The 142769-nt window shown below is 38.7% G+C and overlaps 11 protein-coding genes across 17 annotated transcripts in view; 6 read left to right on the top strand and 5 right to left on the bottom strand.

Moving 5' to 3' along the window:
- Positions 1-2055, top strand: part of rgs18 (regulator of G protein signaling 18) — a 7733-nt gene extending 5678 nt beyond the window's left edge. Inside the window, exon 5 of the mRNA XM_053628350.1 lies at positions 299-2055. Coding sequence (XP_053484325.1) covers positions 299-544 — 246 coding nt within the window. The 3' untranslated portion in view covers positions 545-2055. The remainder of the gene's footprint in view (positions 1-298) is intronic.
- Positions 2056-13641: 11586 nt separating this feature from the next.
- rgs1 (regulator of G protein signaling 1) lies at positions 13642-16356 on the top strand. The gene is made up of 4 exons (XM_053630092.1): positions 13642-13685; positions 13933-14012; positions 14556-14722; positions 15035-16356. Exons 1-4 carry the CDS (start codon positions 13675-13677, stop codon positions 15197-15199), a joined length of 423 nt encoding a protein of 140 aa, XP_053486067.1. The 5' UTR covers positions 13642-13674; the 3' UTR covers positions 15200-16356.
- Positions 16357-27461: 11105 nt separating this feature from the next.
- rgs13 (regulator of G protein signaling 13) lies at positions 27462-31463 on the top strand. Its single transcript, XM_053628349.1, has 5 exons — positions 27462-27619; positions 27704-27763; positions 27859-27920; positions 28120-28286; positions 28479-31463. The coding sequence occupies exons 1-5, from the start codon at positions 27549-27551 to the stop codon at positions 28647-28649; spliced, it is 531 nt and encodes a 176-aa protein (XP_053484324.1). The 5' UTR covers positions 27462-27548; the 3' UTR covers positions 28650-31463.
- Positions 31464-38505: 7042 nt separating this feature from the next.
- LOC128609680 (cytochrome c oxidase assembly factor 1 homolog) lies at positions 38506-45043 on the bottom strand. 2 transcript variants are annotated; one of them, XM_053628347.1, is made up of 5 exons: positions 44875-45043; positions 41891-42011; positions 40930-41081; positions 40169-40245; positions 38506-38623 (listed from the first exon to the last, which is right to left on the bottom strand). In XM_053628347.1, the coding sequence occupies exons 2-5, from the start codon at positions 41982-41984 to the stop codon at positions 38545-38547; spliced, it is 402 nt and encodes a 133-aa protein (XP_053484322.1). In that variant the 5' UTR covers positions 41985-42011; positions 44875-45043; the 3' UTR covers positions 38506-38544. The 2 variants fall into 2 exon arrangements, with proteins under 2 accessions (XP_053484322.1, XP_053484321.1); XM_053628346.1 differs by lacking the exon at positions 44875-45043 and adding an exon at positions 42448-43605.
- Positions 44563-47451, top strand: blvra (biliverdin reductase A). 2 transcript variants are annotated; one of them, XM_053628345.1, is made up of 8 exons: positions 44617-44648; positions 45053-45121; positions 45619-45742; positions 45852-45968; positions 46118-46215; positions 46363-46470; positions 46547-46715; positions 47003-47451. In XM_053628345.1, the coding sequence occupies exons 3-8, from the start codon at positions 45624-45626 to the stop codon at positions 47265-47267; spliced, it is 876 nt and encodes a 291-aa protein (XP_053484320.1). In that variant the 5' UTR covers positions 44617-44648; positions 45053-45121; positions 45619-45623; the 3' UTR covers positions 47268-47451. The 2 variants fall into 2 exon arrangements, with proteins under 2 accessions (XP_053484319.1, XP_053484320.1); XM_053628344.1 differs by lacking the exon at positions 45053-45121 and having other exon boundaries at positions 44563-44648.
- Positions 47452-47724: 273 nt separating this feature from the next.
- On the bottom strand, positions 47725-58656 carry wdr48b (WD repeat domain 48b). Of its 3 annotated transcripts, XM_053628343.1 has the most exons (19): positions 58582-58656; positions 57718-57858; positions 56437-56515; positions 54535-54617; positions 54290-54419; positions 54020-54108; positions 53604-53705; positions 53290-53514; positions 52779-52853; positions 52487-52589; positions 52284-52381; positions 52101-52208; positions 51929-52025; positions 51681-51776; positions 51482-51587; positions 51018-51105; positions 50672-50748; positions 49738-49930; positions 47725-49615 (listed from the first exon to the last, which is right to left on the bottom strand). In XM_053628343.1, exons 1-19 carry the CDS (start codon positions 58627-58629, stop codon positions 49520-49522), a joined length of 2034 nt encoding a protein of 677 aa, XP_053484318.1. In that variant the 5' UTR covers positions 58630-58656; the 3' UTR covers positions 47725-49519. The 3 variants fall into 3 exon arrangements, with proteins under 3 accessions (XP_053484318.1, XP_053484316.1, XP_053484317.1); XM_053628341.1 differs by having other exon boundaries at positions 47725-49930; XM_053628342.1 differs by having other exon boundaries at positions 47725-49930; positions 56437-56512.
- Positions 58657-60020: 1364 nt separating this feature from the next.
- On the bottom strand, positions 60021-64148 carry LOC128610680 (uncharacterized). Its single transcript, XM_053630098.1, has 4 exons — positions 64083-64148; positions 62793-62937; positions 60689-61587; positions 60021-60302 (listed from the first exon to the last, which is right to left on the bottom strand). The coding sequence occupies exons 1-4, from the start codon at positions 64146-64148 to the stop codon at positions 60021-60023; spliced, it is 1392 nt and encodes a 463-aa protein (XP_053486073.1).
- A 3674-nt stretch (positions 64149-67822) lies between these two features.
- On the top strand, positions 67823-72378 carry ebi3 (Epstein-Barr virus induced 3). Its single transcript, XM_053628339.1, has 6 exons — positions 67823-68439; positions 68738-68941; positions 70190-70307; positions 70407-70573; positions 71185-71342; positions 72039-72378. Exons 1-6 carry the CDS (start codon positions 68352-68354, stop codon positions 72186-72188), a joined length of 885 nt encoding a protein of 294 aa, XP_053484314.1. The 5' UTR covers positions 67823-68351; the 3' UTR covers positions 72189-72378.
- Positions 72379-72629: 251 nt separating this feature from the next.
- odf3l2a (outer dense fiber of sperm tails 3-like 2a) lies at positions 72630-77663 on the bottom strand. The gene is made up of 4 exons (XM_053628340.1): positions 77612-77663; positions 74721-74831; positions 73333-73446; positions 72630-73173 (listed from the first exon to the last, which is right to left on the bottom strand). The coding sequence occupies exons 1-4, from the start codon at positions 77661-77663 to the stop codon at positions 72686-72688; spliced, it is 765 nt and encodes a 254-aa protein (XP_053484315.1). The 3' UTR covers positions 72630-72685.
- A 7570-nt stretch (positions 77664-85233) lies between these two features.
- On the bottom strand, positions 85234-104106 carry crlf1a (cytokine receptor-like factor 1a). 2 transcript variants are annotated; one of them, XM_053628338.1, is made up of 8 exons: positions 103620-104106; positions 100479-100757; positions 97327-97456; positions 96535-96704; positions 94444-94601; positions 90051-90219; positions 87706-87887; positions 85234-85296 (listed from the first exon to the last, which is right to left on the bottom strand). In XM_053628338.1, the coding sequence occupies exons 1-8, from the start codon at positions 103714-103716 to the stop codon at positions 85273-85275; spliced, it is 1209 nt and encodes a 402-aa protein (XP_053484313.1). In that variant the 5' UTR covers positions 103717-104106; the 3' UTR covers positions 85234-85272. The 2 variants fall into 2 exon arrangements, with proteins under 2 accessions (XP_053484313.1, XP_053484312.1); XM_053628337.1 differs by lacking the exon at positions 85234-85296 and having other exon boundaries at positions 87299-87887.
- An 11619-nt stretch (positions 104107-115725) lies between these two features.
- keap1a (kelch-like ECH-associated protein 1a) lies at positions 115726-128848 on the top strand. 2 transcript variants are annotated; one of them, XM_053628334.1, is made up of 7 exons: positions 115726-116382; positions 119631-120193; positions 120718-121074; positions 121174-121850; positions 125542-125747; positions 126740-126916; positions 128333-128848. In XM_053628334.1, the coding sequence occupies exons 2-7, from the start codon at positions 119984-119986 to the stop codon at positions 128503-128505; spliced, it is 1800 nt and encodes a 599-aa protein (XP_053484309.1). In that variant the 5' UTR covers positions 115726-116382; positions 119631-119983; the 3' UTR covers positions 128506-128848. The 2 variants fall into 2 exon arrangements, with proteins under 2 accessions (XP_053484309.1, XP_053484311.1); XM_053628336.1 differs by lacking the exon at positions 115726-116382 and having other exon boundaries at positions 119226-120193.
- Positions 128849-142769: the final 13921 nt, after the last annotated feature.

Raw genomic sequence — 142769 nt, 5'->3', positions numbered from 1 at the left:
ACTTTTGAACATGAGATTGAATGTGATTGGTTCATTCTGAAAATAGCCACATCCCCAATTATAAAAGGGTGTGTATACTTACGCAATCAAGTTATTGTAACTTTTTTTATCCCCCCCCCCCCCCCCCCAAATATCTTACTCTTGGATCATTTTTCTTCATAACGTCACATGACATGATATGCACATGTTATTACCATGCTAGTTGTATCCAGAACACTGGGACTGCCTGGATTCATCTTTCAAAGAATAGCTTCCCAGGAAAACAGCGCTCTAAGATATATTGTATTATGTGCTGCAGATTAACATCGACCACTCGACCAAGCAAGACATTCAGAAGAATATCGCACAACCGACGCAGTCATGTTTCGATTCGGCGCAGAGCAAAATCTACGCCTTGATGAAGAAGGACTGCTACCCACGCTTCCTCACCTCAGATATCTACCTGAGCCTGACCAAGAGGAAAGCGCCTCCTGTCATGACCCGGAGAAGGTCTCGATCTTTTGTTTTCAGTGACCGCGAGGATAACGCGGCAGCCTGGTTGTAGCGACTCGACGGCAATTAGTATAATAGTTTCTACAATCGTTAGCTGTGCATCTTTCATGCTCAGTGCCTTGCTAGATGTGCGTCGGACAGTATTTTCCCCCGGGGCCAGCAAAATGAATTGCGCTTAGATTGCAATTTCAGCCAATCGCAGATTTGATCGAATTGATCACCACCAACATTGCTTCATTTGACTGGCTTGATGTATATGCTTAGTGTAAAATACTTACTGGTTTTAGATGTAAATTTAGCAAGATAGTGGGCAGGTAGCTACATACGGGACTGTGTTAACGTCAGCAAGGTAAATATTGAACTTAGACAACGTCAACATTGTCTGTCTACTAGTAGCTTATATTACGTAGCTATCCAAGTTTGCGCTTGTTGTGTCACAGATGATCTACTTAATCTAAAGCTAATAATAAATGGATTTAAAACGTTAACAAACGTATTAACAAAGAAAAACGTCTAATCGATTGGTATTGCAAGGTTTTCTGTAAGGAGAGTTTTACTTGACTATTTTTGCTAAAGGAAGGAGTCTCCAGTACCAGAGCTTTGTAACAGCTTTTTATGGGAAAGTCTTGAAGATGGAGGAGTATGCAGTTTGTCAGTATTATGACAAGCTGTGTTGTGTGTGTGTGTGTGTGTGTGTGTGTGTGTGTGTGTGTGTTAGTTGTTAGGTGTGAGAACGATTGTTTATAGCTGCTATAACGCACGTGATAACTTGTTTTGCGACATTAAAGGTAACTATACAATTCGGGACGTGATGCTGTGGGAAAATAATCAGCTTTGAGGTGGTAACAGTAACTCGAATCGACAATAACATCACGCTACATGACACCACCCTGATGCTGGTTATTTACATATAACAGCACACCCAGAACGGTTTATTCTTTAATTAGAGCAGAGTCACACGCAAGTTACTGTAGCTAATCACAGATAAAGTACTGTAGCCATGTCATATGATTACATTCGCAATTTCCTGCTCATGTTTCACTTAAGCTCCGCCTCTTGTTGTCCAAGGTACTCCTTTCATTACACAAAATTCTGAGATTTCACGGTGATTCGTATAGTACATATCAGTATCACAGGTTGTTTTTTTGTTGTTGTTGTTTGGGTTGTTTGTTTTTAGAATATCTGTTTACAGAAGTGCAAGTATTAAACTTTGACACAGGAAAAACATTTTTCGTGCTATCAAAAGCTTTGTATCTTTTTATGAAAGCAATGCAGACATATTAACGCGCACACAAACTATTTCACTTTCTGTCTATATTATTGTACTACTGTATTATTCCACTCCTAATATGCATATTAGTATTGTTTTTGTTGTTTTTACATTAGGACAGATTCACATTCAAGTACTAATGCAAGCCATGAATTATTTATTGACAAAAACGTTTCCCTTTGCCAAGCGTTTCAAGCTAATCTATTTCTATCTACATGATTACAATCTTTAGCTTTAATTTGTAAATTGTATATACAACCTATGTGATAAAATCATTGTATAATAAAAGCGTTTCTCAATCAACGAGTCACTGAATGGCTGAATGAAGATACTTTTACGTTCGATTTGCGAAATATATTCTGCAAACGAAGATCAGAGTGAACTAAACAGAATATAGCAAGAGTGCGTTTCCCGTCACACTTCTGTATTACAACGTCAATCTCTGAAGAGCTAAATTGTTTTCAATTACAGCACTGTTGTATTCTTAAATGATTAATTTTCTGCAACTGCACCTCTGACAGTAGTGCTGGCTGCAAGGTTTACATATATGCGCTCATTCTAATACCTTATCGTATCTAGAACAGAAACAACTCATTCCCAGGGACGTGTATTCACATAAACTAAAACTAATAATAAACAGACTTTTGAAATAAAAAAATAAAAAAAAAACATGCTATTTAAGAAAGAAAAAATAATTTCCATTAATATGGTGAAACCTTCGCTATTTATGGAGGGAGTCTCCAGTGTCAGCAAAGCTTCCGGACATTCTGTTATTGGAAAATAATTAACTTCTGCATGGTGAGAGCAGCTCAATCGCACCACACCATTGTTGATTATTTTCAATAACACCATGCCCCTAAGTGTTTTATTTCTTTTATATTTTTTGGCATAAATTCTACAGTTTGGGTAAGGAACGGTTTCATTATTCTGTGCCCAAAAATATAACATTTAATTGAAAAATAAATTTAAAACAAACAAACAAACAAAAAAAAAGACATTTCAGCTCTGACTGAAATTATCCATGAACAAAGCCTGTTTCAAGATGGATTGATTTCAGGAACTGTAAAGGAATGAGAAAGAGATAGAATGAGAAATAACAATATTGTCCTCTCCTTTCATTACAGCAGGCACTGTAATCTGTAGATCGTTCAAGATTTTTAATGTGAATAGCTACATGTTCATTGTGTCACACTTGTCCAGTTATAGACTATACATCATGCTGATAGTGATTCAGTACCCACAGAACTGCACCTATGCTAACAAAGTAGTGGTGTAACGCAATGCCACTGTCTGGATCTGGATCTGTTTAGTGCTCCAAATATCCTTATCGGTCTCTGTATTCCAATTTAAACTCTAAACTTGGGGGTAGAAATGCCAGCAGTGTCAGCATGATGTTTGAATTCGGGCTCTGACAGTTCCTCAACCTCAGCTACATCTTTCCAGTTCATACTTGGTTTCAACTAGAGATTTGCAGCAAGGTACGAGTTGCGTCCAGGGGTCCAATCTTATACGCAAATGGCCATTGTGGGTGCAGTTTTTCATTCCAACCAAGCCAGAGCCGCACCTGATTCCACCTGTTTCATCAGTTGATCTTGGCTTTCAGTAGACTCGGGTGTGGCTTCTGCTTTGTTGGAATGAAAACCTGCACACACACCTGCTCTTTCCAGATAAGACTGGACACCCCTGGTCTAGTCTATTAGTCAACTAATACGCTGTGGGGAATAGTCACCCAGTCGGGGTGGGTTTTTTTTTAAAGCAGTGAAGCAGAAGGAAAACAAAGCAACAAAATGTACGAAATGATGGAAATTCTACAGTCAACTGCACGAGACTACACAAGGAAGTATTTTTCTTCGTCTACTTCTTCTTCTTCTTCTTCTTCTTCTTCTTCCTCTTATTATTATTATTATTATTATTATTATTATTATTTCCTTTGCTTTAATGGACAGTGAACACTTTGATATCACTTGGCATGGATTGGTGGAGAGGTGTGAACAAGAATCCCACTCTCGCCTGCTTCCTAAGGAATTCCTTTCGCAGTTATTTTCATTGTCCTTTAACACTAAATAAAACGTGTTCTTTATGGCACTAATAGTCTAGCAGAATTTAAACAGCTGCTTTAGTTATGGCAAAAATTTGACTTTGACTAGTCAAATACTTTTTTGAATCACTGGTTGACTATTTAAAAATGATTAGTCGCATAACCCCTAATTCATAATAAATGAATTTAGTTTGTATAATATAAACAGAAAACTAGGAACCTAATATAAGCCCCTTATCACCCTGACCAGGCAGTTATTAAGGATGAATGAATGAATGAATGAATGAATGAATGAATGAATGCTTTAAATGCATCGCACAGCAGCTCACATTCATATTAATGAAAGCAGACAATGTTTGTCCCACTAGCTTCATATCTGCCCATGTAAATAAAAGCCTCCAGCTCATACAAATTTGCTGTTGTGTCCCATGGAATCCCAGTCCTGATACATACCTCTAGACTCAACCAGATGTCCTGTGAACCTATCTTGCAAGGCTTATTTAAAAAAAAAAAAAAGGATGTGCGCCTATGACCCTGCTGCTGGACCCATGACCCTGTCCTTCCTTGGACCACGTTTGGTAGGTATTAATCGTTGCATAGCAGAAACATCCAACAAGACCTGCCGTTTCGGAGACACTCTGACCTAGCCATCACAATTTGGACCTTGTCAAAGTTCCCCAGATGTTTACGCTTGCCCATTTTTCCTGCTTCCAACATGTCAACTTTGAGAACTGACTGTTCACTTGCTGCCTAATAAATATATCCCACCCCTTGTCAGGTGCCACAGGAATGAGATAATCAATGTTATTCACTTCACCTGTCAGTCATTTGACTGTTATGGCTGATCGTGTGTGTTTTTTTTTTTTTTTTAATTTACTTTCTTGCACAAGGTTAAGGGCCTTGTGCCGCAAGTGCCCAGCCGTTTGAACACAACTTTCTAGTCATAACCACAGAACCTTGGTACAGGTAATCTTAATAGCTGCATTGACTCCTACAGAACTTTCTGGATAATCAGAACTCACATCAGGCTTCCATCACATCCCGAAGAACAATTCAATCCCTCCTCACAGAACAGACTCTCGGCAAATATCAATTATGTATGCACATAAAAGCACGTGGAATACATAAGATCTGTTGTCGGCTCAGTACGGAATCAGGGCCGGAATAACAAGCGTAGCGTTAGTAGGTAAATCTATCACACCCAGATATTACTTTGTCTAAAAAAAAAGGCATTAAAGCACAGATGAAATCTATATTTCATGAGTGAAGCAGGCTTGTGTAAAATATTAATGCTGTAGACAAATGATATGTGTAAAACTACTTTATGGAATCCATTACCAACAAAAATGTCATTATTTCTAAAATATTGGGACGGAAAGCCGTTAAGCATTGACAAGGTGAGATTGTTTATGGTTCAGAATGGTTATTGATATTCCTCACTGGGTCGAGGTATTCAAATAGCGCAATTAAGGTCAGCTTGCAAGAAATTGCATATTTCTACATGTCAGGGAACTTATTGGGTTTTTTATTAATTTTTTTTAAAGACAGTTTCATTAGGACTGCAGGTCAGCCTGCCGACTTATTTATTTGTTGATTTAGCTCATATGAATAAATACAATAAGGTTAGAGGTTGACAAACTAGCGTAATTTGGATATTATTTGTTTCTCAGGGTGACGTCTGAAATAAGCCTGTCTCTTTAATGATAAAACTCTCACATGCAGATTTCTCTGAATTAAAACAGGTCATCTTGTTTAATCTCTGTTCCATCTTGGAAGGCCAGAAGGGAAAAGAAAACGAAGCCGATAAATTGCGCTCAATACAGCAAGCTGAATAATTAGCCTGTTATAATGACCTCGGCACTGAGACACACCATATTATATTACATTCAACCATGCCACAATATCATGCAACATCTAGCACTATATAGATAAATTCTTGATCCTTTACAATGATCCAGTGATATGTCAAGCAAACATCCTGAGCCGGGGTTTATCGCTGAGAAGATGTGCAAATATTTGACTAAACATAACATCCTGAGAAACTATCACCAAATAGAGCTTAAAACATTCCCAGAATTAAAACAAATAACCATTCAGTCTCTCAAAAGTGTCTCTGTTTTGATCCTGTCTCCACCCCCCTCCCCCCCTTCCTATATTTTTTTGTTATCCAACTGCGTTCATCGGTTTCGTGCTACTTCGTGATTATTTTGTCTATTTATACCGTTGTGTCTCATCGTGCTTTAGCTGCCATAAGTCCCTTACCTCTTATACTTCTTGGTTTTTGGCTCAGCCGTGTTTATGATCATGGATTATGCATGCTACGTGTTGCCTTCATGTGTCCTGACTTCCGCTATAGATGTTGACGATGCTAGGAGTTCTTAACAAAACAAAATATAGTATGGTTATGTAAAAAAATTGCATCCTCATCATTATTCATGACGTATCACTCTTACACAGAGAACGGAATAAAGAACAGCATTCAAGAAGTGATTTAATCATTTATTAAAGTTATTAGGTTTTAGTCGTGAATGCTTTATGTGAAATATGAAATAGGTAGGAATGTGTGTGTGTGTGTGTGTGTAATACCCCGTGATGCACTGAAGTCCTGTCCAGTGTGTATATTCTCCTTTCCCTTCCACTGCAACCCTAACCAGGATAAAGCACTTACTGAGTTACTCAAGATGAATAATGAATGAAAAACTGAGACGAATTCAGTTTGTAGCTGTTTGAAAAGTCCTCATATGGATTGGCATATCATGTAATATATAAAAATGTATACTGTATAAGGAATAAAATTCTTGGGGGCATGCTATTATAGGAAAATAATTAGCAACAGGGTCTATTACTGGATATATACAAGATATCTAATACAAATTCATTACTTTGTTTGCTAGCTACTACGTATGCTAGTTGGTTCACAAGCTAAGTGATAATTGAGACATCAATTTAGCTAGCCAGTTAACAAGATATTTAATTAGCCAATTTCATCTATACATGATAATGTTGTTACTTTATTTTTCATGTCTAGTTAGTCATATCGAAACAATGACCCTTTTTTTTGCTAATTAGCATGCTGGATAGTTTGCAAACCAGCTATTTATAAGTTAATTACTTAATTATAGAATGTTTAATGCAAATTCATTCCTGGTTAGTAGGGTTGGCTAGTTAACAAGCTAATTAATTAGCCGACTCTGCCTATACATTACTGTATAATAACACATTATTACTTTACTTTGCTAGCTAATTAGCAAATCAATCAATTAGCTAATTATATTTACACATGATAATTATTACCATGTCATTTCTTTGTTTTTGCTAGCTAATTAGCATGGTAGCTAGCTAGATTAAATTCAATAAAAAAAGGAAATTAATTAATAACTCTTTCTGTGCATACTAATACAACTTCATCAATTTATTTTGCTAGCTAGCTAGTTAATTATATCTAGCACAAATTAATTCTTTTGTTAGCACATTGAAGTGCTAGCTAGTTACAACAGCAGCACAAAAGTTTATTAATTCGCTGGCTATTTATTTTTGTACCTTGTTAGTACGCTAGCTAGTTATCAAGCATATGAATAGTTAACATGCAAATTCATTCGTTGGCTCTCTCTGTACATGATATCAAACACAAATTAATTTCTTAACTATGCTAGCTAATTAGCAAGCCAGCTAATAAATAAGTTATTTAATTAGCCCACTCTGTCTATGCATGAAATCTAAGTTATTCCGCTAGCTAGTTAGCAAGCCTGCTAGTAAACAAGTTATTTAATTAGCCCATTCTTTCTATACATGAAATCTAACACAACAAAAGTAATATTATTTTGCTACCTGGTTAGCAAGCCTGCTAGCAAGCACAACACCAAATTAGTTGAATCTATTCCACTCTCTATTGTCAAAACAAATTCTCTTGCTTGCTAGTCTACAAGCTTCTACACAGTTCCATGGAAATTGAGCATACAAATCTTTGAAATGTCTTTTCAGTGACATCGTGATTGCTGCCAAGTTGCTAGTGTGTTTTATTCCATGGACCCTGATGGAATCAAAATAAATAAATAATAGGACTCCCTGCTACAAACTCGTGTTCTGCAAATGGTCACTTGCATGGTGTGTGTAATGTAATACACACTTTACAGTCATGATGGGCAGCCAATGAGCATGTGCTTAAAACAGGGATTTTGGGATTTTGGCATGAGGGTGAAAGGCCATGGTGGTGGTGGGGGGTGGGGGGTCTTTTGAATCACGCCGAATAGAAATGTTGGCACCCTGACTCGAGCCACGCTCGGTTAAAAATTGAAGGCTAGAGACATAAAGGTTGTGTTATTGCTGGCTTCAGGAAGTAAAGCAGTGTGTGGAAAGGAAGTTGAAAGAGGAGCCACAGCTCCATCTAATGTGTGAGTGAAAAATCATCCGGCATGAGAAAAACGAAAGAAAGATAAAACTGACTGTCTAATAAATCATGAGTAGGTTTTCAAATACCATAAAATTTTACAAGGATCCTCCAGTTTGTTTTTTTAAAGGAATGACTCATCTTAAGTTATGTTTCCTACACTAACACACACACACACACACACACAGGTGTTAAACAAATTCCTAACCAAATTCCATACGCCTCCAACAAACTCGAAGAGGTGGCGAGAACACAATCCCATCGCCAATCACGAATCTGTTTCGAGCGAAATGTATGAAAAACCAAGTTCCTGCGTGAACAATTCTGCCATTTTGATTCTGTCTGCGATATCAGACTCATATGCAAGTGTTGGCCGTGCATAGAGACATGCCATGCTTGAAGTGGCCAAGCCCCAGACAGTTGGACCGAGGCATTCGGCGGTTGTAAGAAAGTGTTTGGTACTCAAGGTTGCGGGGAGAGCGAGAAGGAGTGAGTAAGTGTGACCTGCTTGGCTCCGAGCGCGTCCCTGCCACCTCTTTTGGAAATCAAATTCGCATAGCCATGTGCGGATGATTATGCATGCAAATCACGGGCGTCCTTGTATTTTCCATTGCCTGCAGAAATTTACATGGGCAGGAAGCCTGCTGAGATACGGTTAATCAGCAGAGCTTTTCTGGCTTATGCCCTTATACACAAGATTTTGGGTAAAAATTAAAAATAAACAAATAAATAAATAATTTTAAAAATCAGGCATCATGGACTACAAACGAGTCGAAGTGCACAAGACAAGTGCGAATGTACAAAAAAAAAAAAAAAAAAAAACCTAAGACAGTCGATGTTAAAGTTACGATGTTAAATTGTTAAATTCTCGAAGCTGATTGGTCAGAAGCTATTTTATAAATCAGATTATAGAAGCGCAAGCTGGAATTCTAATCAATCCAAGCACATAATGTTCTAATACATTATCGTTTCTGTAGTAGGTATATACAAGATATCGAACACAAATTCATTACTTTATTTGCCTAGCTAGATAACACACTAGTTAATTAAGAAGGTAATTCAAAAGCCAACTCTATCTATACGTTATAGCTCACAAAACTTTATCACTTTATTTGCTAGCTAGTTAGTATGCTAGTTGGTTCACAAGGTAATTGATAGTTTAGCTAGCAATCAATTTAACTAGCTAGTTAGCAAGTTATTTCAATCAGCTGATTTTATCTGTACATGATATCTAACACAAGGTTATTACTTCATTTTTCATGGCTAGTTAGTCATATCAAACGCTATTACCTTTTTTTGCTAGCTAGTTATTATGCTGGCTAGCCAGCTAGTCATCACGTCAAATTAGCTAGCTAGTTCACAAGTTAATGACATAATTTTAGAATGATAATTAATGCAAATGCGTTATTAGTTAGTATGGTAGCTGTTTAATAAATTTCCTGATAGTATCGCAGGATGGAATTCGAATCACAGGTTTGTATTAATGCACTCGTTCTAATACATTTTCGTTTCTACAGTAACAACTCATTCACTGGGACTGAGCAGCGGATGCGCCACATAATCGAACCCTAATAATAAACAGATAATATTTATGGAAGGAGTCTCCAGTGTCAGTGAGTTTTCCACCACTGGGAAGTCTTCAGGATAGAGCGAGTTTGGTGAGGGAAAGATGTTTATAAGTGCTATAACTTAAGAATAAACAGGAACTAACTGTAAATGTAACCACAATGTTAAATGTAACTATAAATGGATTTAAAAAAACATTGAAAATTGTAATTAATGGTAAAGTGCTGAGATAGAAGATGAATAAAACGTTTCAGGACAGGCTGTTATTGGAAATTAATCAACGTCAGGGTGGTAACAGTGAATCTACTTTGTGCTGGGCCGCATCTCACCACCCACCACTGATAATTTTCCTAGAACAGCATGCCCAACAAATGTTTTCTTCCATACTTAATAAAATATAATTAACTAGTATTAATAAAATATTCAGGTAAAAGGTTCAGAAGAGGGTACTTAGTCATATTGTCACTTTAGTATTGTATGGTTCTATCTGAAACTATATCTCTTTCTATGTGAAGAGTTAAATGCAACTCAACACGAATGTGAATCATTTGAATCATGAATCATTAATGTGAATCATATGAATCTCTGATGTGAATCATTTAATAAAATTCAATTCATGAATATTGCAAGAACTGCACATGACATAATGTGAGTTTAGTATGATTCTAAGTTCTACGTGAATGAGAATCATAGAATTGCTAATGTGAATCACATGAATCATGTGATGAAATGCATGACATATCGTCACTTTAGTATTGTAAGGTTCTGAAACAGAATTAAACAAAACTTAAGTCAACACTAATGTGAATCATGAATCATTAATATGAATCAGTGAATCTCTACTGTGAATCACTTTTGAATACAATTTCATTCATGCATACTACAAGCACTGCATACAACATATTGTGATTTTAGAATGATTCTATGGGGCTATGTGAAACAGGGGAAAAAGTCAACACTAATGTGAATCATGTGAATTGCTAATGTGAATCATGTGATGAAATGCATGTATACTGTATAAGAAATGCATGACATACTGTCACGTTAGTACTGTAAGGGTCTATCTCAAACAGAGTTAAAGACATAAGTCAGTGTGGTTCATTTAATAAAATTTCATTCATGCATATTGCAAAAACTGCATATGACATAGGACAATTCTAAGGTCTACGTGAAACAGAGATAAAGTCAACCATTCATGTGAATCATATGAATCTCTAAAGTGAATCATGTGAAGCAATGTACGCATACTGTACATATGTGAAGCATTATTACAAGAAATGCATACAGCATATCGTGGCCTTCGTATTAAACAAACTTAGGTCAACATTACTGTGAATCATTTGAATCATGAATCATTCATGTGAATCATGTGAATCTCTGATGTGAATCATTGAATATAATTTCATTTATGTATATTCCAAGAACTGCATACGACATATTGTGAGTTTAGGATGATTCCAGGTTCTGTGTGAACGATAAATCAATGCTAATGTGAATCATGTCATATGAATCACTAATGTGAATCATGTCAATCATGCATCAGTTGAAATGCATGCATCAGTTTAAAAAAAAAACAAGTTTTATTCATGCACATTGCAAGAAATGCACGACATACATATCATGACTTGAGTATTATAAGGTTCTATCTGAAACAGAGTCAAATGTATCATTTAATGCTCATGTGAATCACTAATGTGAATCATATGATGAAATACATGCAATATTTAACACAATTTAACTCATGCATATTGCAAGAAATGCTTATGAGTTTAGTATGATAAGGCTTAATAACGAGTGTAAGAGAGAACCTTATAAGACCCAGGCCTTGATACGTAAGCTGTACCACCAAAAGAATTGTGCTAATGCAGTTTTTCTTCTTTTCAGTAAGAAATTTACAATGTTTAAATCTATGTTAAGAAGCAGGTGAATGACGGAAAGTGGAAAATATGACATCGGCATCAGCTGCAGGTTTGCAACGAGCTGAGGCACATGTTGTACAATAGGCAAATTGGAGAAGACACAATGATTTCAACCACACTCCCATTTGCCTACAACCAGATTTCCATTCACCAATTTTAATGTCATGCTTTTTTTGATTCGATTGTTTGATCAATAGCATTAAGGGTACACTGACCAGCCAAATCAGACCATGGCATTAGTAATAAAAGCACTTTGACCAAACTAATGTGATGCTATGATTTCTGAAGAGTCAAATAGATGGGTAGAATGAACTCATGAAGAGTTCGTCTGAGCCCCAGCAGACTTTGAACATGAATTTAATGCATGCCAGCAAAAGCCATGAGAAATATTACAGGGAAAGCTTTGTGTCCAAATTCAGCTTGGTTAATTTGCTATATTACTACTTCCCAAGTACCATAGATATAGGAAATGGTGGAGATAGAAAAAAATCAAGCCTTTAATGTAAAAAAAACCTTTATAGCAATAAGACTTTCTAATTGCCTTTAAAGCAATACAGTTGAATTATTTCTATTTCTAAAAACTAATCAGCATAGAAATTCAATGCTCAAGGATTCCCCTAATGGCAGGTGTATGTGTGTGTGTGTGTGTGTGTGTGTGTGTGTGTGTGTGTGTGTGTGTGTGTGTGCAGGCCGGAGTGTGAATCAGTGCTGTAGAGAAAGTTACAGGAAGGAAATTACTAAGTCAAGTATTTGAAAACATATTCAATAAACTGAATTTTTGAATCTGAGGCACAATGACTCAAATAAGAAGAATTTGAAGCATCATTCTATTTTAGGTAAAACAATTTTTTAAATGGGTGATTAAAGGGTTAAAATAAACACAACCATATGTTGGGTTAAACTAGCTAGGTATTAACTTTTACATATAACTGTACATTTATAAACACATTAGTTCACTTAACTAGTGTGCTTTACTGTAAATAAATATATAATTAGTTATATTTCGTCTGTATTTTTGTGTCAATTTTGCAGTCACTCATCATTGGCTTGGAAAATTTGCCATTCTTATCAAGCTGTGTAAGTGTCCAAAAGGCATAATAATAATAATAATAATAATAATAATAATACAGTTTTCAAGTTATGCAAAAAAAAAAGTTTTCATCATTCATCAAAAGAAGTGTGAAGTGTTCTTATGAACAAGTATTCAGGAATCATTTGTTGTTCGTAAGGTATTATACGCAATATAACTAATTCAATGATATTCCCATTTGAATGAACTATATATGGCCTGACTAATAAAATAAGTAAATATAATTTTATGTTGAATTTTGGACCTTAGTGTAACTACAAATATGTGTGTGTTTTATGTCAGAACATGGTGGGTTGTTTCGTTTTGTTTCTTTCTTCAGGTTTATGTATTCTTGAAATAAACTGAAGAAGTTGAAAATGAATTTTTAATTTTCTGGCTTGCTCAATAGGGATAAATACACACACTTAAAAACTGTATCCTGTGTTTACATGTTTCTGTAAAATTGTCAAATGTCCATTGTTAAAAGCACTATACAAATAAAATTGAATTGAATTGAATTGAATTTTTCACACCACACATTAAAAGACTTGACGCTTTATTCTGAAGTATTTTGTTGAATTACATAAGTAGTAAGCAACAGCTTTTCACATTTGTACCTAACGTTGTAATGAATCACCCTTCATTATTACAATGTCTTTCAAACTTCAGATACGAAATCGCTACCCCCACCCCACCCCACCCCACCCCCCCGGAAAAAATTCTCATGTTAGGCATGGCGTCATCTAGGCCTTAACTTAGATCGGAAGAGGCTTCCCCACAGGTCCTGCGGTGAGGTGTCCCTCCCAAACAGAACTTTGCATGTTCATTTCCATGTCTTCTATTCATGGAGGTAGTCCTGCTCAGACCCCCTCGGCAGTCCCATACACAGGCAGAGTGCGAGGCAAGCAGATCCTGAGCACCGGAGTGGCAAAGATGGCCATAAAGTGAGTTCATTTAGGATTCAATTTGTACTCTGGACAAGTAATAGCACTTTAAAGCACTGATCAGGCTGTGTTTTTTGTACATTTGTAGTACATTTCTTGCTAGTTCAATATGAAGTGTGTTGTTTGTATTTTTAACGAAAGAATTTAAAGGAATGAATTTCGTGCTAAATTCTCGGGGTTGTAAGGTAATCCTGGTTTTGTAGCTTATGTGACTAGTGAAAGATCTAATTGTAATTTTGAAGGGTAGATTTTGTTGCTTTGCCAAGGAACCTGTTGAAGATGTTACGGTTTGGAGTGAGTCGATCGAAAAGCTACTGGAGTCCCAAGGTAAGAAAGCTACGTTTCAGACTTTATTAAGTGTTGAGTTTTTGAGTTATCGCAATTCCGATTTAAGATATAAAAAAAAAAACAACAAAAAAAAAAGCGATACGTTAAAAACAAACACTGAACGTCTGAGTCGTGAACTTATCGTCATATAAGAGTGGGCCAACTTCCAATGTAGTCATATACCATCTGTTTAAATTGTGGTTATATACATTAAAAAACTCATTGTTTAATTGAAATCAAGAAAATATATATATATATATATATATATATATATATATATATATATATATATATATATATATATATATATATATATAATTACAAAGAAAGAAAAAGCTAAGCTAACATTTAAAGTGTACTTGAAGGCTTTCTGTTTTAAGGTGCTTTGGATAATTCAAATCTGCACGTCAGCATTCAAATTGGAGCTTTGCGTCTTCTTGACTAGCCAACACCCAAAATGCAGCCTTTTTTTCCACCAGCAAAATCTTAACCCAGTTTACGTCATAATTTGCTGTTGTTCTGGATTATTTAATTTTTCTCTAGCTGGATTGCATGCCTTCACGGAGTTCCTGAAGTCCGAGTACAGTGAGGAAAACATCTTGTTCTGGCAAGCTTGTGTGGAATACAAGAAGATCTCATGCAGGACAGAAAGGATGTGTGAGGCCAATAGGATCTACTCTGAGTTTGTACAAACGGAGGCCCCCCGGCAGGTATGTTGGCTCTTGGTTCCTTGAGGATTTGGAAATGTGGTGAAGGTACCTGTTTACAAGCAGGTTTCATACCCTTGTTCACATGAATCCTTGAAATGTGCAGATGGAGTAATAAATATATCACAACTGCATCATTATTTGACTAGTAGTTAAACTAAGCTGCAAAATGTGCTAATGAAAGCCAGGCTGAAAAAAACTATAATAATAATAATAATAATAATAATAATAATAATAATAATAACAACAACAATAATAAGAATAATTGCTGTTCAACATGCCAAAATAACAGAAATAGCATTCATTTGTTTCCAGATCAACATTGACTGTAAGACTCGAGCGACAATAACAAAAAACATCTCGGAGCCGGACGAGGCCACCTTTGAAATGGCCCAAGCTCTGATCTACAGGCTCATGACGAGGGACTCTTACCCGCGGTTTTTAAAATCCGACATCTACCAGGCACTGCTGCAGAAATGAGGCCACACCCGACTTCTCTAGGATTAAAATGTCTTTCTTTAAAAGTGTGTTTGGTTCCCAGGTAACATACACCTTCATTCAGGCTGAACCGATGAGTTCCCATGGAGTTCTACCACAAAAAGCCGTTCTCAATAGGCCATTTGGAACTGAGGAACTAAAGGCTCTTCATAATAGATTGTAGTAACTTACTCAATATGACAGTATACTGGACCTTTACCAAAATTTCGGCGAGCACAGATATGTATATTAGAGACCTAGCTAACCCACTGAGAATAAATACTTGATTTTCCTTAAGATATTGTATTGCTTGATAAAATAATAAAACTTGAGTCTTACCACCTGAGACCATAATATACTGTGATGTGTACTTTCTTACAATATTATTGTGTACATACAGTAACGATCTACAGTACATCGCTATTGAAAATTGGTACTCCAAACTATTAGCTAAGTCAAAAATCAACTTGAAATATGTTGTAGTGCTTCAAAATCTAACATAACCAAAATTAAAAAGTCAGGTACTTTGTAGAAGTCAGAATAGCTTAGATTGCCTGGTTAGTTATCTAAAACTTAGCTTAGATTTTTACACTTGAAATTTCTGCCAAATGGTTAAAAATTAGGTTAAATTAATGCATGAAAAAGTAGTACACAATTTTCAGCGACATTTATTTGGAAATACAAATGTACATCACATGGTCTAGGTCTCTAATATGTTTAGAAATATCTTTGAAAATGACCCAACTGAATGATTGATCATATCACCAATGCGCCAACATAAACTCGCCATCAATCTCATTATTACCTGGTAACTAATGCACTTTAAGTAAATGTAATTGAGAGCGTATTGCATATCAAGACTGGCAAAACATTGTTCTGTGGACCATGTTATATTGTACAGAAACTGGCAGGTTGCTGTACATTGTATTAGTTTGCAATGTAGAATAAGGATGTAATCAAATTTTTGGTGTGGTCATCTTTTAATATAAAAAGTGTAAGGGTTTTTTTTTTAAACATGCTTTTGTTTTTCTATGAAACATGTGTATGTATGTGTGGTGGCCTGAGAAAATGCTTTACATGATGAAATTTCGAGTTTTTACAGGATTTGCTCAACTAAATTGGTTTCTCTTCTGCGTGTATATCAAACCGAAGTACATTTCTAGCTCCAAAAGTGTAACATTCACTGAGGAAATCAGACAGGCTAAAAGAAATCCAAACCTTTCCATACTGTTTCGGCGAAAACTATTTATTTACATTTAAGGTGTCAAAATAGGTGGAAAACCCCAACTTTGGCCGATTGTCGATGGGTTTTCCCAGGCCACCACACATATTAAATTGCTTATTTGCCTGGATACAGTAAGAATGGATACATTCTTTTTTATTATAATTATTATGAAATAGCTGTAAAACCTCATGAACTGTATAAGTATAAATTTGCCACCAGCAGTAATGCAGCATTATTAATTGAATCTCTGCAAAAAAATAAAAAATAAATGGATTATTAAATAAATAAATAAAAGTTACCCATAGAAAGCTGGTGTTTTGTTTAATATAATTTATGATATTGACATATGATGGTAATTAAAAAAAAATGTTTCATAAGAATCTCATTTCCTGTTACCTTGGGATACTTTTTGGTGTTTTTCTCTGAAGAAAATGGACGGCTTACTTTCTAGGAATTGCCTGTGAAAATAAAAGTACTATGTAACTAAACCACATCCATTTTGAAGTGCAGTGCATTTAAATGTCGCTCAGCTGTAATAGTCTTTCATTCAATGGTAGTACTGTGTGTGTTGGACGGACGGTAGGTGGCAACGCTGTGCTGCAAACATGCATGGAAGCTTCTTGCCTCATCACATTTGCATTTATTGGTTTGGTAGTGACTTATGAGTCCAGAGTGAGGACACATCCTCTTGAGGGTTGTGGGCCTGGATCAGAAACCCAAACAGTGGCTTTTTAAATATATATATATATGAGTTTGGTTTCATAAACAGAAAACTTTTCGGCTTACTTTTACTTTTTGTAAAAAAAAAAAAAAATTACATTTAAACTTTAGAATACTTAAATGCATTGGAGAGTGGAAACTTTTTAACTTCCACTAAAATGTAACTTTATTTAAATAGGATTTTGAGAATTTGCCATCTTTTTGCTGTACCTTATTTCCCACTCCTGTGTGTTCATAGTAATAAAATTAGGTTCAGCTCCATGTTGCTAATCAGCAGTAAGTGTAGGTTAAATGCTAAAAAAGAAAGGTATTGCATTGGCCTTTAAGAGCAGGAACATAAGTGTTCATCTTATAATTACTCAGTCAAGTCATCCATACTTGCTACCCTTATAATGGCTTGATATTGCTACTGTGCATCGGATTGTCAGGAAAGTCACTATAACATGGAATATTCAAATATAACTACAAATGGGGCTCTAAATATTAAATGAAAGCAGCTTAAACTTGATATTTCGATTCTTGGGACTAAATTCTGATGTCTATATCTGGGGTCAGTTTTTTAGATCGACCTTCCTTGTTCCATTGGACAATATAAAATTAGATTAAAGGAATTTTGGGGAGTTATTTATTCATTCCTTCATTTTTGTTTGCTTTTTAAACCAATTAATCTACTATTCAGCCACTGAATAGTTCTACACATTTACTATTATCAAAATCTAAGAACATACCATTGGGTAAAGCCTCTGTGCACCAGCTATCAAAAGTGGCGTAATTTACTAGCATTAGCTAAGTTTGCCAAGATATCCTAGTTAGCTAACTGACAGTAAACTAAGTGACATTTTCCAGACTAATGAAAGCACTTTGTTCATCGCTAATATTTTACTTCACAGAATCTCTGAAGCATTTTGTGGTTTCTGACGCCATAAAAAAAGATGCTATAGGGGGAAAAACAGCTATAGCACCAACTTTAAAATCTGAATCACACTCTTTTGCAGTAACTCAAGGATTCTCAACATTGAATCTAAGAAAGCATGTACTTAACCATTAAGAAAAGTGGTCATTCATCTCAGACAATAATACAGTGCTCTTCAGTAATATTGGCACCCTTGGTAAATATGCGCAAAGAAGGCTTTGAAAAATTGTCTTTATTGTTTAACCTTTTGATCTTTTGTTTAACAATATTCACAAAAATACTCTGCTCTCATGGATATCAAACAATTGCAAACACAACATAGGTTTATAAAAAAAAACATTTGTTAGATATAGGTGTGCAACAATTATTGGCACTCTTTTAGTCAATACTTTGTGCTGCCAAGATAACAGCTCTGAGTCTTCTCCTATAATTCCTGATGAGGTTGGAGAATACATGGCAAGGGATCTGAGACCATTCCTCCATAGAGAATTTCTCCAAATCCTTCAAACGCTGGTGGACTGTCCTCTTCAGTTCATCCCACAGGTTTTCTATGGGTTTCAAGTCAGGGGACTGGGATGGCCATGGCAGGACCTTGATTTTGTGGTCAGTAAACCATTTTTGTGTTGATTTTGATGTATGTTTTGGATCATTGTCCTGCTGGAAGATCCAACCACGGCCCATTTGAAGCGTTCTGGCAGAGGCAGTCAGGTTTTCATTTAATATCTGTTGATATTTGATAGAGTCCATGATGCCATGTATCCTAACAAAATGTCCTGGTCCTCTGGCAGAAAAACATCCCAAAACATTAAAGAGCCACCACCATATTTAACCGTGGGCCTGAGGTACTTTTCCATATGGCTACCTCTCTGTGTGTGCCAAAACCACCTCTGGTGTTTATTGCCAAAAAGCTCTATTTTGGTTTCATCTGACCATAGAACCCGATCCCATTTGAAGTTCCAGTAGTGTCTGGCAAACTGAAGATGCTTGAGTTTGTTTTTGCGTGAGAATAGAGGGTTTTTCTTGAAACCCTTCCAAACCACTTAATGTAGGAGACTTCAGATTGTAGTTTTGGTGACTGTCTGACCTCAAGACGCAACTAACTTCTGCAATTCTCCATCTGTGATCCTTGGAGATTTTTTGGCCACTCGAACCATCCTCTTCACAGTGTGTTGAGACAATATAGACATGCATCCAATTCCAGGTTGATTCATATCATTTCCAGTTGACTGGAACGTCTTAATTATTGCCCTGATGGTGGAAATGGGCATTTTCAATGCTTGTGCTATTTACTTATAGCCACTTCCCATTTTGTGAAGCTCAACAACCTTTTGCCGCACATCACAGCTATATTCCTATATATATATATTTAGATAGGTGTTTTGTTTGCAATTGTTTCATATCCATGAGAGCAGAGAATTTTTGTGAATATTTTTTAACAAAAGGTCAAAAGGTTAAGCAATAAAGAAAATTTTTCACAGCCTTCTTTGCTCATATTTACCAAGGGTGCCAATATTAGTGGAGGGCACTGTATCTCATTTTTACAAGGTTTCAAAGAGGATTTTTTTTGGGGGGGGTTACGCATAAAATTAGCAAATAGTGGTTAACTAAAATTCATAATTTACTTTCAATATGTAATTTGGGGAAGAGTGTTGCACTTTCAAAGTGACAGTGTCAGTCATAATCACAATATCATTGAAAATAAATTTAAAAAACAAAAGAGAATTTACATTTCTTCATCCCATGATCTTGAGGAAATCTGGATGATGCAATATTTAAAGCATATGGCTTTAAATATTTGGTAGAAATGTAAATTCAGGCTGAGTGAATGCTGTGGGAACTAAAAACGTCGATTTCTCGTCATCTATAAAGGATGACTTGGAAAAGGACGAGTATGAGATGCTCATTTTAATGTCTTTTAATGATCATATTTCAAGGTAAAGTGTATATACAGTGGTGCTTGAAAGTTTGTGAACCCTTTAGAATTTTCTATATATCTGCATAAATATAACTTAAAACATCATCCTAAAAGTAAACAAAGAGAACCCAATTAAACAAATTAGACAAAAATATTACACGTGACCATTTATTTATTGAGGAAAATGATCCAATGTTACATATCTGTGAGTAGCAAAAGTAGGTGAACCTCTAGGATTTAAAGGTGACATTAGAGTCAGGTGTTTTCAATCAATGGAATGACAATCAGGTGTGAGTGAGTGTCCTGTTTTATTGAAAGAACAGGGAATTATTAAAGTCTGAGTTTCACAACACGTATGTGGAAGTGTATCATGGTACAAACAAAGGAGATTTCTGAGGACCTCAGAAAAAGAGCTGTTGATGCTCATCAGGCTAGTTGTAAAACCATTTCCAAAGAGTTTGGACTTCCCCAATCCACAGTCAGACATACTGTGTACAAATGGAGGAAATTCATGACCATTGTTATCCTCCCCAGGAGTGGTCAACCAACAAATATCACTCCAAGAGCAAGACGTGTAATAGTCTGCGAGGTCACAAAGGAACCCAGGGTAACTTCTAAGCAACAAAAGGCCATTCTTACATTGGCTAATGTTAATGTTCATGAGTCCACCATCAGGAGAACACTGAACAACAATGGTGTGTATGGCAGGGTTGCAAGGAGAAAGCCACTGCTCTTCAAAAAGAACATTGCTGCCCTTCTGCGGTTTGCTTAATATCACGTGGACAAGCCAGAACGCTACTGGAAAAATGTTTTGTCGACGGAATAGGCCAAAACCGAATTTATAAACTTTCAAGCACCATTGTAAATATTCACATTGGTTGTTGTGAAGGGAATTTCATTATTATTTCATATTCAGTAGCAAACTCCAGACAACAAACAAACATCCAAAACGTATTTCCAAATGTCATTCCTGTTCTTTGAAAATTTCAAAGAATACAACTATTCTTTGAAAATTGTTGTGCGATCACGGTCTATTGATAGTGACTCATTTACATATGACAGATAAGTTTACTTGCATCAACACATGAGATCAAGAAGTCCTTTTGTTATGTACCTGAATAAGCTTAATGGGAAAACATGTTTGCATGCTCATCTCAATACTCTGTAATCTGATGTTGATCAGAGAATTATACTTTGAGGCGGCGGCTTTCCATAGTTCTCACGTGGACCTTTTCTGCACTAGATGTGTTTTTATAGAGAGTTTTCTTTCTTTGAAGTTGTACTTGATAACATGTTTTTTTTTTCCTCCAATCTGCAATAGCTTCTGCTGATTATTAGATGCACCTAATCATTTTTATTTTCTAGTTTATATCCATGTATTACACTATCTTGCATTGTGCTGATTAACTAAATGCTGTCTATGCAAATGTGCAAGCATTTACAATATAGCTAAACGATAAACCACTGGAGACACACCAAAGTTAAAAAGTTATAATGATGATTCAAAAGAATACTTGGTGCATTTGAATCGCTTGAAACACTGTTCCCTAATTGTCGTCTGCACACGTTGTTCTCAACGGCGGCGGCTTCCTCTTGAAGTGCTTTCATTTCTGCACATTCATATCCAAAGCGCGTAAGTCACATGGCTCCACAGACTGTTTGTTTAGTACGAGGGACTTCTCTGCGTGCTTATTGCTTGACTATGAATTTATGAGAAATGCTGTCACCAATGCTACAACATGCCAAATAGACAGAAAGCAAAAAAGGGGAAAAACACAGGAAGTTGCAAACATAACCAAAGTCTTGTATGCAAACTTGATTTATCTTCTCACAGGAAAAGGGGGGGGATCCCTTATGGGTTCTTTGGATAGTTAAGAGTTCTTAGTGTGCTAAAGATGTTCTACTTGGGAATGTTTCTGAAGCCAAACTGAAGAAGCTTTAAAACTGAAGAAGTAGTTCAGGCTGCAAGGAAATTCTAATACATTATTGTTTCTACAGTAACACGGCAACCTGAAAAACTGACACTCAACATAAATAAATTGGAAGAGAAAAAAAACATTTGTAATTGTCAAAATGGTGACGTTTTCTGCAAGGACATATTTATTCACAATTTTTTTGAAAGGAGTCTCCAGTGTTATCAGTGTTGGCAAACAGAACATGCCCCCAAGTGTTTTATTCCTTACTTATACCACAGTGCCATTAAATTCCCGAATTTGTCTAATGCAGTGGATATAAAAAATCTACACAATGTAAAAATATGAAACCAAGATAAATCATATCAGAACCTTCTCTACTGTTGTTGTGAAATTTTAGCCTATAAATTAAAGTGAAAAATATTAAGAATCATTTTAGGGCAAAAAAAAAAAGAAAGAAACATAACCTAAAATAAATGTGCACACCCTTTTATAATTGGGAATGTGGCAGTGTTCAGAATCAACCAATCACATTCAAACTCATGTTAGATACTAATTAGTATACACCTGCCATCAATTAAAGTTACCCCCAAATAAAGTACAGGTGTTTTGATAGGATTCTCCTGACTAGGACTAGGATTTTCTATAGGATCCATAGGATTTTCTTGGTAGCATCCAGCTGGAAAAGTCATGGGCCACAAACAGCCTACAAAGTAGGTACGGGATCTCACTGTTGAAAAATATCAAACAGGATTAGATATATCACGGAACACTGTAAAGACAATAATCAACAAGTGGAGAAAATATGGCACGACACTGACTCTACTAGGAAAAGGTCGTCCCTCTAGAATTGATGAGAAGATCAGGTGAAAACTGGACAGGGAGACTGTCAAGAGGCCTACAGCAACATTACAAGAACTGCAGCAATTTCTGGCAAGCACTGGTTGCTCCCTAGCTGTGACAACAATCTCCCGAATTCTTCATATGTCTGGGCGACGGGGTGGGGTGGCAAGACAGAAGCCTTTTTAATCAAAAAATAAATAAATAAAAAAATCACCAAATCCATGTGGAATAATGTGTTATGGTCTGATGAGACTGAAGTCGAACATTTTGGACGTAATACCAAAACATATGACTGGCATAAACAAAAAACACAGCAGATCACCAAAAGAACGCCATACCCGTTTCCATAGTAACAACTCACTCATAAGGAACTGTAAAACTTCTGTCAGGAGACACTTATGGAAGGAGTGTTTAGTGTTTGGACCAAAGTTTTCCACCATGAGAAAGTCTGACTGGTCAGAAAATGTTGCCCTTTGTTGTTTCTTTGTAACATGCACCCACAATTTTTTTTGTCTTATTATTACTTCTGAGATCAGATTAGATCAGGTGTTCTCAGTGCGGCATGGCCATAAGTTGCCTTATTCCCTTCACAAAAGAAGGAAAAAAGAGGCTGGTGAGGGAGTGACTGTTTATAATGGTATAATAAGTGATAATAGGAAGTAAAGTCTCTTGGACGTCCCTTTAAATTAAATGGTTAAAAAATTTGCTGTTCTTTAAAAAAAAGGTTGGCAAACGGCTGGGGTATAAAAGGAATAAAACACCTCAGGATGTGCTGTTATTGTAATATAATCAATTTTGGGGTGGTAGAAGTGATTCCATCTCACATTAGCCCACATCACATCATCTGGTTGCTGATTATTTCCCGCCAAACAGAATGCCCCCAAGTAGTTTGGTCATTAATTACGCAACAATATCTTTAATGCGACACTCAAATATTACATCTGTAGCCCACAGGGTCTCCATTAATGTAACCATGCTGTCATACGCCCTAGACGTCAGTGTGAAACCAAACGAGTGGGCTGAGGGTTTCCTGTCTGACACACACGTATCCTCATTCTTGACACATCCGTTTCATCATTCTTAAACAAACATACTTGAAAACCACAGGCCCTTCTTCCGACCTTGCCTTGCTGGTGTGTACAGTCACATCTGTACATACAAAACCCAACGGTTACTAACCTGACAAATCATTTGGTTATCTACATAGGGAAATGTTTCCTCAAGGGTTCTTCAATTGGTCAATAGTTCAAGATTTCTACGTGGAAAGAGTTCATCTGTTTTAGGGTCCTATAAGGAAACTCAATGGGGTTCCCCGAAGAGAAACAAGTCAACAAAGATTTTAGGGTGCTAAGCGTGTTGGGTAATATTTAAAAAGAAAAAAACAGCTAAATTCAATGAGCTTAAAATGATTAAATGGTCAAGGGACTCTAAAACTCCTATATACCAACAAGCTGATCTAAAGTAGGACAGCTATTTGGATTTTTTTTTAAAAGGAAGGAAGAAAGAAAGAAGTTAGTGAAAGGTTCTTTGGATATGCTACCAAGGTTCAAAAAAGTGGTTCAACTTGGAACGACGAGCCAAACAGAGGGTGTTCAACTGAAGTTTATCAAAGAGTGGCGGTCAGGAGAATTCATTATACTTTCTAAAAAGGTTCCTTGTTCTTTGGGGGAAGTAAAAAAAATAAAAAATACTTTGTACCAAATTAGGACAACTAACAAAATCGAATTAATAGTTTCACATGTTCACCATCTGAAAAGAGTTGAAACTGATGGTTGCTGGGGCTGTTGAAGCGCTTGGGAAAGCTATAAAGGACTGATCTCAAGGACAAATAAATATACCCCTGACACGCTGGTACAACTCAAGATGGCTAATACATTCTTGGGGAAAAAATAGTTCCTCAAGGGTTATTTTTGTTAGATTTCTTATTGGAACCCTCTTTTTAGGATCCTACATAGAAATTTAAAGGGGTTTTCCTGAAGCACAACCAGAAGGGCCCTCTAGGGTGCTATAAGTGTAGGCCATCTATAAAACATCTATAAAACATTTGTTGTTTCTTGGGCTTTGGCATAATCTAATATTCCTGTAGGCCATAAATCTAATTTAAGTGATGGTTTCTTGAGCTCTTGGGAAAAAGAACTGATCAAGAATATATTCACACTGAGAGAACTCATGATGGCTGTGATTTGTCAATTAGGATTAGAAAAAAAATGGTTCCTAAAGGGTTATTTGAAAGAAAAAGGTCCTACAAGGCCTCTACTTGGAACCCTTTCTGAAAGCGAAACCCTCTTTTTGAGGGTTCTGTAGAAAACCTTTAGGGTTCCCCCACAAGGACAAACCAAAGAACTCTTAAGGATACTAAATGGAACTTTTTTAATAGTGTACATGATAACTACATAGGTACAAACAAATGACCAAAGGACATATCAGTACAACAATGTAGATAAAATGGTTCCTCAGTGGTTCTTTGGTTGGTTAACTGTTCGAGATTTGTAATCCTGTTACAGGCTTTTCTGAAACCCTCTATTTTTAGGGTCATACATAGAAATCTAAGGGGGGTTCCCGCAAAGGTAGCATAACGTATGCTGATGGTGCAGCATACTAAACTGTGAGTGTTCCTCTATGCAAGAACATTCCAAGTAGAACCTATTTTTTAAGAACTCTGCAAAGAGCTCTTTGAAGACCCCCCCCCCCACCAAAAAAAGTGTTCCAGTGAAGTCACCTGGGTAAAAAAATCTTCAACTATCAGAATGTGCACAAAGAATCAAACCCAGTCATTTTAAATTAGCACTGAAAGGCTAACAGGTTCCCTTTTTTGGGATCAGAATAGAAAACGAACTATTCCAGTCTCGCTATTTCAACCTCCCATGCCACAAACAATGGTGACATCATGTGCTTTCTACCACAGGTGTATCTTGGTTCCTTAAATGCCAACAGTGTCTGACTTCATATGACCTTTTTGGTACAAATACATTTTAGATATCTATTGTTCTGTATTGTGCTCAATAGTATTCCACATGGACATGGGAAACAAGGTGGCACAGTGGGTAACAATGCTGCTTCACAGCTCCAAAGGTCCTTGGTTTGATCCTGAGCACAGTTTACTGCCCGTCTGTCTGGATTTTTAGTTTTTTTACGTTCTCCGGGTCTCCAGATTCCCACCCGCCTCTCAAAAACATGCCAGCAGGTGGATTACCTACTCTAGATCGTGCCTACATCAGGTGTGAAAGTGTAAGTGTGTGTGTGTGTGTGTGTGTGTGTGTGTGTGTGTGTGTGTGTGTGTGCATGGTCCTCCATGATGGATTGGAATCCCATCTATGTTGTATTCCTGTTTTGCACCTAGTGATCCCAGGATAGGCTCTAGATCCACTGCAACCAGGATAAAGCACTTACTAAAGATGAATGAATATTCAGGGCATAGGGTAGTGTAGAACCTTTGCCCCTGAGATACATTTAAAAAAAGATAGATGATCATCTTTATTGTCACAAGTACACAGAGTACAGTGCAATTTTTGTTTGTCAAGAAGCTGAGGTCAAAGCTCAGGGTCAGCCATGAAACAGGATTAAGGAGCTCGGCTCAAGGGCCCAAGAATAGTAGCTTGGTGGTTCTGGGGCTTGAACTGAACAACATTCTGATCAGTAGCCCAGTGAGGCACCATTGCCCTATCCATGCCAGTAGATACTGCATTGGACTCAAGGTAAAAGGAAAAAAGGTTATCCTTTGCTTATTCTGTTTGAAATATCAAGATTGAGAGAGTACCAAAAAGGAGAATAGAAACTTTCAACAAGAATGGGGCTTTTTTAATGCTGTCTGGTGACCTCTCTAAGGACACAATAGCAATCCTGTTTCCCCATACAGAGAAAGTCCTCAACCTTCTTGACTGTCCCCAAACACAATGCTTGCAAAACCCCCTGTGACTCCAGTGAATTTCTACTAATTCAGCTGTGGTTTAGGAGCTCGCATGATTGCACTCAAAGAACTGCTAGGCTTAGCATTTCCCTAGTTTCAAGTCAAATCGTGTATGTTAAACACTGTACAGCATTGTGACCTTCCAGCTCCAGAAGTTTTAAAAAGCAAGAGTAACTTTGATGGAGGAAAAGGTACAAACAACCTCAACCATTTGTTTTTCATATGAGCTGGCTTGTGGGAATTGTTAGAGGTTTGTAAACATGTTACCATTACAGCACAAAACCAAGGGCTTTACCTATAGTACAGATACCATTCCTTTCTCAAAGATCTTTGTTTACAATTAATTTATACATAAAACACACTAGGGCACTTGACTCAAAGCAGGTGTAAAACATCATGAGATGGAATGGAAACTTTCACAATAAGCAAGAATATTTCTGAATGTATGTTTTGCTGATGAGCGTAAACTTTCAAAATGATGTTTACATATTAACAAGCATTGTCTAGTCAAATACCAGCTAAAAATACACAATTATAATTAGGTTTAGGCCTGTGGAAGCACTCCTTGTTGTGCTCTGCTAACGCAGACAAAGAGCTCACTGAAAAGCTTTGAGGTAAAAGTCAGCATTTGCTTATCGGCTGCTGAAGTTTCCACTGGCGGATTTGCATCTGTACATGTCAAAGAGAGAAACAACGTCTGCAGCAGATACACCAGGTCCTGAGCAGCCAACGAGCGTCAGTTCAAACTTCCTCTTGCTTTCTGTGGTTTAGTCACGTCTGACTTGATGACGTGCCGAATCTTGGTCATGTATAAAAACTGTTGTGTAGAATCTCACTTTCAGTTCCTGCTGTAACCAACGAACGGTAGCGCTAAACACAAACACACCTAAGTGCTAAAAAATCATCAGAGAGAAAAATGCCAAGCTTGCCACGAACCACAAACGAACTGGACAATATGACCAAGGAAGAGAGGCCATCACAATCTCAGTGAGTTTAATTATTTATATATTTTTGGTGCTTTGTTTAATGAAAACTATGAACATATACATGAAACTCTTTTTCTCATTACAGGAGGAATGACTTTAAGTGGCGGCTTCAGCGCAAGATCCTGAGAAGCCAAATGTCAGAGAAGTGAGTGTAATTTTTGCTTTTTATTTTTATGAGATTTTGCCTGTGTACACCAGCTGTTTATATTACGTGGTATTAATATTCTTCCTTCCAATCAGACATAAACCTGTGGAGAGCCAGCAATGGTCACAATCTCTAGAAACTCTTCTTAGATCAAAATGTAAGTAGCATAACTGCACAGTACAACTTTTATAATAAATGATTATTGCATGCCTTCATCTTTGATGGATAGTCATCTATCAGTAATTATGATCATTAGACCTTCATTGCATAGTGGTTGTAGAGATACAAACAGTCATGAAGGCAGACAAATAAGACAAATGCTAAATGAGTGACCCTTATGCTTTTGTGTCCTGCAGCTGGTAAAACAACTTTCCAGGCCTTTCTCAAGTCTGAGTTCAGTGATGAGAACATTGAATTCTGGATGATCTGTGAGGACTTCAAGAAAATCAAGTGCACCTCTAGGCTAAGCTCCAGAGCCAAGAAGATATTCGAACGCTACATCCAGGCTGAAGCTCCAAAAGAGGTAAAAAATAAAATAAAATAAATAAAGTGACTATCTTCATGTTATCAACGTTCAAGAATGTTGAATAGCTACAGATAATTGCAAAACCATTTAACTGATGAAGCTAAAAATCCATGTAGCGTTTGGAAAAGCGTTATGCCAAGTGTCTTTGTAATAAAGATGACTTATGTTGTTTTTCATAATGTCCCACAGATCAACATTGACCATAAAACCCGGGAGCACATCAAACAGAATGTGCAGACCCCAACAAGGTATTGCTTTGACGAGGCCCAGAAGATCGTCTTTAGCCTTATGGAAAAGGACTCGTACCCCAGGTTCCTCCGTTCTGACTTCTACAGAACCCTTCTGGAATCAGTCGCATAAGGATTAAGATGTGATGGATGCGACTCGGGAAAAGAGACCTGGATAACCTGGTGGCTCTTCTTTAAGGGCTACGGCAGAAGAGTTCGATAAGGACGATGGCAAGGGTTGGCCTTGACCCTGGGCTTGGACAGCTGGACTGATATGGATGCTCAGAACTCTGACACTGGTCACTTCTGCTTTTGGACTGGCCTCATCTACCTACATCTGTTTCCCTGCTGCCTTGCTGTTCTGCTACACTACATAAGTGGACGAGGTACATGCCCAAAAAGCTAAATGGACTGTCATAGGAACTACAACGGCAAAGTTCATGAGTTGGTTGGTACTTTTTGTAAGATGAGGAAAGTCCCCATGGTTATCTTTGTATACCACTTCCACTGATACAATGCATCATAAATGAGTACACTGTGAAATTTCAGCAATCTTTTGAGCTTATTACTTGTCGCACAGTACATGATGATGTGAGCAATATCTGGGCCAAATTCTATAACAGATTACGCGATAACGCATGGGAGATTATTATGATAAAGATAATGTTATTATGTTCTGCTTATGTCATCAATCAGTGTGATCTGGGTCATGGAGAAAGTGACCACATTCTCCTATTGGTGACTTTTAGATGAGCATCGTAGCAACGCTTACATGGAGATCGATCAAAACTTTCAGACACTGCCAGAAGTTTGTGGTCAGCCATCTTTGGTTATAACGGAATTAAATTGTCCACTAGTGTTCACATCACCTTGTGCATTCTAAGTCCACAACAAGCAGATAACGTTTCAATGTTTTGAGCAACGTTTTATGTTTCACATGACAGCATAATTGTGGCGAGATAATGATTTCCTTTTCTACCAAAATTGAAAGAGAAGCATGGGCACAGCTCTAGATAGATGTACCAGTAGTTCATTGGACTAAGTTGCCTTTTTTATTAGTAGTTAGTACTGGAATTTAAAATGTTTTTGGGATCTCCAGACAGAAGGACAGTCGAAAGGAGGTCAAACTCCACATGTATATGCAAACAAGACAGGTCAATGACATTCAGTAGCTCCCTTATAGAATTGTAGAAATAACTTATATCAATGGTGCAAAAGGTATGACTTGTGTATATACATACATGTTTTAAAAGGAATTACTTTTATATATTGTATATACATATATTTTTGTTCATTGTTTTAAATTATGACTCCATTATGGACACTTTTTTTTTACTGGTTAATGCTGGATTTCAGTCTCCACAGAAGGACAATTGAAAGGACTTGTCTCATAACAAAATGGCCTACATCCAGTAAACCACTTAGAGTGCTTAAGATATTATTTAGTGTAGAAGATGTAAATTTTTTGTAGTGTTTAAACATTTTAGTTCATTGTTTTAAATTATGATTCCATTATGGACATTTATTTGGGTATTTCACTGGATGAATTTCCCCAATATATAAATATATAGATATATGAAGACTTCTCTAACTCATACTAAGACATATTGAATATATACAAATAAAAACATTCTTGTCCTCAGTTGTCAAATGCTATTATGTACGTTGTTTTTTTTTTTATTATTATTCGTTTTCCCTGCTAGTTTGATTTTGCACTGATAATGCATGACCCAAAAATGCTACTGTAGATCTTGGATATCCCCTAAATTTTCTTAACCAAGTAACTGAAAGTTTGACACCACATCACAGGATAACAAGAGCGTTTTAGTCACAACTTCCCTGTTAGCTTGGTCGTCATGCGCTTCAGTCAGGTGATGGCAACTATGGGGTAAATTAAACATACGCCTACACAGGTCATGTTCCTTATGTTTAAGGGAATTAAAAGATTTCAAGGTGAAACCAGAGGTACATCAAGCTGCATACAGGAACTAAAACATAAAGAAAGGTTTTGTGACATGAATGACGTGTTCTGTATTTAGGTTCCGAGGGCATTTTTGATAATCTGATAAAACAGCACCATTTTTATAATTGAAAAGTGTGGACTTAAACATCAAGCAATCTTCATCTGAAATATTAGCAAGATCTAATCTTTTATCGTGGGGCTGTAGGATAGATAAACACTGATGTAGTCGTTTATGATAACAAAATTTAATTAGAATCTGTAGTAGAATTTTATTTCCACTTATTCAGAGTCATGGGAACATCTGAACATTTGCACCATGTCTGTAGATATGCAGGAGAACTCAAAAACTTCAGAACATTAAATGATCTTAGCATTTATAGCACTCTATAATCATGTCACTTCTGCGTAGGGCTACAAAGACTGGGCTTTTCCAGAATGAGAATGTATTATGACCTAAAACAGGCCATGTTTTGTGAAAAGGGTTCCTGTTATGATCTCATGTGGCTTGTTTTGTCTATTATGCATTTAAAAGATGCAGCATGAGGACCTTAAACATTTCACTCTCATGCACCTGCTCCAAACAACAGATTTGACTGTAACAAAATGGGTAGATGATGGCGTAGATACAGTATAGGAGAAACAATAAATGGGAGCTATTTGCGAAATTTATCGGCTCTCAGAGAATCAACTGCTACCACTCCTTCTTTGTCTTTTATATAGATTATATAGTGCACAAACACAGGCAAAGCTTTGATGGGGTACATAATCATGGTGATATAATCTCAAAGTGTCAAATTGTAAACAAAAACATGTATTCATAGCAGTTATGGTAATATAATCTTTCATCAGAATCTGAATGGTTCCATGGAAATACATCATTCAAGCGCGGTGGAACTCTCAAGCACTGTCTCTAAAAACCAACTTGAAGAGCAAAGAGACAATAAAAAGTTCTTAACTTGTTTTATACCACAGCAGTGTTGAATTCTCAATTACGATTGGTCAGAAGGTTTTGATTAAAAATGTTCTTTAGCTGCACCTCCACAGAACCTAAGACTAATAATAAGCAAATTTAACAGCATGTTGTTTAGCAAAGAAAAACATATAATCATTGATATTGTGAAACTCCCAGTGAGGAGACGTTTATTTAACATTTTTGCAAGGAATCTTAAATGTTCGTGCTTTGGAAAATTCAAGGGAAAGTCTTCAAGACAGTGGAGATTGCATTTTGCGGTTTATTAGTAACATGAGAAGATGCATTTTTAACTCCAAGAGAGAGAAAAGTGAGGGAACGACTGTTTCTAGGTCAATCATTTCACATGATTGTGAATGTCACATTGTGACATTGTGATTATGTCCATGGAACAAGGAAATAACTTGTTCTATGGACATTCCACAACATTAAATATTACTATAAATGAATAAAATGTACCATGTCGTCATCCTTTAATTAATTAAGTGAAGTAAAATAATCAACTTTGGGGTGTTAACAGTATCTAGAGACATATCACACCACCCCATCGTTACGTTTTTTTTGTGATTGTTGCGGCCAAAAATGCTTGATTTTGCTGCGGCTTTGTCCAAAATTTGTGATGCGACTTGGAGTTTTTTTGAGGAAAACTACTTGAATTAGCAAAATTTCAATTGCACAAAATTGTTTTGCATGGTCTTTGACAGTGATGGTTCTTGGTAAATAAGGCCTTTTAGCTGTTCTCATGTTCGACGCACGAGAATCGAAGAGGGCTTTGGCTGAATGAGCGTTGTGATAACGTCAAATGACACATCTCGGCCCAAATCTGCGGTAATTTTGAAAAATGGCAAGTTCCAGGCTCCAATTCAGCTCAAGAATCATTGAGGTTTGACTGCTGAAAGAACCTGTTGATGAAGTCACACCAACTTTTTTTTAAAAAAGGCAAACGGAAGTTACCGGGAAGCAATGACACATCAAATTTACGTGCGAACTTTCAGTTCTGGATCATTCTTTTGACTGAATGTTAGTCACACAGTCATCATACTTTCAGGATGAATACTGTGGTTATCTTGGATGACCTCAAACATCTCAGGCATGCACAAACACAAATTTCACTTGAGACTAAAACGCTAAAATCATTGTCTAGAAAGGTATCAGCCTCAAGGTCACAGCCTCAGGTGCTCTGCGGGCCCGTGGGTGGTTTATCTTTGCACGCTTTTTTGGCCACGAGCGCAGCATCTAAGATGCAATCTGACTGGGTTTCCACATTCACATCTGTCATATCAGTCAAATTGACTGCTTCTGGTTCATGGCCGTGTTTATTAACAAAACATAACTAGCAAGGCTTACGAAATTAGAACCATAGACACTATGGTTAACTAATACAATTTTATCAACAGAAAAACCCACTTATCAAACAGACCCCATAACAATTCTCTCTGTTTGAACAGTTTAATTTCTAATCATGGCTGATTAACAGACTGTATTCCCATTAAATAATCTTTTAAATACATGGCAGCTATCCAAATCATAGCTAACAGAGGTAATAGAGACTTAAGGCCAGATTGGCCAGGATAGATCAACTAGCTGTAGGCAATATTATAGACTTTTTGCACTATATGGTTTTAGGAAACTCAGTTCAGGCAAAACGTTATTCATTCACTAGTGGAAATCTTGGTTCTCAACCTTACCCATTACTAGGTATTACGTCAAAATACCACAAGGCTGTTTCTCGTTTGCTTGTACAGTGGCATCATGTGAATTCTTTCACTTATCATTCATTCATTTAAAAGTTTCAGGCTGGTTCTGTAACATGCGAGAAGATGAAAGAGGACAGAGGTGCAAAAACTCTGACAGCAAATCCAACAAATCATAATCAGGAGAACACACGAGAGTCAAAAATCAAGACACCATGAATCAAGGCACTTGGGAAACATGGCTTAGACAAAAAGTGTGCTAAGACTTTGCGAAGACCCAACTAGGTATAAATAAACAAACTAATCAAGGACTAAACACAGAACAAACGAACACAATAGGGCAAGGAACCAATGCAGAACCAAAACAGACAAGAGAATGTGACATCTGTCATCATTGGAAGCGTGACACAAAAAGGGAATCCATGACAGGTTAAATCTGATAACAAGGTACCCACTACTGTACTAATGCAGAAGTGCAGAAAATGCACATTTGTGGAGTTTCACTTGTTTCCTCCTAGTCCTTGTACAAGACAGGAGAGATTATAAAACACGCCTGAATGGTTTTTTACAGTTGTATTTCCAATTTCCTTATTCAGTAATCTCATCATGCTCTGGTCTGTTGTTTAATGACATGTCAGATAAGCTAGAACTGCTAAACAAACCTGGTACCAGGTTGGAAATTCCAGTGAATCTCAGAGTTTTAGTGTTTCTTAGTCGGAAATGATTAAGATACCTAAGAACAGCCGGCTGAAGTGGTGTAACAGGCTAACACTACAGATAGAAGAAACAGCACCCTTTAAAAATTTTTTTTTAAAAGGCATGGATTTCAAAGTTTAGAAATGAGTGCAGGAGTTTGCATCCCCCATGAAGGCAGTATAAGACATCTAACAGAACCGGTTGAATATCATCTTGATTCTTCGTTTTCATTATTAAACATCTTAATATACTCTTCGGGCATGTACATTACTTGTGATATTAAATGAAGGTCTCTGAAAGCTAACACGCTGTTGTTGGTATAAAAAAAAATAATTTGTCTGCTTCACTTTGTCCTTTGTGCATGCAAATTTTTACACTTGACTGTAAACTGTTGCTTTGAATTAACCGCTACTGGATGAAGTATCCTTCTTATGTAAAATGAGTCTTTAGTAAGCATCCATGACTCGATCATGGTATTAAATGAAAATGCCAGCACAGAGAGTATGTACACTGGGATAACAAGGTACAAGGTATTAGATGGAGCGAGCCTTTACTTGTACTTACATTTAAAGGATTAAAATGTGACCTCTCAAGAGGAGATTATGCATCAATTCATAATCATTTGACAAAAATCTTTAACATAAAAAGCGTTAACATAAGTGTTTATTACTATTTAGTCAAAATCTTCTCTGCTTTATTACATTCCAGGGCAAAAGAAATTGGGCCTTCTTACCACAAAGATTTTGCAGAGCATTTAAATTTAACCCCCACCTCATGGTAATACACCTACGCCAGTTTCTTGCTGGCATGTGGGAGGCCGCTAGAGCTGAATGGAACAACACTGACGTGTGTGTGGGTAAAAGGCTGGTGACCAGTGTTTGTAGCAGTCCTGTGTACTTGCACCTGATCTAACCATTTGTTTGCCAGTTGTTGCTCCTAGCACTTTGTTTCAGGTTAGCTAATGAATACATACTTCTTACATACTTAAAGATGGAATTGGATTCTGCCCGACTTGTAAGTCACTTTGGATAAAAGCGTCTGCCAAATAATGTACGAATGCCAAATATGTAAATGTAAATGTGAATGTAAATCGATGTCGGCCTATGCAAATTAAAGGGTATGACGTTAAAGAAAGACAAGCAGAGGTTACAATAAGGACTACCTTTATCACATGCATCCGGCCCAAAGATGCATTGACAGCTTAAGCTTCAGCCTTAATGAATAAACAATGGCTCATTCCTGTGATTTTCTCCTTGGGTAATGAGCAAATCTTCATTTCAGAGCAAAACAACTCCAGGGCTTTGGGAAAACTCACAGATAAGGCCTCCACATTTCAATGACCTTGCACTGCTGATTATGGAGGATAAATGAATAAATGTAAATGTTGTTGACTGATGGCCCTTTAACTGCAGAGATCTGACAGAACAAAACAGTCTGAGTTTTACAAAGGAGACCAATCGAACATTGGACTTATCTACAGTAGAAGACATTACGAGTACCTAGTGATGCTGTACGGTCTGATAAACGCACCTTTATCTTTAACGAGGTAGTGTGGGATATTTGGAACAGTGATTGATTAGCTATAAAGATGACATTCTGATCAGCTCACCTTTATTAAAGAAGCACGTCCTACATGTTAGAAGCAGATCTTGGTTATATCCCAGGTCGACCTGGTGGTCAACTGACATCAAGTGCAGTTTCCAGGAGTTTCCAAGCATCTGTCGTTAGTTTTCTGAGAGCTTGATTGACAGCCAGGTCCGTCCTGTTGACCTTACAGTTTTGTGGCCAAACGAGGAAACTGGCTAGAAATGGCTTCCAAGGAATTTTCCAAAATCTGAGTACAGTTTCATAAAAACACTTATGCGTAGACACTCCTATTCATCGTTCCTCTTCGTGGTTTTTTTGTAGAATTTTGTCCAAACACCATGATAGTCCCTTACAGCCTTGAGCATTATTATGGATCCTAATAGAAATCTAATAGAAGTTGATCATTTTCCACTAACAGCCCATTCCAAAGTGGTTTATTCCTCTTAGACTACTGCAATTCAACATTGTATGTTTATAGCTACGTTTCCATTTTGGACACTCGTTCCAAAAATATGAAAGCATTTACACATTGTCTTTTATCTACACTTTGACTTACCAAATTCCCGGTGGAATACCGCTGGCTTAGTGAAATTTTAAGAAATTATATACAGCTGTGGACAATGCAAATATACAAAGGCGTTGTTTCATATCGCCTTTCGTTTGCTTTGCTTGCCAAAAGACAAAAGATGAGTTCTCTTTACAAATATGGAAAATATGTTAAGTTTCTTAACAGAAACATCCAACATGCATCGGATTAAACCTCTCAATCTAATGGTTAATTAGTGAGACATACGAAATTATCCTTTTTAAAAAAATAAAATAAAATAAAAAGACTTAGCACGGGTTACTCTTATAGCCAAGATCCGGGAATCCACTGGTTTCTATGGAGGATAATTGGTGGAGAGGTACTGAAAAGAACAGAAAGTGCAATTCCGAGCCTTATTGCTGCTCATTATTTCTTGGACTTGTCTTTGGTTGTAGGCTTACTTCGTGCTACCAAGCCTCTGCACTTTGAACAGAAATCAAAGCTAGACATAGAGCTGGATCACTCAATTTTTGGTCCTGAAGAGAAGTTAAATAATGCTCATTAGGCATTATTATATCTAGCTCAAGCACTAACAAGGTTAATTTGTACACAGTGCTAACAAACACCCCGGTAACTCCCAATCACTCCTCACTTGGAACGGTTTACTGAGGCAAAGGTTTCGCCAAAGGTTGCTGAATATTGCATACTAGGCATATGGAAATATTGGATGAAGCATCCAATAATGCAGATTCGTCAGTTGTTACTATGTAATGCTTTCTAAGCATTTATGGCAGCACAGTAACCATAGTGGCAAACTGGCAAATAATAATAATAATAATAATAATAATAATAATAATAATAAATTATGCAAACAAAATTAAATGAAACCACTATTCATAACCACTAGGGATGATAACGTGCCATGCATACTGGAGCGGACGAATGAAGTCAAATGTTATTTAATTACGAGACAATAAGTGACAAGGATCATCCATGTGGTGCAAATGGTATGTGGCAAGCTGAACAGGTCGAAGAGAGAGAATAAAACGAGAAGCTGTTGAAAGAAAAACTGTTTATAGCAGCTTATCTACATGATAAGAGGAACCAACTTCTTTTAATGATGTTCCACAAGGTTAAGTATAAATATAAACATCAAAAAAAAAAATACAGTGTTTTTTTCTAATATACTAAAAAAGGGGAAATTGACAGAAATTGCTTCATATAATACAGTATTAAATAACAAACATCAACCAAGTAATACTTTGCAGTATTTTTTTTATTTTTTTTTTAATTAAGCCATGTAATTTTACTAACGCTTTAGGGTTCCTCTTTTCATTCTCTGAGATCTCGAGTGAAAAGGAAATAACTGAAATATAATTTTAACGCGAAGCTAAGACTCAATGAAATTTCTGACTCTCTCAGAAGCTTTTGTATAGCGAGTGAAACTACTGTTGGCACTTGGTTATAAGCAAAATGCAGAAGACAAAGAAAAACACACTCAGGACGAGAAGGAGAAACACTTTAAATATGGTAAAGAGCGCACTAAAAGAGTGCGCATCTCGCACTTTGTTCTGAACCAAAGAAATGTTAACTTATTCGTTATTGAGGATTTTTGCCTCTGTACGTGATTATACAAGCGTCCTGTTCCGATTTGTCCAACTGTGCGGAACCACATTAAATACACGTTGTTTTACGTATACCGCTCTCATTCCATGTCGAAGGACTAAGGCACTTGTGTGTGCGCATTTTGATGGGGATACACAAGAGAAGCACGCTTTACTTTTCTGACCAACGGCATCCTCTAGTGGAACGTTCGTCAGACAGCACTAAAGGGATGCGATGATCAGGAACAAAACATGCAAGTAGTTGAATGAAGTGTATTTCATTTTATGGGCTTTCCTTTTGCAACCATAAACCATTGGCTTGTATTTATATACATATACATACATTCATATTGCAAGATTACACCTTAGAGTTAGCCTTGATTCGCTTCCTGGCATCTGTAAAGCTGCTTTTAGACAATGTGCGATGGACAAAATGTACTTATTCTACTATAATAAATAAATAAATCACAAGACCATTGCTTGACATGGAGGAGAACCAAGATGGCATTAGAATTACAAAGATAACTTTATCAACAAAATATCTAATACAGCAAATAAAATTTAAAAGCATTTGGTCAGTCAGAAGAAAAAAAGAAAAGAAAAAAAGGGAAAAAGGTGCATTGAATTTTAAGCTTCTTGAATTTTAGGGTCAGTCACAAAAACATCCAGTCCTTTGCAAACACTTTGCATCGTTTACAATGAAGCGCTTTAATATGCAGTATTTCCTTGGTTTTGTTTTGTTTTATTGGAATCATTTGTCCATCACAGCATTTTCATATTTTTTTGAAAGAAATACTGTTTTTCGAAATACTCGTATCATCGCTTATCTATTTTGGCTACTCTTATACAGATTATTATCTAATATATATATATATATATATATATATATATATATATATATATATATATATATATATATATATTTTTTTTTTTTTTTTTTTTTTTTTTTTTTTTAAATCAACAGTTCGGCACATTATTGACACTAAAGCTACTCAGATTCTGCTCTGGGAAAAATCTCGATGGTCTCGCCGGTCTTGAGCTGCAAAGCCACTCGCTGGAGCTGCCACCTGCGGAGAACAGAGAACGTTCCAGGAAAGAAAGAGCGAACGATCCATGCAGTTCTGTAAAACAGGTAATTAACGAGGCAGGGTGCAGTCTGAGCACAGAACTGTGCAGATGTTTAAAAGGTATAATAAACAGACCTGTATTTTTGTATTGAATTTGTAATGGTTTTATGGAAACTGTATTGGTTTTAATAGAAACTGTAATGGTCCCCATAGGTCTCAACTAATCACTTGTTGACTTGCTTCTATTGGTGGCATATTATGTCTAGTGGATACCATTAAGGACCGGTAATGGTTTTAACAGTTAGCTGAAGGTTTGTAATGGTATTTGTAATGGAAACCATTATAATTTCTGTGATTATTTCTATTATTTGGGTGGGGGGTTTTTTTTCAGCAAGGACCAATAACAAGGAATTTGATGAACGCAGACACCCCCGCAGCGTGGAAAGTGACAGAATACATACGCATATTTCCAATGTTTCAAGTACACCTATCAACCCAGTGTTTTATGGACATTATGGGCCTAAGTTTACATCGTGGTTTATTCTTTTGTCCTGCTGCTTGAAGTACCTACCTGAGAATTTACCTACAGTCAGAGAGGGAAACGTCTGCATCCCAAAAGTTTGACTGGGGGGAGGGGGGAATGGAAATGTAATGTAAATTTCAAGATGTTAAACATGAAGTGCGGATATAGTCTGCAGTGAGAGAACAGGTCAAAACATAAGGCAAATGGAGGCAGTTAAACTCGATATGTTGCACACCGAGCAATAGTACCTGCAATATTGAAACCCAACATACTAAACGTCTTGGTATGAACTGGATCTGTCCTGAGGGTGTACAAACTTTTACACTGAACTGTACTCTACTACAATTTCACTACGGTCCACCTGTTTTATGCGTGTTTAAATATTCCAAAATGTAAAAATCTAGACGTGAACTGAGGAGAAACGACTTCGATAGCAGAATAATCCATGGCTAATAAAAACATAGACTAGATTATAGCACAATTTTTTTTCCATGAGAAGACGTTTATGTAGTGTCTTTTTGTCTAAGGAGTCTCCAGTGTCAAAACATTAAACGTGGCTACAAACAGATAAAAAGGCATGATGTGTCGTTCGTTGTTGCGCAAGAGGAATAAAACACTTCGGGATGTTGGTTATAGGAAAACAAAATCAACTTTGGGGTCGCTGATTATTTTCTCACAACCCGGTCAAGTTCTATTCCTTACGTAGCATGCTGCATATTTACACTTATTTACTAACGTAGGCTGTTCAGAAACGTGTGAATGTTATTTTGTCTTCTTATAACCTAGAGTTTGTCAATATATTTTATTACTTTTTTCTTATCCTGGCACTTGTTATGACTTATGAACCCTCTGTCGGTTTGTTTTTCCTACATGTTGTGTCTACTTGACTGACTTTGTATGTATCGTGGGGGACGCACTATATAAACAAGCTATCATGAGTCATCATATTGCAGCAGTGGTGTGGGATTCGTTCTTTGTTATTTTATTTAAGAACATAGAACCAAACAGTAGAAGCAACGTACCTGTTCATAATAGCGTCTCTATTGGATGTGGTGTACAGGTAGCCTCCTGTCTTCATTCCAGTCACGGGGATTTTGAGCTAAAAAAAAAAAAATTCAACACAAAATGTTGACACTAGTGGTCTTTTAAATTCAATACATTTATGGCATTTTGGCAGATGCCCTTATCCAGAGCAACTTACATTTTATAAATGAGACAAATGTAAGTCAATTGAGGGTTAAGGGCCTTGCCCAAAAGGCCCAACAGTGGTAGCTTGGCAGTGCTGGGGTTTGAACTCCTGACCTTCTGATCAGTAACCCAGAGCCTTTAACCACTGAGCCACCACTGCCCCGTCATATACAATCAATCAATCAATACATGAGGAATGAAACACCTGCGACAGGGGCATGATGTTATAAGAAATATAATCAACGATGGGGTGGTGTTGTGTAGAAGGACCTTATACACCACAGCAATTTTTCCAACAACTACAATGTTTTTATTGCTCCAACAATGACACGTAGTACTATCTGTTTCCGGTCGTTCCCTCACCAAACTTGTGTTCCGTCTTTCAAGTTAATAAGTCAGAAAGTACAGCTTGTTAGTGAGAAACTCCTCCGTCCTGAAGACTTTCCCATGTCAGAAAGCTTAAAGTTGCAGTTACACTGGAGACTCCTTCCAGTAATTTTTCCATCAACTGCACCTTGTTTATTCCTGGAAACAGATCACATCTCCGGTCCGAAACAGAGAAGAAGAAAAGAAGAGGAAAAAAAAAAAAACTGACCTGGGCGACGGTGTGGTCGATGCGGTTATACCGATCAGTGAGATGGATGTTGTGGATCTTTAACGGAGGAGCTCCCAGATTGGCCATGGCCGTGGAGTGATGGTTCAGCTGCTCGACTGCCAAGCGATAGTACTCGGATTTGGCAAAGTTTTCTAGACAAAAACAGAAGGGATCTTTTTTTTTTTTTAGAGAACATGAAGTTATTTATTATTTCCTTCCTTCGGGCATCCATCCATTTTCCATACCACTTATCCTATACAGCATCGTGGGGAGCCTGGAGCCTATCCCAGGGGACTCGGAGCACAAGTTGGGGGGAAAACCCTGGACAGGGTGCCAACCATCACAGGGCACAATCACACAGGGGTTCACACACTACTGACAATTTGGAAAGGCCAATCAGCTTACAGCGCATGTTTTTTAGACTGGGGGAGGAAACTGGAAAACCCAGAGGAAATCCCTGAAGCACAGGGAGAACATGCGAGCTCGGCACACAAGTGGCAGAGGCAGGGATCTGAATCCCCAACCAATTAGCCATCGTGCCCATTAGCTACCTGGATGCAAAATCCATAAACCCAAATCAAAGGTAAGAAACATTCAAAACAACCTGTTAGAAACAAAAACAACGGGCATGTTTTCTCTATTAACAGCTTCACCCAGCATTTTATTTGCTCATAGTGCCTTCTGAGAAGGTTCTACTTCCGTTAAGTCAGTTATCTAACAAACTTCAGCTGATAACGTATCGTCACGGCGCACTGGCCCTTCAGAAGGTCACGAGGGATTCCCCAAAAAGCAGCCAGCAACTCTGAGAACTTGCCTTTTGATGTTACAAAGCGCTGAAACTGGAGACTTCTTCCACACACAAATAAAAGGGCGCTAAACAATCAGCCCATCACATTTCTACAATAAAAATGAGTAGAAACTCGTCCTGACATTGTGGGAAAGTGGCTTTTTGACCACTCACTCTGCATGAGGTAGTACATCATCCCGCAGCCTCCACCGCTAACCACGGTGACGAAGATGGTCATCTGCTGCAGGAGATTGGTGGAGCGGCTCATCCTGAAGTTATCGATCGCTCAGCAGACCTGGAGCAGAGGTGCAGTGATGAGAATAGGGCAAGAGATGCAGCTTGAACGTCCAGAAGATCCAGAAACACTTCTAACTCTTTCCCCTGAGTGTGTGTGTGTGTTCACTTATGTAGAGTTACTTGTTTGGGTGATCATTGACCTGTGATTTTTATGTTACATAACATATTGCTCTTTGTATATCCTGATGAATTAACAGTGTTTAACCACGAGTATCAAACCTTTATAAATATCACTATTATTTCCCCTTATCGCGTGCACATTTGTAAATCCACCGCGATATGGGCATGCTTCATTTATCTTATCACCGTAAGTCACAATATCATCATCATCATCATCATCATCATCCCTACAAAAAGCAACATTGCCATTCTTTCATAGCAACAAATAAAACTATCTTGTAAATTTATCATTAAAATACCCTGACGTTACTGACCCTGAATTAAAAGGTAGACATCGCTGTATTACATGGCAGTGGCCATCTTTGCTTTGAACCATCAAACTTTATTGAACGACTTAATTCACAAAAAAATGAAACAACTATAATACTGTACTAAAATTAAAAGAGCTCACTAAGCTAAAAAAATAAATTAATAAATGAATAGCTTTTAAATACACGCGAGCTAAAGTACCAGGTACTGATACCGCTTAAAAAAAAAGCCAAGAAGGTAGACGTTGTATTAGTCGACGTTGCTAGCTTGTACGAGACGTCAACATGTCTGCCATATTAGTAGGGTCTAGACTCGATTGTGAGCCAGAGCAAGTCTATGAGGAAATCTGGGTCTACACATTGATAAAATCGTATGTGACTGACTTTTTTTTAATCGTTTTAAAGCGTATCTGCATTGAAATGTTATGTAAATGTAAATAAATTCTCGCTGTGGGTGGTTAGATTGAGCAAATAACTAAATAAATAATAAACTAAGTCTTGAGCAAAGCAGGATTCGCCCTTCGGCTCGACTCGGTTCGGCTTGGGCTGTCACGATCACGTGACGAGTGACGTCATCTGTAAACAAACAAAAAAACTTCAGCATTGCATCCCGTTGCAATTCATACTTTCGGCCACCACATGTCACTAGCGTGCAGGGCAGTTCGCTATATCTGCGCATGCGTCAGAGTGAGTCACGCCTGTCTGATGGAGCCATGTGAAAAAAATAAGGAAATGGTGAATTTCTAAATAAAAAATATTACAAGAGGGAATTAATCAAGTTGAAGAGTGGGGAACAAAATGGGGATTTAAGTTCTCAGTAGAAAAAAACAAAAGCAATGAAATAAAAAATGTAATCAAAACAAGGGTAAGGAATGCAAGGTGGAAATGTATGGGACCACATTGGAGAAAGTAGAGTATTTTAGATTCTTGGGAGTATACTTTGACACAAAACTAAGATGGAGGAAACATATAAAGTACATAGTTAATAAATGCAAAAAAAAAAAGTGCTTAATGTAAATGAGGTGTCTTGCAGGATTGGAAGGGGGAGCACGTTTTACAGCTCTGAAATATATTTATATTGCACTAATACGGTCTAAATTAGACTATAGGTGTACTGTGTATGGATCAGCAGCAAAAATCTGTGCTAACTGAATTAGACATTGTGCAGGCATGTGCTTTAAGAATATGTCTAGGGGCAATTAGAACTTCCCCAGTATGCAACGGTAGTCAACGGGATCTGCGGTATATGTCCCTAGATATCATGTGGGAGTAAACAAAAGAACATCTGACAGCTTAAGTATATACAGTCAAGTTATATGCTATATTATTAGCATTAGAATGGATCAAACAAACCAGATGTGACACTGTTTTAATATGTAGTGATCCAGTATCTGCCCTTCTGAGTATAAAGTCTGGTGAAACGAGAAACCATCAGGAATTACTTTAGGAGATTTTATTGACAAACTCAAGAATAAGCAGGTAAGCGAGAAGCATAACATTTACGTGGGTACCAGCACATGTGGGCATCCAGGGACACGAGAAAGTAGACAGACTGGCAAAAGAAGCATAAAAAAAAAATTTTTTTTTAAAAAACCACATGTTGAGGTCTAAATGAAATGATCAAAAGCAGAAGGGAAGAGTCTAGTGTGGGAGAAGATAATGGGAAAATGGCAGCAGCAATGGGATAATGAAATCAAAGGGAGATGTCTGTACATGATACAAAATATAATAGGTACGGAAAGTAATAAGGGAAATAAAAGGAAGGAACAAGTCATAATAAGTAGACTGAGGCTTGGACATTGAAAGATAAACAAAACTCTTAATGTTATAGGAACTATGTGATGAATGCCAGGAGGAGGAAATAATCAAGCACATCTTTAGATCATGTAAGAAATTTATACAAGAAAGGCAAGAGCTGAAGAAACAGGTAGGGGAAATAGGTATAGTAGAGTATAATGTATAAAAAAAATAAAAAGTATAGTAGAAAGTGGAAATAATGACCAAGGACGGAGATATCTGTTTAATTTCCTAAGGAATTTAATTACGAAATAGTAAGTTACAGTGAGACAGCAGGTGGCAGTAATGCAACATTATGGATGACACCTGTCATAAAACACCGAAGAAGAAGGGGAATTCCTCATATATACTTCTGCAATTGTGATAAAGGCTTACAGCAACCATTCACGTGAAAACTAGACGTTTCTGCGGTAAGTGAACGACTTTCCATTTCAGACAAGAACAATTAGTTAACTATACCGGTTGTGTGTGTTATAAAATGATTATAGGCTACAGAAGTCGCCCTATTTGTCCACACTACTACACACTAGCTATTGGAAACAGCAACATTTTAACATGTTGGCCAAAGCAGTACATTTTCCTGGATGGTGGACGTCTTAATATTAAAAATAAAATAAAATTCAATGTTTGACGAACCTGTTATTCGCTTATTGACTCAGTGACTCCGGTTTAAGAGATTCTCTCCTCTCTCGTTCAATGAGTCGGTTGACTCGATGAATCAGGTTCAGGAGATTCGTTCCTTTCCTTCCTTTCGTTCAATGAATCAGTTGACTCCGTGAATCAGGTTCAGGATTATTCTCTCCTCTCTCCTCAGTGAATCAAGTTCAGGCTATTCTGTCCTCTCCCGTTCAATGAATCAGTTGACTCAGCGAATCAGGTTCAGGCGAGTCTCTCCTCTCTTGTTCAATGAAGCAGTTGATTCATTAAGTTAAGTGAGTCAGCTCGGTTTCACTGTGTAAAAGTTAGAGATTAGCAGTGTTTCGGTGCATGCAGTAATAATCTTTCTTGTTGCAAGTGTTAAAAATGATTCTTCTAAACATGGGTATACAAGCATAATACAAAACAAATCACCATAGCAACGAATATTAACTATTTTACACAACCCATGGTGCTTGTTGTTTGGTTTTTGCGCCGCAGCTCTAGATGGACGGTGACTGATAACGTCCTAAAGCTTATCAAGCAAACACACATGACAGAAAACCAATGGGCATTAGTGACCAAACCCCATTTTAATGTTTTGTCAGTGCAAAATCATTATTTCACAGAAGGCCATTCCATCGATACTAACAAGAGCTGGGGGGAAATGACTTTTCTATTGTGATAACTTTAGCCAGGTCCACCTCATTCAGATTAGATTTTTATTTATTTTTTATCCCTCAGGTGACATGTTTGGGTGTGTGGTGGTAGGCGTTGGCATGGCGGGCCGGGTCAGGATCCGAGACCTTCTCACGCCTCTGCCATCCAGCACTGCAGAAATCTTCACTCTTAAGGGCTTGGTGTCTAGGTCAGTGTCATTTGAGATGAGATACGATCTGTTACAGAATCCGGCTAAGATTTCCTTCGAATCATCTCGCAGCATAAAACTGGCTTTAACGGCTTTTTCTGACGTGTAGGAGGACAATGGAGCAGCAGGGAGTCCAACAGATCCCTTTAGAGGAGGCGCTGAGCCGCAGCGACATTCAGGTGGCCTTGTTGTGCACGGAAAACGTCAGCCACGAAGAATACATCAGGTGAGCCACCACACCGTTTAGTCCTCGGTCCTTAAGAAGTCGTTCTGTAGAATCCGAGTGCTATACATGTGCCTGTGCTGAATAAGAGGCAAAGAAAGATAATGCAAAAAGCATCTGACGTTTTGCTATGCGGTTAAATTTTCGTTCAGCCGGTTTCTTGAAGCAGGGAAACACGTGTGTGTGGAGTATCCCATGGCCCTCAGCTACAGTGCTGCCGCTAACCTGTTGGACCAAGCGCAGCAGAAGGGTGAGATAATATTTCGAAATAACTCCCCCCCCCCCCCCCCCCAAGAATAATAACGTGCAGAATAAAAACTCTATGTGAGAGCGGCGGAAAATGACACCGGTGTAAACGGCGGCGATAGACTCCATTGAACATACACTGTCTTTACAGGTTTGGTCCTGCACGAGGAACACATCGAGCTCCTCACGCCCGACTTCAAGCAGCTGAAGAAAGATATAGCTGGGAAACAGCTGGAAGAGGGAAGCCTGCATTTCACAGGTACAATCGTGTGCACATGCCGTCGACCTGTTGTAGTGTCAGTGACCTCATTTCCTGTCCCGCGTCGTACACCCAGGAGGTCCGCTCAAGAGTGGATTCGGGTTCCTGTCGTTCAGCGGCATTGCCCGCCTCACCTGGCTGGTGGATCTTTTCGGAGAGCTCAGCGTTAAAGAGGCGTCGATGGTCGAGGAGCCAGAGAGGAAGCACACCAAGATGACGGTCTGCTTGTTAACCGAGGATCAGAAGTGAGTTCAGCAAGGTCGAGCCACATGACATTTACACAATCATAAGTCGTCTTTTACATGTAGATCGTAAAGAAGGAAACACTGTGCATCGTGCAGTTAGAGGAAAATAATCGACGAAGGTGTGGTTTGACTAAGCAGACCAACAATTAATTCTTTAGTGAAAAAAGAGTGCCACCGTACAAGTCCCCGTGAATGATCCATTATTACAGAAACAATAAAATGTATAATCAAGACTTTCTGACCAATCAGAATCGAGAACTCATTTGTATACTCCCTCCTTTGCGCAGACCCTTGACCTGGACAGAGGAGCGTGCTGAAGGCCTGAGCCGTGGCAAACGCATCCACCTGCGCTTCACCACGTGCACACTGACCGAGCTGCCGTCTGGAGTCCAGGAGCCCGTGGGAATCTTCATGCAGGACCTAGTGCTGTTCGGGAGCAAACTGCAAGGCACCGTACCGCCCGAACAACTCCAGGCTGAGCGGAACAGAATCCTTCACTGCTTCAAGCTGGCAGAGGACATCAGGACACTCTGCCAGGACAACACGAAATAACTTACAAGGGAGGGAAAGAGAGAGAGAGATGGAGATGGCCCAGGACTTACAACACGTCAGCTTTTTAAGCAGATCTGTATCATGGTACCTATAGATTAATCTTTAAACAAGCTTTGAATTTATGCACCAGTAGGCTTTGACAAGGTGAAAAAAGTTTCAGCATTAATAAACGAGAAGATTGGAATGGACTCCTTTCAATAATGACGTAGTCTCCGATAACACTGCTGCACCTCAGACATAGTGCAAGGAAAGTTCAATTGGTTTATTTTTTAAATACAGACTCGTGGCTATTTGATAGCTGAATTTGATAATCGCAACTGGTTCCCAACATGAGCCATGTAGTGAGTGCTTATAGTGAATGAGAAGCCTATTATTATTATTATACCATACTATTGTATTATTAGGACATACAGAATAATATAAGCTTGGAAATTAGTGACACACACAAAAATCAGTGCACAGTATCATGATCCTGTATTTAAGTCAATTACATAACATCCGTCTAGTTATAATACAATATATACAGTATTTATATGGTTTCTTTTTAACCTTGTTGGTGACTTTCAACTTTTTTTTTTTTCTCAAGCATGGTTTTATTTCCTGGTCATACACACCACCAGACAGGAAGTTAGAAATTAACTAGCAGGGTTTCGCTCTCCAGGATTTCAGCCAGATTTTTAACAATCATTTGGCGAGAAATAAAAATTTCCACCACACGGAGCAGGTAGCTTTTGTACACTTTTCCGGCCACCAGCTTCAGAATCATGTAGTTTGCACTCACTTTCTGTGCACACGTCATTCCAGACACAGAAAAACAACTGTGACAAGGAAGAGATCGCCTAATTTATATATATATATAAAATAATAAAAATAAATAAATAAAAATAAAAGGTTCTCTTATCACATCTTTAAAACTTGTTTGTGATGTCAGTCAGACGGCGTGAAAGCAGTCGGGTCTCAGCCACGTTTATAGACAAAGCTTACCGGATTCTAGCAAAACTCAGATGATAACGCACTGTAGTTCCATTTTGTACTCAAATGCATGAATCTAGGAGCTAAATTTAAGTCACTTGAGACAAATTTCTGAGGATGTGAAATAAGTGAAGTGCGGATAAACAACCCATCAGAGATGAAATCTGTAAGATCCTGAAGCTTGTAGCCAGAAAGGTGTACCAAATAGTGTACCAACTCCAAAACATCCTTAACCCTTTAAACTCGGAGAAACCATCCTCCTTGTACTTACTGTAACCTTTTAAGACGAATCTGAATAATAAACTCGCCATTCAAAAGGGTTAAATTGCTCATTTAGATTTCTTGTAACTGATGTGAAGCGAGACGACTTTAAATCCTTTTGAGACCCCCCACCCACCCATCTCTCTCCAACAGATTTTTAGATGATTACAAAAATACTGGTCATAAACCCCGGATAATAACTTAAAAAGCAAGCTATTTACAAACCGAACCGACGAAAGAAATTACGAGAACATCTTCAAAGCTCATTTAACACACCTTGCAGTTACCAACACCAGTTCTGGCTTTATTATGGCTGAAGTAGAAGGAGGTAGCAGATGCGGGAAGTTTTTTAAAGTACCCCATAATTCTGAAAATCTACGTGGAATGATCTGGATGCTCAAAAACATCCGAATGTTTCTGGACATTGATGCTTGTGTGTGTGTTTTGGTTTTTTTTTTTTGTTTTTTTGTTTTTTTTTAAATGCCAGGATGTGAGAGTATACAGGAGTATGAAATGTAGGAATATCTAAGTTAGCCATGTTAACTAAAAGTTTCCGGGGGTCACTATCTAATATCGGATGTGATTGGTCAGAATCCGTGTAGCTTATTCAGTGCCTTATCACTGACTGATTTTTAAAAATCAGATTCTCACATAAATACTAAGACAATCTGGTTTTTTTTTTGGGGGGGGGGTTCGGATGTTTTGACCCAAACGCACATCCGCACGGCCTTTTATATAACACTTTTTTGCTTGAGGAATACTTTAACAGAAACATTGGGTGGTTGGGTATGTCCCTGTGCATCATCAACCAACTTGAAATGAAAAGAAAAAAAAAAAAAAGAGAGACAAAAAGTGCAACAAAAATATATATTTAAATGTCCTGGATTAGTATACTGTACAAAGTCTATTTCCAGTCTCATGGCCAGAGAAGAGGAATGGTGCTGAACGTTCTCCATGAGCAAACACAAGAAAGGAAAGCGGTGAAAGATTGGGGGGGGGGGGACATGCTGCAATCACTCTCACGTAGACTTCTGTCTGTAGTGAAGCGTCAGGTCTCCGCCGCTCTTCCAGATAAAGTACTTCACTGTCCTCAAGTCCATGTTTGGATCCAGAACCTAAACAAGGTGTAAAAAATGAAATGAAGCTGATCTAAAAGCAGGTTAAATAGAACCAGGCCTCGTTTTAAAAGCGTTAAAGTAAATGGAGTGTGTGGGTGTGTGTGTCTGTGTGTGGAGACCTGATCCTGGCACATGAGTTCGATTTTCTCCTCGGCGAGCATAGCCATGTCCTCCTCCTTTTCCTGCTCTCCGGGCTTCTCCGTTCCCGATGAGCTTGTGGTCTGAGACTCCGTGTCCAGGTTGATGATCTTCTCGTAGACGTGCTCCATCACCTTCCTCACTTGCAGCATGTCGCTGGCCGACAGACGGTCCCTAAACACGCCAGGGGAGCGGTAATACACCATGAACCATGTACCAATGTACACGTGAACATGCATGGTACTCTAATAATAATTTTAAAAAAACTTAAATCCCTCCAGACAGTTTGAGGATATTGGAATTTGGTTGGGTGAAGCTCAGCTACATCTGCTAGAGATTAATTCAGTTTAGCTTCTCTAATTAAATACGACTAACCAAAATGATTAATTTACTGCTTTGGTATCAGTAAATGTCTCCATCACACCACACAAGGTACTCTTAACTTTTTTTAAAACAAAATGTAATTTCATTACTACAGAAGCCCAGAATGGACAGGTCTTGAAATAATGAGGAATTAACTCAAAATATTAACTTCTTGAAATAACGAGATTAAAAACAAACATATCTTGAAATAACGAGATTAAAAACAGCATCTTGAGATAACGAGATAACACTAACATCCTGAAATGAGATTACTCAAAATAACATCTTGAAATAATAAGAATTTAAAAAACATAGATATAAGATAACTCAAAATAACAGTGTAATATATTGAAATAACAAGATAACTCAAAATAATATTCTGAAATAAGATATTCAGTCAAAGTAATGAGATGTCAAGTTAAAATAAATGACATACTATCTCATTATTTCAAGATAGTGATAAATAATACGTAATATTATAATAGTATTAATTAATAATATATAATAATATTCATTCTGAATGTAAAAGGTGCATAAGTGGAAGTGCCTTACTTCTTGAGCGTTTTCGCCCCGGAGGACGAGTGAGGCTGCAGGTAGAATGGGATCTTGTTGAATTTGGGCATGTTTTTCTAGAACACGAGACAAAACAAATCTTAAAGCTTTCATATGTGCAAGCAAAAACAGTGCTCTGAATAAACACGTGTCATTAATTACAAAAGATTCAATTCTTTTTAGCCCCATTTTATACTCTAGCCTACTCTGTGTAATTTGGGAACGCTGCATCTGTCCATACGAATTGCTACCCCTTTTGGAAAAATACCTGTAAACGAGCTCACAGCGCTGAAAAGGTAGCTTTTCAGTCCCGTAGCTTGACATGAGAACGAGAGCAAACACTTACGTCCACAGTAATGTCGATGACCCACTGCGGAACGGTTTCGTTCAGCAACATGGACTCCGTTTCTCCACCCGAGTCTCGGCATAATAACCTACAGGGGAAACAAAGACGAGCGAAAATCGTTCGTTTCAACAAGGCCACAAATATTCCTACGTATTTAATGCTTAGGGACTAGATAGGAAGGTAGGAGGTTGGAGGTTTATTAGCACCTTGAAACACAAGTGCTTGCCTTTCAAATATGAAAGAAAGAAAAAAAAATCAGGGATAGAAAATGCGGACTGCAAAAAGAAATTGTGCAACACTTCAAAACACTGAAATAAATATCTTGTATATTGCCTTTAATACAAGGTCTGAATACCAGTGTGCACAGTTCAGGTAGAGAAGGTGTTTTCTGATGTTGGTCAATAAACGTTTAATTGTTAGTGCTGAATTAATCAAACAGGCACTCACGGAAAAACCGGGATTACCTAAACAGCGTCCTTCCGCCTGCCTCGCCGAAGATCACCGGCGTGTGTGGCGGCACCTGGAAATAGCCGTTGCCTTTCTGAAGCCGGTTCTCCTGCTCGCCATTTACTACAGAAGCAAAGAAACCCAACGCTGTTACGGACCAAAAAAGCCAGTCAGACCTTCAGTAAACGTGTTTTTTGACTGGACAAGTGGCTTTACCGTGATTAACTTCTCCTTCTTCTTCTTCCATCGGATTGATGTGTGTTCGAGGCCAGAACTCGAGCAGAGCCTGGAGCAGAAGTCCTCCCAGGTTCACTGGGCCAGGGAAAAAAGAAAAGAAAAGAAAAAAGAGCACATTGATGTAAACCTCGACTGTCAGAGCTGCAGTTATTTAAATCAACAGCATGAATTAAGAAATTGGTTGTTCAAGTAGAAAAAGTTCATTTGGAAATCAGCCGGGAACTTACGCTTCGGGTCCGATCCGTCCGGACTCGTGAATCCGGCGTCTTTGGCGGACACCCATGCAGCAAAGCAGTCGCTCTCGTCCAAGGTGATGGTCAGCATCTAAAGCGGCGACAGAAATACGTCACGTATTGCGATTTTGTTCCACGCAGTGACGCTCTCAAGCCGAACACTCACCCCTGTCTTAAGGTCCACAGAAAACCAGTTGGGCACGTAGACCATCTTGAAGCGCTTCTTTACCTCTTCGTCAAACTCCACTTTGCCAAGGTCTTCCCCTTTACACGCCTAAAAGTCGAACACAACCATCAAGCCTTGCCAAACACGACAGTTCAAACCTGAATCGCGAGGAGCTGCGTCGACCTTGAGCACGTCCCAGAAAGCCACATTGTTGTTGGTGTCCTTGGTGAGGATGTGCCTTTTGTCGTTCAGGATGTGACACTGAATTATGCTGGCACCACCTACAAGCACAAAAAAAACAAACCCACAAAAACAAAGTCACAGTTATCGTATCGCGTCACGTACAAGTGAATAGGAAAAAAATAACTTTAAGCCTTTTAGTTTACCTTTAACGGCCTGCTCAGGTTGTGTACACAGCGGGGTCAGCGGGGTGCTGCAGTCGTTGTCGTAGTCTCCCGACGCTCGGAAGTTGTGCATTCCCTTCAGAGACTGGTGAAGGAGGTGGGGGGAGCGAGCATGAGCTTATATTTGTACAGTATAAAACGCAGGTTCATGTAGGAAAATAATCTGTTACTATCGAAACAAGCTAACCAATCGGAATCGAGACTTCAACGTACGTCATACGTAATACTAGACTTTAACATTCTGACTTGAAGAAATTGGAGGAGCAAGCGGTACCCATTTGTTCACGCAGGATTTAGCTGTGGACACCCAGATGGCAGGAGGGGGATCTGCTGAGCGGTCCAGCTCCATCTGATGGTTCAAATAAACACAAACACAGAATTAATTCCCAGAAACAGCTTAAAACTGAGTAATATGTGAAAACAGCCTTACTGTTTAAATTATCCTAAAAAGACTGGACAGCACACTTTCTGCAGATAATTCTGGAGACTGAACTATTAGGGATTAAACACTGGCCAGGTTTTAACTTGTTTGAAGCTCAACACACTCCGACTAGTGAGAATTTGCATTCTTCAGATATTCCTGCAACACCTGCCAAACTATTACCTGGCAAGAAATTTGAATCTTGTGCTTTGTTTTTTGTGCCAACCATCAGACCTGCTTGCAAATTAATAGCTGCCTTTCATTCATTTGGCCACCAGGTGGCACTAATGTGTGTTGGGGGGGACAAAAGTTTTTTTCACGTGGGTGCAGCCAAATTAGAGAAAAATAATGTCCTGTCACTTACTCTGAGAACAGGCGCCTTCTCCTCACATATGAGCACACGGATATCAGGGTTGCGAAGGTCCGTACAGTAGACCTTGCGGTCACGACCTCCTGAGTAGACGTGCGTGAAGGCTTCGTTGGCCTGCAGTGCCCACACGCCCTCGTCATGGACCCGGTACGTAGCAATGCAGCGCTGCTGACCCAGAGACCACAGTCGTATCGTACCGTCCGAGCTCCCGGACAGACACTGGATATACGAACAGATACAATAAATAAAATAAATAAATAAACAAACAAACAAACAAACAGGCAGGCTGGAAGGGTGTACACACATACCTGAGTACCGTCTCTGTTTAACAATAACGATTTCACGTTGTCCGTGTGTCCTTTCAGCTTCATTAGCTTAGCGCAGGTCCGCGGATCCCAGACCCTTAAAACCTGCCAAGAAAAAGACCGTAACGAACATAAACTCTTCCGGTTCCCGCGGGCCATTGATGCAGCAGATGTTGGTGTAGCGAACAAACTGTAGAACGCTGTATACTGGACCATAGATACAGTTTGCATGCTACGTAGGTATACCAAATCTACTAATCAACGACAGCTAACACTTGTGTGTTTTAGTTCACGAACAGCAAAATTACAGTGCTTGGCCCCTCCCCCTAAGTGTTTCTTTCAAACTAGGTTTAATCTACGTACGTAAAACTGTTTGAAGGTTTAAAGAAAAGAAAAATAAAAGGTGTCATTTCTCGAACCTTTTCTGTTGATCCTGAGACGATGACGGTGCCCAGCTGGTTCATTGCAAGGCTGTAGATCGAGTCTTTGTTCCCACTCAGAGAGGAAGCTGCCATGAAAACAAGTCAAAATGATAAAATTATATAAGTCTGATTATACTATAAAGCAACTCTAATTGAACTAACAGGATAGGAATCTTTTGGTATACGTCACATTTATCTGACTGAAAAGCAAGGAGTATAAAATAAACTTAAAAAAGGATCAAAATTTCCAAGAGGAAGTTCACTCACTGGTGACCGTGTTATTGGAGGCAGTCAGAGCCGTGAGTGTGTTTACGTCCCACAGAAAGATCTGTCTGTCCAGCCCAGCTGACGCCACCAGCTCCTTGTCTTTCGCATAAGCCAGAGCTTTGACATAGTCCTAGGGAACAAATCACCATCATAATCATATCAGAAATGATAGAACTTTATACATAACTAAAATGTGTGATGTTTGTGTGATTTACATGAACAAGACCTGGTTAGGTAGGTCCTACCTTATGAGTTCTTAATGTGGACATGCAGAAGCCCTTATGTGCGTTCCACACTTTAACTGTAGTATCTGATGATGCTGAAATCACTACAGGGAAGAAAAAGAAGGAAAAAAAAAAGATGTAACCCACGTCAGAGGACTTCACCAACTAGTGACTCAAAGTAAGTCAGTAAATAAGTCAGTAGATAAGTAAGCCAGTCATTAACTCTTTAAGTCAGTCATTAAGTCAGTAGGTAAGTCAGTCAGTAAGCAGATAAGCAAGTCAAAGTCATTAAGTAGGTAAGTCAGTCAGTAAACCAGTAATAAGTCATTAAGTCAGTAGATTTATTTATTTATTGTTCTTTTAATGCCATGCCAGCAACAGTGGATATTTTCATGGCAAGATCAAGGTATTCCCATTAAGTCAGTAAGTCAAAGTCAGTAAGTCAGTAATAAGTCATTAACTCAGTCAGTAAATCATTAAGTTCAGTATGTCAGTAAGTCATTCAGTACGTCAGTAAGCAAGTAAGTCAGCCAGTAGTCATTGAGTCAATAATTCACTCAGCACGTACTCAGTAAATCAGTCAGTAAAGAAGTAGATAATCAGTCAATGAGTAGAGAGGTCAGTCAGTAAGTCAGCCAATAAATCAGTAAATAAGTAAGTCAGTATGTACATTAGGTATGTCACGAGAACCGATACTTCGGTACCAACATTCTTAAAACGTGACGGTACTTGTTTTTCTGCAGTAGCATAGATACCATTGATAATGAAAGTACCGATGTTGCAATTCTTCCGGAACTGAAGGGGGCAGCAAATACGCGCAAGTGTTTTAGGCGGTCCACAAGTGGTAAAGAAGAAGAACGCCTACAAGCACACTGGAAAAACTACAACAGATGGCGTCAAGTTTAGCTCCACCCCGACTCATTGAGAAGAAACATGGTATGGAATATGGAAATACTTCGCATTCGAAATGGACGGCAACAAACTTATAATCGATGCTCTGAAGCCGGTGTGCAGCCGATGCTATCGTTCATTTCAAACAAAGCAAGGAAACACCTGGAATTTGGCGAAGCACCTAAAAGACAGTCCTATATTATGTATGTTTGAGGCAGCTGGCACTGTGGTCGTGAAACCAGCTAATGTTATGCTCCATGTAATGTTTGCGATAGACAGTTATTTGTTAACGACGCTAACACATTGCAGTGTTATAAACTACTTCCGAATGGGCCACAATGCATCGCCATTCAGCCCGTGTCCTGTCAGCTAAATGTAGCCTAATGTCACTAATAATTATTCAAATGTTAATGGTTTTAATAAATCTTTTTGGCCGGCCACCATATCAGTGAATTTAAACTAATGCTTGCATTCAGAGTATATTCAGTGAGTATATTCAGTGTGTGTGTGTGTGCGCAAGAGCGTTTATGAGTGCACCTTGGCACTTGTAGCCTCCACTGTGTTATCAGTCATTGTCAGACAGTGTTTGATAACTAAAATATCCCTCTCTCTCTCATTTTGCCAGTATCAGCCAGAGGAGGATGTCCTCCAGGAGTTTTATTTTATTTTTATACCGCACCGTGGTATCAAGTATTGTGTACTTTTGGTGGTATCAGTACCTACTACTAGATTTTTGGCATTGTGACATCCCTAATTTACATGCGTCAATAAATCAGTATGTTAGTAAATAAGTAAGTCACTATGTCAACATATAAATAATAGTAAGTAAGCAATAAGTCAGCAAACACATTAGTCAGTAAGTCAGTCAATAACCAAGTAGAAAATCAGTCACTAACTAAATTAATCAATATGGAAGTCAGTCAGAATGTCAGTAAATAAGTAGATAATCAGACAGTTAGTCAGTAATTTTGAAAGAATTCACAATTTTTTTTAAAAAAAAAAAGAAAGAAATACTCGTCAGGTCAGACTTACGCGTCTTTCCATTACAGCAGAGCACTATGTCATTCACCCAGTCGGTGTGGTGCTCCATCGACGCTATATAGGGATCCTGCTGCAGTAAAGCACATTGTTTACTTTATTCCATGATCTTAGATGGTTTCTTACACACAATGTGCGAGTATGATCAGGGGAGCAGCTGAAGAATAATAAAGGAATATACAACGTGGACCGTGTAATCAAAGTACTGCAGCGGCACTCAACGGCGAATGAAGCACACAGTATACCTATAAAACTCTATTCTAATGTAACTCTATTCTTTTCTCATAAAACTCTAATCTAATTTGATTACAAAGTGTTAATCTCTCCTGATAAAACTTTATTCCATTCTGCCATTTTGTAATGGACTCTATACGGCTCTATTTTATTATGCTAAAACTTTTCTATTCTTTTGTATTAATCTATTCTATTCTGACAAACCTCTATGCTAATAACCTCTATTCTGTTCTATTCTATTAAAACATTCTTGTATTCTTATAAAACTCTATTCTTTTCTGATAAGAACTGAATCTAATTTAATAAGCCTCAATTCTATTTTGATAAAACGCCACTCAATTCAATTATTTTCCATTAAAACCTTTTCTAGTATATTCTCACAATAAAACTATTCTATATTTTTCATTTTGTGCTGATAAAACTCTGGTTCTAGTTTAATAAAACTCTATTCTGACTAATTCTATAATATTCTGATAGCACTATTCTGTTTTCTCCCTAATAAAACTCAATTCCATTAAATCTATTCTACTATATTCTGGTGTGATAAACTGCTGTGTTTTATTCTAATGTAAAAAACAAAAAAAAACACCTCTATTCTATTCTGATAAAACTATTCTATTGACAAAAATTCCACTGTACTCTATTATCAGAAACATATTGTAGTCTAACTTAATACTCTATTCTATTCGGATAAAACGGCATTCTACTCTATCCTGACAAAATTCTATTCTGATCAAACTCTATTGTATTCTAATACAACTATTTCATTCTGATAAAACTCTATTCTGCTCTGACAAAATTATATCCTATTCTGCTAAAGCTCTACTGTAATCTGATTTAACACAACTCTATTCCATTCTGATAAATCTCTACTCCGCTCTGAAAAAATTCTATCCTATTCTGTTAAAGCTCTATTGTGTTCTAATTTGATACAACTCTTTTCCATTCTGATAAAACTCTATTCTGCTGGAACTTTATTCTGTGGTCTACTCTGAGTGTTCCTGTGAGCGCAGTGTGTACTGTACTGTATGGCGGCTGTACCTTGTGCTGATTGACGCTCCATATGCGGATGATGGAGTCTCTGCCTGCGGTGAAGAGGCGGTTCAGAGCGGGGTCCAGCTGCAGGGCGTTCACCCCGTTACGGTTGTACTTCTCGACTTCGTCTCTGATCACGTAGGAAACCTGAAAGCACACAGCGACACACCTTTACACTCCACATTCATCCCTTACCCATCACAAGTTCCAGCATTTCCGCCATAAAGAAACGCGCTCACTCTCATCAAATCACAGGTTTCTCACAATTAGCTGTGGGCTGAAATAAAAAGGTGCCATGAGCACACACTCACATCCTCAGTATGCTAGTGCGCTGACTAGCTGTGCGTGAAGATCAACAGATTTATGTTAATTAAAACAAACCCGAACACACATAGCGTGGCGGTTACGGCTTAAAAAACTGTGCTGTCATGTTATCTTTAAATAATAAACAAATTAGTTTATTATACATAAAATAAAAACGCCTAGCTATTAGTTAGCAAAACAAAACGCGTTTTTTTCCAACCCGTATTCCGATAAAGTAATATCCCTGTGCGAGGATTGGTTGACAAGATCCCGCCCACTGCGATATGATTGGCCAGGAAAGAGATCAATCTGTGGACAAGCGTTGGTAACCAATAATGGCGCAGAAAGCGGGATTTAACGCAATATAGGTGGGGAATATGCATGACGACTATGCATTGTGAATTAGCCCTGCATTACCCAACATGCACTTTGATAAGGTTTACGGAAGCGACCGTGATTTCATTTGGATAAATACGAAAATATTTATCTTTCTTACGTTATCAAGCGCAGACAAAATATGACGCGTTCAAATATTAAAACTAGTAAAAAGAGCTAATAAAATATTACCTGGACTTTCCTCCGACCAGCAGCGTTTTGCCTGTGATGCGTCGCCATCTTTCATGTTGACAATGAACTGATCAGCATCACATCCGGGACATAAGAAGTACAACTTCCGGCGTACTCCATACGTCAACGCGTCAGCCATATTGGTAGGGGCTATAAATTTAACGGTAATTTCACTTAGCTTGATGAAACTTGCTTTATGTTCAATCAGTGTACACAAAGTTTGTTTATTTAATTCGTCATATATTAGTGTGTAGCACAGATCATATAAATCTGTGGTATGTTTGGTGAAGAAGTGATCATGAAGCAAGATAATACTCATCAATCTTAAATGTATACATTTAAATCTACTACGACTTTTCCCCATGTTCATATCAGAAATAGAATGAAATGAAATGTAAATGAATATTACACAAAATCAATTCACCTTATAGATTTAACATTTTATTCTGTAAAACTACTGTACCTTTCCAACATATACAAACAATTGATCAGGTAACATGAAGAGCTAACCTCACAAACATGCTCTCAAACTAACTTCCATCCATTTTCCATACCGCTTATCCTACACAGGGTCGTGGGGGGAATCTGGAGCCTATCCCAGGGGACTCTGGGCACAAGGTGAGGGACACCCTGGACGGGATGCTAACCAATCCCATGGCACAACCACACATGCATTCACACACTACAGACACTTTGGAAATGCCAATCAGCCTATAACACACATCTTTGGGATGGGGGAGGCAACCGGAGTACCCGGTTTCCTTCTTTTCTATCCATTAGTGTGTTTTGTTTACGGTTCACCATTGCCACTGCTGTATTTGTAGCTATCTTAGAAGCATATTTGTAGATATCTTAGAAGGCTTAGAAGCAGCAGTCACACTTGTCATCAACTGTCTTATCACGTCAATAATCAAAACATTAGCCTCTTTGGATTTTGTAGCACGGTACGTTTTATTCTTAAGACAAACAAGAACGCTTTATTTTGATTTACTAACTACAACATGAAATTGATATAAGTTATGACACTCTTGACACTTCTTGTACGCCACAACAAATATTTAAATCAATTGTTACTTCATAGCATTGAGAACAAATCACCGGAAGATGTATAAACCAAACATCACAAAATGTGCTAATTCCTGTATTTTCCTTTTTAACCAAAACATTTAATTCAAGGCAAAGTGTGCCTTCTATTAAATAAGTTCTAACAATAAAGAAACAACAACAAAACTTAGTTCAATAAACTTTGAAGTGCCAATAGAGGAACAATCTTGATGTAAAGTGGCAGAGTGGTTAAAGAGGAAATTGGAACCCTGTATTGCAGAGAACTTGACAGCATTTCTGGAAGAGAGATCAAGCGGCAGCAAAGCAAGGAAATGGCTAAGGTAAGGTAGGATAGAGGATCAGGAAGCAAAAGAAAGCCAACTGCATTCCTTCTCTCACTTGGGGTCACAAGGCTTCCCATTAGGAGTTGACCTGATCTTTGTAGTGTAAATTTTCATATTCGGTGACACCAGAACCTGCTGGTTCACTTTCTCAGTTTGGCCAATGAAGAAGAAGAAGAAGAAGACTAAGAGCAGGATGGATGGCTGCCATGAGACCCCATGGAGGTTTTTGGCTTCTGATTTGGAGCTGCTTCCCACTTCTCCTGAGGTTTGGTCTTTCCCTGGTTGCTGGACAACATAGTTTGGGATAAGAAGGATGCGCGTGTAGGAGCTGAACTGATCCAAGATGAAGAGGGGTGAGCGTGGGATGCTTGATGTTGCACCTTAGTACCGAACTTCTTGTTCTTCATGATGGACTCTTTTTTATTATCATCAAAGCATCTTGGGATCGCCATTGAGTCTTGCTGTCTTACATTGCCCGAGACATCTGACCAAGATGTAGGTAGATAGTGGACTGTGGACTTCCCAGAATCTGAGGTGTAGGTAGAAGATCCTGATTTCGTTGAGGAAATGTAACCATGTGACACTTTAGGAGCTACCTTTTGCAAATTGCCATGGCCAGTCTTCAACCCTTCTTCCATTGTCAGTTTGGTTTTTTCAGCAATTGTTGTCTTCTGCGGATTTGGAGTCAACATCCGAGTGTGAAGTTGGTGTTTACTAACCCTGAGCAATGGTGACGATGACTGTTCTGAGTCAGGGAGTGCAGATCGAGTCTTTGGCAGGATCTGCTGATTTGATGACAATGAAGGTACACTTAAGGCGGCCATCTTCCCAGTCTTCTCTTCTTTGCATTTTGACTTTGTCAATTGTTCTTCCTTCTCTTTCTCCTTTTTTTTCTCAGCCTTGTCATCTTTAAATAAAGCCCTGGCAAGTGGAGTCTCCATCCAGTAAGGCGTTTTAACCTTCTGCAAGACCCATTTACTTGAATTTTTTGGTGGAGAACCAGAAGCTGATGGGGTCATGGATGAAGAAGAGGAGCTAAGATCTGAGGAAGAGGGGAGACACGAAGATGAAGAGCCATTACAAAGACCACAGGAGGACAGACCACAGGAAGATGAGGAATCAGAAGAGAAGCAGTGATCTGAGGAAATGGATGAGGACCAATGCGATGTATCAGAGCAATAGTCAGGCGGGGAGGAGGAAAGATCTGAGGAAAGAGGAGAGCACAAGCAGGAAGGTGAATCAGGGTGAAAATTGGAAGAGGAAGATAAGGAGTTCTTGAGGACCTGCTGATCACACTCTTGAGGGATTGAACGAGAGGAATGTTGCAAAGGGAAGGCTGTTTCTTTCAAAGACTGGGGCTCATTCCACACAGCATTACTGGATGAGGTGAGAATGGAAGAGTTGTTAGAATTTGATTTGATAATGGTCTCTGTTGGTCCACTGGAGAGCCAGTGATATTTCCTCCAACTGCACTTAACACAAGAATGACACAGGATGGAACAGTTCACATCAAATTTCCATGAACAAGAGACATCGGTGTTGCACTTCACACAGGTGTATGGATCTTTGGGAAGAGTTGCTGGCACAACAGCGGGTATAGGAATCTTCTTCGGCCTCCCTGAACGACAAATTTAGAATAAAACCGAATACTATGAAAAAAAAAAAATCCAAAATGGCTATATGAACATCCGGCCAAATGTTTGTGGACGCCTGCCCATGACAACCATATGGGTTTGTTTAACAGCCCATTCCAGCTTTAGTCCTCCCTTTGCTGTTATAATAACCTCCACTCTTCTGGGAAGGCTTTCCACTAGATTTTGGAGCGTGGCTGTGGGGATTTGTGTTCATTCATCCACAAGAGCATTAGCGAGGTCAGACACTGATGTCGGGTGTGGAGGCCTGGGGTGCACTTGGTGTTCCAGTTCATCCCAAAGGTGTTCAGTGGGGTTGAGGTCAGGGCTCTGTGCAGGAAACTCAAGTTCTTCCAGTCCAACCTTAACACACAATGTCCTCATGGAGCTCGCTTTGTGCACAGGGGAATCGTCATGCTGGAACATGCTTGGGCCTCTTAGTTCCAGTGACAGAAAATTGTGATGCTACAGCATGCAAAGATATTCTATACAATCGTTGCTTACAGCTTTGTGGCAACAGCATGGGGAAGCACCACATATGGGTGTGATTGTCAGGTGTCCACAAACTTTTGTACATATAAAGTAACATGTATATCAAACGATTGTCCCCGAGTTTAATATACAATCTTTATACCACAGTGCTTCTGAATTCTCCAATCTTATTGGTCAGGAGGTTATAATTCAAATCAGAGGTTTATATTAAATAAGCTATCTTTTCTATAGCAACAACGTATAAAGGGACTAGTACGGTAGTCCCCTCTGTGAGGGGACATTTATTTAACATTTTTGGAAGGAGTCTCCAGTGTCGGCACTTTGTAACAGTCAGCGGTAAATCTGTAACTTTAGGTTTTCCACCATAGGAAAGTCTTCAGGATAGAAGGTTTGAAGTTTTTGTGATTTTAAGGTAACAAGCTACATGTTTACGTCTTATTAACTTCAAGAGAAAGTGAGGTCATGTCTGTATATAGCTATCATAAAGTGATAACAGGAACTAACTAGTTTTAGGGATGTTCCACAACCTGAAACTGATTTGTATTGATTGATTGGTAATCATTGGCAAGTTGCTGTGGTATAAGAGGAACTAAACCGTTCAGGACTTTTTTTTTAACCACAACTTTAGGGTGCTCAAAGTAACTCTGCTTTATTGCTAACAATCATTAAATTAATATCTCATTTGAGAAAATATTCCTACCCCTGGTTCTATGTTTGTTAGGTGCAGTGAATACAGTCTTGTCCAGCCTCTCAAAACGAAACAGGACCACCTCTTCCAGACCAATCAGGCACACAAACTCTCTGTTCCATGACGGAATGACACTGAAGACATTCGTTGGATCGTGCTGTCAAACAAGAAAAAAAAAGAAGACACATCCAAATTCCAAACCTAGAGCTATAGATCCATGTCCAACATTTTCTCCCCCATATTCCACTTAATAACAATTATATAAATACGTAATATAAACATGGCCACAGAAGACACTCGAAGAAACCTCGAACACTCAAAGAAGGTACGTTCATATAAATTTATTGCATTTTTGGTTGTGTTTTTTTTTTTTGCATATTTGTAAATAGTCAAGTGTCCTCTGTCCATGTTCTGATGAAATAATACATCCTAAGGACCAATGACAGCAAAAGAAATATCGAATTATCCTAATTGTTTATTCATGGAAGAAGTCTCCAGTTTCAGTAATGGTCAGTACGTTTGCGGCAGAGGGAAAGCCTTCGGGACTGGTTTCTGATTAACTTGACACACTGCGTTGATTTATTTTTTATCCTCTTATTGAATGTAATTATAAAGGGATAAAAGTATGCTGTGGTGTTGAGTATTCAATCAGTATTATAATCATGGGCAAATTGCTACGATATGATACAAGACGAATAAAACATTTCAGGAAGTGCTGTTATTTTATTTGGATAATAATCAACTTCAAGATGTCACACCCTACAGTCACTGATTATTTTCCGATAATAGCAAACCCCCAAGTGTGCTGGTGGAAAACTTGTTCTTCCTTACCTTTCCTTACCATACTTTAAGATCACTTAGTCTCCATTCCAAATAGCAACCTACTCCCTGTGTAAGTGCACTACTCTCTACCTGCACCCTACTTAGTGCACTAAAACTCCAACAGGAAGTCATTTTGTAAATCAGCCAGAATTAAATAAAGTGAATTTTGCTTCTTATACCATTCATTTCTCTCATTCAAAAGAGAAAGACAAACATGTAAAAGCCACACAGTTTTGTTTAGAAACTTTTAACCTGGGCCCTAATGGTAGTTTTCTGAGGGTTTTTTTTTTTTGCTAGCAATACCTAGTTAATAAGGTGCTATAAAGGCTAATCTTATGCTAACAGGATAAATTAGCAAAATGGCCTCCCTCATTTTGCTAGGTCATGTTCCAGTAAGAAATATTCAATCTGACAGCCATGCTAAAATTTTCTTTTACAATTTAAATTTCTAAACAAAAGCAAAACAAAAATCACCCTTACCATCCTTTTCTTTTTATTTTGGTTTGGAAAATACGCTTTTAAGCTAACGTTACACTCGTTAGCCATCTCGGTGACTGTTCTACAATTATAAAGCTAGTTAAGTTAAGTGTATGGGTTGCCAGATTGGTGGTATTCACTTCGTAGTGAAAAAAAGATCCTTGTTGGATCTTCCATGTAGTTTAAATAAACTATTATAAGTTTAAAACTGGGATATGTGGATTGTAGGAATGCTTGCTTTGTACATGTATTTTAAATACAAAAAGCAAAACAAAAAAAAACAATGATTTTATTTATAATGAACACATATATGGGGAGGTGGTGGCTCAAGGGTTAAGTCTCTGGGTTACTGATTGGAAGGTCGGGGGTTCAAGCCCCAGCACTGCCAAGGTGCCACTGTTGGGCCCTTGAGCAAGGCCCTTAACCCTCTCTGCTCCGGGGCGCTGTATCATGGCTGACCCTGCGCTCTGACCCCAACTTCCTGACAAGCTTGGATATGCGAAAAAAAGAATTTCACTGTGCTGCAATGTATTTGTGACAAATAAAGACTTCTTCTTCTTCTTCTTCTACACTCACTAGTCACTTTAATAGGAACACCTGTACACCTGCTCATTTATGCAGTTATCCAATCAGCCAATCACGTGGGAGCAGCGCAATGCATAAAATCATGCAGATACAGGTCAAGAGCTTGAGGTAATGTTCATATCAAACTTCAGAATGAGGGAAAAGTGTGATCTCTGTGACTTTTTCTCTTTACAACCGTTGTGAACAGAAAGGCATCTCAGAACGCACAATAAATAAAAATCAAACCTTGAGGTGGATGGGCTACAACAGCAGAAGACCACATCAGGTTCAACTCCTGTCAGCCAAGAACAAGAATCTGAGGCTATCGTAGGTACAAACTGGACAGTTGAAAACTGGAAGAAAAAAAAGTTTGGGTAGGTCTGTGTATACAGTATGATAGCCTCAGATTCCTGTTCTTAGCTGACAGGAGTGGAACCTAATGTTACAAGCCCATCAACCTCAAGGTTTGATGTTTTGTGTATGCTGAGATGCTTTTCTGCTCACCACAGTTGTAAAGAGAGATTATATGAGTTGCTATATCCTTCCTGGCAGCTCGAACCAATCTGGCCCTTTTTCCTCTGACCGCTCTAATCAACAAGGCGTTTTCATCCACAGAATTGTCGATTATGCTTTATTTTTTAAAAAAATTTTTTGCACCATTCTGTGTAAACTCTAGAGACTAGTGTGTGTGTGTGTGTGTGTGTGGAAAACCCCAGATCAGCAGTTTCTGAAAAACTCAAACCAGCCCATCTGGTACCAACAACCATACCACAGTTAATGTCACACTTTTTTCTTCATTCTGATGTTTGATGTGAACATTACCTCAAGCTCTTGAATTGTATCTGTATGATTGAAAAATTTTTTTAATAAATAAATAAATAAATAAATAATGATAATAAATTTGCATTGTGCTTCTGTGACATGATTGACTGATTAGATAACTGCACGAATGTGCAAGTGTGCAGGTGTTCCTAATAAAGTGGACAGACTATATAAAGAGAAGTGGACTATATTTATATTTCCAAACACAGAAGACTAATGGCTAACATGTAGCTAACACTGAATCTTACAGGTTCACCTACTGTAGAGTTCAAACACCTGAGCTGAGGCGAAAATAGGTTTGAATACATCCCTCCATCTTGTGGCCATCACCGGCAATGACAGCTAGAAGTATATATCCATACATTCATACATACACAAATAAAATGCACTCAGTATTTAAGAAAGACATGTGATGTTCAGAACATGACCCATCAGACGTGTAAAAAAAATCCCAGGACTGATTTTAAAAATGCTCCCAAGAATTCTATCTTTTAGTATTATTATTATTATTATTATTATTATTATTATTATTAACGGTCCTCTGGGAATACAGTTCCTCCTGTTCCTATTTCTGTTGCCATAGGAATAGTTTTCATTTTGTCCCAATGCCTTTGGTGAGAAAAAGAAAAACCCTGTGTTACTGCCGTCTCCATTCCTGTACAGCTCTATCTCAGTGTTAGATTGGAAACCAAATGAAAAAATGAAGAATTCATCAGGATCAAAATAATAACACCTGTTATAATGTAAGCAGACAACAGGAACTAACTTGTCTAGCAGACATTCCATTACATCAAATGTTGTGTAACTGTAAATGGATAAATAAGTATGATGTGTCATTGTTTAATACATCCATATCCCAGGGAGCATAGGGCACAAGGCGGGGTACACCCTGGATGGGTGCCAATCCATCGCAGGGCACAATCACATACACTACGGACACTTTGGATAATCAGCTTACCATGCATGTCTTTGGACTGTGGAGGAAACCGGCGTACCCAGAGGAAACCCCCGCTGCACGAGGAGAACATGCAAACTCCGCACACACAGGGCAGCAACGGGAATCGAACCAACAACCCTGGAGGTGTGAGGCGAACATGATAACCACTAAGCCACCATATATATATATTGTTACAACCCGCTATCTTTGGGATGAGAAGTTTTTTTTGTGTGTGCTGTGCCATATTTTGTGTGCAGGTCCAAACTCCCTACCAGAGTTTTCAGCCTGCCCTAGCCTGCCTTGCTCCCACCTCCCAGGATGACATCACTAAATGGCATACATATTTAAAGAAGAAGAGGAGTGAGAATGGAGTGGGATGTTGGAGGTGGTTACATGTGTGTTGGTGGTTTAGAGTGTTTGGTTGTGCCGCTTTATTCTATTTTCTGGCTGATGTTCTGGTTTTTGACTTTGAGTTTAGTTGTCCCTGTATCTGTTTATGTATATTCTTCACCATTGTATATATGATTCACTTGGTTCAGTGGCAGTAGGGGTGTGGCTGCCATTTCTTTGGGGAGAGGGTCCTTTTGTCTCTATTTTTGGATTAGGTAGTCGGGGAAGTATCCTTGTATTTTTGTTATTTTCCTTTTAGGTAAGCTAGCTACCTAACACAAGAATCCTTTTGTTTATTATTTTGGCCTTGGCCTACCCTAAAGGTATGTCTGGTGGTTGGCTCTTTGTATAGTTGTATATTTATAATTGTGTGTTACAATATACCACAACTTTTTTGAACAACCCTGTTTGTGTTATTCCTGGCTCCCTCATTTTTAAAGGTCAATTCCATTGAATCCCATGCTGGTTACTCTGTGTGGCCTAACCTAGACTGGGCCGTAACTAATATTTATATATATATATATATATATATATATATATATATATATATATATATATATATATATATATATATATATATATTACCTATATAAGCATTTTGTTTATGCGCATGTTGTTTTGGGGGAAATAGTCCACTTTGGGGTGGAACAGGAGCTCTATTCTGCTTCCATTGCATTGATTTTTTTTTCTTAAAACAGCATGTCCTGAGGTATTTTGTTTCTTATGTGTAATCGATTCAATGTGCAGTATGATTAGACAAAAAAAATAGTGGTCGACAAATAAAAAAGGGACTAAAATGATGTGAGGATTTTGTATGTGTGTAGGGAAAATTCTGGACTAGCTCTGTGAGAAACCATGTAAAAGTCCATCTTTAAAGGACTTCTCCCTTAACCGCTCTGTTTCTCTCTTTCCATAAAAGGATCAATACACGAGGGGGGTCTACACCATTTATTTATGAGCAATGACATTATTTACAAAGCAGTTCAAACTCGAGAACTTGGATCATCATCGACATCTGCTGTCTGATCTTTGCACTTTGGGCTTGATTATCAATCGAAGCGACATAGCGGATTTGGTGGCAGAGACGCCACATTGTTGTCCCGGAATCATATGCCGCACCTTTAAAGAATTAACTGTGCTCCACAGTGCCACGTTTTGTTTTTTGGGGGTTTTTTTCAGTGTGGTTGTTTTTATGTTCGTCCTGTGCGATCTAGCTGCTCGAACGTTTGGTCGTCGTGCTCCGAGCTTTGGACTTGCAGAGGCATCACAAGTTGTCGACTTTCGACCGCTAGTTTACAATTTCAATGAGCAACATGTGCTAAGAAGGATTATCCTTCGACGGATCCCGTCTTGAAGCCGAATAGGACGGAAGCGAAATCCGATTCGAATCACTTTCCATCAGCAATCGTTTCTATTTCAGCCTTGATTTCTGCAGGATTTTTTTCACTCTTTGGTGCCTCTCGGAGTGTGTTTACTAACTAATGATTAACCAAAAAAAAGAACTTTTCTGCTGACCTGAAAGTTGATTTTGAAATCATTCATCTTCTCCTGCATTAACAATGTGCCTGAAATCTTCTTTATATGCTCTCTCCCTTTTCGCTTTCTTTCCTCAATTCTGGAGTCAAGACACATCATCTGAACCAAAGGGTAAGGAGAATAGGAGGAGGAGATTTAGGGTTTTTGAGAGTTCTTTATTTGAAGATCTTGAAAGGGCCTGGGTTTTTTGTTTGTTTGTTTGTTTGTCTGTTTTAAATGAATCTGTGTAGATCTTTTACACCAAAATATTTCCAAAAGTATGACGTACATTAAATGTAACTATAAGTGGATAAAAGTACAGCATTTCATTCAGTATAATTGTTGGCGTTATAATTCCTGTGGTATAAGAGGAATAAATCACTTCATTGAACCTTATTCATCCAGGGTCTCGATTTCTTTTCGCCATCAGATCTTTATGCGGCTCTTGGATCGTCTGTTGAGTTGCCCTGCGTGAACGGAAGAACTAACAGGTCAGAATGGAGACTTAATGGATCATTCCTGATCTCGAGTCCTGTTCTTCGCTTACACAACACCAGCCTTGATGATCAGGGCTTCTACACATGCCACGACTCAAACGGAGAAATCGTTGAAACAGTACGACTGCAGCTGGGCTGTGAGTAGGGAAACCATTTTGAATTTGGTGGGGGTTAACGCTGCTGTAATGCCGACACTGGAGACTCCTTCCATAAATGCTACAAAAAACGTCACCATAACAACGCTTTTACTCTGTTTGTTATTAGGCTTCGATTACAGTATGGGAAGTGTATGATATACGAGGCCCTGTGAATTAGCCGCTACTATAGAAACGATAACAAGAACTAGCACCTCCGGGGTCGGGGGTTCAAATACAACCTCCACCCTCTGTGCGCAGAGCTTGCATGTTCTCCTGGGGGTTTCCTCCAGGTACTCTGCTTTAGTCCAAAGAAATGTATTGTAGGCTGATTGGCATCTCTAAATTGTCCATAGTGTGTGAATGTGTGATGGATTGTGCCCTGCAATGGGCCCCATCTTCCCTGGGATAGACTCTAGACTCCCCCACAACCCTGTGTAGGATAAGTGGTATGAAAAATGGATGGATGAATGGATGGATGGATGGACCTTCTGACCAATCAGATTTGAGAATTCAACAGTACTGTGGTATAATTCATGTTTTTCTACATGTATATTATATCCATTTTGTTCTGTTTTGTCCATAACTGTCTGATTTCTATTCAATTTATGTATAAAATAATGAGGTCTGTTGTATTTAGTTAGTATTTGGGCGGAATAACCCATTCTCGTTGAAGTAAGGTGACCTAAGTAGTGAACATCCACAAAACCAGACTGTAAGAAACAGGACAAGACTTTTATGGGTTTTTCGAAATATTCTTTCAGGCCTTGTGTCTTAGAGTTCCTGAGGGGGTTGGTTTTTTAGTGCGTTAGTACAATGTTCTGTTGGCATTGGTGTTCCCATTTCTGACCACAAATATAGCAGAAAAATTGGTTTATGCCCAACAAAATTATGCATGTAAATAGTGCCTTTGGGCATGTACTTACAAAACAGATTTTGTTTGAGGTAGACTCATTACTTGTTACTCATTACTAAACTAGTCTATAGCTCATTTCTTTAGTGCAAAATAGAGACTGGGATCACATGGTACCCAGCAAAAAGCAGCAAGGATGAGTGGTTTTTACCAGCCCATAGGGCAAAGAAACATCACGGTGATTAACATGGGTGCATATTGCATGCTCATGTGGTGCAGGGGGCAGAGTTACTGTTCGTACTTTTTCTACGCTTTGATTTGTAATTGGAACAAATCCTGTTAGAATTTGGTTCTAGAATGGTATGGGTTTATAAAATAGTCCTCTATGGTCTCTGCAGATCCTCCATCCCTACCAGACGTCCACTGCTGGTCACCGAGTTATCCCCTAAAAGCCCTGTGCTCATGGACTCTGCCGCAAGATCCGATACTACCAACCTATTACATCTCAACCTACAGGTAGGGTATGGAAACCACAACCATGTATTTCAGTAAAATGGTGGTTGCTCCACTAATGTTTAAAGTTCCCATGCGTATTCACATTGTGGACTTGCTCAGGTATCTTGAAGATATCTATTCATGCCAGAGACAGAGCAAACAGGACAGGCAATGTGTTCTTGAAGAACTGGATCTCTTCTCAATCGTGCCGTACCTGGTTAACATCACAGCTGTCAACGCTCTCGGGAGCAGAAGCCGTGTTCTGCCTGTAATTTTGGAGGACATTGGTAAGATTTGCCTTAGTCTTAATCTAGTCCTAATCTCACGACACTGTGCCTCTTCGTAAGTGGATTTTCTTTGCACACCCCCCCCCCCCCATCCCACCCCAGTCAATACGTTGTTTAGATCCTGACTTCATTAGTGAGTCAAAAAAAAGGCAGAGAGAATAACCTAGTTTCAATATCATATACCATTTAATATCCTATTTGATATACATTACACTCATGACCACTTTATTAGGAACACCTGTTCATGCCTTGTTGATGAGAGAAGTCCTAAGAGAATGGCCAGATTTGTTCAAGATGACAGGAAAGCTTATTATGATAACTTGTATAGCCACTCTTTACAACTGTGTTGAGCAGAAAAGCATTTCAGAATGCAAAATATGTTGAACCTCAAGGCGGATAGGCTACAACAGCAGAAGACCACATCAGGTTTCGATCCTGTCAGCCAAGAACAGGTATTTGAGGATACAGACTCACTGAAACTTGATGGTTGGAGATTGGAAAAAAACACCATATGGTGTACAGGTGTTTCTATTAAAGTGGCCAATTGATCGTAAAGTTGCCGTGTTGGGAATATTTTGTGGCCTGTTATCGCTTTTGTGTTCGGTCCGCAGTGAAGCCTGACCCCCCTGTTAACGTGAAGGTGACTGCTTTACCGGGCAAGAAGCTCCACTTGCAGTGGGCTCCTCCGCCAACATGGCCAGACCCTGTCACCTTCCCCCTGAAATACAAAGTGCAGTTCCAATGGGGACACAATGATGCAACTAGTATTGTGAGTCACAGTCTGCTAAACACCCAGCATTTTCTCTAGCATTTTCACGCACAAAAAAATAAAGCCTTATAGGGTCAAATTGGGGCTAACTGGCATTTACTTTACTTTAGTCCTGTTAGCATTTATGAGGATGACATAATTTCTTCCTCGTACTTCCTACATTTCACATTTCAAAATGCTAACAATGCTAATAATTAAAAGAGGTGGACAGTTAGTATAATGGCTATCATGTTCATAACCCATATCCATAATACTAGCTGGGCCCTATCAGATAACATTGTAATATATTTACATATGACAGGAAATGAATCAGCATTTTTTTTAATGTTAAGTTACTGATACTGATGACCATGGACATGAACTAACAAGGTAAACAAATGTCAGTTTTGATTTATTAGCAGGTTGTTTTTTTTTTTTGATAGTTTGAGGTGTAGTCTCCTCAGGCACCTAGCTTAATGCTAGAAACGCTGCTGAAGGCTAGTTGGCTTTACTGATATGAAATAAACTGTATTTTTCCCATTGATAGTACCACCCTAGCAACAATGAAAAGTACAGTTTGCTACCTTTTATTGCTGAGACCGTGTGCACTCTTACTTAGCTAGCATTGCAACATTCATATATACTAGCATTGTTAATATATTTGGATGAGGTGTACTTGTTTAAATATGATTTAAAAAACACTATCTTCTGTTCCAGATGGGTCCCATCGAGTCAGAAAGCATGGTTCGCAGCGGAGTCATGCCCGGACGGACGTATCGTATTCGTGTATCTGTTATGGACGTCTTGGGTCACGGTCAGAGCAGCGACTGGAGTGACACCGTGAACATAACTTTGCCCAGGAGCTGACCCAAACCCATACAGAGACAGAACATGTCAACAATACTGAGTCATTTAGGGTGTTTTTACACCATAAGTTTGAATTAACTGGTCACACACAGTCTGTGAAACCTGAAAGAATTCCAAGCTGTACACTACCAAGATGTTTCATCAGATTGACAAATTTAAAAATAAATAAAATGAAATGGGTGGGAAAAAATGCTTTTGCAACACTTTGCCAACACTTTGTCGTGTTGCCAGTCAAACCATAAAATAAAACTGTAAGCTATACGGTCAACTCCAAAAGTATAGGCACCCTTCGAAAAAAATGGTTGTATACTTTACACTCAAGCCTTATGCATAGGGTGCCAATAATTCTGAAGTTGACAAAACCAGTAAGAACAGTCAACTGGTTTCATATATCAATTAAAGAATAAAATGTACAAATAATTTATGCGAAAATACAAATAACAATGAACATTTGCTTCCTTGTCACATGTGTTTATAGCTCCCAATAAGTAGCATTTTCAATCAGTTAAATCGATCACTAGTGGTGTCACGAACTCCGAATGCCGCACCCCCATGGTGAAAGATGGTGGCCTGGGCAGGTGCGCCGTCACTTTCTCCGGGCAGTGAGTGCCCGGTCCAGGCTTGCACGTGGCATCACTGGGGATGTTGTGGCGGCTCTGGATGGAGAAAGACGGCTGCCTGTTCATGTAGATGCTTGGGTCCGTTCTACTGTAGTGAGCTGGCCCGGGAGTGGTTGCCAGGTCCTCGGAGGGCGACCCGAGTTTCATGCGGCGGGACATGGAGTAGCTGGCGCTGGAGGGCTTGTTGGGAATACTCGAACCTAACAGGTTGGGCAGGGTGTAGCGGTTGGGGGCGGGCACGGTGTCTACGCTCCTGTAGCGTGTACGGAACGCCATGGTGTAGGACGGTGGGCGACGATGCCAGTTTAGCGGAGGTGCCTTCTCTGGACTGTAGGTTCCTGGGCCGGGAGTTTGAAACGGATGAGCTGGCGAGAGACAGGTTTTCCAAAAATGACACAAAAAAAAAACAGTACAATACATTGTACTTTTTATGCAGTTATAGGAAGTCATAGCCTTGACTTCCTGTCAGAAAGCAAATGGATAAGGAGTTTAATTACTCGACCAGCCCAGAGCATCATTCTCACCTCCGACCTTCTTTCTACCTAGCATCGAGTATGATGGTGTGCCATCTCTTCCGAAGCGAGTGATCTTGCTGTCCACGTGGTATCGAGGCCCAGGACTGGAGTCCTCAAACAGCACTACCCAGAATGCATTAAGAGAACGTGTAATTAAAGAAAGAATGTTGATAATGAGCGGTTAGCAGTGTTAAAAGTAGATGAGGTAAAAGTTAGTTGAAGCTAAACATTTTTAAATATATTTCAGTACTTCCTTTCTCTTTTGTGTTCTTTCAAAAACCACACCCCCAAACCCAGAGGCTAGAGTGCCTGAATGCTAGTTTAAGAGGCGGTGCTTTCTGTACACACAGCTCCTAGGGTTGTTGTGATTGGTTGGATGCTGGTGGTCCATATCATTTGTTGTTGTTTGGACTGTAGTGCCACAGTTTTACCTCTGAGCAAATATTTTATTGAAAAAGCCAGAATGTGAGGGGGGAAAAAACAAAGTATAAAAAAACACTTTTAATGAAAACTAAAAATTCAAACTTTTTTTTGTAAAATGCTAATATTTAAATGTAAAAAAAAAAAAGAAACAAAAACGCCTCTGACAAAATATTGCCTCCAAAAATAACTGAAATTAAACAAAGTTTTTTTTTTAATTTGTGCAAAAATTTATAGTAGTGTGAAAATCACTCTATATTTCTCTGTAAAGATCAGACACAAATACAGAGCTGTAGAGCTATAACCAGTACTAAAACTACATCCAGAATGAAAAAAAAAAATTAATATTGAAATATCAAAAATAAAAAGAACTATTATTAATATATTAAAACTAATCCCATTCTCAGATCCAAGCTGAAAATATTCAAATTGATATTAATTTGTACTTGTTTGAAAAAAAATAATAAAAGCAACAATAAGACAGTTAGTGTAAATGCAGAAAACAAGCCCAAGCTAGATTTATTTTATTATTCCGGGGAATGCAACAAGAATATGCTGAAAGTATTTTTACTACTGCCTATTTTATGTCTAAAAGTCCTGAAAAGAATTACAGAGTTACACAGTTTCACAGTTGTAAAATTTTCTTTCCTGTTTCGGCGCCCCATTGCAAGCTGATATTACAATCGCCGTCATTGTGTGATTATTGTATTACACCGTACAACATAAACATATCAGGATGATGTGCACTGTTTAATTTGCAACACCCCCCCCCCCCACCTCCCACCACCCTCTATTATAAGCAAGGTTGTAACGACAGTTTAGATATCGGATGCCGCAACGGTGGAGTAATCCATCTCCACAGTTTACGCAGGGGAAGTCCAAGCATGCCCAGTGGTTATGATGAGCAGGAAGCTCTTAGCTCAGCCTCATATAAATAGCAGTGTGATGGCAATGACATGAGGTCTGATTCCACTTACTTTTGCTGCTCATACGCCGGTGGAAGGAGTATGCCGGACTGCTGGGCTTGGTGTAGTCGTGGTTTATATAGCCCATGGTAGGGGGGAGAGCGTAGTGCCCTGGTCCAGGCCCTTAATAATAATAATAATAATAATAATAATAATAATAATAATGAGTTTGCATTTATTCATTTGGCATGCAGTTCTATCTAAATCCATACACAGAGCTGAGCATATGGGTCTTATCACAGCTCTGTAGTGGTCATGAGAACTCAAACAGTCCTACCGTGCTGAAAAAACAAACAATAAACCTTCATAGAATTTGTGATGGGTTTTAATGGTTATAATGAGAATTGTATTGGTTTGAATGGAAACTGTAATGGTCCCTGTGGGTCTCTACTGGTCATTTATTGCCTTCTATTTGTGGCATGTTATGTCTAGTGATTACCATTAAGGACCAATAATGGTAATGGTTTTAAGGGTTAGCTGATGTAATGGTATTCGTTGTGGAAACCATTAGAATTCTTGCGATGGTTTCTATTGTTTTTTTCAGCAGGGTAGAACAGAACTTTACCTCTCAAGAATCATTTCTATATTAATAATAATAATAATAAGCAGAAGAAGAATAAGAAGAAAATACTTAAACGTATACAGTACTGTTAAAAAAAATATATATATATAGCTTCTTAGTTTAGCACCGAAGCTACAAGGCTAATGTTATTAGCAAGCAAATGGAGCTCTAGATTCTCATTTATTAGTCAGGTAAATAAATTCTCGTCTATGTCTTGTTTGAGTTTAAACAGCTTTCACTGACAGTCTAATTTCACTTCAGTTATTGTTTTGTTGTTGTTGTTGTTGTTGTTGTTGTTGTTATTTACTCCTTTACTCCGTCCAGCTCTCTGACCTCCTCATTTGTACACTCTGCTCAAACGATCATGCTAATACCACCACCGACACCTTCATCTACACTGTGTTCATCATTAATATCCCGCTGAACAGCTCTGGGAAATGGTAAGTGAGGAAAAGAAGCTTTGTTTTCAGAGAAACCTGGCTGTTATGTGTTGTGTTTGAGCTTGTAACGGTGCTAGCAATAGCAACGTATCCGTTTGTGGCATTAGCACAGCACGCAACCTCAAAGTTCCCACAGGAGTAACTAAAATACAAGAAAGACCAACAAATTAGCACCAGAATGACTAAAATCAGAAGAAATACTTCAACATTAACATGAGAATGCTAGAGAATGTGTTTGAAAGTGAATGAAAGTGTGAGCATTCTGAGGAAGCAAAAAGATGGTGGCTACTGCTGTTGTTAGCAATACATTTTAAAAAAATGACAGCAAGTCTGTTTGAGAGACATGCTCTGAGGTAAATTTGAATGATACTAAACTGCTAGCTGAAAGTTTAGCTACAGTACATTAACCAAGCAACTTCACGCATTTGCAGGTAAGAGTCAAATGTATTACTTTAATTTGTGGCTATGTATTTAAAAAAAAAAAAAAAAAAAAAAACCTCATTTAGTGTATTAAAACTATCAGAAGTGATTTTTTTTTAATTATTTTAATTTTTTTATTTAAATTACTACTAGAACTCTATCCTTCCAGTTCAAGGATACATGAGAGTAAATGTATTTTTAGCCTAAAATTCAGCCACATGTGCAGAACACATTGCTTGAGTCCTGATGCACAGCTGTAAAAACCCTCATTTAAATCCTGACTTCTAGCAGGCCATGAAATTTCATACTGCTCTAAAGAAAAGAAAGAAAAAAAAAGTCAGCCTAGGGGACAGGCAGGTGTCCCTGTGGACTCATTTTAATGCTGATCCGGTTTCTTATGAGCTTCCTTTGCCTTAGATTTGTGTTTGAGTTTCACAAATTGAGAACATGCGTGTTCTGAAAAATGGCGCAGCACTTTTTGTTAAATAAATCCGCACGCAATGTGAAAAATATCGTATTACTTCTCGAGTATAAAATGCACATTATTGACCTTCGTCTCGAAAGCGCCACAATGTATATAGTATTGAATAGATTCAACTTCTAAATGGGATTACTTCTAAACATTTCACCTTTAAACTTACAGGTATACAACTTCTTATACCACAACACATTTGAATCCCAGAGTTCTGATTGGTCAGAAGGTGTCGGTTAATTTTCTATAACGGCAGCGCTGTACCTTATCGTTTCTATAGTAACACAGAGACTTGTATGGTGTAGGGACTTGTACGGGTGCGCCACATAAACAGATATAAATGTGTAATTGTTGACACGGGGACGTTTTCTTTAGGGAAGTGCGTCCCCAGTGTCAGCTTTGTGTAACTTTTTGTGACATTCTCTAACCCTAATGTGGGAAAAAGATAATATCACAAGTATTTTTAGCGTTTTTTTTGTTTGTTTTTTTTAGAGCTCCGACATTCATGCTACACATTCAATACCTTAATAGCAGTGAAGTAAGATGGCCTTTATTTGAAAGCGGATATTGAGGCACACCACAGCCTGAAGTGTCCAGACCACCAAACTTGGGTGGTTTCTTCAGAAATGGCAGGGTGCTTGTAACACGACCCCTCTTTATTAGACCAAACGTGGGCTCAGGATTAAACTCTGATGCACGCCGCAAGTCCACGACTCCACAAGCCTTTGATTATGGGGTTACTCCGACCCAGCTAAGGTCTCGCTCTGAATCTTAACACATGGCGCTCCAACTTTATCGTTGGAAAGATTAATCTTGCCGTCTCCAAAAATCGCATTTAAAAAACTACCGAATATAATATACTTCAAGAAAATATTGTATCAAGGGGTGAAATTATATATTAAAGCTTATTTTCTCTAAGCATACCGAAACTAATAGTCTGGAGCGGTTTGTGTGGAAAGTACCATAAAAGAATGAGCCGGAAATTTTCCGGAAGATTCAAAGAACTCACCCCTCTCCCGGCCAGCGATGAGAGGACGCCGTCTCGTCACTTCTTCTGCCATGGAGCGCACGGTCCTGCTTCACAGAGACCGTCCTCGTGTCCAGGTCTGGCACAGGTTGAGTACTCAGCCTCACACGCACACACACACACACACACATATGGGAGGGCCAACTACGACCTGAATTATAGATGATCATTACAAGGATGAGAAACCTTATCCTCGTCCGAGCGATACACACATCCAGGAGCAACAAAAAAAAGGAGTGGAAGAAATGTTAGCAAGGATGAAGTGAAATTTGCACAATGCATCACTGTACAATGAGTCAAGAGCTACAAGTTGTGAGAAGAAAATTGGCAAAAAAAAAATTTGTGAAGGTCAAATCAATAAAGAGTCTTCATGTGTCTTTTTTTTAAGTAATTTTTAGTCAGTTTTTAATCTCTGTATTTATATATCCAATACATCTACACGTTCCTATGATATTAAAGTAATTTAAATAAGTCTTTATCATTAAAAATACTGACTATTATTAAAATATTACCTCTTACATAAATTTTTTTTAAAGTATCCTTGTATTTTCTTGCTGTACCCCCCCATCCCCCCAGTTGCCGTGTGGACACACGCTTCGTTACCGTGGATTCGGATTGCAGCTTACAGGTATCTCTTGGCTCGAGTGTCGTTCAAAGAAGTACTTTGTTCATGGCTCTGGGTTACTTGATTGGATTAGCAAGAGTGGTTTAATTAAGAACAAAAAAATGCCTCCACAAAAAAAAAAAACGCTAATTAAAATGTTAAATTGCATTTTAGTGAAGTCCTAACTACTCCTTTAATATACACTCAGATTCATTCGGTTGGTTTTCTAATTCTATTACCGTATTGGTAATGATTCAATTTATAAACTCGGTTCAAACTTGATAACTAATAATGTTAATAATCATAAAGCTTTATTAACAATTATAAACATTGAAAAATATGAAAAAAAATGTGAATTTGTGAATATGTTATTATCAGTATTCTTCATTAATGTTTTCAAATTACAATAATGTAGCTATGCATTTTTGTTTGTCCAGAAATTAATTTGGATTTGAGTACGTTTATAATCGTTAATGAATATTCCAGTTGCTTTATAATGATTTGTAGGTTGTTTTAATTTGTTATAAAAATGGCACTAGACATGATTATATGTTAGTAAAGAAATTACTTATAGCACTTATATTACTGGAGTGATACACCTTCTGTGCTTGGCCCCCGAATGATTTACCAATATAGGCTTCATAGAAAGCGTTACCCAATATTGCACGGACGTGGCATATGTAATTTAGGAGACGGGGCACCTGGGCGGTACAGCAGAGTGTGTATAGTGATGGTGGAAGAACAGGACAGACCCCAGCAGCGCATTAAACATTAAAAGCCACTCCAAAGTGAGACGCATTCCATTTAAATGGTGGGTTCCTTTACACAAAATGGAAACAGTGATGACATACAAGATAAAAACACTCCCAGATAGCAGATGAGTGATGACACAGCGCCGGTCCGTGTAAATTATTGCTTTCATCTGGCCAGCATACCGCCATGGAACGACAGAGAAGAATTGATGCCAATGGTGGAACCTTGATGAAACCACATCTCAGGCATGATACAGACCACGGCTTAGCCACAATACATTTGCAGTCACCATAACGACTGAACTTAATCTGCCTAAACTCAAGCAGATTTGGTCCAACAATTGGCTGGAATGGCTGTTATGCAAATTATAGACTGAAAGTAAATTATTTATTTTATTATTTATAAGAACCCTTTTGGGAATGGTTCATTGCAGGGTTTTTTTTTAAATGCATTGTTTAAAAAAATATTTTACACATAAAGTTTAGGATTTAAAAGGGCTAAATGGTACCGCAATCGTGGAATCAATTCAACTGTTTGTTAGTAGAGATACTTGAAAATCTTTAAAAATATATTTCTAAACCTATGTTGTAAAGGTTCTGTGAAATGTGCTTAATGTTAACTAAATTATTAGAAAATGTTTGATTCCCCTGCCCCCCATAATAAGTGGTCTTAAAACAACGAAAATGAAAAAAACAATAGTTTCACAGCTAGGTTTAGACTTCATTGTACATCTATGGCTGTGAGTGATGTCACCCCATTCATTTCAAGACCACACGAAAAATGTCATATTTTGTACATTTTTGGTACATTAGTTTGTTAAATTAGTACTTAATTACTGCAGAAATGTTTTACATTTTTGTACATTAGTTTGTTAAATTAGTACTTAATTACTGCAAAAATTACATTGTTACACATTTTTTTGTTAAATTAGTACTGCAAAAGTATTTAGCAAGTAAAATATATTGAATATAAGCAACTTCAATCACTATTTCTCTTACTTAGATTGTTCTAAGCCTATTTTTTTTAGATGTCTGCCAATTAAGCTTGCAAATAGTAACTATGTCTAGAAATATAGGCTTAGAAATCTTATATTTGTTATATAATAACTTTTCCTTTGTTGAAGTTAAATCTACTTATACATAATTTTTGCAGTGTAGTTAGGGTTTTTACATTTACATTCTTAAATTAACTAGCTAGTAAAATTTCCTACTTTGGCTTGTTCAGTTAGCTACCTAAGTAAGTTGTGTAAATTAATTTGTTAAACTAGCTAGCTAGTAAATGTTCCTACTTTGGCATGTTAAAATTACAGGTATTTTTTGTTGCTAATATCTTGGTCATTGACTTCACAAACAAATCAGCAAAAATTAATGTGGATGATTTTATTATATATGTTGTAACTTATTATATATGTGGATAACTTCATAAAATGTCTAAACATTGTCAATAAATTACACTGTAAGCAATATTACTATACATAACTAAATTATGTGCACGCATAATACTCTGTGATCGAATAGCGTCCCATCCAGTGTATATTCCCACTTACTGAAGATCTGAATAACTTTAATCCAAATGGGATAGAAAAATGAGCTTTAGATTTTGGTTTTAGTGTTGTTGGTTTTTTTTTGGTGGAATGGCTTCCCCTTACATGTGTCTCAAACCAGATTATTTCCACTTGTGGCTCTGTGACAGAGGAACGAGTTCCACGATTGAACCTTAAAGAAAGTCTCAGCTCTTCTGACCATCGATGCGAAGGACCATCACGCTGTCTGTCTCTGATTTATCTGTTTGGGTGATCGATAATCTGCGTTCCTTTCAGTTCCTCGCATTTCGCTGTTATTGCTATTTCCGTGTGTCGTCTTGTACAAAACTTGTATAGCTTCTACATCTCACCTACATGTGAGCTTAGTTGTCGCTCTCTCATTTCTTCCTCCTTCTATCTCTCTGTTTCTCAATTCCATCTTGCAGGACTTCGGCTAACATCTCGATGCTCGAATTGGATTCACTTGTAAGTCTTGTGCTGAATTATATTTTATATATAATTTCTATTAATTATATATAATTTCTATTATAAATAGAGATGTAAAGTATATTTAACGTGTTGTACTTTCATATATCTATCTATCTATCTAATATATATATATATATATATATATATATATATATATATATATATATATATATGTGTATATATATATATATATATATATATATATATATATATATATATATATATATATATATATATAAAATTATAATATATCTCTCAAAGTACAAATATATGTGTAATACATGAATTAAGGATGGGACAGAGATTTCCTTTCGGATATTTCTACATTATTTAGAACAGCTAAATGCTAGGTTTCTCTTAACTTGTCTTGCTAACCAGTTAACTAGTTAACTGAATACTTGCACTACAGCTGTAGTGGAATGTACAATTACAGATGCACTATATATTTATATATATATCATATAATGGCTATATCAGGTATTTAATTTTTAAATTAAGTACTTTTCCATTTTTGCCATTAAAAAATTCATTTGATTTAAAATTACATACATGATATATGTACAGCAATGTACAGGATGAATTATATATAATGACTATAACATGTAGTTATAACATGTAGTGAAGATTTAAAACAGTAAAAAAAAAAAAATTAATCAATTTAAATAAGGCCTACAACAGAAATTAAATTAATTATGAATTATTCATGGTCCCAAAACATTCAATGAAATGTGCTCCTCAATATGCATATATAATATACGTGAAAGTATATAAAGATATGAAAATGTTTTTTTTTATATATATATATATATATAATCCAAAAACTATTGTGTATTAGTTGGTTAAAATATTGTGAAATTTAAGACAATACTGATATTAAAAATACACCAAAGTGATTTTTAATATATTTTTTTTAAACCAGTGAATTTTTTTTTTTTTTCTTGTAATTGTGAGTCATGGAAAGATTTTTTCCCCCTAATAAACTCAAACTAGAAACTTGAACGTGATTTTCTTTGATCAATTAATTTTACTGTTTATATTTTTTATTTAATTTGGGAAAATATTGTGTTTGTTTATAATGATATTTATATTTTTTCTAAATATTTTATTCAATATTTCAACTTTTTAGTAACCTATAGGTTTTTACTAAATACAGCTTCAGAATCACTTTGTTTGCACTAGTGAAAATTCTGTCCTTGCTTTTAATTTTTACCACATCTACTAAATACATTGGGGTCTAAATGTCTGGATGCAGTATTGAAAAAAGCTTCTATTTGGCATTCTTTTCTTGTTTAATACAACTTTTTTCATTACAAATGATATTATGAATAACCAGAGTGAAATGTAGAATCTTAGAACATGAATTTCAGAATGACAGTGTGCTGATGTTGTGTAAAACCTTTGACTATTCATGCATATTTTCATGCTACTGAAAAATTCCTTTCTTTCTTTACAATTTTGAAAATTTCAAAAACTTTATTTCCAGTTTTAAATGAAAAACAAATTCCCAGAATTTCAATGCAGTCCCAGACTTTTGGACCTCACTGTACATGTATATAAATCATATCATCATAAATTGGTACTGTAAATTAGTAAATTGATCAAATGTATAGTGATTTACAAATTGATTTATAAATGTATAAAATTGACTGATCTGTTTAAACCAAAAGTAAATACAAGTGTGAAATTAAAGTGCAATTATGTGTGATGCATGTGATATTAATTATAAATAAACATTTTTAACATGAAATACCCTGAGATCAGACTTCACCTTTGGATTTTATTACTAGCAGACTGAGAGTTAGTTAAAGGACAAATTGGCAAATTTAATTCTCAAAATATAGCCTACATAAATGTGAAGACTATGGAGTCATATTTGTATCTACTTTAACAAGCTAATTTACAAAACTTGACTAGCTAGCTAATTTAGCAAAGTAAATTGCAAAACTTAAATACTTTCTAGAAATAAATGCTTGAAATGAGCAAAATTATCTGGAAATAGAATGACCATTTCAAGTATGAAATGAGTAACCATACCTAGAAATAGGCTTAATAAGCTTATATTTGTTGAAAAACCATCTAAGAAAGAGAAATATTAGTTTAACAACCTAAATTACAAAACTTAACTAGCTACCAAATTAAACAAACTAATCCACAAAAAATAACTAGCTAGCTAATTTACCTAGCTAAAGTACAAATTTCAAACATAACATTTCTTTAGACTTGATGGTGAATTTAAAATTTGAAAACAGTTTTTTTTTTTTTTTTTTTAAAATCTCAGGAGATTAGTCATGAGTATTTAGTAGGTGAAAATAAAAATTTCAGGACTACAAAGTATGTTTTCTCTTGGAAACTTACTTGAGTAAGAGTACAACTCTTCCAAAATAGTACTTAAGTACAGTAACGAAATACAACTACTTATTTATACAACTACTTAATTATAGTATTTTCCACCACATTTGTTCCACCAATCATTTTTTACACCACATGTCTCCAAAACAGAACATAAAATATAATGTATTTATTATTAACGTCTGTAAATTAGAAAACATTGTTCAAGGTGTGATGTTCAATATTACAGTTTAATAATTCAGTCAGTCATATTACAATCTACCTACTTATAACTTAAGAGCCAGAACACTTTACACTTTTTCTTTTTAAATACGCTGATACAATTCAGTACAAAAATAAAAAGCAGTACAATTGTACAAACATACATACAATTATTTACGAACAGTCCCGGTGCCACAGAGTTCGATTGCGGGGTGTTTTTTGTTTTGTTTTTTGGAATTCCAGCCATGAGGGCAAAAAGAGTGAGAGGATTAATCCAATGCTGAATAAACAGAATAGTGACCCAGTCAGTTCCAGCCTCTGTATCTTTGTCTTCGCAAATGTAAACTTTGCAATGTTTCAATGTTTATCTTGAGTCCCGCTGCGACAGAAGTAGAAATGCTTTAATGGACTAATTATGACGAGAAAAATTTCTCTTCTATTTTTAGTCCAGGAAGGTGACACCACATGGTTCATGTGTGGGAGCATCAACACAAAACGTAAAATTCAATAAATGAATTCTAGAGAAAAAAAATAGTGGTTGCTACAAATGACAGATTTTGAGTTTTTTTCCTTGAAGTTTCTTGCAAGTTTGGTTGCACAATATGGACAAAATACTACACTGATTTTTATTGCTACATACTGAGATTGTGAGATTAGAAATTTTAAAAAACCATCAGTAAAAATTTGGTTTAAAAAAGCTTATTACAACTTGGTTGAATGAGGTCATCTTCATATTGCAAACTGAGAGCTATTCCTGTCAAAATGCACATCAACAAATGCACAGAACTGGAACACTCATTAATGGTTGATCATAGGGTTGGGTGATATGAGATAATAGCACGATACATACATTTTCCAGAATATTGTCAGTAGTTACATAGTAACAAGTAGCTGACTGGATAGTAACATTTTATTATTTAAAAAAAAAAAAAAAACATGTGGCACTACTTGGCAAATGCATATATGCATCTTTCAGCTGGAAATATGGATAAAGTGTACCTTAAGGTAAATAATTGAACCATAATTACCCTTTAAAAAAGTAAAAGCTTTATGAATGGTACAGTTTAGAGAGTAGTGTCAAAAAAAATCTTTAAATATCATGATGTAATATTCCTGCTATATCACCCACACCTAGTATACAGGTATCTTTGGTTAGAGTGGACACTCATGAAGATGATTCTAGCAAAAACGAACACAAAAAAGAATGTATTCGGACATATTCTGCTCGTTAATATGTTGATATGTATTAGGATTTGGCCTATGCTACTCGGGGGGGAGGTTGGAACATCCAAATCTGGAGTGTTTAGCACACAACAGCACATCATGAAACATTAAGGCACTGGTTAAAGGGGGTCATTTGCATATTGCAGCCTTCTGTTATGTAATAATATCACAGAAATGAAATGCACGAAATGTCGTGTGACGTCATCCTCGGAACAAAATGTGCAAATCCCAGCCCAAGATATCGTCCATATCTGTCATGGGTATCAATCAAACATTAAAAAAAAAAAGGCTGGTTTCCTGTCCGGACCAAACAAAAAGGCACTTTTTTTAATGAAGTGTCCAGTGGATTTGAAATCTCAGGTTGTTCCTTCTCAAGTCTTTCTGCAGCAGGATTAACAGCTAGCGTGGCACGAAAAAGAAAGCTAGCTGCCCCCATCCACCCCTCCCACCCCCTAATCCCCCATCTTGTCCAATGTTCCAGCAGCCAGGGGGTTGATGTTGCTACGATTTATCTCCTTGAAGAACCTGAAAAGAGCACAGCAGAGCAGAATCACTGATGAGTCAATCGTGTTTAGTGAGACGCGGAAGCACGCGTTCGCGCCCGACTGATTAGGGGGCTCACTCGAAAAAGAATGCACTGATCAAAATACTCTGGGGGTTGGGGGGGTCAAGCTACATTTTAAATCACAAGGCTGCTTTTAAAGGCTTTGCATTTGGGTGGTATAATTGCTCAAAGGTTCTGGAAAACTTCATGCTGCGCTGGAAGATTAGAGGCAGTCATCCCGGTTCAAAAGTTCCCCGGTCGCACGGACAAACGTTTAGCATGTGTCCTTGCACAGAGCAGAGAGACCACAGCGCACATGGAGGGGTGGGATTGGGAGGGAAGGGGGGGTGGTTCAGGAAAAGTGTCTAATGATCTGTCGGTCATGTTCTTTGCGTGCACTTGAGCCCAGACCCGTTGCGAAACAACCCTTGCCATTACCAAACAAAGAATTACCACAGAATCGTAAAAGAGACAAATAGTAGTGCAGACTGCAGATGGGGTCTTGTTCAGAAGTGAGTTAAACAGAGCGCCTTGATTTTTTGCGCAAAATCCAAATAGCTGACACTTCTGTAAACAATTTAGTCATAAAAATGTAAAGCAGACATTGTCCCTCACTTTAATCTGTCTAGACATTCAACTCGCTTGGGGATCAAATTACTACTAGTAGTACTACAACAACTACAACTAATAATAATAATAATAATAATAATAATAATAATAATAATAATGTGTTCACTCCTAAAAATTATTAATTTCTGAATTAGGGTTGACTGATATGACCAAATATCATATGGTGAGCTTCTACAATATTCCCTTTTCCTGTCCTTGACTAAATAAATTACAGAAAACTGGACACACACCAAGGTTTTCTTCCAACACTCACTTTATTAGAGCTGGGTCCAATTATTTGAAAGATCAAAAACAAAAAAAAAAGGCCAAGACGGCGGTTAAATAATCAGTAGTCGCACGCTCATCCGTACGAGTTAAGCTGAAGTGGCTGGAAACAAACTGGACTTAATCAGTCATCAGACCTCGGGACAATTTAAAATTGACCCCGATTTTCTAGCTGTAAATGTGGAATACTCGGCTGCCCGTCTCCGGCTCTGCGGAGTTTGATTAACACACACCTGGTTCTAATATTCAGACACTACTGTCCATCGTTTATTTATTTGGTCATGTACTCTATCCAGTATTAACAGAAAGAAAAAAAAGTCTAGACAGCATGAATGTCTGCTTTCTTACTTGAATATTTATTAAGCATGTATATTATTGAATATGTTGTCTGTATTTATTGTTTTGCCTGAGTAGTTTGTCTCTACGAATTGGTTTGTTTTATTACTCTGTCTTTTCCATCTATTTTTTTTTCTGAATGTTTTGTCTGTGCTTATTATTTTGTCAGAAGGATTGTTTTGTCACATTTTTGTTTAAGCATTGTATTATTATTTATTATTAAGAATTTTGTCTGCATCTATTGTTTTGTCTGAATATTGTATCATTATCATTTTGTCATTTCGTAATTGTTTTGTATATTTGTATGAACATTATTATTATTATTATGTTTACTATATTTGAATATTTTGTCAATACGAGTTGTTTTCTTTGAGTATTTTGTCTGAATATTTTGCCTTTAATTGTTGTTTTGTATATTTGCATGCTTATTTTTTTTCTGCTGATTATGTTATTATTTTGTCTGAATAACTTGTCCGTATAGATGGTTTTGTTTGAGTATTTTGTCTATACTTATTGTTTTTTTAAAAAATACTATGTCTATTTATTTTCTTGTTTCAGTATTTTGTCTGTATCTGTTATTTTGTCTGAAAACTGTTTACTATTGTTTTTTAAATTGTTTGCATGCTTATTATATTATTATTTTGTCTGAATATGTTGCCAGTATGGATTGTTTTGCTTGAATATTTTGTCTATATATATATATATATATATATATATATATATATATATTTTAAAAACATTGTCTGTATTTAATTTCTTGTTTAAATATTTTGTCTGTACTTTTTGTTTTGTCTCAAAACTTGGTCTGTTTATTATTGTTTTGTAAATTGTTCGTATGCTTATAATTTTATTTTATTATTTTGTCTGAATATGTTGTCAGTATGGATTTTTTTTGTCTGTATTTATTTTCTTGTTTAAGTATTTTGTCTGTAGTTTTTGTTTCATCTGATTATTTTGCCTCTAATTATTGTTGTCACAATATTTTCCCTGCACTTATTGTTTTGTCTATATTTTCTGTTTGGTTTTTGAGTAATCTGTCTGTACTCTTTTGTCTGAATATTCTGTTTGTTTAAAACATATTTGATTCATTTCACCACCAGGATTTGGATGTAAATGTGTTTAGGATGACGCTAAAGTAAGGAACCGAGCCACATGCATACCTGGTTTCGGGTTTTGTGAGACTTCTGCAGCCAGACGCGCCACTGGTCGTACTGTTTGATGCTCATGGCACTGCAGTCGGAAACACGCTTGCGCACCCAGCTGAAGAACTGCTTCAGGTCCTGACGCAGTGTCGAGTTCTGCCGCGCTGCTTTGGAGTCGCACGAACCTGCCATTGAGCGCTCTGAAGAGCAGAAAATGATACGAAAATGTTCATGTGGATTAACATACGGATGCCCAACTGTGCCTGTACTCTTTATTCTGATTCATTGTAAAAAACAGACAAGATCTAAATTGAGCAAGAGTACTTATTGAATCCTTGAACACCAGGAGCCATGTTCCACTTAATAAACTCTTCCTCAGAAGTTTGGATGGTTAACTGGTCTAGATCTTCAAATGGGGTCTACTTTGAACCTATTTTGTTGTAGGGTTCCAGCAGGACAAACCAAAGAACACTGCACTCGGCATTACACTTGATGATGGGTTTAAGTGCTGGGAAATGTTCGTGGTGCAAAGTCTACTTGATGGACAAAGTGTGCTCTTCTATAAAGAGTTATAATTTAAGCGTGTTCTACTTCCTTTCGTTTCCCAAACAGATATTTCTCAAATAAGTGTGCATAATTCCAGTTTTTTCGCTATTCTCGCCATATTCTGCCATCCTAAAAATTGGCTTTGATGTGTTTTTGTAGCAATGTGCACAAAATAAAAATTCATAAATCTACGTGAATTGTTGAACTTTCCCAGCAGGATAGCGAGCTGTTCTGCCAGGCCCTGATAGGAGTTGGATGATGGACAATGATCGTTTGGGTCCGGAAAATTTTCAAACCTTGCCCCGACTGCAGCAAAAATCCAAAAATGATGCGCGAGTCTCAGAGGCTATGGAAATACTGCCGAATAATCGCAGCAGGGAGTGAAGTAAACCTGGGCCTTAATGAGATAATGACCGTAACTGCAGGCAGTGGGTACGGAAAACATACAGCCAACACTAACCCAAGCGATAGGAGACATAGCTGTGGGGTAGATCACTGGAATTGTTAAACACCTCCCATGAGGCTTCTCTCTACAGCATAAAACAAACTGAACGTTTTGATAAAACAGGTTAACTTTTAGCTTCGTGAGTCTGTTCGCTGACTCAAGATTGATTCGTTTGGTTACACAGTTTGCCCAAACACCCACCACAACTACTGCGCACGCTGTAACACAATACTGTTGCCCTGCAATCCACGTGCCTTATCGTTTGAGTCACCGTAAACACAAATAAGCACCCGTCACTGAGATTTTTAACACCGGCTTCGCAGTCTAAAACCCAAGGGACGAGCGCTGATCGTGTCCCGAATCACCTCTCTCTTTCAGTTTTATGCCGCATAACGAGACACGGGATGGCGCAAAAAAAAATAAATTCAGCTCTACTTTAAATAAATAGCAACTTCGGTCGCTCCAGATGCGGCATGCGAGTTACAGGAAGCGGCGGAACGTGGTGGGGAGCTAATCTGTTAATCTTCAGAAAACAGTCTTTCGAAACAAATGTATCAAATGCTCCCTGCGGCCACTTTTTGGCGAGCCGCAAAGTGGGAAGAGATGTGTGGGACGTGTAATCTGTTTCATGTGCTGCGATGGTTTTTTAGCTGCTGGATTTAGCACTGTCTCGAATGTGTATCCCATTAAGCAACGGACTTGCAGGACACGTACAATATGTGGCGATGTGATGAAGGACGGATGGTGTCTCAATCCTGCCGCTGCTTTTATTTTTTGCCATTTTCCTCTGCAGAGATCACGTTGTGTCTGCTAGCCATCCTTTTTTCCTTCTCATTATGTCTTTTTTTTTGGCTTGTTGATTACCAGCACGTGCAAATATTTCTCCTCGTCCACTAGAGGTTTCTAGTCATGATAATTGGAATCCACAGCACAGTTTGTCTCAATTTTCGTCAATTTGAAGAAAGTCTCGTCTTCATACCCAACGCCCGAGGTATCACCTGATATCGGGTCTCAATTATCAATTAGTAAAGTTGCGTGTGAATGTTTTCACAAGACAAACCAAGCTAAAAATTCCGGGCGGATTTATGAACATTTGAGTAAAACCCTAATTTTCTTCATACTAATGTGCATGTGCGTAAATGGCAACTGGGCATCACGATGGCTGATTTGCACTGAGTGATGCCCACAAAATTCCATAAATGGCAAAACGACGACTAAAGGGTGAAAGAGTGCCTCCTTTATAAAGTCTTCCAGCTTTATAAATAAATTCTCTACTAATTTACTACAGTCTTCTATATGTTATACATGTTATTGTTAACATGTAGCATATTTTTAAAATGTCTGTGCAGCAATTCTAGCCAACGAATCTCACCGCTGTGTGGCGTGGACGCTGCCGTCGGATGACTCCAGTCGCTCCAGATGCCTGCCTTCCTCGATCCCAGGATGCCGACTGGGTTACATCGCACCTGGACGAAGTAAACGGTCCCCGGCCTGAGCCCTGCCAACCTGCAAGACGTCTGGTTCCCCATGTCATCCACCACCTACAGCGAGAGAGAAACCCAAACAAAAAACGTCACATCAAAGACCTAGACACACACACACACACACACACACTTGACTGATAGGGCCTGTTTACGTTCCTAAAAACCAGACCATTCATGCTAGAATCCACAAAGCAAGCTGGCACAGGCTCGTGTGTTAAGCAGGAGACAATAATCTCTCGGAGAGAGGATCTGACATGTATCCTCGAAAGAAGCCAACACATACACACACACACACACACACACACACGTCAGCATGAGACAGTAAATGATACAGTCAAACACACGCTTCATGCTGTTCTTCACCGTGCACGCCTACTTCGCCCCGAGAGGAAATCTGTTGTCTATTACTTATTACAGACTGAGTAATTGGACGGGTGAAGACGGCACCAACAGCTTACAAGCGGCGGCCGAAACCCAAGCCAAGCCAAGATCCTACGTTCTCCTCTAATGTTCTTTCTAAATACTGCATATTTGAGAGGACGGACGAGTTTCAAACGCAGGAATGTCCTATGCCTCCGAGTGGGATAATAAGCACCGGGGCCCCATGTAATTATTTACAACCGCGACCGGCCTGATTCGGCCCATGTCCGCCGTCTCCCTTCCCTTTTACAAAAGCAACAAACATTCAAGAACGCCACAACCAACATGATCAAACAGTTCGTTCCACGCTCCAATTCGTCACAGGGCCATCATTACAATTGAATACTTGAATGGTAACAGACTCGCTAGGTTGCAGTGTAGCTGGGAGGACGACGGGACAACATGCTGGAGAAGAAGCGAAAGGAAATGAACACTTATTAATCGCTCATATTTCGGGAACAGTCAGATACCCTGTCAGAGTGATGAATAAATAAAATAAATCGACGATATGTTGTGTTATGTGTAACCCAACCTCTCTGGCCTGCTCCAGAGAGAACCTGCCTGCTGATTGAAACCATATGAAGAACACGAAGAATGGTGAAAGCTTATTTCAAGGCAGTGTAACATGACGACACGAGGACTGGAAACCTGTTCCGGCTGTTGTCGGAAAGGACATTCCCGACTATCCGTAGAAGCGAGAACTTAGACAGGCACCGAAGAAGCAGTTCTTCAGATTTTGGGATCATGGGCCGGCACCAGTTAACGATTAAAGCCATTAGGAATTGAGTCAGGTGTACGGGAGCAGGAAAATAAACTAGCTTGCGCAGCGATGTGGGCCTCCAGAGCCCAAAGTCAAGTCAGAGGCTTCTCATATCTTTTTGACATCACATCACATTTCCTTTGGTGAAGGAGTTTGCCAGATTAGTGAAGTATCAAATCTCCAGGACTGAAAATAAATAAATAAATAAATAAATAAATAAATAAATAAATAAATAAATAAATAAATAAATAAATAAATAAAAATAAAATAAAATAAAATAAAATAAAATAAAATAAAATAAAATAAATAAAATAAAATAAATATATTTAAAAAAATAAAATAAAAATACAAAAAAATGAACCAATTATAATTATATACTGTACAGTCAGCTCCGAAAGTATTGCAACTGCGAGGCCAATTCGTTTGTTTTTTGCTATACACTGAAGACTTTTGGGTTTGCGATCAAAAGATGAATATGAGACGACAGATCGGAATTTCTTCCGCGTTCGTTTTCTGATATTTACATCTACATCTAGGGAGCAGTGGTGTCTGGGGCAGTGGTGGCTTAGCGGTTAATGCTCTGGGTTGCTGACGGGGTGGTCGGGGGTTCAAACCCTGGCACTGCCAAGCTGCAGCTGCTGGGCCCTTGAGCAAGACCCTTAACCTTCTCTGCTTCAGGGGTGCTGCATCGTACCTGACTCTGAACCTGGCATGCTGGGGTATGCGAAGAAAACAATTTCACTGTAATGTATATGTGCCCAATAAAGACTCGTTAACATTATCGTTAGACGTGTTAAACAGCTTTGAACATGGCACCTTCCGTAAGAACAGATAGTCTTAAATAAGTAAATAACACTTAATGTCTGGTTGCATATATATTGCTCGCAATGACTCCGATTTTCCCCTCAGCTTCAAAATGGCTTGCTTTTTTCTCCCATAGGCAGCGCTCTGGTCTTCATGTTGGTTTATCCTTTTTAACAACAAAATACAGGCTTCACAGGCAAAACCCAGGGCTCAAACCAAGAGCTATTACTCATTTAAACAATCAATCCGACAGGGCACACCTGGGCAACAAGAAACACCTTATAGTCACATGTTCCAATACTTCTGATCACTCGAAAAATGGCTGGGTTCAAACATATGTGGGTTTTTTTTAGATATAAAAAATCAGGAAATGGAAGCTGAAATTCTCACCTATCGTCTCATGTTCATCTTGTAACCCCAAACCCAAATGTGTATAGCAATAACAAAAAGAATTTGGCATAACATTTCGATTTCTTAACTCGACGCGCATGTTGTACGACAAGATAAAGGAACAAATCCAAACAATTAGCTCTAATAATTACTCAGACCAGTCCTAGTTCCAACAAGTTTCAACTTTAGTTCCTACCCACAATTGGTATAATTAGAATATTATACTCATATACGACCTCTTGTTAAATGTATGGAGAACGTAGCGGACAAAGCTTAGCGTGTAACGTAATCGAACAACAATAATCGACAAGAGTAGAGTCTCGACACACTCACAAGAAACCAACTACAGGCGACACAAGTAACTTTTCACTTCCTAGTATACATGTAGGAGTAAAGCAAACGAATAGCTAACTCGGCTACAGTTAGCGGTAACGTTTTGGTTGATCTATTATGGAATGATGTGGTAACATTTTTGACAGGTTTAACTACATTTCGAGAATATGGAAATCATTCCATTTTGGTTAACAGTCACAGAAGGCTGTTTGGGATACGGGAACATGAAGGAGTGTGTCCAAATTCACGTACATTTAGAAGTTATTGACATGTATTCATTTAGAATAATCACACGTATATCCAAAGCACAGCTGAGCATTTAAGGGGTTAAAGAGGTTTGTCATTTAAAAGCCCAGTAGAGGTTCTCCGGTAGGTCTGGGATTTATTCTCACAAAATCTGTTCACAGATTCTTAACTGCTGAGCTACAGCTGAAAAACAAAGCTCTCTGGCTCGATCCTATAATACAAAGCCAACAACATTCAAAAGAATCCTGATAGAGAACGCTACCATTGCTACTAACGACAATTAGCATGACGGTGACAATTAGCATAGAGCAAACAAATCATACAATCTGGTTGATCACTCGTCAGCGTCTTGGGTGAAATGAACTCTTTCATGTCAACTAATGACGCCTCCCCCCGCCCCCCGCCCCCCTTAACTTTTATGTGGTTATTTTCCATTTATAGCCCATTCCTGGCACAAGCAACGACGTTTTTACAAGGTGCACAGCAATAAATCTTTCCTCATTTCCCTGGATAATGGAACCTTGGTAACTTTAACCTAGGATATTCCTATCACCCTTAGGGAAGGTTTCACATACCAAGGTGCCAGAATAAAGTCATGATTCATTGTGAAGCTGATGGTAAGCATGTGTGTTTCGTTCAGATGTGAGAGATTAGCGTTGCTACACCTCTTGATGTGGGGCAGAACGTTTTTAAAACAAACGGTTATCCAATGTAATCCCACTTCTATCAGATCTGTAAAATCTGGTGGTGGTAGTATTTCAACAATGACTGAAATCTAGTGTACTATGGCTGAAATGCTAACCGGAAAGCCGGGAAGTTGACTTGGAAAGCCAAACATCCTTCGAGGAATGAGGTGGTCTGTCAGAGCCTCGTTTTCTTACGGAAGCTACACGAGTCAGGGTGAATGATGAATCTCTTGACTCGAAACACTAAAGCAGCGTTAGTTAAACTATTAAAGCGCCAAGAGATCCGGTTTCTACCTAATAAATCTAAGCCCTCGTGCACAAATCTGATATCGTCGTGAATCACTCTGCTAGGTGTCTGCTCAAGATCCTGTAAAAATACCCTTAAATCTCTTAACTCCCTCATGGCAGGGTTCCTGCTATTGCAAAAGCCAGAGGCATCCGCAGCTATTCGGCGACCTCTAAAATAAACCTCGGCTGCGCTAATAAAAATACTCCCGTGAAAATCGATCAGCCATCAAATGAACGGCGCCGTCAATCATCAGATGAACTCGGCAACCGGGTTCGAGCTAGACGGCTGGATCAGGTGAAGAGTTTAATTTTTTTTAAAAAGGTTCAAACGACAGACGGATTTCACAGCGCTACCTTCCAATCGGTGCTGTCTTCAAGCCTGTAGCGAATCTGGTACTTGGCCTGGAAGAGATAGTCTTTGAGGGCAGGCGGAGTTCCCCAGCGTACGGTCAGCTGATCGTCCAGATCGCCCACGCGGCTCACATGCACATCGGCCGGAGGATCCGTCGTCACTGGATGGAAGAAGAGAAGAACGTTTGGTATGGCTAAAGAGAAACTATACTATACACGCATTCTGTCACTCTGAAAGCTTGATTTTAACCAAAAGGACCATCGAGGCGAGTCATATATTCTATTCTCGAATCCGATTGGTCAGAAGGAGCTGGTTTATCTTCTATCCCAGTAGCTCGGTCAGTACGACCGGTTGTAATTCAAAGCACAGGTTTCATTTCATTTCCGCAGTAACAGATCATTTACAGGGACTTGTATGGAGAACGATCTAGAACAGTGGTCCTAGAGAGTTGAGCTCCAGCTGTAATCGTGCCCACCTGACCATTTAATCAATGTCTTAAGAAGTATTTTTTTTGGAGATGAAACCTGCAGGAAGGTAGATCTCCAGGAACAGTTCTTGGTGACCACTGAGCTAGAAAATCTAAGGCTATTAATAAATATAACAAAGAAAAAAAAATGTATCATCGTCGAGATAGTGAAATTCCCTCTACCTGGCTGCTTATTTTTTTAACGTAACATTTATGGAAGGAGTCTCTGGTGTCTGTAATTCTTTACAGTTGAAAGAGCTGAAAGAAAGAGACTTGTCTTGGAGACAACGGTCCACCCGGCTGTGATTTCATGCGCCATCGTGTTTTATTCCTTACATAAGCAATCTGAACACATTCTATGAGGCCATCACGTATGGGTGACCAATTAAAGGAGAAAAAAATAAACAAATTGGCGGTTGTGCCACGGTGCCATGGGAACATTTGTTTTGCTAGCAGCACGGCCACTCATTTCTGCAGACGAACGATGGGTCGATGAGGACGAAAATGATGTAAATCAGATGTTATTGGCTTCACACTTCATCACCACGTCTCAACCTAATTGAATACTTATGGGAGATTTCAGAGCGCCGAGTTAAGACAGTGGCAGCGCTCTCAACCACCATGGGTTAAAAACACTGATGGAGGGAATAACCTTTTGGAAGAATGGCGTGTCGTTCCAGAGAATCTACGCCAAGGTACATAGAAGACTATCCGGATATATGGCTTAAGACACTTCGTGTTGGTTTTTCCTCCAACTTACCTTCGTACTGTATTGAACTTTAATTTTCATTTGATTATTATGACAGCATGAACACATATCATATGCAGTATACAGTCTACTTCACATTTCCTTCTGGGATTTGCTCCTAGACTGCGCACAGGACGTTGCTGATAACATCATGAAAAAAACACTGAAGAAGCCTTCAATTGTGTAGCAAAGTGGAGGCGTTTGGGTGTGACGAGTGCGTCATGCTTCTGGTATCACTAGTACAACACCCACCTCTTCATCTTCCAGCTGTTGCTCACCTCTAAACATGCCCCTGTTTTCCAGGTGTGAGACAAGCACACGTTAACGTGGGGGACTAATATTTTCCAAACTGTTTTGTGTGGGGTTTTTTTGTTTTGTTTTTTTTAATCACGGTTTTGGGGTTTTTTTAAACAAAAAAAACGAGACAGGATACCGCAGCTGCACTCGACTCTACTACCCCTCGCTACCGCTGCTCAGAGGTCTGATTCTGATATTCGAAATTTCCATTCGTCAGGAAGTCAGGAGAAGGTCAGCGATCAAAGATAATAACATGCAACGGAGGCATTTTACAGACTTCCTTTAATGTTGCGTTGCCATTTAAACGTAGCCCAAGGCACGCTGAGCCATTCAGATTACCGCGAGCCTCGTAAACTTCCGTTCTCACACACGAAAACAACTCGCAAACAGAAACCTGGGGTCGATGACACCATCAAAGGAACGGGTATAAGAGCGTGGCAATTCGTCACGCACTCCACCCACCCCACCCAGCGCTCTTCTTTTTTTTTTGTTGTTTTTTTCCCCCCTCTCCTGTCACCCCGAGTGACATATGGAATGGGGTCAGAGGTCGCACACAAAACACTCGTGCACTAACACACTCACCCACGTCCAGGATATCTAGGTTGATGACGTCTGAGGTGGCGCTCCCGAGCTGGTTGGAGGCCTCCACCCATATCTCATAGGGCGTGAAGAGGGCGAGGTCGCGTGGGATGTAGCACGTGTACGGCTGCCCGCCGCTGTAGTCGTCGCACTCTTTCTCCTGGCCGTACCACCTGCACAAAACCACAACAGCGCCAGGTTATTCTTCATAACACACTCGGTATTATCTTGGTTTTTGAGATTTGGGTTTCTCCTCAGTTCATCCAGAGCCCATTGAGATTTGGAAGATAAAAAAAATAATAAATAAATAAATAAATAAATAAATCCAACCACCATTTTCTAACCACCAACCAATAAAAGAGTGTCTATACATACTGTATGGCTGACACGATTTGTCACAACTTGAGCGAATTATTTCTGGCTCAATGAAAACGTATGCAAAGCGTGCAGCATCCTGCAGAATCGCGGCGTGAATAAGTGCCTGCTGCATTCTTTTCTTCGCTTTTGAATAAACTCTTTTTGCTCATCAAAAGGATTAGTGCAGATCCGGTCTGAGAGCTTCTCAAACACCCACAAAACGCCCTCGGGCTAAAAAGAATATTTCATGAAAAAAAAATTATGAAAAAAGGGCTAATAATAAACGGTTCTGTGCGACTGGCTGGAAGGTTGCGAGTTCAAATCCCAGACTAAATATATAAAGATAAAGATAATCTACAACATCAACAAATTAAAATCCTTTTATAGACGTGCCAAGTCATGTGTGCGTATGTGTGTGTGTGTGATGTGCGCACTTACTTCAGCTTGTACTTGAGAGTGTATTTGGTCTTGATGAAGGTCTCTCCCTGACCCCCAGGAGCCCATTTGCAGGTGAGATCTTTTGTGTTTCTCGACCAGCACGTAAGGTTCACCGGTTTCTCAGGCGGCACTGGAGGAAACAAAACAAACAAACAAACAAACAAAAAAAAGCTTTACAATTTCATCCAGCAATATTCGTCCAGACCATACAAATCAAAACAAATCCGTTTTATCCAAACACAGATGATGTCTCGCGACGTCTAGGACGAGCTGACGTTCCATCAAAGCCGAACAACAGATCCTAATCTGTGTCCGCAAACGTTAGAACCAGATATGTTTCATTAAGAAGAAGAAGAAGAAGAAGAAGAAGACGAAGAAGAAGTAGGAGATGAAAAAAGCAGATCTTCATCAAGAGCCCTGAAAATAATGGCCCGGCTTAAATATTTTCAACAGCGGATGAGCGTTTTCAGCTGCCATCCTCGATTAAGTTCGGGAAAGGCGCCAAGATTCCATTCAACTGAGAACAAAAGGCAGGCGGTGGAAGTGTCAGAGGCTGATTAAGGCTAAAAAACACAGCGGACGAGACCTCGGAGCTCAGCACTTCAACACACGTACACACTTCGTCTCGTCCTGCGCTTGACGGTCTGAGAGGACGGCCCTGGCCAGTAATTTTCCATATCGTCGACCGCTCCGTCTTTCCTGGACACGTTCCGCTCAGTACATTTGCTCAGTCGGAGACACCGACCGGCTGGAACGGACCTCACAGGTGCCAAAAGAATGGCCGTTATTCTCTCACACACACAAGAACGGGTCTCGAACTCGCAGAAGGGTGGATGGAAAGCTTTGAAACAGTTTAAGACAACAACTGCACTCACCAGAGGTCTGACTTAACTTAACGGGCTTAAATAAACTGAGCATTTTTGAAAAAAAAAGGGTGGGGGGAGTTCCTATTTGAAGTTCCAAGGCTTTATTGAAATAATAAAAACAAACATCGAACGTCTAGGACGCTGGAAATTTTGACATTTTATTTTTCCTGACGCGATTTGTCGGGAACAGTAACCGTCCACAGCTGGAAGATAATAACACTAACCAGTAATGATTGTTTCATGCGACGTGCCTGATTTTAAAAGGCTACAGCTGTGCCAATTGTTTGTGCATCTTACACTACTTAAAAAGCGTCCGCCATCCAAGCTAACGCCGTTAATAACACTCTTTCGAGACGGACGTCAAATCCGACCGCTTCTCAAACCTTAATGCAGTGGTGGCTTGACGTTTAAGGCTCTGGGTTACTGACTGGAAGGTCGGGGGTTCAAACCCCAGCACGGCCAAGCTGCCACTGGTGGGCACTTGAGCAAGGCCCTCATGGCTGACCCTGTGCTCTGACCCCATTATTGTTCCTAACATGCTGGGATACGCGAGGAAAGGATTTCACTGTACCATAATGAATATGTGACTAATAAACACTCATTATCATTAATTCAGTTGGGTGCAAAAGTTTGCACGCCCCTTAGGAAGAATTAATTTCCCATTCGCCGATTTCACAGATTTCCAGTCGCATTGTGTAAATGACCAAATCGTGTATGTTGGTTAAGATATTAATAGTGTGATTAAAGAGTGGGGAAAAAAAGATCACTGTTACAATGCTGCAAGATGCACCGACATTCCATTGGACTGTAAACCAAAGACTCAAGTTTTTTTCCATTCGAAAAACCATGAATGGTGCAAACGTTTGCCCTCAACCGTACTGCTACACATCGTCATCGCGAAGCGTCTCAGCGTACATTAAAGATCCAGCCGTTCACGGTTACTTCAAACGATATCCTGTAATAAACGATGTACTGCGCAGCTCTATTCAGTCTCTTAAAAGGTTTTTCCCATTCATGTCATTATTATGAAATGTCTAGTGGCAGTAAATCATGGCATGTGAATTAGAAGGCAAGATAAAACTATGCCTAGTCATTTTGACTTGTTCCTACTAGCCATAGCGTCATAGGTTTTTATGACCAAACACCACTGCTCTTTCCTGATGTGCCGCTTTGTTTCACTTTAATCTATACCCAACACAGAATTTTTTTTATTTTTTCCATTCATTTTGGACTGGTTTACAAAATTACACGCCCCCCAGTCTGCTCACCTCGACTTACTTGACGTCTAATCAGAGAGAGATATTTCAGAAATGAAAGACCAACCCAAATGATGGTCCGTTTCATTTCAGGGTTGCCAGCTGTGACGCTATAGAAGAGGAGTCCAATGGCCAATCAGAACCAGCCCAAAAAACCCACCAGAACCCAAAAGCACGCTACGTTCCAACTCTTTGACTCGCTTAATTAAAAAACAGGCGACGGACGAAAGGAAAAAAACAACAACCTAGAACAACAACAACATAAAGTATGTTAGTAAGATGTCAGGCGAAAATGAGTATCGACATCATTTCCGTTCAACGAGCCCTCGTGTCCTTGTCGATGGGGGCGGGGTCATCCCGGAAGAGACCGTGCCCGTCGGTTTCAGGAAGAAGAACTTGGGATTGATTTGTCTCCTTCTAACGTCTCCTTCTAAAATGACTTAGCGGCACCAAAACCTGGCACCCGTTTTTAATTTAATTCGTCACACGTCGGTATACGAATAAGAGCTACGTTTGTTTTGTTTTTTTGTTCATGTTTGTTCCTAGTAAACGTCCGGAAAAACGGATACGATGAAGCTAAACCGAACTCTTAGCATCCAAAACTGCTGCAGTTCATTCTCGACACAGCTTCCCTAGTGTCATTTACAAAAGCTTTTCAGTCATGCGGGAAAAGCAAAGAGACACAATCATGAAATCTTGATTTAGACACATCTTTCCTTTAGGAGAAACCGACGACCTACAGTTACCTCCAGAATGATTCAATGACCATCGTTTCTATACTTGTGTTCACGAAGGGCGCCGTTTGGTCACTGGTCACTATAATGGCGGTCATTGGCGTATATAAATACGCCATTATGTACTCGCATTTCGAAAAGGTAGCATGTGGAATAAAGTGACTTTTTAGAAGAACACCACTATTAGGTGTAGCTACTTTTTTTTTGTTTTTAAAGACCACGCCCACAATTTCTCATTGGAACAGTGTCAAGGAAGGCGTAGTCAGCATTCAGCCATCAAGAGCAACAACACTTACTGCCCACGTAGAGACAGGACCCGGCAAGCACGTGCCCCCCGCCGCTGTGACACACCAGGTTGTCGCCCGAGCGCTGACGCGAGCCGCTCAGGTTGCTCAACGTGACGCTGAGGACGCTGGGGCTGAGCACGCTGTAGGTGTTGCTGGGAAGCCGTCGGCCGTTTAGCGTCCAGTAGAGCGAGCCGGCGTGCAGTCCGTGGTCGGTGCCGACGGAACACGTGGCGGTCAAGCTGGCGCCGATCCGAAGGGCCGGGTCCTGAGGGTGCACGCTGGCCATCGCTGGAAGGATGGATACAGGACAAGAGGACAAAGAGCGTCCGCAAAAAAAGCACGTTATGTCCCGTTATTATTACGTACATCATAGCAGCTACAAACAGTCGTTCCCTCAGCAGCCTGACAAACCACAGCTTGTCGTGTTCCTGAGGAACCAGGAAGTGCGATCTTCCTGCTGACACTGGAGACTCCTTAATGTTAAAGAAGCATCTCCTTACAGAAAAACCTCAACGATTATATGGGGTTTTTTTTCTTCCTTCCTACAAATTTCCATAAAGGATCTGTCACTAGAGAAACGGTCGATGTACTCATGAGCTGCTGTTATGAAATTTAAAAAAAAATGCATAAACAACATCCGGCCAATCGGATTCGAGAATTCTAAGGTATTACGTCGATCCATTTCTCCGCTCTGGATCTTCTGGATATTCATTTTTTCTATTAAAACCTAATTGTTGATGCTGTAAAGCATTTGGAAATTTGGACTTTTCACAGTGCAGGAAACATAATCCAAATCTCATACTGTATACGCAACAATGTACTGATGACCCTAACCCTATCAATCTTTAATTACACGCTCGCTCACTTCAGCAATCACTCGCAAGTACCATGTCCAGATAGGAAGCGAGCTGTCATTTCAGAAAAGAAAGGGGGAGGAAAGAAAAAGAAAAAAAAGGTCCCATGAGGTTAACATCGAGGAAACGTTCTAAACCAAAGCAAACACGCGGCAGCTCTCGTTAAATCCCTCGGATTAGGCACAATTGAGAAGGGTGCAAAAAAGGGGAGCTACCTCTGACGGTGTCATTCAGCGTTCAGCGTTCAGCTTTCAGCACCGGTGCATTAAAAGGATACGATCAGGCCTAAGGTCTTTCGCCTACACATGCATTTGTGTCTGTTTATGTTAAACGGAGGCCCGTGGAAAAGCACTCTGGCTTTAAAAAAAAAAAAAAAAAAAAAAAAAACGTGTGTTGCAACATTCTCGAGGGCTGTTCAATCTCACACCTGACGACGAGGGTGTGAACGTAGCCGAGCTTAATTAGCTGTAATTAGTCTCTGGCTTTTTTTTTTTTGCTTTCACACCTGTGAAAACGGCTGGAAAACGACATTATTATGTCTGTGCTGCGGTGTGGAATTAACAGCTCGAGAGCTGGATTAACGCCCGTGGCGCACATCGAAGTGCAGCCGGACTCGAATAAACAGAGGGTAACGCCGGCGAGTTCTTCAGGAGGATTCGCTTTCTCGTGACTTTAAAGCATACCTTTTATGCTTTTTCAAATATTACCTTTCATGTAGTGTGTTATAGAGCTGTTTGCGACTGTAAAAACGTCTGCAAAGTTTAAAAAATCAACAGAACAGCTGAAACGACTCGTTAGTGATTCCAGACTTTACTTCCTGTACAAACCAACGTAGGTTTGTAACAAAAAGCCCCGCTTCTGGTCCTCATCGGCTGCTCGCTGACAGACGGAGCTGATACTCGTTATGGTAGTGGGCGTTTCCTTGTCGTCCCACCCCCCCCTCACGCTGACAGCGGTAGACCAATCACGACAGACTGGGACGTCTGACCAATCAGAGCAGAGTATGCTCTCTGAAAGGAGGAGTTTAGAACGAATCCTTTAGGACGGATCATTTAACAAGTCGTTTGTGACAGTGAGGGGAATAAAGGTAACGCTGCAGTTTAAATTACGAGCACGTTAAAGTGTTTTTGACCTCGGATGCATCTAAATCTATCATAGGAGAGCTTTAAAACAAAATTAGGCACGTTTCAAAACCATAATAGCTGCGCTTTAAATTGAATCACGGGAATAAAGGAATTGGGGAAACGACAACAACAGCAACAAAAATGTATGTAACTATTTATGTATGGACACGTTTTGTGAGTCTATATAGGGGAGGGTAGGGGAGGGGAGTTTAAAAACAAATCACAACAACTATACAGCAGAATCCCTGGTCTTGAATTAACACCTAGGGTACTGAACTGATGTTAAAGTGTTAAAACAACATCTGTGGTGTTCACTGAACGCCAGCTGCTCGCAAATCAACACCGACTGAATCACCTTCTGTGAGTCCTGGACTGTCCAAATGAACTAGAAGTGAATATAGTCAGCGTTAAGGATTTACACGTCAGTAAAACAAGTGGCGTCAAGTGGTTTCTACTGCCATTTCAATGAATACATACATACATACGTACATACACACATAAAGCATGTGGTGTGCTGAATGTGTTGTGCTGAATTAGAGTGACCTGCTGAGACCTTGAACTCACACACTTTACCCCCCCACCTTGTCCTCCAAAGTGCATGAACGATGTATTGCGTGTGTGGATTTCGCAGGACGAGAGCTAGAACGCCGAATGATGCTGAGCACAAATGTGAAATCACAAATGTCAGCGTTTTTCACTCCCCCCCCTCCCTTCCTTGTGATTTGTTGTATAGATACAGCATGCAAACACTTAAAGAAAAAAAAAACAACAACAGAAATCCTCATATAATATCATTTATAATGGTTTTAATGGGTATAATGGGAACTGTATTGGTTTGAATGAAAGCTGTAATGGTCCCTAATGGTCGTTCCTTGCCTTCTATTTCATGGCGTGTCTATTTGATGTCTAGCAGATACCATGAATGAACTGGTTCTAATGCTGGGCTGATGGTTTGTAATGGTGTTTGTAGTGGAAACCATTAGAATTTGAATTCTGTGATGGTTTCTATTGGGGATTTCTTTCTTTTCTTTTTTTTTCTTTTTTCAGCAAGGATAAGTTTAGTAAGGGTCCTTACACACACATACACACGTATGCACGCATACACATACACACGCATACGCATACGCACACACGCCAAAAAAAAAAAAAAAAAATCTCGAACTCCTACTCACGGGTGGAAGGGAGCGCGCAATGTGCGCCGGGAGCGCGCAGCATGAAAAACAATAAGACGATCATGTCCCGGGACGCGCTTCTTCTCCGCATGATCATTCCCTGGAACTCTGTAATCTTTCCTTCAGTTTAGAGAGATATTAATATTCCTCTTGCTGGGATTGGATATCTCGGGGAGCTTGTACAGGACGCCTCCGATCTTCTGCTGCTTCCCTCCTCTGAGGTGTTTCTACCGCAGTCTGGACTTTCTATCTCTCTCTGTTAAAAATTTTAAATAAATAATGAAGGAGGTGAAAAAGCCAGCCTATCCAGCGTGCTTTGCCGCGACACGATGGCTCTCTCGTGCTCCTTCGTGCCGTTTGGTCATCGTTAAGCAGGACGCGTCCAAGTTTATGTGAATCCAGTAGGAGCACCAGTGGGCGGTGCGCTTGAACTTCACAAGCTCCTCCCCCTTCTCCTCCTCCTCCTCCTCCACCTCCTCCTCCCCACTCCTGCTGTCTTTCTCACTCCTCGTCCATCCCACCCCACCTTCTGGAGTGAAAGCATGTTTTCTGGGGGCCATGGGAAACTCACTGAGGTCCATCATGGACTGATGGGATTCTTTTTCCGGCCGGATTCAGAGCTGTGTGGGTGTGAAGCACTTGCCACACCACAGTCACAGCATTTGCGCTTACCTTACTGACGTACACACTCGGCTCCTTCGGCTCGTCTTCAGCAAGAAGGGCGCAAACCTTTGCTTCAAAAAGGGGGCCAGCTTATAGCTAGATAATATTTACAATATATTTACTATTTACGGTATTATCAGAGTCATCGTAATTCAATTTCAGCTTTATTTGGAGGGTATTTACATCCAAACCGGTCGAACAGTTATGTACTGGTGGATCAGCCATAACACCACATTAACACTACTGACAGGTGGCGCGAATGACATTGATTATCTCATTCCAGTGGGACCGCTCAAAGGAAGGGGTGGGATATATTTATTACGCAGCATGTGAACAGTCGGTTCTCGAAGTTGATGTGTTGGAAGCAGGAAAAATGGGCAAGTGTAAGGATTTTCACAAGTGCCAAATTGTGATGGCTAGACGACTGGGTCAGAGCGTTAACAAAACGGCAGGTCTTGTAGGGTGTTCCTGGTATGCAGTGGTTAGTACCTACAAAAAGCCATCCAAGAAAGGACAATCGGTAAAGCTGGGACAGGGTCATGGGCACCGAAGTCTCAGTGATGCACGTGGGGAGCGAAGATTAGCCCATAGAAGAGCTACTGTCGCACAAATTGCTGAAAAAGTTCATGCTGGCTATGACGTAAAGGTTTCAGAACACACGGTGTTCATCACAGCTTACTACGTAGATGCAGACCAGTCAGCATGCCCATGCTGACCCCTGTCAACCACCGAAAGTCTGTGTGGTCTGCCTTATTTAAGAGACCAAATCTAATTAGACAAATTAACATAATCATAACTTGTCATTTTCAAATCCGCTTTCAAGAATTCACACATTCTCGGCACTTATTAGCTCTAGTAATGTTCAGAGCACCCCGTGTGCCAGGATAGCCTCCTCATGCTTGAGTTTCTCTGCCCTCTGATCATCAGAATGTTTTTCACACTGCCCATGATTTGTTTCATTGATAGTATATTTCTTAATGACCATATCATATACAGTCTAAGAGATATGTTAACATTTAGCCCTGGAGATGGACTTTGGACACCCGTGATCTTCAGTAAGTGCTTCATCTTGGTCAGTGTTACAGTGGAAGCCAGGACTCATTCACACCCAAGCGCAGCCGATCCACCTACTGGCATGTTCTTGCTAGGTAGAAGGAAACCAGAGAACCCGGAGGAAACCCATGTGCACACTTGGAAAGAAAGAAAAGGACAGTAACTCGAGCTCAGGATCGACCTGAGGTGGCACAGCTCCACCTGTTTCCAGTTTGTACTCAAATTAAATCTTTGTGTACATTGTGAATGCGATTCTTACAGCGATCACTTATCCTGTGTGAATTTTTTTTTAGAATTAATATAAACAAAACTAATAACCAGTTGAATTCAGAGCACTGTGATGTTAAAACAAGCATAACTGCAACCAGTTAAACCACATAAAGCTGCATGCCAAGTTCATAGTTCACTTTTGCTAACCTAAAATATTCGACTCGGTCATATTTGCCAAAGAAAAACAGTCACCCTACCATTTTTTACTTTAGTGTAGGGATTTTACTGTCTTTTGGAACTTACCTTAGAGTTAAACCATGATGTTATCACCTTTTAATCAATCTTAGCAGTTCGAAGGGTAGAGACACGTTCGTGATTTGAGGTTTCATCCAGAACAAGGCGGAAACGAGATGTTCTGTGCCCTGAAATTAGCCCGTTCTTAGGTCGTATTTAAAAAGTTGATATTGTTTAATGTAGCCCACCACAAGTTAATAGGATATGAAAACAACGCAGACTCCGGGTTGCACACAAGCATTAGGAGATTCGTCTCAAGATTCATCTGGAGGACATCTGGTTGTCTTTTTATGCAGTCAGTTGTAATTGTTAAGTTATGTAGATTACACTAAAATTCATGGGAAGAAAGACTTTTTGCGGAAATAGGAAAACATATTACATGCCATTTTAAAAAAAAACATGTTCAGTATCACTAATAAACGAAGTAGAAATGTGGGCCATGAACTATAATATGCAAATGAAAACAAGGCATGATGGATTGTATGCAAATGGAATACAAAGTCAAATATTTTCCTTTACTGTGTCCCATTTATTTGTGGACGACATAGACCTTTTATTTTGTCACTTGTAATTATTAGGTTTAATAAAATTACAGACCAGATATACGTGAATGAGGACTAAAAGATTGTCTGTCTGTTCAGAATCTAACATGAAAAAGAGAGCGAGACAGAGAGAGAGACAGAGAGAGAGAGAAGGCCTAAATGAAAATCAGGTTCATCAGTGGAAACACAGCCGCTAGCCTCAGTAGATGTCATGACCACAGTTTGACTAATGGCAGCTGCGGGTATTCTGAGTTGGACGACTTGGCTAGTGACTCACATGCCAGTGAAAGTTTATGTGTGCTGAAACAATAACCATAGCGGCCAGCTCGTCCGTGGGTCAGCGAGACACAATGCGGTGCATTATCTGTAGCAGACAAGCCTCTTGTTCGGCTTACGTTTTACCGCTCGTCTCGTGTCAGCCGCGTCTGGTAAACGAGTGAGTAGACTTCCTTTACTGTTACTACCCAAAGTAAGAACGTTGCTATTCGAGGTCCTTGAATGGGCCAAGCACAATACATCATGCAGAGTTATAGCTCTTCAGGGTAAAGCTGTGTCATCTAAAAATGAATGACACCGCTGAAATCTGGATGACCAAATGTTCCTTTGTTCCAAGTATTAACAGAGTGTGTGAAGGTCTTTCAAATGGAAAATTTGCACAAAGCATTTTGCCGGACAAATTTCTTTGAATATAATGATCTCCCAATTTTATAGCTCGGTTTGTAGTGTTGTAGGGTCCATCCATTTTCCATACCGCTTATCCTACACAGGTTCGTGGGGAGCTTGGAGCCTATCCCAGGGAACAAAGCGGGGTACACCCAGGGATAGTGCGCATTCACCAACTACAATGCATGTCTTTGGACTAGGGGAGGATTGCTCAGAGGACAACCCTGAAGCACGGGGAGAACATGCAAGCTCTGCGCACACAGGGCAGAGGCACCCTCAACCCCAGAGGTGTGAGGCAAATGTGCTAACCACTAAGCTACTGTGCCCTCCACGGCTGTAGTCAACACCACTGTCGTCAATTCCAAGACCAGGACTAGTCGAGATCGAGTCAAGGCCGAGGCTTAAGAGGGTTGAGGCCAAGTCAAGTCAAGCTCAAGCCCAAATAAAAGTGAGACAAGATCGAGTCCGAAAACCATCAGATCTTTTTGTAAGACCAAGCCGATACTTCAGCTAGTTGGCTTTGTTCATGTTTTCTAGAAGAAAGTATAAATTGTCAGATAAAAAACCCAGACAAGCTGAAAATGATTCATCTCTCGGAGAAGACTAAGGCCATATCTAGCAAGATAATTGTCCAAGTCCAAGTGCAAATGCCAATAAATCCAAGACAATCCAAGACCGTACTCAAGTCCTACAGCCATACAAATGTATATTTTGATTGGCTTGATTACGTTAATTGGTCAGTGTCTTTTAGTTGAAGATTATCGGTCATTTGAAATAAAGGTCATGATGGTTTCGCTCAGACATATCTTACTGGTCTTTTGAAACAGTATAACCTACCTCCAGCACTTCATTCAATGGAGGCAAGTTTGTCATTAATACCTCGAATTGATCGTAGTTCACTCTGTGGTACATTTAGTGTTTTTTCTTATATAATCCCTAAAGTCTGGAGAATATTAGGATTGAAAGCCTATCAAGGTCTTTAAATCCAGGCCTGTTATTTTATTTCTTTATTCCTTGTCTCATTTTGAATCTTTTATGTAAAGCTCTTTAAAATGTTTGACTCAAGATTTTAAAAAGTGCTGTATAAATAAAGACTATCATTAATAGTTTTATTATTACATGGGGAGCTTGATTACATTGTAAAGCTTTTAGAGCATTACGGTGTCGTTGGGGGTTTTACACAGATGCAATGGAGAAACAGAACTGACATCTCTGGCATTGGAAAATGGCATACTGTCTGTTTAGTGCAGCAGATTTTGTTGATTGGGACAGATGTAATTGGGTTTGTTATGCGGAACATAACGATCTCGCTGTCAGGTAAGTGTTCAACCCCCAAAAAACACTAATCTTGCGTTATCTGACTTGACAGATTTTGGAAAGCCTTCTACCATGACTCAGAAAAGGGGGGGGACTCCACACATAGGTTTTTCCTTTCTTCCTTTCTTAAAGTTCTGCCCTTTCCTCTGAATGTGAAATGATTAATGTCCATTCTGCACTATAGCATGCTACAAGAATCTGTAATATTTGTTTCCAAGTGTCCTGCCAGGAAAAAAACAATAAAGAAAAAAAAAACACCTAGCTGGGAATAAGATGGTAAATCTTATTCTACAAAGAAATTACAGAAATTGATTAGAAGGCTGATGATCTACCTCATTACAGAACCCAATGGAAGGCCAGCAGTGTACCCAATTACGTGGTCCTAAGATACGCCAACTCGACTGCATCCAAGTATGAGCCTTTTTAATAATGCTCATTTATTTAAAAAAAAAAAAAACATTTTTGCTGTAAACAAGTCAGAATCTATGAGCCCATCCATTCTCCAGAAGCCCGTCTTTGAGATAGCCGACATGAACGTAATGAGACCGGGGGGAAGCATTGGCTATTTGGGATGCAGTGATTTAGTGGGTGAACACTAGCATGTGGAACACATTATCCCACCGTAAAGTTTTCAGAGGCAGGCGGGGAAATGGGGGACTGGGAAGGGTGGGTTTTTTGATTCTCTCCAAAATCCCAAGCGCAGTCCTGGATTCGAGTGTGAAAGTCTGGCTTCTCCGTTTTGAAGCACTTGGTGCAAGATGAAGCCGATATGGCAGAACGATAACAACGATCATCCACCGCAGGCTGGGCCTTAATCCGAACCCAACCCAGCATTATATTTCCAATAAACACAAGCGGGGCCTTTTAAATTAACCAGAGAGGGTCCAGTGATCCATGGGCTCATCCTAAATCAGGCCATTTTCCTTCTAATGCGAGAAGACAGTTAGCGACCCCAGTGGAGCAATCCCCATTGATTGGGAGAAAGTGTTTGTTTGAAATAAAGTCGAGGCTTTCCAGGGTGTAACCGTGCCCCATTTACACGCCATAACATTTTGATACAGGGTATTAGTTACAGGGTTATATATAAGGGACAGGAGTGTCCAAGAGATGCCAACAAGCATGAAGTCACATTGAGATTTGCAAAGGAGCTCCCTTTGCACAGTTTCAGAAGCCAGCTTTGGCATTCTCTGCCATAATGCGTGACAGATGCACGTCCATCACGTACTGGCTGCTGGTGGGTTTTGTGCAGATGTATAGACAGGAAGTTGGTTTAATTTTTTTTATTTTAGACAAGTCTAAAATAAAATTCCTTGTATAATAATATCACTGTATTTCAGCCAGTTTTCAAAGAAGGCAACATTACTCAAATATTCAGAGTATTTATATTATTAGAATACTGTTTAAAAAGGGCTTGATTGCCTTTGGTAGTTTATTCAAACTGTAATACATAGTTATGTTACGTCATGTTATATTATATTACGGTAAGTTACATTAAGTTTTGTAAAAACATGTCTTTACGTTTTATACCGTAGTTCTCAAATCTGACTGGTCAGAAGGTGTTGATTCTTTTGTAACACTTTTTTACCTCAATGTATTTTAAATACTTTGTAATATGTCCCCGTTTCTATAGTAATAACTCGTGTACAGGGACTGAAATGGCAGATGAGCTAGATAATCTACTAATAAACTAATACTAAACAGATTTTTTTAACATCTTGTTATTAAATAAAGACTTACTGTATAATTGATGATATGGTGGAGTTTTCTTCAAGGAGGAGTTTAGATGTTTAGGACATTTATGGAAGGAGTCTCCAGTTTCAGCACAGCCAGTATGTTTTCCCCCATTTAATTTTGAGAGAGAGAGAGGGGTAAAAAAGATAGGCTGCTGACGGAATGACTGTTTTTAGCTGCTTAATCTAAGGCATAGTAAGACCTAACCTGTTTCGTGAACGTTCCACTAACATTAAATGGTCTGTGGCCGTGGTATAAGCAGAATAGTACATGTCGGGATGCGCTGTTTTAGGAAAACACAACTTTAGGATGGTAACAGTAACTTATTTTCCTATAACAGCGCACCCCTAAGTGTTTTATCATTTATTTGCAGGTATTTCAAAGGAACACTCCACCATTTGTAAAAGCATTTTTATCATATTTGTATATATTGTATACTTGAATGGTGTTACTATTTCCGTAACATGCTGTACTGCAACACTGCCGTAACATAATTCTTCTAAGCAAGGCATTAATTTTCTTTCTTGGTTCCCTATAGTTCCATTGTGTTGCGTCATTGTGTAACAAACAGCTCAAACAGGAAATCTTCAAAAAGTTGTACAGTTTTCATTCAGTAGATATATTGTCTGGGGATTCACCAAGGTAACTTCCTCTTTATTTTCTCTCGAGCTGTTCCTCGTTGCCGCTCATTTCCTGTTGCTTCTCGTTGCAGATGTGATGCAGAATGTTTGAAAAATACAGCGTACTACGGAGACACAACAGACAGTAAAACAGTGGGGGGGAATAGAAAGAGTATATGTATGTTGTTATTAAAAAATAAATTACCCTGACATTTAACCGTAACCACAATTGCACATATTAAGTATTTACAGTTTTTGTTTAAATGAAGTGAACCGTATTATTTTTTTCCATGAGTTTTACAACAACAACAACAACAACAACAACAAATAACAAATAAAATTTGGGCTAAATTAGAACATATGGTTCTCCCACAGGGATCTGTGGAGCATATTCAGGGGCTATAACACACCGTAATCAAATTTATTCTATTTTATTATTTAGTTATTATAGTTAATCTGTTGGACTCCTCATTTGAGTGGAATCCAACCCTTAAAAAATAATAAGCAGGGCTACGAATAATGCCAAATGTCAATAGGCAAAAAGAAATAATAATAACAATTACAAACCCTGACTGGAAGCAGCTGATTTGATGTTAACAATCTCCTTTTCAGTCTGAAGTCATTTATTTTTCTAGACATGAAATAAAAGTATCATTGAATGTAATATATTTATTAATTTTTTTATGCGTATGGGAAATGGTCACTTATTCCATCCATTAGTTATTTATTAATAAATAAAAACAACATAACAGTTATTTATAAAATCAGGTAGCTTAGATCATTATTAAAGTGTATTGATTTATTTATTGTTGCATTTCCACGCAACAGCAGCGTGAATACCAAATTTGTGCTAGAGATGATGGCTGTATTGAGGGTGCCAATAATTTTCTACCATGCCATAATGTACTATGTTATGACTATGTTATGACTATGTTATTTACTACAAATAATTACTCATTAATCTTCAGTACTGCTTTATCTTGGTCTTAGCACACGGTGGATCTGGGGCCTATCCCAGGAATACTGGGAATGAAGCAGGAATACACCCACACCAGTCCACAGCACACATACTGTACAATCACACCCAGGAACATTTTATTGTATTTAATTCAAATAGCATGGGGTAATTTATTTATTATGGGGTAATTCAAGGGTGAAAAATTGACTCTAAAGTAATTGTACTTTGCTACTACACTAAAGAAATTTTTGTGTGTGTGTGTGTGTGGGGGGGGGGCTTATATTCTATTTTTTACATGAGTATTATTCTCTTACTTAAGTATTCTCATACTTTTTACAAATCTTGTTACAAATCTCAAAGATCTCTTCTCATCTTATCCAGCCAATGTCATGTTATACATCAATAAAATGAGCCCCCCCCCCCCCCCCCCCATTTAATTGACATTTTATTTACATTTTGGTTGAAAGCATCCAATCTTCAATCCCAATTCTGCTGTGACCTACTTCATTTCATCAGTTTAACAACGTTTACTTCTTACTGGTTAATACAACAGTTCAGGCTGGTGGTGGTAGTGTGATGGTAAATGGTCTGCACTTATATAGCGCTATTTTAACCTTAGCGGTTCTACGAAGCCAGCTTTACACTGGTTCTCATTCACCCATTTACCCATGCACACATACTCACATACCAATGGTAGCATAGCTTGCCATCGGGAGCAACTTGGGGTTCAAGTTCAACCCAAGGACACTTCGGTATGTGGAGTCATGTGGGCCATGTATCGAACCGCCAACCCTACGATTAGTGGACAACCCGCTCTACCACCTGAGCCACAGCTGCCCCAATGGTGATGGTGTGGGCAATGTTTTCTTGGCACACATTAAGCCCCTTAATACCAATTTTTTGAATGTTACAACCTGTCTGAGTATTGTTCCTTACCACTTGCATCCCTTTATGTGCACAACTGACCCATTTTTAATGGCTTCTTCCAGCTGAAAATGTTTACTTTTTGACTTTCACTTGATTTTCACTTTCACTTTTCACTTAAGTAAGCTTTTGACAAATTATCTATACTTTCACTGAAGTATCATTACTTAGTATTTTATCCACCCGCAATTAAACATGACTACTACAGTATATTACGGATATTTTGTTGTGAATTTGTAAGAACCACAGTTGTGAAACCTGAACTACTTGGTTTTACGCATGGAGTGTTTTCTCAGTCACTTGGAAGATGCTTTGGATAAAAGTTGCTCAATTCTACATCAACAACTAAATTTAAACAAGATGATTTGGGGTTTAAATGTACAGTATACTGGACAAGAGATTTTTTTTTCAAGGTTGATAATGGCTGTAATCCTCTGAGGAAACAAGGTCACAAAAACAACATCACATCACCGTTAGAGGGCAGCAGGAGCTTAGGGAATTACCCCCAGCATGGCACAACCATTTATATCAGTGCTAGCAGTGAGAATGAAACTGTACATTTCAGAGCTTCTAGGAACTCAGTAAACCATAAACATGCAAATGATTGAATGCTTTGGAAATGGAGACTAAGGTAAAGGTTACACTGTGTCACATAAGCTCCAAAAGAAAACACTGCAGAGGCATCAACATCTTTTTTGCATTGTCATAGTGCAATGTCACATTTTCATTACTTCAGCATACCACTGAACGTGACAAAGCAGCATGCACGCTATGCACAGTACGCTGTCTATACATGATTGTATTTAATCAATTACATAATACAGTACTGCAGTATATGACATGATGAGATGATGAGGTCTGGGCACACCTTGCAGTGTCCGTGGGTGCGTCGGGGAAAAAAAATGCTTAAATTAATTCATTGTCTGGCTGTTCACTCTGTTTCTCTGTCGCTGCATTCTTTTTGTTTTGTTTTTGAGACCTGCCCTTCCCAGATGCCTCAGGATTCCAATGCAAAAAAAAAACAATGATCCTCTTCAAGTTCCTCGAGACCGTGACAAGGCAGAAATCAACAAAACAACCCTTGCCAAAACCACACCAGGGTCCAAGGGCTGGGTGGAACCCCAATGAGGAAGAATACTGTACTTCCAAGAAATGTACAGGATATTCAGTGAAAATGAGTCTTGAGTCTTTCTCACGTTTGCCATGTAATTCAGCGCCACTGGATAGGTCATAATGGTGTCTCTTATCTGAATGCATGGGTTTGTTTTTTTGTTTTTTTAAATACTTTCTATACTTTGATTTGATTTCCCACCTGATGGAGATCTGACAGATGAGGGTTTGGGTTTCAATATCATAAACCGCATACCATTATGTGTCGCTGTTCTAGAATACACTATGTGTCATCATATACACAATCTGCCCTACCATAAACCCATCCCTTTCTGTGAATGCAGTCTGACTCATTGCAGTTTCAATGTGTGGACTGTAAAATCCGACAAGTCTAAACACCTACACTACACCCTGAAAGGAGACAAGGGCTTTCCCAAGGGTGGTATATTTACTTTTATTAGTCCCTGTAGGCTAAGAGGCGTCTTATTACCGAGTCATTCTGTAGATTGTTTCTACATCTGGTATCCTTTGGTGTGATATATGGTCTTCTGCATGCAGCGGTGTAATCCATACACATTCAAAACGACTTTTTAGGACAATCATTTCATACATTTCAGTCATAGGACAATTGGAATTCTTGTAACTTTTCACCAGACAGTAAACAAGTAATCCACAATCCATATTTTTTCAGACAACAACAGTTTTTTTTTTTTTTAAAAAAGAGTGACTCTCTTGTCCATTACGCACAACCCTGAAACACAGTTTATAAGCTCATATTAAAACACAGAACTGTACAGTAAATATTACAGCTTTAACAAGCAAATATGACTGTATGTTGATTGATCCACAGCCAATACTTGTATAATGTATGTACACAGAGTAATTTGCTTAACACAGAGTCACAATACTCTACACACAGAAACCCAACAGTGTCTTGACTAATCCTGTAACAGACCTATGGCGATAAAATAATTCATTTGTTTATACTGATTGAAAATGTCAGATAGATTGGTAGATTTCCATTCTGTGTTTACTGCTGACACAGTGAGCAGCCATGTTGGTTCTTCACTTCCTGAACTCAGAGTTCAGGAGACCATCCTGACTCCCCGAGTAGGAAACTATGTTGAGTTGAAGGGACGTAATTTCTGAGCCAGAGGTCATAAATGAGAACGAACGACCTTTACTCAGTCGAATGCAACAAAAGTCCCACTGCAGTCAACAGTCAAACAGCATTGTGGGAAATCTAAGAAACCATTCATTTAAAATTGCTCTGAAAACAGAGCAGCACTGTCATGCCGATGAACACTGAAACCAAAGCTGAGAAACCAAAAATTGCATGTTAATTATAAAGATTAACATGCAACACGTTCCACGTAATGGCGTCTCGGAGAGTTCTTCTTGGTCTCGTTTCTACCGGTCATTTTATAGTAATTAAAATGAGTGACATGACTATAATGAAAGAGATACGATCGGAATAATCACATTAAACCAACTCCACACGTCAAACTAATTTTGTGCGTATGGCATGTTTTGTGAACGTGACTTGAACGAGACCTTGTGGAATTTTCTTGTTATTTCAGGCAGTCGGAGAATGTAACATGGACGTTGATGCAATCTTCGCTTTAATAAGAGTACCGTACCATACAGTACCGCACTGCGCTGTCCAGTGGGAAAACAGTTTTAATTTGGGGCCTTGCTTTATTGTGGGTGCATCCCAAACCAATAATAATATATTCAAATATTTATCCCACCTCTAATGAGGTATGCAGGTGCACTATTTTCACTTGTTTGGGGAAGCAGCCATTTTGTTGTTGTCAAGCTATGTAGGCTTCAACTTTCTTTAATTAGCTATCTGATGTCATAATCTACATTCACAGCAACTGTAAATCCTTTTTGTAAGTCCACATGTGTTAAACTCAGTCTTGTTTAGCCTGCTACACTTCCTTTAACAACAAAAAAATGACACATTAATTCGTCTTTATTTAGCAATCAACTGGGAACTTAAACCGCACCCAGTTTCAACGAACTTGTTTGGGGGGAGGGGCAAAATCCAAAATGGCTGCGTGTTGCACTAGGTAAGGAGCAGAACGCTGTGGTTTTCACGCCCTATGTAGTGCGCTGACGCAGGGACTCCTGAGTCATTCTGGACGCGGCGCCAAGTAATGCGGAAGGCTTTATATATGTTTTTTTTACAAGATTAAAATGAACTGAATTAGGTCGAACTCGGGTTTAAGCATAGGTTCCACCTGGAAAATAGTTCCGTAAACCTGAAACCGCAAATTATACAATAAAATGTCAGTTATGTTGACGTTAAAAGCTGCACTTCCGGGGTTTTTTTTTCTTTCTTCTTTCTGTGAGGCGATTGTGCGCGCGCTGACGCAGCTGAACTCGGCCGAAGTCGGAGTTGCACAGTCATGCTGATGTGGATCAGACTACTGGCACGGCACTAAACAGCTGGGCAGCTGACCTTTTTTTTTATTATGTTTTTTTTTTTACTTCTAGATATTGCGGTATAAAAGTAGACTCACTTCCGGAAGTTAGCACGCCAGAATCGGATTAAAAGAATTGGCCGTCACGCGCGCTTACTAAAAAGAGTACTTCATTGGACTTTATTGCACTCCTCTGTGCTACAGAAACATTGTGGTTTGAATTACTCTGGATATATTTTCTGGATTATGGTGAGTTTTTAAAGAGCTGAGGAACTCTGTAATTGCATAGTGACAGTTTCACAGAGAACAGAAAGAAGCTTGGGTGAAGTAATCAAAAAAAAACACACAAAAGCTTCATCAATGGGTTTCCATAAAAAAAAAAATTATTGCAAAAAATCTACCACATATAAAGCAGTATAAATGCATGCATAACACTTTTTGTTACTGTTTGCATTAATGCATTTTGTGCAATGAAGTTCAGTGTTTAAGACTTAACATGTAACATTTAAAAAGTTTGCACGTGACATTGGTTTTTTTTTTTTTTTTTTGGAATGTTTGTTTGTCTTGGCATGCTCTTGCAGTGGATTTCTCACTAGGTTTTTGCCAACTAAGGCCTGGTTTAGACTGTAGTTTGAACAACTAATCCTGTCTGACGTGTTTATATTATGCAGTAGGATTATTTCATTATTTCCTAATCCCAAAATAGTGCTTTATTCCCCTTACAGTGACTATGATTTGTTGCATAGATGTAATAAAACAAATCTATCGAAGAGATTACAGTCTGCTAGATTTCAGTATTTTTAAATTGTGTGTGTGTGTGTGTTATTGCATGGCAAAACAGTCAAATAATGCATAGTGCATTATTAATCATTAAAAACAACAAATCAGAAAAGACAACGATCCCACAAGTGCACACGAGTAGAAGAATCGATAGATAGATAGTAATAATTTTACAAGAAATTAATAAATGAATAAATCCACTAGTCATAGAAATCTACTAGTTTAAACAGAATTAAAGGAATGTTTCTCTTTCTTTAAATAAGTGGTAGTAAAGTTAAAGAAATATACGTTCTTTGTAGAGAAAGTTTCGTTTTCGTCGCAGTGTTCCACACAATTATTCCTGACTTTCCAATAAAGTGTTGTTTGTTTTTAAAATAACTATTTACCTTATAGTACCAAGAGGGGTACTATATTTTATTTTCTGGGAACTAATGCGTCACCTGCAAAGTTTGTGTTAGGCCAATATGATATAGTAGATATCATGATAAAAATATGATACAATACATTTTACAGAGATATTGTGGGTGTCATGATATCTTTTTTGAAAATACTGTTTTAACAACTTTCTTTCATTATTTGTTTTAAAATAATGTTAACACGAATGGACATTGGAAGTAGCTGATTTGCTGAATCTTTAACATTGTGAAAGTCTGTTCAATATAGGTTTTTTTTTTCGTGCTAATTTCTTTGATAAACTTGGTTTTAGACAGGTTCACTGTTATGTTAACAAGACTTAATGATACATTTCGTGCTTTTTAGAAACATCTTCATGTACCATGATATGATATTTGGGGATGTATTTAAACGAAAAATCACTCATCCTTTCCACGGTAACTTAACGTGATGTCGTGAGGTTCTTTTCAAGTGTAATTTCTTAAGAGTCATACATCATTTCCCTGAGGATGATCAAATCATTCTTGATAATGCGGCGACTCATTATTCCGAGTTACTGTTACCAGAAATTCATTATGCTTGCTTATGTCATTTGTCATTGTCTGAATGTTTCAGAAGTCCATATGGGTATAAACCTTTTCTCAAAAAACTAAATAAACAGTACACTCTTAATTCCATAATGACTGTTTGGTTCTTGCAGAGACTCGCAAATGTTTTCTGAGTCAGCGATGATACACTTCGGCATAGTTACTTGGTTACTCACTTATTGCTGGCTTTGGAAAAGTACTTAGCTATAAGACATTTTTTGTTTTTTTTCTGTCATGCTAATTAAGGATGTATAACTTATTATTCATCCAGTATTACAGAAAGGATAAATTGTCTTATTGTGACTCACAGCTTCTCTTTTATACATGAAGAAACTGTGCTTCAATTGAATAATTCTCAAATGTATTAAGACTTATTGTAAATGCAGTTCATGTGTACTTATACTATACTTTACTAATTATTACTGTATTTTTGATACCTAGGTTTACTGGTCAATAAAAGTGTCCCTGTTTCAAATATTTGTGAACACCTGACCGTCACGCCCATATGCTGTTCTTCTCTATACTGTTGCCACAAATTTGTTAGCACACAATTGTATAGAATATCTTTGTATGCTGTAGCATTACAATTTCCCTTCACAGGAACTAAGAGGCCCAAACTTGTTCCAGCATGACAATGCCCCTGTGCACAAATCAAGTTCCTTGAAGACATGGTTTGCCAAGGTTGGAGCCTGACCTCAACCCGAATGAACACCTTTTGGGATGAATTGGGTTTCCATCCCAGGTCTTCTCACCAGACATCAGTGCCGTCACTAATGCTCTTGTGGCCGAATGAGCAAATCCCCACAGCCACATTCCAAAAACTAGTGAAAAGCCTTCTGGGGAGGAAGGAGTTTAGATTATTATAAGAGTAAAGGGTGAATTAAATTTGAAATGGGTTGTTCAAAAAGCACATATGACTGTAACGGTGAGGTGTCCACAAACTTTTGGAGTTTTATATCAATAATTTTTTTTCTTTATAGATAGGTGTTAGATGCATACAAACCTGTTGGTGAATGACCAGACTTGTCTGAATGATGGTCAAAACCCTCAATAAAATGTAGACTTTTTCCAATATTAATTCAAAATTTTGTGCCATTTAAAATGTATGACACCATAATCTTTATATTATATCTTTATACTTTCTGTTCTGAAACAACTGCAGTAACCTCCAGGTAGTTAATAATAACCCCACCTGGCAGACACTGTGCCATTCTCCACGTATCAATGTTGTTTTTTAACTTTTAAGCACACAGCGAGGTCGCACTTTCACAGGAAGCCAATGGCAAGTGGCCTCGTCTCATGATAAGCATGCTTCAAGGCAAATGTTGCACTTGGAATGTTTGGTTGAGCAATAACACGGGATGCAAAGTCTCTTCAGAACTAATAAGTTATGTAACCCAGTTCAAACAAAACAGTTTAGTGATAAGTAATTAAAAAAAAAGCTGCACAGAAAAAAAAATCTTCGCACAACCATGACAGCAAAGGCACCCGTTATGGTCTTCAGGGGATTGCAAGCTTTGGTTTTTGTGGGAGTGACTTTTTGAAAGGTTTGAGATTTAAGAAGGAAAAGGGGAAATGAAACATGAATCAGCGACGTATATACGGTTATTTGCATGCATAGATCTTTCTGCTGTTCTTCAGAGTTCCTCTGTAGCGTCTCACCACATCTCCACATTTAACTTAGACACATAGCAAACTGGTAAAGTTCTTGCTCATTTTTGAAACTTTCTTTTTCAGCGCACCTAATCAGAGATCACTGAGACATACCGCAGAGTCACGCTTGAAGAAAATGAACCACAGTTGAGAAGGATTTGTGTGGATTTAGGATATCTGACAAGTTCTTTTGAGGTTCTTTTGTTGGTATCTATGTGATATTCTCTCAGTATTTGGCCTGGATCATTAAACAATGCCTATTTGTTCTGAGAGAGACCCCAGTCAAGATGGATTTAGAGTCAGACAAAAAAAACATGGCTTCCTATCTCCCAGTGACTCCCAGTTGTGTCTGTATTACTTCATGACTCGTGGTTGGATCTAGACTCTTTTGCCTGCCCAATATCCTGTGAAACCAAATTACAACCCAGCCTTAGAGGATGATATGTCCAAGGAAGAAGAGGCCCGTCAAAGATGAGGATTTTTCAGCCATCGCGGTGCCCTCGATGAAAGGCCATGGCTATCTGGACTACACCATTGAGAGTTACCCTTCCAGAGCTCTTCAGCTCATGGACGAGTTGCGTCAACATGGACTGCTCTGTGACATGGTACTTCGAGTGACGTACAAAGAGACGATAGTGGATTTCAAGGTGAGAGTTTTCAGGGGTGAGTCCACAAGAAAGATGAGAGTCAGCATGATAAGAGATCGGCCTGAGTCAGCACCGTTTAGCTTAGGTTAGTGGTTCTCCAAAAGAGCAGAACTTGTTCTGCAATGTTTGTGTAATATGCTTAGTATATAATTTTTTTTTTTTAATTCCCAAAATGATCTAATTTCCTAAAACAAATTGCTTGTACTTATCATTCATTGTATGATATACTATACATAACCCAAAAATGCTAACACTTATAGTGAGAAGTAAATCTCATGAGCTGGTTTCTATCCCAGCTGTTGCTCCTAGCATTTGTACATTATTAGCAGGATTAGCATGGTGCACATACATCAGCACTTTTACCACCGCCTGAGTTTACTATGTAGTTAGACAGCACTTGACCATTGCATGGGTCTTGAATCAGGAAGGCTCGTGGACACCAAATGGGGAATTTTTGGGCCATCTTACATTTGGTCACCTCGAACTTCTTATGCCCGTCGCGGACATGTGTCTATATTATCCAGGTGCACAAACTGGTACTGGCAGCCTGCAGCCCATACTTCAAAGCCATGTTCACCAGCAACTTCAAGGAGTGCCAGGCCTCAGAGGTGACTCTCAGGGATGTTTGCCCTCAGGTGATCAGTAGGCTGGTGGACTACGCCTATACCTCCCGCATCACCGTAGGGGAAAAGTGTGTGCTGCACGTCCTGCTGACTGCGATGCGCTTCCAAATGGAGGACGTGGCAAAAGCATGCTGTGACTTCCTGATGAAGAACCTAGAGCCCTCAAACGTCATTGGGATTGCCCGGTTTGCAGAGGAGATCGGCTGTGTTGAGCTGCATCAGCAGTGTCGGGAGTACATCAACAGTCACTTCAGTGAGGTAGATTTTTCTACGTCATTGCAATGAGAAGTTGTCCTGATTTTGACAATTCTGTGGTATCTATGGTAAGCCAAGTAAGATCTGTGCACTTTGTTCCAGGTGACCAAGGAAGAGGAGTTCTTCAGCCTGACACACTGCCAGCTGCTGGAGCTCATCAGTCAGGACAGTCTGAAGGTTCTGTGCGAGACCGAGGTCTACAAAGCCTGCATTGACTGGGTGCGCTGGGATGCGGAGGCTCGCTCCCAGTACTTCCATGCTCTGCTCAATGCCGTCCATATCTACGCCTTGCCGGCCAAGTTCCTCAAGAGGCAGCTGCAGTCATGTCCTATCTTGAGCAAGGCCAACGCCTGCAAAGATTTCCTCTCCAAGATATTCCACGATATGACCCTCCGTAAGTACCTGCCCCCTACTCCATACCGAGGCACTAAGTTGATTTACGTGGCTGGGGGTTACAAGCAGCACTCGTTGGACTACATGGAGGCTTTTGACCCACGAAACAACACCTGGCTGCCCCTGGCGCCCATGGAGCAACCCTGCAGTGGCTTGGGGGCCTCCGTACTGTTTGGGCTCTTCTACACTATTGGGGGTCGAAACCTCTCGCTGCAGAGCAATGCAGACTCTGCAACACTGTCCTGCTACAACCCCATGACCAATCAGTGGACCCAGCTAGCTTCACTTAACACAGCCAGAAATAGAGTGGGCACTGGGGAACTCGATGGGAGCATCTATGCTGTTGGAGGATCCTATGGCTCCACACATCACAACACAGTGGAGAGGTGAGTGTACAGAAAGCTTGTAGTGTCACAGTTATCATTGCTAACGATTTCATAAAGCATTTTGGCTCATTTAGGGCTATGACCGTAGAAAATTTGCTGGGTCATCTCTGTAACACACCCATTATTCTGTAAATTTTGCATTACCAGAAGTATTTTTTGTTTTTTATTCGTTCATATTATTTTATTCAGGATTTCTGTTTGGACAACAAATTGTTTGGTTGTGTTACTAAAATGTAATTAAACTATTAAAACTTTTCATTTCCAAAATGAACAGGGGGTGTAAATAAGTCATGTGAAAACAAGTGATTGGCCAGTAGCAACTTGCGAATGAATGGGAGGTGGAAACCGGCATGAGTTTCTTCAGCGTGTCTGGCAACTCTTTTTCAAACATGTTTTTTCACAGATTTAAACTTATTCAAATCACTGCACACCTGACCAGGCGGTTACTAAGGATGAATTAAGGAACGCTTTAAAGGCATCACATGTTAATGAATGTGCTTTTCATTTGTCCCGCAATATTCATGTCTGACCACTCACGTACGCTTGCATGAACATAGAACCCTTCCATCCGCGTGACAGTTTTGTGTCCCACGGGTTCCCAGTTCTGATACACAAAAACCCAGAATAGTGTCCCTCCTATTCGTATCTGTATTTGTGTCTGTTTCGATCACATTATCTGTTCATTCCAAATATCGTATTTGTATTGAGTTACATCCCTTCTATGTTCTCACAAAAAGCCGTGCCATTCAGAATTGTGTCACATGTGAAAGAAGAACAGCGGTGAAGTGATCTAAAATGTTTCGACTTGACATTTGCTCCCCCTAACAACAGGCAAAGTCTGTTCTGATTCAGAGAAGTTACTTTAGATGAACAAACTCCCATACCACAGCTAATAGAAAGCTTTAGAGGAGCAGCGCCAGTTCTAATACCATTCATATTAGTCACTCTTAGCAACCTGCTCTCCTGCCTCTAGTCTTCATTCTGTTTTTATGGGTGATGCAGGAAGGAAAAAAAAAACATTAATGTTTTTGAGTGTGCTTTTTTATTTTTTTATTTTTCCCTTTACCCAAGGATGACAATCCACATCTCTAGTGCGCTGTGCAGTTTGACCCAACGGTGACTACGTTTACATGGACAGCAGTAATCTAATTATTGACCTTATTCTGAATAAGACAATATTTTGATTAAGGTGTTTACATGATTTGCTTTTAGAATATTGTTTTCATGTTCCCCTTTTACATGTTATAGAACATAGTTCGATTAACAGCACACGTCATTACGTCCCCGCGCCACACTGTCCGACGTTCCCTCCAGAATTTCACGTATCAACATACAGTGCGTCTTTGTTATGGTACCGTGTACAGTTTTGGGTGTTTTTATTTTTAATTTTTACGAACGCTGCAAGTGTAGTTAATTATTTGTCATGCTGTACGTGCAAATAGACGACTGCTTAAAGCCGTGGGCTGCGTCCCAAACCGCGTACTTGCCTACTAAATAGTAGCTGAGATACATGTATTTCTTCTACTATATAGTAGGTAAGTATGCTGTTTCGGACGCAGACGTGCTCTCTTGTTTGCCGTAAAACGGTTGAGCACTGCCGTGTGTAATTGTGTCCTATCGCAAAATGCGGTGAAAACTCCCACATGACGTTAATAATGTGATTAAGGTGTTTACATGTCTGTAATACACGTCGATAATGCGACTAAAACAAGAATACTCCACGTCTTAATTCGTGTTTACTTCGAGTATGACCTTAGTCGGATTAAGGTAATAAAAAATGGCTGTTTACATGCTAGTTTCTTAATCAGAATATCGTCTTAATCGGTTAATATTGGATTATTGTTGTCAGTGTAAACGTACTGACTGATGCAGTGTTGCTCTGATAAGGGTGATGGAGTGTGCAGTGAAGGTTTTTCCGAAAAATGATTGCTTTTTATGAAAATAGCATATAATTTATTGGTGAAACAATCAACAAATCTCATTAACACTGTAAATAAATGAAGCATGTACAATCACCTGTAAGTCGGTTCAAATCAGACGCACGCTTGGTTTGGTTCGGCTTTGTGCTGCATTTGTTTTAGGATGCTTTCACGCCTATCGATCAGTTCGTCAAGTCTGAATCAGAGCAAACTTTTGGTTTGTTTGCTGTTTGGATTGATTTGTTTGATGTGTTTAAGGGACATGTTGGGCTGAAAACTCTTTCCTTCTTTGGTGAGAAAATCATTACCAAGTGTTGTGCAGAACTCTCAAAAATCACCCAAGCACTGAAGACACAGAGCTGGCTCTAAGCAATCATATACATGCATAATTATACACTCATGGCATTTCTGCAGCTCTGTCCTTTGGCGAAGTTCCACCTTGCCGATCATGTCAGCAGCTTGCATCTACCTACACAATAATACACAGTAATACGGGTTTGGTCCACTTCCTCCAGTTGAGTCGATGCGGGATCGAATCGCTTTCTCACAGCAATCGAGTCCCGCTAGAGTTCACTTGGACCAGAACCAAGACCTTGTGAATGAACCAAAAAGCAAAAAAAAACCCCCATCTGCTTAAGGGTGTGTGGTAAGGGGTGAGGCTGAAAACATACTCGTAAAACTCTTTTTATTTACTGGTCTGAAATACAGCAATATGTCTTTGGTCTCGATATCCTCTGTTTGCGCTTTTCTGCATCGGTTTAACAGCTGTCATGATTGACATGTCTGAAATACATGTCATGTTTGGTACCTGCATTTGTGTCAATTTAGAGTCAAATAGGCCTTCACTTCTCAAGGCCACCTCTCTCAGCTGCTCAGGTCTGCCCAAATTAAACACACTGATCAAACAAGTGTTTGGTGTTCAGTGGACTAAATGCTGCATATGTGAAAGCAACCTAAGATTGAACACTTTTTTTAGTTTTGTCCCTTGACTGGCACCCGATCAATCCAAAGCCTCTGAAAGCCTTTCTGTAAGGATGTGGCAGCCAACATGTACTTCCATGTTGTTAAAAGAGTTTGTTTGACTTGGACCATTTTTTCTGTGGATCACATAACATAGCTGCAAGCTATAGTAATCCTGGGGTTGGGTATCAAGTTCTGTGAGAAAGTATTTCAGGTCAGGACACAGTTTTACGATACCAGGATATTGGTTTTACGTATCCAATTATGTAGAAGACATTTTCTTTCATAAATAAATACGTAGTGTATAATACATAGGTCTATTGTCATGAGATGACAAGTTCGCATCACAACCATAGGTGCGAGTTCGTGAGAGGATAATTGGTCCTGCCTTCGGAGTGGAAGTTAGCACTCTGCTCAAAGTGTGCACAGCTGGTCTGTGGGGTTTTAAAAGCAACAGTTGGTGTTTTTGAGATAGAGACATGAAAACGAAAGAGAAAGAAGAAATTGATGCTGGCTTGCACAGTAGCACTGCAGCCTCACAGGATCCTTGGTTGGGTCCTGCGCTCAGGTTACTGTCAGTATGGATTTCTTCAGGGTTCTTCGGTTTCCATCCACCTCCCAAAAATGGTAGATTGGCTATGCTTAATTGCCCCTGGATGTGAATAAGTGTGTGTATGTGCATGGTGCCCTGCGATGGACTCCAGGGTGTATTCCCCTCCATGTTCCTGGTATAGGTTCCAGAGCCACCAAACAGGATATAGCCGTTACCGAAGATGAATGAATGAGTTCTAAATTTCACGTCTTTTTCACAGGTACGATCCAGAGACAAACAGGTGGACATATGTGGCACCGATGTCAGTGGCACGCCTGGGAGCTGGCGTGGCAGCATGCGGGGGAGCTCTGTATGTGGTGGGGGGCTTTGATGGCCAAAACCGTTGGAGAGCGGTGGAACGCTACCAACCAGACACCAACACTTGGCACCATGTAGCATCTATGAATACTGCACGAAGTGGCTTAGGTAAATATTAACTAACATTTTACTAATGACCCACTAGCATCTTTTGTATTGTTTTTGCAAACCCAAATATCCCATTCAAAATACTTTTCACCTATTTAATGGAGATAATAATGCAGATACTGAAACTGGACAGCTGATAAAGGCTAGGTGACATTTTTCCAATCTACAGATGTCCACTTCTGCCTAACTGGTGTCCACTGTAGTCTCAGTTTCCAGTTCTTGGCTGACAGAAGTGGAAACCAATGTGGTCTTCTGCCGTTGTAGCCCATCCACCTCAAGGTTCAAATTGTTGTGCGTTCTGAGATGCTTTTCTGCTCACCACGGTTGTAAAAAGTGATTATTTGAGTTGTTTTAGCCTTCCTGTCAACATGAACCAGTCTGGCCATTCTCTGTTGACCTCACTCGTCAACAAGGTGTTTCCACCCTCCGAACTGACCCTCGCTAGATGTTTTTTTGTTTTTTTGTGTGAAAATCCTAGAGGATCAGCAGTTCCTGAGATACACAAACCAGCACATCTGGCACAATAACCACACCATGGTCACAGTCACAGAGAACATTTTTTTCCCTTTTCTGATGTTTGTTGTGAACTCTTATTTATCTGAAGCTCTTGACTTGTATCTACATGATTGTATGCATTGGCTGATTGAATAATTGTATGACTGAGAACGGTGGACGGTGGGTGCAAATGGTTTGCTATCACTTGCTTATAAACTGAATATTTTACCATGTTTGCCAGCACCTGTCTATTGCTACTGATTCAGCAGGGCTGTTTTTATGGTTACACTGTGTGTTAGGCAACAAATCCATCTGATTAATATAATGGTTTCTCTCCCAAATTGGTGGAATTACATGTTTCCAAAAAAAACAAAACAAAGGATGTCTGAAAAACCAAATCACTGGTCTTGTATTGGTAAAAAAATGGTTAATGGTTAATTTACTGACCTAAGATAGTTTTTTTTTAACCAATGGTTTTTGATTCCTGTCCCATGCAGGTGTCGTGTCTATAGATTCTTACCTCTACGCAGTGGGTGGTTATGATGGCCAAAGGCAACTCAACACTATGGAGAGATATAACGTAGCCAGAGATGTTTGGGAGCCCATGGCATCCATGGTCCACAGTCGAAGTGCCCATGGAGTCACAGTGTACCACAACAAACTCTTCGTGTTTGGTGAGCGTATAACACTTAACAGTTAACGATATAAATGGTTTCCTGATACGTGCTATATGGTGACTGACAGAGTGACGTTCTGTTTCACCGTTGGTTATTTACTGAGAAAATGGAGGCTTTGTGTCTTGATTGTATTTGCTCGTTGAAGCGGCAGGGCTCTCATTACAAGGCCATTTCCGTATTTGTGGGAACACAATGCGGAGTCGTTCACAAGTTAATCAGCACTTACACGCAATAAACTAGCACTTTGCGTGTTAATATATATTCTTTTCTTCTCTCAAATGCCTATCCACCGCATCTAGACATCGGAACCATTTTAGATAACGTGAAATCACATTTGGCTTTGCCAAGTGTTCCCACTGAGACGAACAAATACTAACAAAAAAAAGTAATAGTGAATGCAGTATTCACTATAAGTACAATTTTTTTTTGTATTTGGCTTAGGTATTCATTTACTTTTTATATTTCCTATATATAAATCACTGCACTGAGTTAGCAGGTCATTTGAACTTAATTAATTTAATCATTGTCATTAATTAATTGTCCTTATGCATATACAGTAGCATCTACAATCCCAGTCTACTACCAAGAGCTATTTTTTATTTCTTCAGGTATCTGTTCATTTAAAAACAAAACAAAACAAAACAAAAAAACAACTCCTCCTCTCTTCCATAACACCAGAGATTTCCTTGAACTGCTCACACAAGTACGATCTTGACACATTGCGTTCATTGATGGCACCTCTTAACCTGTTAATGACTTAATTGCTACAGTCCAACCTTGCTTGGGAAATCTATGAGTAAGGAATTAAACATTTCAGGGTGTGCTGTTACAGGGAAAAAAATTCTGGAGTGTTTTATTCCTGCTATAATTTTTTCTGCCAATGTTAAAATATTTTTTGGTCAAAGTTCTCAAATTTAAAGTAACAGTTTTTTTGTCTTTGTTTTTTTTTTTTTTTTACTCTTACAACGACAATGGAGACTCCTTCTAAAAGTGCTAAATAAACATCTCCTCACTGAAAATATCACCATATCAACACTTTCTTTCTTTTTAACGGAGCATCAGCCATGCAATTCCCCGTGTACGTCATTACTATTGAAATTAACCTTTTTTAATTCAGTGAACCTTCTGGAAGAAATTTTTCACGAAGTCAAACCTAATGCAGTTTTAGAGTTTTTAAGAAAAATGGATTTGAAAAACCTTATATAGAGTCCCTTAGATGTTTCTCGCCTTTAAAACAGCCATAGAAGCTGGCATGGCGTTAAAACACAAACAAACAAACAAACTACAGAAATTATATCGTAACCTTCTGACCAATCGGAATGAAGAATTTAACAATGTTGTGATAAGAATAAACATTGAATAAAATGGTTACTTTTGGGAATTTAATCACTGTTTTGTATCGCCTCTGTCAAGGTGGTTTCAACCAGACTGGTTTCTTGGCCAGCGTGGAGAGTTACTGCCCAGCAAGTAACCAGTGGACGTATGTGACGGACATGCCGGTGGCTCGAAGCGGTATGGGAGTGGGGGTAACCATGGAGCCCTGCCCGGGCTGCCTTCCCGAGGAGGAAGACTCCACATCTGTATGACGCACATACTTCAGACTTTGAACCTTGCAGCGTCGTCAGAAATCATACCCTGTCCCTTGAGGTCGAGCAGATTCGTGGCAGGTTTCCCAGTCGGAATGATTTTGACCCCTTGTGCTGTGGCAGTATTTCACAAGTCACATTTTTCCCCGGCACGGTATAAGTGTGTGTGTGTGTGTGTGTGTGTGTGTTATTTAGAAAGCAAATCAAATCACTGGACTACTGACATTTCTTGATGAACTTTGATTACTCTGTGAATAAAAGTTTTGATCTGTATATTTGTGGATATAAAAAACAAAAAAGTTTAACCTCTTTATTAGATCAATATATTGAGTGCCCACACTGACTTGATGCATTTTATTTCAAATCGACTTATACATCTGATTTACGGTGTAGTTTTAAGCACAGCCACTAGGTGGAGCAATTTGACTTCCACAGAAAGTGGGAATGCTTTATATTATGGGATGTGTCCAATTCTTCTGTCTGTGTGTGTTCTTTTGTTGTTTTTTTTAAACCAGTAATAATAATTTTTTTTATTTAGGGATTCTCACACCTAAGGGTACTTGTACAAACGGATATATAACTAATATAGAAACATAAACATTAACACACAGGAAAATATTAACAGGCAAGCAAACATTAACAGTCGTGAATTATCAAAAGAGATGAAGGAACAGGCAGGCCTGCTGAGTAACATGATTAAGCGGCATAAAATGGAGGAGGGTTGATGCATGACATAATGAGATATAAATGTAATTTGAGGAGATGCGTTTTGACTGCGGCAGGCTTGAGAAAAAGATAACGTATTTTTTTTCTTTTTAATTCATTTTTCAATTGTGTTTTATAATAATTTATTATTTAACAAAATATATTCCTTTTTTCTTATCAATTTTAAAAGAAAATATTTTCAAATGTTTTTTTTTTTAACTAATTACATTTCAATTGATTATTTATTTATTTATTCATTACAGATATTTTATACACTTGAGCATTTTTTTTATTTTATTTACCGGGATCTCGAGACGTGTCGCGTTACGAGAGGCACGTCCTCCATTTTAAAACATAATGAAACCAGTATCATGATTGTGAGTTCAAATCCCAGGACTGTCAGACAGCCACTGTTGGCCCTTGAGTAAAACCCTTAACTGCTCCAGCTACATGCTTGGATTGCAGTCTGCTTCACAGTTACATGTACACCGATCAGCCATAACTTTAAAACCACCTGCTTAATATTGTGTAGGTCCCCCTTGTGCCACCAAAACAGCTCTGACACATCAAGGAATGGACTCCACAAGACCTCTGAAGGTGTGCTGTGGTATCTGGCATCAAGACGTTAGCAGCAAGTCCTTTAAGTCCTGTAAGTTGTGAGATGGGACCTCTGTGGATTGGACTTGTTTGTCCAGCACATCCCACAGATGCTCGATCGGGTTTGAGATCTGGGGAGTTTGTAGGCCGAGTCAACACCTTGAACTCTTTGTCATATTCGTCAAACCATTCCTGAAGAATTTAGGCAGTGTGGCAGGGAGCATTATCCTGCTGAAAGAGGCCACTGCTATTAGGGAATACCATTACCATGAAGGGGTGTACTTGGTACTTGGGTGTACTTGCAGTAAAACACTGCAACAGTGTTTAGGTAGGTACTATGTGTCAACGTAACATCCACATGAATGCCAGGACCCGAGGTTTCCCAACAGAACAACTGCCTCTGCCGGCTTGCCTTCTTCCCATAGTGCATCCTGGTGCCATCTCTTCACCAGGCCGTCCACATGATGTAAAAGAAAAAGTTATTCATGAGACCAGGCCACCTTCTTCCAATGCTCCCTTTTATGAACATATTACTGAAGGTATGTTAGGATTGTATATAGTTGACAACATGGAGAGATGGACATGGAATGTTAGCTAGCTAACCTTACACCAGAGTGCTGTTGAATTCTCAATCCTGACTTGTTATTGTGGACATGGTGACGTTCTTCTGTGAGGAGACTTTTATGTAATGTCTCCAGTGTCAGCGCTTTGTAACAGTCGGCAAGTTTTCCATCATAGAAAAGTCTTCAGGACAAAGGCTAGTGAGGGAAGAACTGTTCGTAAGTAATAACAGGACCAAACTTATGTCAGAGGATTAAAGCACTTCAGGATATGTTGGTCTGGGTGTTGTTAAGAGTTTCGCATTAAGCTTCATCACACTACCCCGTCGATGATCATTCGACCCCACTCCCCCCCCAGTGTTTTATTCCTAACTTGATGCATAATTACATGTTACCTTGAACCTGAGAAAGAGACTGCCTTGTTTGATGGTACATGTGCAGCTGAAAAAATTTGATTATCGTAGAAAAATTAATTTTTTCTGTAATTTAATTCAAAAGGTGGAACTTTCATATATTCTAGATTCATTACACATAAAGTGAAATATTTCAAGCCTTTTTTTGTTTTAATCTTGATGATTACGGCTTACAGCTCACAGAAATCAAAAATCCAGTATCTCAAAATATTCGAATAAAGAATTTATAATACAGAAATGTCGACCTTCTGAAAAGTATGTTAATTTGTGCACGCAATACTCGGTCGGGGCTTTAATCCTTTTGCAGGAATTACTGCATCAGTGCGACGTGGCATGGAGGCAATCAGCCTGTAGCACTGCTGAGGTGTTCTGGAAGCCCAGGTTGCTTTGATAGCGGCCTTCAGCTCCTCTGTATTGTTGGATCTGGTGTCTCTCATAGATTCTCTATGGGGTTCAGGTCAGGCGAGTCGGCTGGCCAATCAAGCACAGTAATACAATGGTCAGCAAACCAGTTACTAGTAGTTTTGGCACTGTGGGTAGAAACAGGCCAAGTCCTGCTGGAAAAGGAAACCAGCATCAAAGACAACTTGTCAGCAGATGGAAGCATGAAGTGCTCTAAAATCTCCTGGTAGACGCTGCATCGACTCTTGACTCGAGAAAACACAGTGGACCAACACCAGCAGATGACATGGCACCTCAAATCATCACTGACTGTGGAAACTTCACACTGGACTTCAAGCTACTTGGATTCGGTTCCTCTCCACTCTTCCTCCAAACTCTGGGACCTTGATTTCCAAATGAAACGCAACATTTACTTTCATCTGAAAAGAGGACTTTGGACCACTGAGCAACGGTCCAGTTCTTTTTAAAGGCTCAGGAAACCGTTGCAGGTGTTTTGAGTTAATTAGCTGATTAGAGCTCTTCTCAGGTCGACATTTCTGTATTATAAATTCTTTATTCGAATATTTTGAGATACTGGATTTTTGATTTCTGTGAGCTGTAAGCCGTAATCATCAAGATTAAAACAAAAAAGGCTTGAAATATTTCACTTTATGTGTAATGAATCTATAATATATGAAAGTTCCACTTTTTGAATTAAATTATAGAAAAACGATATTTGAGATGCACCTGTATACTCAACTCACTATCTAGATCGAACTCCTTTTCAAAAGAAAAACACTTTTCCGAACTGATAAACATGGTTCTGAGACCATGCACAAGTCATAAAATGACCTAAACCATGAAGAACAATATAATGTAGGTCTTAGGAGCACTCAAATCATGTTTATCTTTTCTGGGCTCCAACAACTGTACATGCAGTCCCGCCTTATCACCATTTGACTGGTTTGGTGTTTCCATGAACACTTGCCAACATGCCCTTATTTCCTCGATAATAATTGGAGCTCAGTTTCTCACGTGACGTCATGACATTAGTCACCCGGCACAAGTCAATAAGTTGTCTGTCTCCAGCAGTTCTGGCTTGGTGCCCTTTCACAAACATTACGCAACTGTTTGTGGGATATTCAGCATCTCTATAGAGGGTGCAATAACGACTGTAGGTTACAGTGTGATTTGTTTTTCCACCTAGTGCTAAATGTTTCAGGTGATGAGTTCTCTCCATCGGACCTGGTCCCATGCCTACAGTCATGTAAAAAAGAAAATCCTGTTTAAGGTTATTGTATAGTTACGAGTTCTTAGATTTATAAAAGAGGTTCTGCTTGGAACCATCTATTAAAGGGAAACCCCATCTGTTTATAGAGTATGAGGATTTCTCAAGAGGAGCCATGGAGATGGAACCTTTAATGCTGGCACGTATGCCAAACAGTCCATTAAGTGCACCAGACTTTCACAATGTACACCTTCCAAAATTGTCTCGTCTTGGTGGGATTTTTTTTTTTTTAAATCTCTTTTAAACACACACACACACTTCAAGAATGATGGCTTGTGTACATGAAAGCCCTGAAGGCTCCTTGTGCTTGACGTATCTGATTGGTAGAGAAGGGTGGGGCTGCTCATCGTTGAGCTTTTTGTGATGACTCACATAGCAAAACATATGACGCACCGGTGCTTTCTCTCTGTTTATCTGTCTTTTTCTCTCACATGTCTACATTTCTCTGTTCATGATGTATTGTTCCATCAACCTCAGTACTGTCTAAGTTTAAGCAAAGCTGGTCAAATCCCCAAACTCTGGAGCATCGAAGCATAATCAGATCTTCAGTTCTACATTTAACATACAATACTGTTACTTCAAAATAGTCACTGTCAGCTCTTGAGATAAACCCTGCCACATTTTGAAGGCAAAAAATCCCAGCTATGTTTCAAGGTCCTGATCTGAGACGATAATTCTCTTAAACACATTCATGAATGTTTCAAGAACTGCTGCACTTACTGAGGACTATGATCCTAACATTTTCATTAACATTTGGATTAACATTCATGTTTAAATGAGTGCTTATTAAAATCTTACTGAATAAGAACAGATGCTGTTTTTTACACCATGATTTAAGTTGCGTCAATTATGATGTTATAAAAATTTTAATATTGGAACAAGCCTAAAGGCATCAACAACATGCAAGTACCTTGTTAAAAAAGAGAGAGAAAAAAACAGAAGAATAACAGCCTCCATTGACTGATGAGCCATTCTAGATGTCTCATACCGGAAATGACACACTCCACCGTGACCAAGATAGCAATAGCTCATGTTATTGGTTACAGTTTATCAGCAAGCTTTCCAAACACAAGCTGCAAATGCAAAATGCTTGGCCAAGCAATGTTTTACCTTCTTAGAAAAAGGTTTTTTATTTTCCAGGTTCCCTCTGCTTCCCTCTTTTCAGGGGAAAGTAGCTAATGCCTCAAAAAAAAAAAGGTGACCAGTGATTGGTCATTGTTTAACAATGGTGATCAGTGATTGGTCCTTGATGAAAACTGTGATCATCGATTGTTCACTGGTAAAAATGGTGATGAGTGATTGGTTTTTTGGTAAAAATGGTGATCAGTGATTCTTTGTTGGTAAATATGGTGATGAGTCATTGGTCATTGGGAACAATGGTGATCAGCAATTGGTTATTTGGAACAATAGCGATCAGTGATTGGTCATTGGGAACAATAGCGATCAGTAACTAGACTTTGGTAACATTGGCTTATGCAAGTGTAACTCAGTCAGGCTTTACACACTGTTGGTGACCCAACCAAACCTGCTCTCAACTCATTTAACCAGCAGCTGTGATGTGAGCTGGAGAGCTATATCGAGTGCAGGACATTCGCTGCCGTCTGCTCAGAAAGAACTTTTTTTTCTAAAAGTGTAGCTATGAAAATCTCAGTGCATGTAATACATGGTTATAACACAGTTTTCAAGATTGTTGGTTGTACCACATTCAGGGTTCAGCATAAATAAACGTATCTATAACATCACTGCAAGATGTACAGGCTTGCATCTAATAGACTTGTTATGGATGAAACGCTTGTTAAAATAAAAGTGTATCTGTTGCATGTGCTTTGAGGAAACATTTCAGAAATGTGGGGCCTCATGTATTCATCAGCCCCGGGCCAGGCATTAGCTTAATGCTGCCCTGTCTACCACAGAAGTTCTCAATCTCAGTTCTGGAGACTCTAATCAATTGCACATTTTTGTTTTCCCAGATCTAACACAAAGGACTGAGGTCATGAAGGCTTGCTTAAGTACCTGATGAGTTCAGTCTTGTGTGTTGAAGAGGTAAAACAGGTTCTATAACCCTGTGTGTCCGATCACAAAGTTTTACATTGTTATGAGCTACTTTTTTTGAACATACAGTACATAACTGCCTAATGTGTTCACAATGAGAAATCCGTGCATTAAAAAATGTTTCTAAATACTCAGATTATAGAATATATTTTGCAAATAAATAAAGGTGGATTCATTTTTACACTAACTTGTTTGGAAGAAGTCTCCAGTTTCAGTGCATGTTCTGGTTTCTCAATAACATAAGCTTTTTGTTTTTGCATCACATCACTTGATTAATTTCCATTAACAGCACTCCCCTGCCATGTATTCCTTAGTTTTCAATAGTGAGATGGTATTGTCACTGTTTTAAATCAATTAGCTTGCAGTTATTAGATGTTACATCACTGATGGGATCAAGCTTTAATGTAGTTATACTGTCTAGCTGCATTATACAAAGTATTTGTTCATGAATGGAATAGAGAGTATATTTATTAGTTAACCTTTTCCCCAATCTTTATTCTGTCGTTTTGAACTCAGCGATCAAAGTTCAGGTTTTAGTAGACACTGGACGCCTTGTACTATTTTAAGGTTCCAGATGATTTTGCAATAAGTGATTTTTCAAAACATTTTGATTCAGACCACAGGTTTTTAGATAATGTTTAAATCCAGATACTGCAATGGCCACAGCAAAACACAAATTTGGTGGATGCCTGTTGGAAAGCTAGTCCCTCTAGGATTTGGCGATTTTACGACCCCAGAAATTAATGCAAAATCAAGCAAACACTGCTTGTAATTTTTCAAAATTACCAAAGATTTTCTGCAGATTTGGACATGTGACCTCATCACATCGCACATTCAGTCAAAGCCCTCTTCGATTCAAAAGTCTCATTTACCAACAAACATCACTGAAAAAGGCCGTACAAAACAATTTCGTGCGATTCCACCAATTCAAATACCCTCTTGCAGAAGTTTTGGGCTCAAATATCTTAGTGGAGTTCAGAATCTTACTGTAGCTGCGAAACAACGTTTTCATCAAACCCGCCGATAGTGTACATGGCCACAGGGTTCAATTTCGGCCTTCAACTTTAGCGCATTTTCTACCTGTAGTCCAAGTGACACCTGGTGAAGTTCAGGTACTGCATTTTAAGCGCTTCTTTCATGAAACCCTTCCAAACAGCTTGCTGTTTTAAAACTTGACAACCCCATGAATCCCCAAGAGGCTTAATTGTTGTTTCAACTGCCCATATAACTCTTTATATTCATTACCCAACTTGTGCAGGTCAACAACCATCTGTCTCTTTTATGTTAAAGCCCAATTTACATTTAAAATAATTAGCTTCTTACTGGCATCTATAGCTTCTGTGGTGAATTTACCACTGACTGTGGAACAAAGAACATCCTTTAAGACATTTCTGGTGGCTGATTCGAGTTGGGTGAGAGTATATTTGGTGTAAGTGACATCAGTGCTACCAAATTAACATTCAGGATTCAGGTTAGAATTAAACTGTAGTCAGGAACATTTATTTCGTGAAGCCACCATTGCTAAAGGCTTCATGTTGCCACAGCTTTAAAATATCTCCTGTATGGATTTGTACGTGTGCAATACGTGTTCATATTTTGTCAGTCGGACTTCCTTAACTGCTTTCTGGAGAGCAATCAAGCATAATGTGTTTGCATTTATGTTTGTGTGGGAAAGAAACATTATTTCATCATTTGTCCGAGTGGAAAATTCGATATTGTTCATTTTACCTCAATAACGCCAAAGCCGGTGATCGTGCTTGATCTGAAATCGAGTTGTAGTATACATAAAAAAAAGAAGAAAAAAACAACCCTGATTTTGCATTGTACCTGGTAAACCTTGCGCTTTCCATACCTTTCCCCTCCAAATCTTCAGTCGCAAAGTGTAGATAGTGTGTGATACCATTATCTTCACACAGAGGGAGCTAAGCAACTTCACTTTGGTAGTTTGGGAAGACTTCTGGGAGGACTAAGAACCCAAAACTGATACCAAGGTGGCCCGTTCAATATGTCCATCAGAAAAAAAAACGGGCATCAATCGACATCAGTCTTCATTATTGAAAAGAAAGCAAAGTTACCACAGAAGGCTTTTGCTATTTTAAGCATTTCAGACACATTTTGGTTGTTTTTTTAATGACATAACCATTAGGTGACATCGTTATCATATCATGTATTCTTAAAGTATCTTCACACCTTAAGAACACACATACACATCTGTTTAACCTGTATTACCACCTTTGTCCATGAGTTAACTGCTTCCACAGTTCAGAATGACCTTGAGAGATGATTGACAGCCGACAACACTTTAATTTCACAGGTGCTTAAGCAGATTTCATATACATTCGTGAATATCAGTGTGTTTCTCAGGTATCTTAAATGTTCCCATGTTGAACTTATAAAAAATGTACCTTCATTTAAGCTTTAAGGTATGAATGAGTGCTCTAATTGTTTTGATAGGTTTAGAAAAAGTTCATTTTTGATTTTTATTTTCTTGTTGTTTTTTTACTTTTTAGCTATAGCTGAAAGTATTTTTGCATCTTTTTTTTTTTTACCCAGAGTTCATAGCTGTCAAGCTTTGTGTATTGCCTTTTGTTTTCATACTACTCGTATTTCCTCCAGACAAACTTCCAGGCCTTCGTTTTGCTTTGCTAACCCACCCAAATCTAGCAAATTCCTCATGTTCAACAACATACAGAGGGGAATACAAATTATATCTATATATATTGAACATTTCTCGCGCCAACCACGCGCGTGCGTTACGAAGGCGCAGTTCTGAGGCGATTTCTTCCGTCCAAAACAACAAGAAAAAAAACCCAACTTCATTATCTACCTAGAGCCGTCTTTCTATCTGTATACACGTGTAAATGTTTAAAATATATAAATATATGTGATACTGTTCGGTTAGTTTACTAAGCGTGAGAGACACACGACGGCGAAATCTAAACTGTGCTCAACACTTCTTTCTCTCCAAACTCACCTCAGAAGCGCGAGTGGACGGTTTCAAGCTCCCCACTCGGTGAATTGATTCTACTACAGGTCCGCCTGAAAGCGTGCTCGGCGCGGCGGGGGGGTTCATTTCTCTCCGCTCGTGTTTGTTCATTAATATACCCCAAAATGCTCGTTCGAATGACTCCGTACTAACGTTTAATACCTTTCGAAATGTAGTTTATATATAAATCTACACTTAAATCCGCGCGCACCACTTTCTCAAGCGGAACAACGATTTCTCATTCCCCCCGCAATAAAAATGAAACATTCCACAATTTATTCCAGGGAAAGACTGACAGTTTTTTGGGTCATGAAGCAGCTGTTCGAGTCAGCGTCTCACCCTCCCTCCGCGGGAATAAGAAATGAGTACATTTTAAATTAGATAAGTAAGATTTTTGCCGTACAAATACATCGTGTTTTTATTTTAATAAAAGGGTGGGTTTAATGAGGTAGTGTATACATAAAGGAAATTAGATTTTTAATGCATTTTGTAAACAACTATAGCATTTTTGCACAGCACAGGCACACAAAGTTTCAGGATTATGATTATATATGTTACTTATTACACTACAACAATCATGTATGTGTGTGTGTGTATATATATATATATATATATATATATATATATATATATATATATATATATATATATATATATATACACACACACACAACCAAAACAATACATGGTTGCACATCATATGTGTCATATGTCAGGTATATATAGATTACAGTGTCACTCATCTGTGTTAAAAAGTTATCATAAATTATTCAGATCAGATTGACTTCCATTTGCTAGATTATCGTTTCTTCTCGCCTGTGAGACTTGCAGTGTGAGTCATTACAGTACTAAAAAAAAAAAATATTAACCACAGAATAGGACTATTTATATTACAGTTAAGGTTCAGCTCAGCGTGTTCATGTCTCAGATGCTTTGCATCTCTTTGCCTCGGTGCATGGTGTGTTCAATAGCCTATACGTCCTGTTTGTGGAGAAAAGTGGCGAGACGCAATGCTCTTTGATCTTATAGGTCTGGGTCAGAAGTGTCGGATTCCAGTCACGGAGGGTGAGGGTACTGCGGAGTTATGTTCTTGATTTACCGCAAAGTAATTTTATACCACGATATAGCCTAACACATAAAAGTCTGTATAACGGACTAGTATAGACATAGAACATGTTTTTGTGGCGGTCTGTACATGAGAGGTTTGGGAACAAAATTAAGCAGAAATTAAGAAAAAAAAATTACGGTAAAAAACCCCCGCAAATAACAGTGACAGTATTCAGTTGACGTCGGCTAGCTGACTAAGCCTATGTTGATGCTAGCAAGCAACAAACAAAAAGCGACCAGTCCTGTGCCACGTGTTTCTTGATTTCCCCGCTCAGAACTTTATTCCTTGTTTCAATTTTGATGTACGGAAAATGTTTCAGAAAAACTTACTACCGTGGTTTCATCTTATCCTGTCATATACCTGTCAACCTATCATTAAACGTGTATAGAGACATTACAAAGAAAAATAAAGCTTGGAAGGACGAAGGAAAGATCATTGGGGCTTCTGGTGAGTGTGTGTAGCTAGTACAGCTTATCTGCCGACGAAGCTCATACGAAGTCTAGCATGTAACATGTAAATCAGACTTAAATACATTTTAAACAAATGTATTTTAATCAAGCTATAGATTTTGGTGTCTATGTTTTCTCAGTGGAACAGCAACAACAACAACAACAACAAACACAACCAAACACAAGCAACACCAGTAGTGGTTGCTACATGCCCTCAAGAGACAAACTACATGCGACATGAGCGACTTGTTGCTTGCTAGTGTAAACATAGGGTTAATAGAATACCGTGTATTGGGGATCAAATTTACACCATTTTCAATTTACCTCAAATGTAGTCAATGAGCCACAGCATACGGTAGTTGGTGTTCAACATTTACTACAAGGCTAACACAGCTAACTGTAAATTAAAGTCACCTAAAATCTTTTACATACACATGCCTGTTTTTGAGGAAAGTGATGCAAACTTACCAGTATAGTTTAGGACAGAGTGTTTTTTAGTAGTATAAACATGAGCAAGACTTCACCATGTACTATAGCTCAATGCCGCAATTGTATTTTATGGCAGCCATCTTGGACAACCAAATCAAATCACTTTTTTACTTAGTGTAGTTTAGTATTATTGGACCTACTAAACTCAACCTTCAAACATTTAAAGGTGGAACTGTATTGTAAAGCTGGAAGTGATACAGATGATAATATAGTTGCAGTTAAATATATAAGTACAGATATGGGTGTGTATTAGTGGACAAGATTTTGTGAGATATAAGACTTCCAGGGGCAGCAGAAGGTAGTGTTGTTGCCTCACAGCTTCAGTGTCCCTGGTTTGATGCTTAGCTTAAGTTACTGACCAAATATTTCACATGTTCTTCCTTCCCTTGTTCATGTGGTTTTTCTCTGGGTTCTCCGGTTTTCTCCCAGAAAACAAGGTGGATTGCTCCTGAGTGTGCGAATGTGTGATGATCTGGCGTCCCATCCAGATTCCCATTCCCAGGATAGGCTCTGGATCCTTATCATGATACCCTTATCAGGATAAAGAGCTTTCTGATAATGAATGAATGAATAAGACTTCCATTACAAGCTGTTTGTAGATAAAGTGCAAAAGTAAAGAAAGAAACTTAAGAAACATTCATTTCTTCCAACAATTTAAGAACACAAGATAAGATAATGAGCAAGAATTTTAAAAAAAACTGCCTAATGCTCTGAATCTATAATCTACAATGTATAATATTATATATGTTTTAATTGCTCAGTTTGTAGTTCTGTTTTATATGATTTGAGACACAGCTCTTGCTCTTAATGGGTTTAATTCAGTGTGTGAGAGGAGGGAAAATGCAAATCCTTGGGTCCACACCCCTGGCCTAGCTGCTAGAACCTGAAAAGTACAATTTGCAGGCTTTTTTTTTTGTTTGTTTTTTTTTGTTTTTTTGCACTCAGTCTTCTAAGTTTTGGTTTGGAAAAGACATTTTGTTTTGCTGAATCACAAATGGTTACGACAGTAATGGCTTAAACAACTAACCTGGATGAATGATATATTCTTTGACAGAATATTAAACCATAGAATGTCCCATGATCAAAAATTCTGCTTCCATTTACATAGCAAATGACATTACTTGATCTATTATGACGCCATGAAAATAAGCCCTAATTGGCATGCATGATTGCTTTTTTAAACCACATTTTCTCCTAATTTGGCCATTTGACATTTGCCACACTCTAGCCATCTCTTGCCAATCACACCACAGCAACCAATGTTCTTCCACAGTATCTACAAGAAGTCAGCACCCATATCTTTTTGAACATCACAGAGCAACTGCACACATCTGAAAGAAAGTGCAATCTGCCCTCTTACACATATTTACATACATACATGAGCTCAGAGACGCCCAAAATTAGTCAGTGTCATGCAGATTGTCAGGAGAGGGAGTACTGCTATCCCTTCCATGCAGAGACCACGACCAGTTAATGGCTACCTGTAGTATTTATTATAAGTAGAAGCCTGATAATAGAGAGAATGGTGGGCAAAAGCTCAAACATAGTCTACGGTTTTAAGGTCTAGATAAATTGGACTTACTATCAAACGACCCTAAACTACTGAACAATGCCAGCATAGACTGTGTGTCACTTTCAAAGCAAACCAGAAGTAAACGTTTGTTTAGTCTCGCTGTGAAGTGAGCAGTGAAATCCAGATATCCTTAGACATTACGTTGTACCTCTGTCTGTCTCACAGTGCATCAGCTGCAGATGTCCACTCTACATCTGCAAAAATGGATTACAGCTATAATGCGATGCTCGTTGGCATGGGGACGCTGGTCAATCACTGCGGTTTAGATGAAGATTTAGGCCAGACGATTGCTGTCATCCCCTGTCGTTTTCTTCCAGCTGAACCTTGCAGGAACTCCACTTTGTCACTGTTTACCCTCCATAAATTAAGTCAGCAACTTTAAACAAAAGCGATTGCAGAGGCGGTGCCATGTGGATTGTAAATACCTGAAAAACCCCAAAACAAAACAGGAAGTCAGAAAATGGCAGTAAAGTTTACATTTAATTAATGAAACCTGAGTCTTATATATCACAGTCCTAGCCTTAAGATATATTAGATGTGTAATTATATATATATATATATATATATTTATATATATATATATATATATATATATATAGATAGATAGATAGATAGATAGATAACATGTCTTACCTCAGCTGGGTATGCTTACTTACATGGAACATGGGATCCTAATGCAGTCAGATAAATTACCAGTTCACATTTTCATTCTGTTCCACCTCCTAACACGCCTTGATAACCTGACCCAGGTGTGTTTGCTAGGACAGAATAAAAATGTGGACCGGACAACATTAAACATCTTTTCTATGCGAATAATATTAAGCAGTGTCTCATTCCTTAACTCTTAAACTCACTAATAGGAAATTTATTTAAATGTTAATGTATTTGGCCGGCATGGTTTGGGTCCGCTTGTCCTCTTAAAGGGAAGTGCCACTGTAAATCAACACCTTTATCCTATGGTGAACCATTTCTCTCTTGATGGGTGTGGTCTCCTGTAGGATGACTCCGCCCATACCTGCAAGGACATGAGGGGTCAGCGAATTTTATTTGATCAGATTGAAAATTATGTAAATCATACGCTGTATATAGCCTTCCCACTTACCAAATCTCAACCCAGCTGAATACATGTGGAAGATTGTGGACTGATCTGTAATCCAGTGCTCTCCATGACCATCATCAAAACATCAACCATTTTGGAAGGACAGTGGCTTGTTGTGTCTGAACACCTTGTTAAGACATCAGCCATCTGTATATTAACAATATATTCAAAGGACATTGTTCAATTTAACCATATGCCAAGCTCACAGACAGAAAGGAAATTTCAGAGGCATGACACCATGACACAAAATTTGGCTCAGCTCAATTCAAATCAATTTTGTTTCCTTCAGAGCTCTTTACAGTGAACTGTATCACATCACAGCTACAAAAGTCCAGGTTCAGACAGCAAGGAAGGACTCCTCAAAAATGCATGAAGGAGAAACACTTTTGCAAAAGAAACATAAAAAAAATAAAGATCTTCCTATAGGCAGCAATGAAATAGTGAAGTAAAAGGCAAAAGAATTCTTAATGATGTTGTAGAAGCCAGAGTATGCTGCTTCTTACAAAAAGTCTTGGTAGAGCATATAATTCCAGCTCCAAGGAACCCTCCAGCTCTGTCACTTTC

Source organism: Ictalurus furcatus, chromosome 7, assembly GCF_023375685.1.
Source record: "Ictalurus furcatus strain D&B chromosome 7, Billie_1.0, whole genome shotgun sequence".
In the NCBI taxonomy this organism is placed as follows: Eukaryota; Metazoa; Chordata; class Actinopteri; order Siluriformes; family Ictaluridae; genus Ictalurus; species Ictalurus furcatus.
Note: the sequence above shows the minus strand (reverse complement) of the source record. Positions and strands in the feature narration are given on the sequence as shown.

Coding starts and splice junctions, on each gene's coding strand:
- rgs1 (XM_053630092.1), top strand. Junction 14,013..14,555: donor AAAGCTACTGGAGTCCCAAG/GTAAGAAAGCTA, acceptor ATTTTTCTCTAG/CTGGATTGCATGCCTTCACG. Junction 14,723..15,034: donor AAACGGAGGCCCCCCGGCAG/GTATGTTGGCTC, acceptor ATTTGTTTCCAG/ATCAACATTGACTGTAAGAC.
- rgs13 (XM_053628349.1), top strand. CDS start 27,549: ATGCCAAGCTTGCCACGAACCACAAACGAACTGGACAATATGACCAAG. Junction 27,620..27,703: donor GAGAGGCCATCACAATCTCA/GTGAGTTTAATT, acceptor TTCTCATTACAG/GAGGAATGACTTTAAGTGGC. Junction 28,287..28,478: donor AGGCTGAAGCTCCAAAAGAG/GTAAAAAATAAA, acceptor AATGTCCCACAG/ATCAACATTGACCATAAAAC.
- LOC128609680 (XM_053628347.1), bottom strand. CDS start 41,984: ATGAGCCGCTCCACCAATCTCCTGCAGCAGATGACCATCTTCGTCACC. Junction 40,246..40,929: donor TCGACCACACCGTCGCCCAG/GTCAGTTTTTTT, acceptor TTTTTTTTTTAG/CTCAAAATCCCCGTGACTGG. Junction 38,624..40,168: donor AGAGACGCTATTATGAACAG/GTACGTTGCTTC, acceptor TGTTCTCCGCAG/GTGGCAGCTCCAGCGAGTGG.
- blvra (XM_053628344.1), top strand. CDS start 45,624: ATGTTTGGGTGTGTGGTGGTAGGCGTTGGCATGGCGGGCCGGGTCAGG. Junction 45,969..46,117: donor AGCCACGAAGAATACATCAG/GTGAGCCACCAC, acceptor ATTTTCGTTCAG/CCGGTTTCTTGAAGCAGGGA. Junction 46,471..46,546: donor GGGAAGCCTGCATTTCACAG/GTACAATCGTGT, acceptor TCGTACACCCAG/GAGGTCCGCTCAAGAGTGGA.
- wdr48b (XM_053628341.1), bottom strand. CDS start 58,629: ATGGCGACGCATCACAGGCAAAACGCTGCTGGTCGGAGGAAAGTCCAG. Junction 57,859..58,581: donor CTGGTCGGAGGAAAGTCCAG/GTAATATTTTAT, acceptor GTGTGCTTTCAG/GTTTCCTACGTGATCAGAGA. Junction 52,590..52,778: donor AATCCTGCGTGAACAAATGG/GTACCGCTTGCT, acceptor CTCCTTCACCAG/TCTCTGAAGGGAATGCACAA.
- LOC128610680 (XM_053630098.1), bottom strand. CDS start 64,148: ATGGCTAACGAGTGTAACGTTAGCTTAAAAGCGTATTTTCCAAACCAA. Junction 61,588..62,792: donor TAACAAACATAGAACCAGGG/GTAGGAATATTT, acceptor TTTGTCGTTCAG/GGAGGCCGAAGAAGATTCCT. Junction 60,303..60,688: donor CATCGTCACCATTGCTCAGG/GTTAGTAAACAC, acceptor ATCTTGGATCAG/TTCAGCTCCTACACGCGCAT.
- ebi3 (XM_053628339.1), top strand. CDS start 68,352: ATGTGCCTGAAATCTTCTTTATATGCTCTCTCCCTTTTCGCTTTCTTT. Junction 68,440..68,737: donor CACATCATCTGAACCAAAGG/GTAAGGAGAATA, acceptor TTTCGCCATCAG/ATCTTTATGCGGCTCTTGGA. Junction 70,574..71,184: donor TGTAATTTTGGAGGACATTG/GTAAGATTTGCC, acceptor TTCGGTCCGCAG/TGAAGCCTGACCCCCCTGTT.
- odf3l2a (XM_053628340.1), bottom strand. CDS start 77,663: ATGGCAGAAGAAGTGACGAGACGGCGTCCTCTCATCGCTGGCCGGGAG. Junction 73,447..74,720: donor CCGGCGTATGAGCAGCAAAA/GTAAGTGGAATC, acceptor CATTCTGGGTAG/TGCTGTTTGAGGACTCCAGT. Junction 73,174..73,332: donor AGGTAGAAAGAAGGTCGGAG/GTGAGAATGATG, acceptor GTCTCTCGCCAG/CTCATCCGTTTCAAACTCCC.
- crlf1a (XM_053628337.1), bottom strand. CDS start 103,716: ATGATCATGCGGAGAAGAAGCGCGTCCCGGGACATGATCGTCTTATTG. Junction 96,705..97,326: donor ACTCTCAAGTACAAGCTGAA/GTAAGTGCGCAC, acceptor GGTTTTGTGCAG/GTGGTACGGCCAGGAGAAAG. Junction 87,888..90,050: donor AGCGTCCACGCCACACAGCG/GTGAGATTCGTT, acceptor TCTGCTCTTCAG/AGCGCTCAATGGCAGGTTCG.
- keap1a (XM_053628334.1), top strand. CDS start 119,984: ATGATATGTCCAAGGAAGAAGAGGCCCGTCAAAGATGAGGATTTTTCA. Junction 121,851..125,541: donor CATCACAACACAGTGGAGAG/GTGAGTGTACAG, acceptor TCTTTTTCACAG/GTACGATCCAGAGACAAACA. Junction 125,748..126,739: donor TACTGCACGAAGTGGCTTAG/GTAAATATTAAC, acceptor TGTCCCATGCAG/GTGTCGTGTCTATAGATTCT.